At 36.6% G+C, this 120,059-nt stretch overlaps 4 protein-coding genes, 1 long non-coding RNA gene and 1 other non-coding gene across 7 annotated transcripts in view; 2 read left to right on the top strand and 4 right to left on the bottom strand.

The window, feature by feature from the left end:
* Positions 1-1,732, bottom strand: part of LOC126056487 (uncharacterized) — a 3,739-nt gene extending 2,007 nt beyond the window's left edge. Inside the window, exon 1 of the mRNA XM_064041887.1 lies at positions 1,522-1,732. Coding sequence (XP_063897957.1) covers positions 1,522-1,732 — 211 coding nt within the window. The remainder of the gene's footprint in view (positions 1-1,521) is intronic.
* A 1,620-nt stretch (positions 1,733-3,352) lies between these two features.
* LOC135118823 (uncharacterized) lies at positions 3,353-4,970 on the bottom strand. The gene is made up of 2 exons (XR_010277804.1): positions 3,792-4,970; positions 3,353-3,747 (listed from the first exon to the last, which is right to left on the bottom strand). It is a non-coding gene; the product is annotated as an uncharacterized LOC135118823 (long non-coding RNA).
* A 14,951-nt stretch (positions 4,971-19,921) lies between these two features.
* Positions 19,922-39,504, bottom strand: LOC110383354 (trypsin 3A1). Of its 2 annotated transcripts, none has more exons than XM_049849608.2 (6): positions 38,426-39,504; positions 23,884-24,050; positions 23,366-23,493; positions 22,133-22,388; positions 21,537-21,686; positions 19,922-20,149 (listed from the first exon to the last, which is right to left on the bottom strand). In XM_049849608.2, coding segments are annotated over exons 1-6 (855 nt in total). In that variant the 5' UTR covers positions 38,427-39,504; the 3' UTR covers positions 19,922-19,996. The 2 variants fall into 2 exon arrangements, with proteins under 2 accessions (XP_049705565.2, XP_063897923.1); XM_064041853.1 differs by lacking the exon at positions 38,426-39,504 and adding an exon at positions 27,332-27,505.
* Positions 39,505-49,509: 10,005 nt separating this feature from the next.
* Positions 49,510-79,563, bottom strand: LOC110382896 (dual serine/threonine and tyrosine protein kinase). Its single transcript, XM_064041737.1, has 22 exons — positions 79,297-79,563; positions 66,117-66,284; positions 64,909-65,069; positions 64,347-64,469; positions 63,537-63,965; positions 63,132-63,295; positions 62,630-62,751; positions 61,976-62,199; positions 61,589-61,705; positions 61,013-61,127; positions 60,456-60,649; positions 59,525-59,741; positions 58,878-58,965; positions 56,400-56,567; positions 55,615-55,744; positions 55,008-55,126; positions 54,617-54,708; positions 53,890-54,019; positions 53,348-53,523; positions 52,593-52,818; positions 52,074-52,159; positions 49,510-51,876 (listed from the first exon to the last, which is right to left on the bottom strand). Exons 2-22 carry the CDS (start codon positions 66,229-66,231, stop codon positions 51,647-51,649), a joined length of 3,426 nt encoding a protein of 1,141 aa, XP_063897807.1. The 5' UTR covers positions 66,232-66,284; positions 79,297-79,563; the 3' UTR covers positions 49,510-51,646.
* A 723-nt stretch (positions 79,564-80,286) lies between these two features.
* On the top strand, positions 80,287-109,411 carry LOC110382895 (protein boule). Its single transcript, XM_021343604.3, has 4 exons — positions 80,287-81,123; positions 107,218-107,280; positions 107,749-107,905; positions 108,302-109,411. Exons 1-4 carry the CDS (start codon positions 80,752-80,754, stop codon positions 108,448-108,450), a joined length of 741 nt encoding a protein of 246 aa, XP_021199279.1. The 5' UTR covers positions 80,287-80,751; the 3' UTR covers positions 108,451-109,411.
* Positions 109,412-112,134: 2,723 nt separating this feature from the next.
* LOC110378860 (uncharacterized) lies at positions 112,135-116,474 on the top strand. Its single transcript, XR_010277787.1, has 4 exons — positions 112,135-112,775; positions 113,378-113,452; positions 113,538-113,612; positions 113,711-116,474. It is a non-coding gene; the product is annotated as an uncharacterized LOC110378860 (transcript).
* The last annotated feature ends 3,585 nt before the right edge of the window (positions 116,475-120,059 follow it).

Raw genomic sequence — 120,059 nt, 5'->3', positions numbered from 1 at the left:
TTTGAAATTATATAAAAGAGAAGCATCAACCGTGGCTGTCGGCAAACGTTCGGTAATTTTATCTACTACCAAACGACTCTAAACGATAATTTATGTTGCGATTGAAACGAGAATAAAATTTAATATTTACGGAACCCTGAATTATTTTACTCGAACCCCCTATTCCCTGTACGGTAGAACAAGAAGGCCGATTATTTATGTTCAAACCTAAGCGTCGACAACAATCACTAGTTATAAAGTTACTTTGAGAACCACTGTCTAACAATGCACGAACACTATGTTCATTTCCATGCGAATCTATGATAATAATACGAGCAGTAGCAATGAGCACCGTAGTAGGGCCCCGATGTTTACTCTCGGTATGATTTTCGGATAACGAACACAGCGCGATGTCCGTGCGCGGGGGCGCGGGCGCGGGGGTAGTGGTCGCTACACTCGATGGCAGCGGCGCTGCTGTAAACATGGCGGGCGCAGCGGCCGGCTGCTCGGCCGCGGCAACGGCGGTCGGTGGCAGCGCGCGAGCCGCGTTTGAATGGGCCGAGTTACTTGCCGCGTGTTTACTATCAAAGCACAATAAAGTGTGATTTTTGGTAATTACATTTTTTGCAAGTAGATGTCGACCCACATGCGGAAACACGATGACCACTACTTAAACAATTTTTACATAAGTTATTAGATTTTACGAATTTAAAACGTTGATGTGGTTTGTAACTATTAAAAACCCTACATTTATAAATGTAATCATGCTGCTCGCCGCATAGACTACACGCGGGTGACTCAGCCGAACTAGACGTATAGGCATGTGTAGTAGTAGGTTTACGATCTGCAGGTTTTTTATTGTTGGTGACCCGAGCAACCGATGATGACGTACGTTCCAATACCTTTATGTGGTCACGAACAAAACTATCCAATTCGGAAAAAGACGGAAATTCAGAACTATTAGGTTTTAATTTACGAGTGCACTCGAAAGTACGACCCGTGTCTAAATCGAGTTTTTTAAGAGCGACATAAAACAAAATAAAATCAGCGAGGTCATCAATTTGTAGGTTTTTCAACGCAGCTACAGACGAAGCGAATTTATCTAAAAATAATTCTAAATTGTTAGGGGTTCCTGAAGGAATAAGTTTAAAATCAAATAACTGATCTAAGTATGAAGTTGCTTGTTGACGCTTGTCTTCATACCTTTTGCAAAGTGAATCGAAAATAAGAGGGTAATTATCCGCGGAGGGGGTAATACCCGCGCATATTGAACGAGCCTTGCCTGTCAACTTTCCTAATAAATAATATAACTTCTCACAATCAGTCAGAGAAATATTACGATAACTAGCTATGAATAAAGGCCAATTTTTAATACCTATCTCCGTTAAATTCGGGTATTTCGATGGGAGGCAAGCGGGGTGACCTTTTGACCTCAGAATGCGACTGAACTTGATGACGTGATTTCCCTGCTCGCTTTATACGGCCTAAAAGGTCTTCGAAAGAAGAAAGTGCTTGATAATTGACAACATAATCAAGATTTACCTAGTTTATGCTCGAGGGCGGCAATGTCGTCCAACACACTTTCGAAATCTGTACGCAAAGAATCTACTGTTTCAAGGTCACACAGGAAGGATTCCCTAGTGAAATCTTGCGAATCAATGTTTTTAATTTTATCGGCAATAGTTTGCATGCGAGCGAATATTCTATCACGTTTAGCTATTAGCAGCTTCAACGATTTATCTACCAGTGCCATTTTAGCGGCCTACGAATTACGAAAAAACTAAATTAAATACCTACGTATTGAAAGCGACTGGAAAGTGGATATCTATCAACTAAGTAGGTACCTAGGCACCGGAGTACGTGTGTACGTGAACTATATTTGCGGGGTTAGCGAAATTCAACGAAATAAGTACGTGAAATACCTATCTTACTTTTCGACGCGTAAGTTAGGTAAGTACCTACGAAACAATGCGGGTTTGACGAAAACGACCTAATGAATGGCTAACACTGATTCTAAATACTAATCCGGCTATGCACGACCAAATGGTTACGCGGGAAACGCAATATGGTTCAAAAAGATGCGAAAAATTTAAAAAAACTGGTGATTGCAAATGCGACGGGAAAATCGGCATACTGCGGGCGACACAAAACAAGAAAGTATGCCTAAAGGAAAGGAGCACAGTACCTGTTGTCTTCTACGGCGATTTCTTGTACGAGGAGCACTGCCACAAATAAAGTTCAACACAAATCACACCAATTTTCCACTCAATATCGATTTTTTTATCGGAGAGAGACGTGAGCTCTCGCGCGCGTTGTCAGCCATTGATTTGTTTGTTACGTTGCTCTCAAGCGCGCTAGTCTCGCCTCTCGCTCCAACAAATGCGTTGAGGTATGTGCGGGAAAAGGAAGGGAATAGGATTGCAAACACCAGTGAAATTACCAATATAACAAATTATGAGTATGAAAATTACCGCGCAACCATAGAGAATAGAAGAGTGGTATCCACTAAGATTAGAAGTTATTTTGCAACACGTTTCTTTACCGTTTTTATAATACGGACCTACAAATTGAATACTGTTTTCGTTATTTATTATTATTTATTTATTTCTTATTACAGGTACATTATATGTTCTAAAAGGTACAAAGCGTCCAACAAAACTGTATACAACAGTTTGTCTGTTGGATCAGAATTTTTTAACTATTGACTTAGGTACATTGGTATTAACTATAGCTATTAAGTTTACAATTTATTAATGTAGTAGTAGTATTACTATGTAGATAATTTTATTATTATTTCTAAATATAATATATTGGTAGGTATTATATAATGTTTATTTATTTATTTGTATATAAGTAGTATTAGAAGGTTAATATTAAGTACCTACGTAAGTATGAAAGTCGAAGCCAGTAAGTCTGACACCAGTCTAACCAAGGGGTATTGGGTTGCCCGGGTAACTGGGTTGAGGAGGTCAGGCAGGGCAGTCGCTCCTTGTAAAGCACTGGTACTGTGTCCATTTCGACCGCGCGGCCACCTCATAATTTTTGATGAAACTTTGCCAGGAATTAGTAGTAATTTGTTACTTTTCACTCCTCTTTTCCTGAATTTGTTACAAAAAAAACCAAGCCGCTATGACAAAGAACAGTTGGCCGCTAGAACCGCCACTTGCCGTAGTCATCGCCCGTGATTACTCAGAAACTATACAATGCAGATAGACGAATGATACATCAAAAGAAAGGTCTTAATTTGTTAAATTTGTTACAAAAATAAAAAAGGTCAAAACGTAGATATACAAAAAAGTTATGCAATGTTAAGTTTTCAGGTTATGAGTAGGTAAGTATATCACCGTAGGCACCAAATTAATAGAGGCTAATGTGTATAGAAAATTAGTCTTTAATTTGTTACAGCGAAAAAAGACAAAAAAATACTAGAAAGCAGGTTCAATAATATGTTAGAGTCGATTTTAGTTGGCCGCGCGGACGGCAATATGCCTAAAATACAATTTCGTTTTTCTCGTTATTAAAAGTAGGTTTTAGCTTAATTAAAGTACTAGTCGATGGGTAACGTAACCTAGTTTGAATAAATATAGCGAATTTAACTGCAGCATTCGTATTTTAGGAGATATTTACAAAAACACAGTGGTATGAAACTGTATGAGAGTAGGGTGTCCATGCATTTTCACATATTCGAAATTTTCGTTATTCACGTCTTATTTTTTTAGGGAGACTGCATACTTTATAAAAATCAAAGTCACAAATAGATTAAAATTTCTTTATTTACAATCAACACAAAGGCAAACAAATCAATTGTTTGCCTTTGTGTTAACACAATGTGTCAAAAATGTGACACAGAGTTGAAAGGTGAACTTAAGCTAGGCGAGATCATAACATTTGATTTAAACGGAGCTGCAGACTCAGTTTTACTCACTGAATTGCCGATTACTCTTAGCATTAAGGATAATTATTATTTCTTAGTTGGTACTATAGAATTTATACCAGGCACAAAAATAGGCCACTATAAATGTAATTTTTTAAATAACAATAAATATTTTTGTTACGACGACAATTCTTTTAAAATTGAAATAAGTACCTCTAAGAAAATATGTCTACATTCTGTGTCACATATTTTCGTGTCAGTTAATTTATAAATATTATGTTAGTTTATGAAGATTTTATATTTATCTGGTTGTCTTTTATTACTTGATTTGTTTGCCTTTGTGTTGATTGTAAATAAAGAAATTTTAATCTATTTGTGACTTTGATTTTTATAAAGTATGCAGTCTCCCTAAAAAAATAAGACGTGAATAACGAAAATTTCGAATATGTGAAAATGCATGGACACCCTACTCTCATACAGTTTCATACCACTGTGTTTTTGTAAATTTCTCCTAAAATACGAATGCTGCAGTTAAATTCGCTATATTTATTCAAACTAGGTTACGTTACCCATCGACTAGTACTTTAATTAAGCTAAAACCTACTTTTAATAACGAGAAAAACGAAATTGTATTTTAGGCATATTGCCGTCCGCGCGGCCAACTAAAATCGACTCTAACATATTATTGAACCTGCTTTCTAGTATTTTTTTGTCTTTTTTCGCTGTAACAAATTAAAGACTAATTTTCTATACACATTAGCCTCTATTAATTTGGTGCCTACGGTGATATACTTACCTACTCATAACCGGAAAACTTAACATTGCATAACTTTTTTGTATATCTACGTATTGACCTTTTTTATTTTTGTAACAAATTTAACAAATTAAGACCTTTCTTTTGATGTATCATTCGTCTATCTGCATTGTATAGTTTCTGAGTAATCACGGGCGATGACTACGGCAAGTGGCGGTTCTAGCGGCCAACTGTTCTTTGTCATAGCGGCTTGGTTTTTTTTGTAACAAATTCAGGAAAAGAGGAGTGAAAAGTAACAAATTACTACTAATTCCTGGCAAAGTTTCATCAAAAATTATGAGGTGGCCGCGCGGTCGAAATGGACACCTGGTACTCAGCCACATCCGGTTAGACTGGAAGCCGACCCCAACATAGTTTGGGAAAAAGGCTCGGAAGATGATGAAGTATGAAAGTCGAAAGTTATATAGTATAATTAGTATAGATATAGATATAGCTTAAGTAAGAAAAGTAGTCGGTAGGTCGGTATTAGTAGTAGTTAGTAGGACATTTAATACAATAAAAAGTTAAGGCAGTGTACTAAGTACCTAGGTATTTTTTTAGATTAAGCTTAAATTTATTTTTCTTTTTTTCCTCCCTGATGTCGTCTGGTAAGCTATTGAGTACGTATGGGACACGCTTTTCTAGAGTTCGGTCTCCATAAACGTTATTGACTCTGGGTACTACATATTTACCAGACGACATCGTTCGGGTGTTGTATTTGTTAGATACATTTGTTAATAATGATGAATTATGCTCATTCGTTATTTATATGACCGGAAATATCACTGGGGATAAACCACAATATCACTGAAAAATAACTTGTTGAAAGCAGATTAAGTTCTTATTCGGGAAAGGCGATAGAGGAAATATTTTTGGGCGATATGAAATATCGCCATATTACACCGAAATGTTAATCCCTTAAGTCATGGGATAAAAGTGGGTGAGAAAGTCACTTTTGCCATCCTATATTTGTAAGCAATATTTACACCAGAATCCTATTTGGAAGTTTCTAGAAATGAGAATGGTAATTTGTCTTTTTATAAAATACTAGCCGTTTTCTCGTGCCGGGATGAAATAGTCCCAAGCCTATGTTACTCAGTAAAAGTGTAGCTTTCCAACAGTGAAATAATTTTTCAAATCGGTTCAGTAGTTTCGGAGACATAAAAATTTTTCGTCCATAGATTAGTATATAGATTAATTGGGATGTTTTCATTGTCCTGTTCATAAGTGTTCAACCAACTAAGGTACAGCAAATGCCACATCGATTCCTAAACTGCACAAAATTGCATTGTTCACCTGCAAGCAACAGTTCAATTTGACCAGTGATTTCGGGTCAAACCGAAACACAGCAACGCTTTCACACTGGTGCTTGCAGTATAAGGCAATGTGGGGCAATCGGTGTAAGGGGCTTACCTGCCTACATGAACTTCAAAAATGCAGGAGTTATAGGAGGAATAGCCATTTAGCATATATGTACCTAGTTTCTTAAGTCACCACCATTTTGGTGAGCAGAACTACACCGATTTCATTGCACATGTACTCTATAACACAAAGTTTTTCACGTCTGTTCGTAAAACAGAAAAATTACCTGCTGCTGAGGAGTGATCTAGGAGGAACACTTAGGTATAATGAACAGCCTGGGTAGGGCTGTACTGTAAACTAAACGTATTTATTATCAAAAAAGACCGCTATTTGTCCACCACCAAACTACAAAATTCCATCCAAATCCAACTAAACCTTTCAACAAACTATCGGTATTCATATTAAATGGAAAACGCAGAACATATTTCAGCGTGGCACAGCTAGTTTTTTTATTTGTCGACCGCGGGTAGCTGTCGAAAACGCCGGTGGACGCACAATAAATTTGGCGCGCTGACCGACGCCACGGCGCATCAAATCAAACCAGTTCACTCTGATGGACGAACAAACTGTAACGTGAATGCATCATCTATTTAGGTATAAGGGAATTTTTTAACCACACAGGTTTAAAAGTAAAAAAGGTGGTATGTATTCTATGGTTGTTATATGGGAAAACTAGTTCTATGAATGCGGTTTCACCCTCTTCCCGTGGAAACTAAAAAGTATGTTATATCCTTAGCTAAGCTTAAGCTAGTATGTAACGGTGAAAGATTTCCAAATCGATTCAATAGTTTCTGAGATTAGTACGTGCATGCAAAGAAAACACAAGTTTCCCTTTTATATAATCACTTTTTGTCGTTTGTCATACATTGTTATGTGTGTAAAAGGTAAAATAATTAAATACCTAATTTCTACTGAACTGAAAACCCACCCTCTCTTTGAAACCTAGCAACTAGTTAGATATCTGAAAAAAGCTTCAATAGGCCAAGTATTTGAAGTATTTTTTATGAATTCGAGTTCACTGTTCATTTGGCCCAAAAGGCACAAACAATTTACTTTCAAATCCTTTTAAAAAATCGCCTCAAAAACAAACCCTGTCCCCAAAAGTCTGACAATCCATTAAATCTGAAGTCTGCACCTGCGTGTGACTCCGGACAGTTTCGGACACCAGTCCCGGACTCCGGACATCGGACAGAGCCGCTCAAAAAATAATCACTCACGCGGGACGATTAATAACTTGTATGCGTGGCCATGAAACTGTAGGTTGGTGAAAATCATAAGCGATAGCGGGGATTGAGCCACCTTACGTAATTTTGACGGTTAAAATATCTCAACTTATGTGTCTATGTAGTTTGTCTATATGTATGTCTTTCACTTTGGCAGTTGTGAAAAGGTGAAGGCATTTCTATTGACTGTTGTGTATAGTACCCGTGATCAATTTATTTCCTTTACGTCCTTTTCAGCTAAAAGATGCAAGTCTCCCTTAAAACCTTACTCACACTCATTCGGTCTTTGCTCAGTCTTCAGCAACCTGCATCCACTGCCTCTCAGCAACCTTGTCATCGTCCAACCATGTAGTGGGGATTCTTTTACAGTTTTCTTTCCCACTGGTTTAATGGCTGCACGGTCACGCCACAGCAACGCGTGACGGCTGCTCGTGACGTCACTCACGCCACGCTCCACGCGTCGACTCCTAACATCATTTTGATAAAGAATTGTCACGCCTACATTTAGTGAAGTTTACCTCAAACTCGAGTCGCGAACAATTTGTTCTAAATGTTCTGACGTTTGTGCCTTCTGAACGTGACTACATCTGCAAAAGTGGGACACGATTTGTTTGTTGCTAATTTTGTTGAAATTAATATGCGACAGTAAATATCACCCTTTTGTTGCAATGAGCAAATTCGTTTATTTATCTTTAAGTTACTGCTACCAGGTTGTACTATGTACCTTTAAATAAACTCACATACGTGATATATATATAATTTTTAAGAACCATAAGCAGGTTGTCACTCATACATATACAAACACAACATATATATAAAGTGTAAATTATTCAATATCCATCCGTGTATCAATCATGTAAAATATTCAATATCAATCATATAAATTATTAACTTGTACCGTGTATAAAAGGCTGAAGCATATATCATGTAAGAAAAATGTAAGAAGGAATAAAATTTACTTTTACTTGTTAGTTAAGGCGTGGGCGCAAGCGTGCACTCAAGCGCCCCCGGGCAAAGGTCTATAGAAAAATGTTATTAAGAACAAATACTTCAGACTTTACACGAATATAGATAAAATTCAGTGCATCGTGAATGACAGAATCAATGAAACAACGTGATATACAATCCAACATGGATTATCGCAACAATACCACCTCAGTGGCCCAACACATCAGCACCACTAGCGTGCTCTCAACTTTCAATAAGGTTGAGCAGACCACAGCGTCCACTTGACTCGGCAGTAACTCCACCACCAGAGTCCAGTCTTCTTTTAACGCCACACTGACGTCATCATGGCAAGCTACGACAGCAATCTGCCAGCAGCACCGGCTCAGCAGCGCTCGTGCCGCAACCGGCAGCACCGGCTCAGCAGCGCTCATGCCGCAACCAGCAGCACCGGCTCAGCAGCGCTCATGCCACAACCAGCAGCACCGGCTCAGCAGCGCTCATGCCGCAACCAGCAGCACTCGTGCCACGACCAGCAGCACCGGCTTAGCAGCGCTCGTGCCACGACCAGCAGCACTCACACAGCAGCGCTGGTGCTAAGACCAGCCACACCGGTACAACAGCGCTGGCTTGCTGCGACACGGCCGTTACATATTCTAGTGTACAACTCTGTGAACAAGCACTCACGACATACATTTCGCTCGGCCACTTCTGACCATCAAAATCTGGAAAGCTTTTCGCTTTTAATGAAATAAATTCGAGGCATAACCTTGACAAACAAACTCAACTTTGGAACTATGTCTCAGAAATAGCGTCAGTAATAATCATGACTGTGTCAGCAACACTCAAAACACAACCATCATTACGTTTTGATAAATTATGTGTAATTAACTTCACTTCATATTTTGCTACACAATACCAATGGTTGGTACATTATAACACATTTTTTTCTCTTAATAGAGCTAAGAGCATAATAACTTCCAAATTGGGAATCAAAAAGCCATATGAAAAATAGAACAGATCACCTGACCTCAATGCATGATATACCAGGTCTACCATCCACTGGCTATCATTACTGGAGTATGCCAAACGAGGTACTGGCAGTTGGCACTCCATACAGCATGCAAAGCTTGTACAGCAGCACAGCACCCGAGGCACTTGAAGTGTCACAGCACTCGTAGTATGTCAAGTGGCACAGCACCTGCAGCGCTTACACCATCTCCTCGCATGATTCTCACAAAGGTGATCTCATAGTGTTTTCTGGCTTAGGCTTATCCTCAATATCTGTAGTCAAAAGACAAGCAAGCAAGCATCTGGCTAAAGCAAACAAACATTCAATTGAAAGACTCTCATGCATTGTCATGTTACAGATTTGAACTTTAGTTGACATCACCAATTAATGCACCCAAATTACATAATCAGTAAAATAAAATAATAACCAAAGTCGGTAAACAGACTTTCAATTTATAAAATGCAAATTACGCCATTGCCTTCCATTGGAATCTTAGATATTGGTTGTATCCCTTTCTTGAGCTCTACAGGCCTTCGAAGGCCACAACTACAGCGGCATAACACCAACTGTACCAAAGAGTTTACACAAGTCTCTTTTCAGTCACCCCAATGCCATCAGACAGGCCAATGGGCCTTTTCCAAGTCACCCTGATATCCATCATAGATACTGCACAACTCAATAGAATCAAAAGTAGAAACAGATAAATAAATCAAACTAACAAATCTAGAGGCTGATGCACAATTTGAACTATTCCACTTTGGTGTAAGGAAATTGAGTAAGTCAATATCAAAACAGAGTGCAGTTATATCGCAACAGCAGTAAACTTATATTTCTCTGTACTTATTGAAACTCTTATAAGCAGAAAGATAAGAAATAAACATTACTGAGCTCATTTACATAATAAGCCTGTTAGTTATTCAATTTCATGACACAAAAACATTTCAAATGCAAACAAAGGATGCACATTATCATTTCAGTTTGTATAACACTTTGTTCAAGCTTTAAAACATTTATCTAAGTTTTGTATTAAAATATTATTTCATTAGCGGTGGCACCTGAGAATCTAACTCAAGTTCTCATACACTTTCAGTATGTTTTTAACCAATAAGCCACCAAGATGGATTACTAGGCATGTATGACATAAAGGCTAAATAAAACTGGATTGATCTCACCATTTACATACAGATACATTACAGGATACCTCTCATATCATCTTGAGCATAGCGGGAGCAAGGCATGTTGTTCAACACCAGAGCAATACATAAGCAGAAACTCATTCCACTCGAAGCACACAAGAGTCCCAACAGCATCAGTGTACTAAGCTCAAGCAATAGACATTGCTTGCGCTATAAATCGGAAGAATCATAACTTCTCGACTTATTCCATTGTTATATACACATGTAAACAAAAGCAATCGTTAATTCGGGTAACACAAACATTTTGATTACTACTTTATCATGTGACTATGTTCAATCAATTTTGTTTACCAATAACCATAGTTACCACACCTGTTATTTCCATAAAAGTAAATAAAACCAATGTTCCTTTGTGATTTTTCCAATAATGGAATTCATGCAGTCCACAATAATGCTATCCTTCAATGTATTCTTCCAGTTATTTGGGCATTGATGTCATTTAACTCTTCAGAATACGATAGACCTTCCATATTATTTTTGTTCCACAACAAGTAAACCAACCAACATATTTATTGGTATCACTTACGCTGCCTCCATAGCATCTTGAACATACTAATCTATGCAGCGCACTGCAATCCATTACAAAATTAAAATAGAACAGCAAAAACTTTGGTCGGCGGGTTTCCTTACACCGCGTCGTACTTAATAAAAAGTGCCAATGAATCTAAACTGAAATCAAAAACTTTATAGTGGGAGTGAGACTATCCCACTTCTGATTTTAAGAACCAGAAGCAGGTTTATTTAACAAGGAAATAACAAGAAATAGTTTTAACATGAAAATCAAATATGATTGAACAAAAGAATTCCAAAGCGCGGCAAAATCGTATTGCCGTCAAACTATATCATGTCTTGTCACAATTGTGGCATATTTAATATTAGTGAAGTTGAGGGTGTCTCGAAATAAATCAGTCTGTGTCAAGCTATCTTGTTGTTTTACTACATGGTGACAGCGGTGCGTGAAATAAATTAAATAATCGTGTAATTGGTGGTTAAAAGTTGTTAATATTGATTGTATTTGCTGTATAAACATATTAATCATCGAGTACAATGGAACATGCGCGACCACCAGCGGAATTGAGTCTGGAAGGAGGGCCCGCCAACCGGGCCGACGCATGGCGTAAATGGTTACGTCAATTTCAAGTGTTTTTGAAAGCGTCAGGTGTTCATAAGGAGCCGTCGGATGTTCAAGCCAGTTTATTGATAAATTTGATCGGACCGGAGGGATACGACATCTTTACAACGTTTAAATTTGCAGCGGACGAAGACAAAGACAAACTAGAAAAAATTGTTGAACAATTTAATGCCCATTTCGGTACAAAATCTAATACTACCATGGTGAGATTTAAATTCTTCACAAGATGTCAAGAAATTGGTGAGAGCATAGATGAATATGTCACTGCTTTGAAGCTGTTAAGTCAGCGTTGTGAATTTGAACAACTGGAGGATAGCTTATTGCGCGATCGGATTGTGTGTGGGGTCAAGGACACGAGTGTACGCGATAGATTGCTGCGGACAGACGAATTGACTTTAGAGAAGGCGGTAAAAATATGTCAAGCAAATGAAATATCCAACGACGGTGAAAAGCAGATTGAAGGTATTAAAACGGAGGCCTTAAAAAGTGCATCGGTGGACACTATTTGGAAAGGTGGACGGCGAGACGGCCGCCGTAGTGTCAGAGGCGCAAGTTTGAGTGTGGAATCACGGCGTGGGCGCGGAGCTGTCGGCGGCGGCCGGGGCAGCGGCAGCGCGGGCGCCGGCTTGCGTGGCGGCGGCGACGGTGGCGGCGCGTTTGCTGACATGCGCAGCGCTGCAAGCGGGCCAGGCGAGGCGGCCGGGCCCAGCGCGCGCGCCTGTGCGGCCTGCGCTTCGGTACACTGTGATAGCGGTGAACATTGTGCGGCGCGTAAAGTGAAGTGTTTTAATTGTGGTGGCAAGGGCCATTTCAAGGTAATGTGTCCAGTGCGTAAGTCAAGAAAGGTTTATGAACTGTACGAAGATTACGATGAAGATGATAAGAAAGACTTGTACTACATATCATCATTGGAATATGTGGATACGATTGTGCAAGCAGAAGCCTCGAAGTGGTATGAAACTCTTTATTTATCCTATACAGGCATCGAACATCGTTTCAAATTAGACACAGGTTCGGATCTTAATGTTTTATCAAAAAATGATTATATAAAATTAGGTTTATCTATGTCGAATGTTATTAAAGACCATACTCGTGCAAAATCTTTTTGCGGCAATTTCTTGTCAATTATTGGGTCTTGTATAATCAAATGGATGTATAAGAATGTTACTTATAATTTGAAGTTTATTATATCGGAACAAAACTGTCAGAGCATATTAGGTAAAGATGCCCTTGAACAAATAGGCCTTGTAAAAAGAGTGTTTTCATTGAACTTGGACAATTATAAAAATTTATTTCGGGGTCTAGGGAAATTACCCGGTACTTACACTATTCCTATTGAGAGTAATGCGAGCCCTTGCATATGTCCGGTCAGAAAAATCCCATTGGGTGTGAGAGACCAACTTAAAGAGGAATTGACTCGCATGGAAAGGTTAGGGGTGATACGAAAGGTTCATCATCCTACATCCTGGGTTAATGGTATTGTTATGGCAGGAAAAAGATGGTAGCTTTCGAATATGTCTAGATCCGCGGCCACTAAATCGAGTAATACGACGTCAACATTATCCTTTGCCTACATTGACTGAAATAGCGACCAAGTTGAAAGGTGCGCGGTATTTTAGTAAACTAGATGCAAAATCTGGCTTTTGGATGATACAGCTGGATGACAAGAGTGCTGACTTGTGTACATTTGGGACGCCATTCGGCCGGTACCAATATTTACGTTTGCCATACGGCATAAATTCGGCTTCTGAGGTGTTTCATGCTCGAGTTAGGCAGTTGTTAGAAGACCTGGAAGGCGTCGACTCATTCGTTGATGACGTCATCGTCTGGGGTTCTACTAAGGAGGAGCATGATGAGCGCCTTCGAAGCCTTCTGGAGAGCCAATGAGGTAGGTATAAAATTCAATCCAGAAAAGTGTGAGTTCGGTGTGAATGAGGTTACTTATTTGGGCCATAGATTTAGTATTGATGGTATGAAAATAGACCAAACTAAATTAAAGGCGATTACTAATATGCCGAGTCCAACAGATCGTTCATCACTCGAACGCTTCCTCGGTATGGTTAATTATGTTAGTAAATTTATTCCTCATTATTCGGAAAAGGTTGCACCGTTGCGTAATTTGTTGAAAAAAGATAGTGAGTGGTGTTGGGGTGAGTGCGAGGAGGTCGTGGTAAGCGAGTTGAAGCGTGCGTTGTGTGCGGCGCCCGTGCTGGCGCTGTTCGAGCCGCGCGAACCCGCCGTGCTGTCGGTGGACGCGAGCGCGCGCGCTCTCGGCGCGGTGCTGCTGCAGGCCGGCCGACCTGTCGAATTCGCTTCAATGACGCTCACGGACACACAGCAAAGATACGCTCAAATTGAAAAGGAGATGCTGGCAATAGTTTTCGCTTTGGAAAGGTTTCATCAATACATCTTTGGAAAAAATGATGTAATCGTTGAAACCGATCACAAACCTTTGAGGCTTTGTTCAAAAGTCACTTGACTCTGTGCCGGCTAGACTTCAGCGAATGATGCTTCGCGTGCAGCGTTATGACTTTCAGGTAAAGTATACGCCGGGAAAATATATGTTTGTTGCCGACACTTTATCTAGGGCCCCGCTTCCTGATTTATTAAATAATAAGGTATCGGAGGAACTCGAAGAACAGACATGTTTCTTAATACAAAACCTAAGATTTAGTGGTGGTCGGCTTGAAACTGTAAGGGTGCATACTGAACGAGATGAGGAATGTCAAACTTTAATTAATTATGTATTGAACGGCTGGCCCATTAACAAGTACAATGTGAAAGAAATAGCTCGCCCGCATTGGAGCTACAGAGAGTGTTTGGAATATGTTGATGGAACGTTGTTAATGAATAACTTGGTATTTATTCCTAAAACACTCAGGTCGGAGATGATAGAACGCGTGCACGAGGGACATCTCGGTATAGACAGGTGCAAGAGGCGTGCGCGTGACGTCATGTTTTGGCCAGGGATGTCACGCGACGTGGAGCGCGCTGTGCGTGCGTGTCGAGTGTGCTCGCTGCATGCACCCCTGCCGCAGCGCGAGCCGATCATAGCACACCACATACCTGGGTTACCATGGGCAAAGATAGGCTCGGATATTTTTGAAGTCAATAAGAAATATTTCTTGATACTAGTCGATTATTTTTCAAATTTCGTGGAAGTTTCGCCGTTAACAAGTATTTCTTCAAAGCAGGTGATATTAGCCATGAGGGATCAATTTGCCAGGCATGGCATACCCCAGGAATTGATATCTGACAATGGACCTGCCTATTCCTCTAAGGAGTTTAGAAATTTTGTTGAGAACTGGGGATTTAAGCACTCGACATCACGCACCTAATTATCCGCAGTCAAACGGACGTAGTGAGCGTGCAGTGCGAACAATAAAAGGCTTGATATCCAAGTCAGTACATTCGAATGAAGATTTCTATTTAAGCTTGCTTAATTACAGAGCAACGCCACGAGATGGCATAGCGAGCCCTGCCCAATTGCTGATGGGCCGAAGGTTAAATACTCGTCTTCCGTGTCACCATAATAAACTGTTGCCAGAAAGGGACAATACAGCTGATTATAACAACTTGATACGAAATCAAATTAGAAGCAAATCGTGGTACGACTCTCGTGCCCGGCCGCTTCCTGAATTAAAAGTAGGCGACAACGTTGTGGCGCTGGAGGGGCCGCGCCGGGAGTATGCGCGAGTGCTGCGGCGCGCGGCCCAGCCTCGCTCGTACTTCGTGCTCGATGGTGCGGGCAGGGTGCTGCGTAGGAATCGTAGGCACCTAGTGAGGGTTAGTTCTCCTGATCCTGAGCCGTCTCCCGCGACATCGTCGCAACAGACGACTTGTGAGGACGATGTCACCCAGGAAGATACTGGATTAAACCATTCTTCTAGCGAGTCGGAATGTTACGATTCCTGTCCTGAACTATATGATAATGTATCTCCAAAATCATCAGTTGGCCAAATACAAAATAAGCGAACTGAAAGGGCAGCTGCAAGGGTAGCTAAAGAAAAGTTAAAATTTATGAATTAATTACCTAAACCCCATATTTACCTACTTATTATTATAATATTAATTCATTGAATAATGTCTTGATCAGGTTGATGAGTAGGTATTAATATGTTCATTTTGCATGTTTGCTTATAATTGAAACCAATTTACTTTGTGGAAAGAAAAATATATCTATTATTGTTGTATCGTACTTCTATTATTCTATTAATATTTTAGAATGTGTGTAATTAATTATTATGTAGATATTGTTACACTCTTATTTTGTTTTAAGATGGTTGTAAACAATATGAGGGATATGATAATTATATGTAACGTGTATTACTGATTCCCATTTTGAGTGTAAAAGCGATAAGGTAGGTAATTAGGTATATATGTATAAATAACTTGCAGTATTAAGTTTAAATTAAAATTGTATTGCAACTAAATATAGCTCCTATTCCTTGGGTCACATCATTGTTACTGTACTTACTTATGTTTTTATTTTGTTGCAACTTGTATGGTTACTATTTAAGTATGCTAAGCTCAACCTACATTAAAATGTTATTGTTTAAGGAGGGAGATGTGGCATATTTAATATTAGTGAAGTTGAGGGTGTCTCGAAATAAATCAGTCTGTGTCAAGCTATCTTGTTGTTTTACTACAACAATGACGTTCGAAAATGGAATCCTCCAAGCAGAGATACACGACTGAATGGTGGGGTGTCGATGGTCGCTCGTCTCTGCTGCCCTTTATGTAACCACTGGCAGCTAACATTCTATTCTATTCTATAATAATATTTTGCGCTTTTGACAAAAGCTACTGTCACTTTTGGTGGTAATTGCTCAAGTTCACTTGCGGACACCTTGCCATACATCGAACTTTCCATAAAAATACTCCCCACTTAAGTATAAGGCGGCCAACTTTCCGAAAACTGAATGCGGGACTTAACCTTTCGTGAAAGGGGCATTGAAAAATCGGACGGAACTGATAAAATAAAAACCGTAAGCAAAAAGCTATAATTTAACCTATCAATATCGTGTCACAGCGTGCGCTAATGTCTTATTTTCAAAATCATTAGGCCTCACGAGTTCAGTAGAAATAAGAAGAGAGCGAGATTATATTATAGGTAATCTGTGTTCCTGCACTGTTGAGCGTGCGCGCAGGTGGGTGTTGTGTAGAAGTGTGGTAGAAAAATAGGGATGCGGGACATGCGGGACGCATACAACGTTTTGCGGGACTATTTTACTAATAATTTCAAAACGGGATTTCGTCAAGCATTGCGGGACGGTCCCGCAGAATGCGGGACGGTTGGCCGCCTTACTTAAGTAACCAGATACACACAGAATCACAAAACCAATAAGAAGCCATTAATGAAAGGGGTACGCCAGGGGACTGAGGTGATATCCTCATTATTATGGGAAAGTTTTTAATTTAGACAGGGAAGAGCAACCCCAGGGGAAATATACCCGTAACCGGCTTAGCGTGCCGACGATAAGTATTTTGTTTTTCTGCGATTCCTTATTGAATGGAAGTGTGGCCATATTTGAGGGGAATTGAAGAAAAATATTTTTGAGAAAGATTAGTGATACTTAAGAAAAAGTTGTTGCCAAGTTGTTAGTAAGTACAATATCGAAGACAAAACGCAAAGACGGGAAATATCACTTTCGGATAAATGTCGTAGATATATATGATGTTATAAATCGGTAACAAAAAAATAAAGCTACAGTAACAACCACAAAACCGACTCACCAAAAAAAACAATTACCCAAAACGTTACGAATAAAATAAACATTAGAAACAAAACAAAAAAACATTTAGCTAGGGACGTGTTCCACAAAAAGAACATAATCCAGCCATATTTCAAGGCAGTGCGTTGTCAAATCACAACGTAGGACGTACATAAATAAGAGCAGGAGAGAGACGTCACGTGCTCAGCTACCAGTGTAAATAAATCATAGTGGTACCCTACCGAAGCGCCGCGAAAACGCTTGGAAAACACTCGCGAGGACGCAAGCTGAATGCAGATAGGAGGTGGATTGTACGGGATGGTGGTTGGGGAGGTGACGGTGGAAGAATTGAGGGTTAGGGGTCTTTTGGTGTGATTTGGCAGAGGAGTCGCGGGATTTCATGCCACGTTTATAGATTTGATACATCTACATAATATAATTAAGCAGAGGAAAGTCAACTCGATGAACTCGTCAATTCGATGCCTTATCTATTGATTTGAGTCTTCTAGAAAAGTTCCCAGAATAGGTGTGAAAACTTAAAAAAAAAGATTATTTTATTATGTACGATTATATCTACATGCCTACATTATGTACGAGGAACTAAAAGAAATTAATCTGATGGACGATATAATTGTCAGTTGGATTTTTGTATATTATTTTAATACCTTGACTCAATCTGTATTTACTCATCTACAATAACATTATCATCATCATCTTCATCAATAACAGCATGAGTTAAACTACCCAAAAAAACCTTAACATCTTCATCCAAACTAAACTTCCGTATGTTTTCCGAAACTATCCCCCTCCCCCCACCAGGACTACTCCTGAATATGTGAATGTCTGATGTAATACGAAAAATCAACCCGTGATCGTTGTTTGGCCAGCAAGTGTGACTCGACTGTTCCTACATGTTTTTAGCTAGGGTACAGTCTAGAATTACTTGCTAAATAACAATGTAAGGGAAACTGCAATTTAGAAAAAAATATAAATTGGGAGGAAAAAAATTCTTGTAATATTCTATTTAAAAATAAAAATAATGCAACGAAAAGTTGTCATTATATAACTCAAGAATGGGCTCACCTATCCGAACGGCTTTGTTCGGACTATTTAGTAGATGCTTCATGTGAAATTTCCCATAAAATCAGTCGTGCGGTTCGTCATTTATTTACTGGCTTCAACGCGCTAATCTCAGAAATCACTGAGACTATTGGTTTAACTTAAAATTGTTAGATAGCCCATCTATTGAGAAAGGTATATACTACTTTTTATCTAGGTATTTGCGTTGATGCGTGGAGCAGTTCCCACAGGATGCGGTAGAAACCGCTGGCGCATAATAATTCTATTCGTTTTTTGCTTGAATGTAGAAAAGTAGAAAATTTTACACTTTTAAATTACATATTTTGTGCGAAGAGTATTGTGACAGCTTATTTAAAGTTTTCTTTCTCATACTGCTTTATTTTCTGTTCGTTTGTTTATTTTGATAACTGTACATTTTATATATTTGTAAGTACCTATTATATTTTATATATTGTAACATTTCGAATGTCGGTAAGAAGTAAGAAGTACGGTCACAGATATTGTAGAATTTTTGTACAGAAATTGAAGTCTTAGTCGGGTTTGATTTATCAGGACCGACACAACCAATTTTTGTAAGTTTCTAAAGCTTTGTTATACCTCTAATAATCATGTTAAGGGTCATCCCTTCACCACCATGTCTAATACCTAGGACCTAATCACCACACAGAGAAACCTCAGCCAGTTAACTCCCCATTCCTCATAATAAGTCATTCATGGTCACTCCAAAGTGGCATAAATCACGTTTCTCCAACAATAAAGGTTTCAAGTCGACGCATTACGATCCTGACGTTCCATCTCACGCAGTTGACTCTTACGACTCGCAGAAGATTGATGAGCTTAACCATGGAGTAAGGAAAGATGTGCGGAGATTCCATAATGCAGGTAGGTCAGGCGCCTTCTTCTAGGTCGAACTCGTACGATAGGCATGACCGAAATGTGTCAGTTACGAGTGAACTAATGAGGCGTTCGGGTTCTTCGGAATATCTGACAACGATTTCTGGACCAAAAAAGGTGTGTTAGTTAGAAGACAGTTACGTTCCTTGTAAACCGCACACCCGCATTTTGGTGCGCTACTTTCTTTTTTTAGGAGATTTTATCTATTATGGCACCTCCGCTAGTCATTTTGTTCTCCATGAAGCTAACCATGTTTTTTCAGCCGTCCCCGAACGAGGACGGAGCCATCTTGCCGTCAATCTGACGCACAAACAGATATAAATAATTCGAGTGTTTTTTTTTCAGTTGAGGTTGTGTTAGCAGTTTTCATGAGGGGAGTTCCCGGTTTACATTAGGAGCCAATATACAGGTAGGAGAAAATACAAGGCAAAATATTTCCATTGTATTCTTTTTCGATACATGTGATATTGCAACAAGCTTCTACCCATGGTTTCACCCGCTTTCCGAGGGAAATAATTCCAGCACCTGGATAAAATTAGTTTATGTGGTTTTCTGATATTATATAGTAATAGTCACCCAGGTATTTATCGTAATCCATCCAATAAATGGAATAAGTTTTGCGTGAAAGATAAACAGTCGTCCATACATATGTACATGAATTTCGCACACCTCTTCATCTTTCGTCATAACCAGAAAATAAATCTACACATCTTGCAAGTAATAATTTATTTCGACACGTTAAATCAATGTCCACATCACATCATGTTACATCATGATGACCAGTTTATCTCCTCAAAGCGGTAACCCTGTGACCTGTCGGATCCAGCCCCTGACCAGGGGTATGTTGCTGTAGACCCCTGGTTGCTCCTTCATGGCGCAGCCTACTCCGAAGGAAACCAGACCTACTAGCTTGCCGTTGCTGACCGCTGGACCTCCTGAGTCACCCTGGGGGAAATAAGTGTTCTAAATGTAGTGGTGGTACTCATGTTCTCTATTTTTCTCTCTCATATGCTATATTATCCCATCATCAGTCATCATCATAAGATTGGTATGGGCTTCCTCAATATATGTACATCTCCCACTTTTTGATGCTCTATGTGTCCCTTAAATATGTAACTCCTTCAAATTATAATGTAAAACGATATGAAATATCTCCTACAGTACTTTTGTACAAACCTGGTACTCAACTTTTGTAACCGATAGTTTTCACAATGCACCAAACTTTTACAGAAAGAACATTCCTCTATCATCAGAATAAAATGCCAAGTGAATAACTAAAATACCAGCAGAGATACTCGAATAGGTTTTCGAGCTACGTTTCATGCATTTTTTTCATCAAAAACAATACAAGCAATGCCAAAGCATCTGTAGTGTCACGTTCCATATTTTTTACTGAAATCCGTGCCAAAATGGGCAAACCGAAATATAATGCTCGCGTATGTGACAAAATGCCAAGTTACTTTAAAAATACAAACGATAACGTGATATGGTTAAGTCTGCTGCATATTCGTGTTCCAAAATTGCAGGGAAGCAAGAAAGAAAATTATTATAATCATTTAGACAATAATCTGAAAATAGCTAACACATAAAACCAGCTTAACTCAAGGATTTGAACAGTGAACCAGTTAAATATACATATAAAAAAGTAAAATTAATTTATTTAGCTTTTGAACCAGTTGAAGTAGTTCATCGATTACTATATACTTGAAACTATCTCCATAAGCTAACATTCAATTTATAAAATCGCATATTATTCTGTTTTGACACTACGATGCCTCCAAAAACAATGTACCTAAAATAAGGCGGCCAACCGTCCCGCATTCTGCGGGACCGTCCCGCAATGCTTGATGAAATCCCGTTTTGAAATTATTAGTAAAATAGTCCCGCAAAACGTTGTATGCGTCCCGCATGTCCCGCATCCCTATTTTTCTACCACGCTTCTACATAACATCCACCTGCGCGCACGCTCAACAGTGCAGGAACACAGATTACCTATAATATAATCTCGTTCTCTTTATTTCTACTGAACTCGTGAGGCCTAATGATTTCGAAAATAAGACATTAGTGCACGCTGTGACACGATATTGATAGGTTAAATTATAGCTTTTTGCTTACGGTTTTTATTTTATCAGTTCCGTCCGATCATTTTTGAATGCCCCCCCCCCCTCCCCTTTTTCACGAAAGGTCAAGTCCCGCATTCAGTTTTCGGAAAGTTGGCCGCCTTAACCTAAAACTTTAACCACCTCATCATCATACTGTGGTTTATGAACATTTTGGAAATAAAGATTTGATGTGAAGATCAAATCAAAATCAGCCTCAAACTTCAGGTTACCTGACAAGAATCCTTGGTCCCGTTAAGATACCCTGCGCAGAACATCCGCGGCGTGATGGTCTTGTAGTTGGTGAGCGGGAGCGACTTGCACTGCGCAGGCGCCATCACTGGTACCCGCACTCGCCGTACTATGTCTTGCATTACGCGTTGCTGTAAGAATGTTTTGAAGTACACTAATTGAATATTTACTCCAGTGAAAACTTTGATCTTGACTAGACCCTTAAAGGCCAACCAAGCCAAGGATTTGTCTTTCTTATTTTCAAAATCCACATACAGAGGGCATTCAATGTCATATGGTTTATGAACAACTAGCTGTTCCCATGGTCTTTGTGACCCGTGTACCGAGGAAACTACTTCACGCTCCCGGATAAAAAGTAGCCAAATTTTTTTCTCATGCTTTTGGCGTAATACCGGACTGATAGACAGAGAACTTTCGCATTTATAATTTTGGTAAGGACGTCATTAAAGTTAATATAAGAGCCGCTAAAATAATCTAGATTTTCCATCTGCAAATAACAATAACGAGCTTCTGCAATTTGTTTTGTGACAGTACTAATAAATCAATCTTTAACACCCTTCATACCATGAGCCCTTACCTTATACTTCGTATGTCCCCATCCACTGACAGAAACCAGCTGTCCTTCCACAATATCTTCAGTAACCCCTATAGCAATAGGCCTGGAGCTTGGAGTCACAGGAATAGCCGTCTCCAACAACACGAGCTGGTAATCATAGTCGTGGGAGTGAAGACGCGTGGTGTTCCACAAGGGGTGCACGAAGTGGGCGCAGATGCGGTACTTCTTGGCTAAGCTGCGTTGTGCGGACCCTGCTAGTACGAAGGTTTCTTTCGTCCTGTGAAAAGGGTTGTGTTTTCAATTTGAGAGGTCCAAAAGTGGGTGAGCGGATCCCGGACTCCAAACTGTCCTGGCTGCGTGGCATTTTTGAAATATGTTACTCTATAATATTTTGAGGCGCAATATTTGCAATGTTTCTCCAAACAATTTTCTTTCTTACCGATTGCTTTAAATTAACAAAATTCGAAGCAATTCATCTCCAAAAGCATAATAATTGAAAGGTCTTTAAACTGAAGAGCCCTCGGTTGTAATGAAGCCACTCTTTGTTCAATAGGATTAGAGAAAGCCTTACAGAGATTATCAGGATTAATATCATACACCTCGTTTGTTTGAGACACGCTCTCAGCGCAAACATTTTACAAATGATTGGTTTCGTTTAAAGTTTGACTTAAGTCCCTTTTAAACGGCTGCCACTAATGTTTGAAAACCTGATGCTATTGACAATTGAGTAAGGGATTAGTATAATTGGAATAAAGTGTTTCGTGATTTTTGAAATAAATTGAAGAATTCAAAGACCAAAATTTTAAAGGATGGGTCCTACGTGGGCGAATCAACGCTAAAGCGAAATAACGTGACTGCGATGCGAAGGCAATGATGTACTTTGCTGCACCTACGTGCGATTAGTTCCGTAGGACACATCAAAAGAAATTGAGTGTTTGTTTCGGGTTCGCATCTAGAGGTAAATGGCTCATATAGGACGAACTTTATAATAATTTTGTATTTAAATGGGGTATTCGCTTCTTGCTTCGTTGCCACAGGGCCTTACAATCTGGTCCAATTTTAAAAAGGTAAAAGGTTTTTATCTCGTTGTGGCGACATAATGGGCTGACATAGTGTAGTCTCAATATATGACATGTCATCGACTCGAAAGAAGAAGAAGAAAAAGGTAAGTAGGTAAACTACAATCCACGTTATAGTATGTTACAGAATACTCCATAGTTATCTATTAAGAGATAGAAAGTTACGAATACTCACTTACAATGCGCGGCTGTGATGATCCACTCGGGAGCGATGATGGTTCCTCCACAGTACAGGCCGTACAGCACCTGGTACGGAACCTGCTCTATCGTCACCTGGCTCCCTCCTACTATCCTCCAATCTATCTGCAGATATAGAATTAGGATAAGATTCTACTGATATACTGGTTTTTGGGGTTTCTTGCCGGTTCTTCTCCATTAGACCCAGTCTTTGGAATCAGGCAACTTAAAGTTTGAAGTTTTGAAAGAGCTTTCATAGACCTTTTTGAAATAAAAAAAATTGACTTGACTTTGACGAAAAATTGAAGGGGAACATATAAGAGTACAACTTGTAATGTCAGTGATTTCAACTAGGTACTATTGCGTCTTATTTGGAAGTCAAGCCAAGTATTTAAAAATCAGTCAATTTTCTCGTTGATTCTTCTAACATTAAAGCCCAAAGCCTCGTATGGAAGATTCATAATAACGTTTGGACCATAACCGCGAAAACTCTCTACTTCTATCAGCTTAACTTACAGTGACGGGTTTGTCAGCATCCCTCGAGTCTTCATTCCTGGGCTCCAGCTGCTGAGGGGGGGTGGCTTCGTGGAAGTACAGGTAGGTGCGTGGGGGGACCCGGCGGGTGATGAACATGCGGTAGTACTGCGTGACGCACTCGCTTGATAGGACCCCGCTGTATGTCACTGGAAGAAGAAGTCAATGTTAAGATGCGGAGATTGGTTACTGGTAAAATATGGTTTGTAAGAATTATGTCTATGGAATAGTGCTAATTGTGTGCGACTTCTCATCAATAGGTCAGTGTGCTAGTAGTAATCAAGTATTTCACTCGTTTGTTACAAAATCATCTCAGGATCACGATGATAAAATTAAAATAAAAAAATAAACACTGTTTAACACTGGTCTCTCTTCACCAATGCATTGATTGTTCTGCTATTCTTTTAACTAGAAGTAGGCTATTTACTTAATCTTAATCCAATATATGTGTTACGGGTAAAGCTAGAAGGCGGAGTAAACCTAGGTTTACCCGGATTGACTTAGTATTACCCAGGCTTCTTGGGTAAAGTCCGAATAATAAGTAAAATAAATTTTACATTCAGGGTTTACCCATGTTCACCTAGGTCTACCCAACTCTGACTGGGTAATGTTAGGTGTTGCGTTATTTTCGAGCCCGTGGCGTTATTCTAAAAAGGTTTAATTGCAAAACAGAATGTGCCACAAAGAGTGTTCATGCAAAGCTGCAGGAAAATTGTGCAATTCTAAATGTCACAGCAGTTTATCTTGCTCAAATAAATAATTTCAATTTGAACAACAACGACCGTTATTAGTTTTTTTCTATTAAAGCTATTAAGTTTATGCTCTTAAAGCGATTACGATAGCCTGTGTATGTTTTTGTAAATTATAAATGTTAAAAATGACCTTGGATTTTCATTTCAATTATTAATTAGACCAATTTTTAACATTACCCAGTCAGAGTTGGGTAGGCCTAGGTGAGCATGGGTAAACCCCGAATTAAAATTTACTTGACTTATTATTCGGACTTTACCCAAGAAGCTTGGGTAATACTAAGTCAACCCGGGTAAACCCAGGTTTACTCCAGCTTCTAGCTTTACCCGTAACATATGTACTGACAACAACCAGGCCGATGCGTTTGGAAACAAATAGCAACAAAACGAACTAACCAAATCAGTCTAGTCTAGTCAAACACTTTCAAGTTCTAAACATTTTGGCAAAACTTCGACTGGTGCCGTTTATTGATGGTAACAATATTTTAAGTGCAGAAAGTGCTCAGATATCCCCAGAGATTGATCACATATCTGTGAAAACACTTTCATTTTCATTCATTTCCAACATGCACATTATCATTCCTTACGCAAGGCGCGGGAATTGCAAACGATGAGGCTGGGGTACTACAGTAAGCGGCAGAGATTCTTTAACCGCGTTTCAAAGGGAAGTGACTTTTGCATCAGGGTAAAAAGTAAACGTGATGTAAATACACTACGTTTAATTAAAACTAACTCTGAAGTTTTTCAGAGTTGTCTACTATATTTTAATCTCAGTCGATTTAGAAGTTTCACCGTAAAATCGACAAGGAAGCGATAGTCAGACAGTCACGTCCGTCGGGTAAGTGAACCTGTCAATTTAAGTTTTGCGGGAAATTGATTGATAAAGTACCTATGGATAAAAATCACAAGATATTTCCAAATGCTCGAAGATTATTGATTATTTTGAATTTTTTTAATCCATTGATTTGTGCGAACAGGGCAGGAGGAAGAAGAAGAAAATTTACCACCACACCAAGTTTTACAAATCTCCCTTTTAATTATATTTTTGCCGCTCAGCATGTGACGAGACCGAACCTCTACCTCACAACTAAGTGAAAGTTCAACTACTGAACATAGCTTAGCTTACCAACACATACACGTTTTTATATACATACACATATAAATGTATATGTATCACAGTCACGTGTGCTCGTGAAGCACGTAACTATCATTTGAGGTTGTGGTGAGCTATAACTTAGCTATTACTTAGGGGAGAAGCTACTAAGTAGTGCAATGTTATTTTGATAGTAAGCTGTCAAAGTTAAGTGGAGGTTTTAAGTTGTAGATTGTTCGCAAATTGGCTGATTGTCAATTTTGACTAATGTATTTCTTGATGAAAACTAGGGTTTTTTTATTTCGCTTTTATATTAATTCAAAATAAGTCTCTCGATAACTGAACTACTCGAGTTTTGAGAGCTTATAAAATAACTAGCTGTTTCCCCACGGTTCCACCTCTTTTCAAGGGAACCCTTTATCAGGTCCTATACTATCTGAGTGTAAAATATTTAAATCAGTTAAACACTTTCGGTGTGAAAGACAGAAAGAGTTAGAATTAAGTTAAGAATAATATTTGTAAAGATTTATTTCTTCGTAAAAAAGTTATGAACATATTCCAAACTCTATTCTATTTTGGAAGCAATTAAAACATGAAAGTGTTGTCAGCGCGTGAGTGCAGCGTGATATAATTAGACCGAACATACGTATAAAATTACCTCTCAGGGGAATCTAAGACCTTTGTAAGACAGAGTAGGCTGTAGTGTGTTTTCAAAACCTTGGGCGGGTTAGTGGGCGTCAAAGCCTACCTACATACATGTCTTATGAAATTAAATCTATACAAATAATATCAAAGGAAAACAAGCCAACCACATAAGTAATTTTAGTTTTGTTGAAAATATTTTTGTAGTTCTGTAAATAACCACATAATAAATTTATTTATCTTTTTCGTCAGTGTGTTTATCAGTGTTAGATAAACCATTTAGGTTTCGGCGAAATCTATAAGCAACTTTTTATCCGGTTGCGTTATGTAGTTCTCGCGGGATTCGAGAAAAACTGATTTCGGAAGCTAGTTTCTAAATAAAATCTTAAAATCCTCTTAGAACTATGTATTAGAAACAATACTAGTCATAACCCGCGGCTGCACTTTGTAGTTTTCTCCTATTGTGTTTGCAAAGAACTCAATCTACAAACAGCCTAAGGCACTCCCGCACTACTTATATTCTAAGGTCTTTGATAAAAACAAATGAATACAAACAATTAGCTGTATGTGCTTTGTAGATAAGTATATTTTTAATTATATGTTTCTAAGAACGTTTCTTAAAAAAATACATAGCGGCTTTTTGTATCCATAATCCTATCTTCTTAATGAAATGCTCTACCTATTGGTAAAACAGCATATAAACTCGTATAGAAAAATGTCATTGGAATTTTTCCCGTTTAGACAAACCGACACACACAACGAAGAGTTTCGTTTTTTTTTACAACTGTAGGTAGGTATAGAATAATTCGAGTAGGTATGTCTCGAACGGTGTCCAAAGAACTGGACCAAAAATCCTCAAGAAGTGGTAACTCATTAATTGCTTATTCCTAACTTAACACCTGTTAAATGTACCTTTCACAAAACAAATAAACTTTAAACTACCCACCATTAGTGCACCCCAAAAACCGGATCACGAACAGCGCACATACGAAACTCAACACACGACAACAATCACACATTATGACAAACAAACAAATTGATTACTAGAACAGAATATTAATAATATATTACACCAACATGGCTGTCTTTACCAGAGGTAACTAAAACAATGAATGTGCTACAAGTTGTTATACATAGTACTGTGACTGATGATCCGTTCACGGGTTTTAAATATGCCCTGATTGAAAAAGGTGATAAAACATTTGTGACGTCATTAGAAAATGCATGTTTTCAAGCTAATGATGTTGGTTGTTTAATTAATAGTGGACATCGAACTCAATAGTGTTACAAACTTAACAAAGAAAGTAAGGAATCCTGCTTGTGGTCTCTACCCGGTGATGTCGGATGGTCGTCTCATCGCGCTACGAGAGTGAAGGAACAGGGAGTGCACCTGTGTCGTAAAAAATATGTGCAGCTGGCTGATCTCGTAAACGAGAACCCATGTCGACAGTCGACCAGGAGGCTATTACTCTGTCTACTTACTAAGTCTGCAAATATTATTCTATAAGTATTTGTCATAGGCGCCTTTAGACCACAAGACCAAGGAATCAGGCTGATGCTTCAACTAAACTAGAGAGAGCACATTCTATCCCCACCAGTCATTTGTTTTGACGAAAACATATTCTACTTCTCCTACATTGACCTTTACATTAATAGACTTTGGCAGGGAAAGGACGACACTTCCTCGACACATAGGAAAACTTCCTCTCGATTCACCCATAGCCTGAAGGACCATTTGGTAATTTCTCATCTCAACAGAAAGAATGCCCTTGTTCTAACTTTAGGCTTTTGTCCGTTCGGCCTGAGCTTTACTGGTAGTTTTGGTAAATTACACAGACGTGATATTGACCTTCTCCGACTATCCGTGTGAACCGCAAGGCTTATTGAACTAGTGCTAGTGTCAGACTTATCTCAGATCTAGCTAACAGCTGCCGACATGGAGTAGTAACAACAACTGAATTGAGCTAACAATTGACGACGGCTTAGCTTTCAAAGCATTTAGACATAGGTGTGTAGGTGTGATTACACCCAGGGTATTCTACCCAGGGTCAGGACCCTGGGTAGAATATCAAATCAAAATGTAGAATATCAAAAGCTTATTAGGTGCCAGGTGCATTTTGGGAAAGTAGGAGTGATGTAGTTAAGTTCTTCTGTAGTAAGTTTACATGCATATAGACAAAGGTGTGATTGTAATACTGAGTACTCCCTGACCCTGGCTGGCTTCTAGAGTATCAAAAGCGTATTAGGTGCCAGTTGCATTTTGGGAAAGTATGAGTAAAAAATGAATGGTGTAGTTACCTATAAGTAATTCTGAAGAATTAGTTTGTTTGAGCACGTCTATCTCAGGAAATACTAGTACGAGTTGAAAAAATAATGCAGTGTTAGACAAAACATTTATCGAAGAAAGCTATGTGCTACTTTTTATCTATTATAGGTGCGCGGAGAAGTAACGTTTCTCATAGGATGATTTCGCCAGCGATGTCTCATAGGATGATTTCGTAAGATATAATTATATAGACAACACATTCAAACTTGTTTGTAAATTAATAATAAAAGTTATAGTTTACCTACCCGGGAATAGAACCGAAAACCCTGAAAAATCCACATACTGTAATAACTCAATCAACGCCTCTTTGGTCAATTTAATCTGCGAGTACTTAGAAATTAATTAATTTTCTCAGCTCATTAACGTTATCGTTAATTAAAATGTTGATTAACTTTTTTTGCACGTTTTTTTGATATCATTTGATTTTTAATAACTATTGTATCATTATGGGAACGCCACAATAAATGTTAGTTAAGAAGTCATAAGTAAGGCGTTTATTTAAGCAGCTTAAGTCAGTAATAAAAATAATAACTAAACAGAGAGTAAAAACAGCTTTAGAACATGAATAGTTGCAATTTGATCGTATGCAATATGCAAGTTTTACAGCTTTCCTCTAATTGTATTTATGCACCCAGATAATTATTTTATTAAATCATGAATATAATATTTTATACGGTGTTATATGGAATCTTAAATGATGCACAGTTTCTCTTACATTTTTATTTCAGTGAGCGCAGTGCACGACGGGGTCTATGTTATAAGAAGCTGAAAAAGCCAGATTATATAAGTCTGAAATTTTATATACGACTATACAGTGCAGTAACTATATAGTTTTACAAAATGTGTAACAGTATATTAGCTTATTTTTAGCGAATTTACTTCACCTTGCTTTGTTTGGATGAATCTTAACCCAGTGTTAATTAATAACACTAAGTAAACCCTGAAAAATCCATTAATTTTAATGAAAAGCAGGCGCAGTTAGCGTGTCATATAATATGATTGAATCAATCATTTCTTAATATTGAATAGTAATGTCCGTAGCATCATCCGATCAACTTTGCATGCAAGTATTGCTAAAATCTATTGCTGATTTTATTTAACAAGAATAATTTTCGAAAACAGCATCTTTTTTCTAAGATCAAAAATGTAAAAAACGGTGTAAGTACCTACCTAATAAAGCGTATCTATGTGTCTGACTGCCATCAAACCATAATATAGCGCTGAAATATTATGGAACATAAAAATCTGCTTGACCTAAGAAACCTCTAGAAGTAGCCAAGAGAAGAAGCCATTTATTTTTTGTTATTTGTAAAATGTTAACACTTAATACTTATCATTGAGACTAAAAATTAAAAAGTTAAGTTTCCATAGTGCCTGCAAACAATAGCAACTGTAGTATAACACATATAATACATTTCAACAACATTATTTCTTCACACATATCAAGCAAACATGTTATTATTTCATTCTATGTTAGTATTTACTTTCGACACGCCAGTATTTCATCTCGTTAACGCTGTGACTAAAACTTGAACTAATTCAAACATATTTGGACACAATAAGATATAATATACAGAATAAAACAATATGTAAACAAATATTTAATTCCAAGTAGATCTCTTGATTAAAAGAACTATTATTAATTAAATTAAAAACCCTTAAAAAGTCTAACGCATCACAAGACAGCTTAAATTCATTTGTTTCTCAAGCCAACAAAAGATCGAAAATCGAAAAAAAAAAGATCGAAAAAAAGTAATAACTCACGAAATAAAAACAAAAGAATACGACAGACAAACAAAAAAACTAACACAATCTAATCACTTAAAGGTATCGACTCAACATATCGAAACATACTTCAATACCACACACAGTCCATATCTGAAATCTGACCGCAAAATGGCGAAAAACAAAAAACATACTCCCACACACTTCTCCCACGATATAGAAATGATATGAATTCAGCAAATAAGTCACGAATCAATTTCCTCCCTGCATGAAGAGCCAGTAAATCGCACCACCCCTCGGAGGCACGGGGGGGGGAGGCAGGAGGGGGGGAGGGTATCTTGTTACGGCAGATAACCACCGTTTGTTCGACAGCACTATAAAGAGGGTTGGGAGGGACAAAATGTCTAAAAACTATGATAATATGTTAATTTTTTGGTGTTTCCATTGTTTTGGGAGATACGTCATAATAACTTTATATTTAGCAAGTAAGGTTATAGTTGTCAATTACACCAGGTATTCTTAAGATAAGTCAAACGTCATCACTATCTGGCGAGCCTTTCCCAACTATGTCGTAGTCGGCTTTCAGTCTAACTGCCATCAATATTGGACTCTGACAAATAAATGAAACTGCATCAAAATATAATACAACCAGCTAGACTTAACATGCAATAAAGGGAGATTATTTACAAAACGTAAAAACCTCACAAGAAAACCACATTTTTCACGTCCGCATTTTTTCTTCTTAAAAATCTAAGACAATACTGCGAGCACATTTCACCTGATACCGCGACCCCGATATTATCTTCCTTCCCAAAAATAAACCACTAATTAAAAAAACTTCCAAATCCTTATCAGGGTGACCCAACTTTCAGACAGCAAGGAGACACAATCGGGACGGTTAACCGATAAACGGATAAAGAAAAAAACTTGTATTTTTGAAATGGATGGTCCAGATACGTCTGTCGCTTGTCAGATTAGACGCGGTCTAAAATAAAACTGGTTTAACTGATGCACGATATATCGATATGCAGATGGTAGCTTGCAGTTAGTTTATGTAATAGGGCGATTTTGTCTACATGGATACTTAAAGTAGGCACGGATATTGGTATCTTTATATGATCGCCTATGATAAAGGTTGACTAGAAGCTTTATTAGCTTAAACGTGTAAATCTTTTATCTCAGGAACCATATCATAGTCCATGTATTAAAAAAAGCTACTGTTTTATCCACGAAGTTGCCCCTCCGGCACGTGGTTGAAACTTATACTTAGTTGATACTTAGTAATGAATATAGCCCCGACTTTATAAACTTTGCACTTGTAACTTGCTTCCGTAAAAAAATACATAGGTGTAAACTTCCGTAAGTCGTAGAAGTGAAAAAAAATTAAGAAACCTACGAAGGTTTACAATTTGTTAATTCATCATAAGTTAATCACGTACATAAGTTACTGTATTAAGTTATTTTTCAGCAAAATTAAGAACGTCAAAAATACATATTTACCGTATACCAATGGAAACATCCACAGTACACTGAGCCGATAACGTCGGCGACAAAGTTTAATAATTGCAGCAAGTTGTCGAGATAACTGGCCGAGTTATTTCAAGCATTTTATTCGTTTCGATGAGCCCTTGTTTACCTCGGTAACCTTGCTTCCCGCACCTAGGTAAGTAGGCAGTAAGATTGTTGTGTTTATAAGCTTAGTGGGTGTAGGGAGAAGTGTGAATTCTTGTCTGTTTAGATTTTTTACTGTAAGTTTTTAGCTTCTTGAGGTTTGGTGAAAAGGTTATCAATTTGTATTTGTACGTACTTGGGCATAAACTATGGTTTGCTTAACATGTATTTTAAGTAGGTATGACTTTTTTTTCTGCTAATGAAACAGTATTTAAGTGTGAATGTTAGACATAAAGTTTGATATTAAAATCTGATTCAATTTCTTCGCTCCTATTACATCATGAACAAAACGAAAATATTTCACATCCCAATAAAAAACCAATAAAGGCGCCATCTTTAAAAAAAACGGCACATATCAAAGGCGGTAGCAACACAGGCAGTTAATCGCTTTGATGTCGCCGCTCGCGTGTGATTGGCTGGCCGGCGGTGTGGTCGCTTGCACCTGTCAATTAGCCGTGACATACTGCCGACACAGAACGACAATAAAGGTTTAGTGGACAGCCATTAAATCCTCTATAAGTCAATTGGTAACTAATAAATTATATAAGATTCAGAAAATGGCAATATTACAGGGTTATACATAATGTGTTTTGATTTCAGTTGTTCTGTTGAGAAAAGGAAAGAAAACTGAACTGATTTGTTCCCTTGTAATTGCACCAGTTTTATGTAGCATACAGTCTTCCTTGGCGAATAGTCTATCTACTACTGAATATTTGAATATTTTGTCAAATCTGTCTAGAGGTGTCTAAAATTACTGCGTTTAATCAAACAAACGCTTCATGATTTTGATGTTGCATAGATTTCTAACTACTTTTGGGAACTATACTTAACGCATGTTTAGGTTATGTTTTTTGTTGATTTCTTATTTTGGGTATCATTGTAAATGCTTTTTTTTCGCATGTCTGAATGCCACTTGGATTTACCTGACCAAATAGGCGACGCTGTAATAGGGCAGAACTCACTTTGCACCCAACTAATAGACGATTTTAATGGTGAAATCAAACTATCAATCCTTTAAGATAGTAGCAAATGCTATCTATAACTCATACCCGTATGTTCAGCACACGTAACCCGGGTGTTAATAGGGCCGATCAAGTGGAGATCTCCGACACATACTCCACTGGCCACGCTGGGGGGAGCCATCTTTGTGTTAAGACCTAGCTGTGGACCTACACATACATACAGACACCTAATATGTACTAGGTTATATGCTGGATAGGTGCTTGATTAGTTTCAGGAAATCTGAAACAAGAGAAGTCGAAGGTGCATTCTTGGTGGCCTAGTGATTAACGCACCAGTCTCTCAAGCCGGTGTTCGATTCTAGATCGGGCAGGCAGCAATTTAACTTTAGGTTTGTATGGTTTGGCAGTAAAGGTGAAGAAAAATATTCGAAGAAACCTGAACTTTAAATCGACTTATTCCTGCTCTGTATGAGAAGAGGCCTGTGTCCTGCAGTGGGGCTAGGAAAAAGGCTGTTGATATAGGATGCATTTATTTAAATGAGAGAATGCTCATTCCTCAAAGAACAAAGAACGAATGATTTGCGTCTGTTAATTTTATCTTGATAAAGAAAGAATACTCTTGCTAACAATAGGCGATCTTGTTCTAGCACTAGTACTTTGTCAAGGAATCTAGCACACAGTAGATGTAGTGTAGTACTCAGTAGATCTACAAATAAAGTATCTTGTAGGTAAACGCAATTACTTAATGGCTATACTCTGGTCAGTCAGCACTGGTACACATCTGTAGATCTATCTTTTTTGTCAACCGTACCTCTGCAAACATTAAACAGGACACTTTTATATGCCAAACGGATTTGCGAACAAAATTGAAAAAGGTACCGTCAGCAAAAAATAATTAGGGATCTCTAATATACCTTTGCTTTACCTTTCTCGAGCATATTTTATTAATGTCGTTTTTTTTTTTTAATTTTTTCTTTTTGATGTCGGATACTGCTTTATTATAAAGTTAGACCTCTGTTTTTATTTAGTCACCCTGTGTAGAAAAAATATGAAAGGGAAAATTTTAACAAGAGGTCTTAAAGTTTTAATTGTGATGAAACTTTGTCACTATTATCGGTCTTTGTTAAGTTTATCACTTAAGGGCCAAACTACGCTGACCAGGATCATGGTGCTAAAACAATATTATGTTGCTGCTTACAAAATTACAGTAGCATTATGTAAATTGCACTATGTTATTTTCAGATGGAAATTCCGTTTTAGATATCTTTTGAGTTGCAACTAAATGACAACATTATTATATTACAAATCTAATACAGGTATTATCATGCATGATTGAATTATTTTAATTTTAGAAATAAAGACATATTAATTGTGGTTTTCTAAAAAACCTGTTTTCCAAGTTCCGTAATCTATTTTTAGTTACGCTTGTAACACAGATCAAACAAACTTTTGACTCCTAACACCGAGAAGATAGCAATTTCCCATACGTCACCCAAACCGAACCCGAACAAGTTAAACCAACAGTTAACTAGAACCGTATACACTGCACAATTAACGTTTGATCAATTAAGCAAAACGCACATTATACTAATCAAATGTTTGTCTTACAAATTGCCGTATGTTTGAGTGTGTGTGTGCGTGTGTGTGTGTAAGTGTGTGTGTTGCCTGGGCAGGGACGCGGAAGCGATGATAAGGCATCTTGTAGGTAAATCCTTGATTTCTATGTGTAGGTATTAGTAAATAGAGAGTCTTACTTAGTACCTATTTAGATAGAAGCGATTTTTTAGACAGAAAAACTTATTTACGCACTTATAATCTAATTTTAGCTGTAAAGCTGTTTAATTGATGTGAAATATATCTTGTATTATGGGAAACTTGAAAACAATAAATAAGTCCCTACTTAAGTGAATTTGCAGTAAAAAGCTAGTCTTTCAAAACTTATCAGTCTTCTCTAAAAAGAACATTTCCAATATGGATCACTGTTGAAGAATATTAATAAGGTTTGTATTTATATTTTGTAAAGTTCTGTATCTCACTATCTGATTACTATAATAAATTGTAGCTAACCTATGCTATACGCTGCATTACATGCTTTGATCAATCATTGATTAATTACCATGCCTGTTCAGTAACCAAACAATAATTGCGTCTTGGATGACAAGCTTTTGAGGACAATTAGATACTTAATATTATAATTGACTGACTAAAACTTGATTTGAGCGAGTTTAAGTATTAGAAATAAGTAATTATCAAATAAAAACACTTCTTAACACAGCCTTTATAATTCCATCAGACTTTACTATCGTTTTAATCCAGCATCCCAAATTAATCTGTACCGCTTGAAGACCTTTTTTTAAATTTATTCGCCGGTGATTTATACAGCCCCATTCAATTACGTCCGTCGTCCCTTTTCAACTAAAAAACTAGAATTTTCTTTCCATCAGCTAAATCAACAAGTTATGCAGAGCAATGTTCCAAAAGTTAAACAATAGAGAGCCCCCGACTCCGCCCGTCTCGTCAACACCAAATTTCTAAGCGAGAGGGAGGATCTTGAGGGTATTTGCACAAAAATCGCACTGAAAATAATTTCACTTATTGTTTCAATAGAGCTGGTACTTGGGCATAGAGTAGGTGGAGGTATAGGGGCTTGGTGGCGCATTGTTTGTGCCTATTCGAGTGTGGCATCTGTAATATTGTACCTACCGAATAAAATTTTCGTACGTTGTCTAACTAAACCAATATCCTATTCTGTACTCAGGGATTTCTTTAGAAAATTAAACAATTTGAAAATTCACTTGATTGAATTTAGTGCAAAAATTACTCCACTTCTGAATCCCATAACTTTACTTCGCCTGTTTGTAGCTTCACTTTAAATTGAGGCATCTGATTCACTATCATTTGAACACTTCTGGAATATTACAATCTAACAACTCTTGATGCAGAGCATGTCATTATTTTTACAAACCACGTTTTGAAATTGTTTACAAAATTGGGATAAGGGCAGGAGGATTATGATGTTTTGAAATCCGTGCCACATCTGCACAGCATTTGAATCTTACTCTCTGGGGCGGGTTTGTAACGAAGGGTCGGCGCAAGGGTTATTTGAACGAGATTTGCCTGATTCTCCGGCACACTGTTTCGTGTTTACAGTTACACGTTTTTTCCCTCTTTATACTTTTTATAGGGGCTTTAGGACGCTAGAGATTTGTTTTAGATTAATTTGATAGGGGACATTGAGTGCTAATAGGATGAAAGTCGTCAGCGAATTTTTTGGGTTGCATGAGCAAAACGGTTAAGTGGGTTGACAAAATTAAAAACGGAAAGACTAACTCAGCATTATCTATGTTTTGACAGATGAAAATCCTTGTGCCACACCCACGTTCAGCTCAGAGTTGAAGTAATAACTTGGGAGGAAAATATTTTGTTGCCAAGGTATCAACCTAGATTATAAATACATATTGTAGTATGAAAAAACCTAACCAGACTACAGAAAACAGGTACCTATTATATTACACGTGGGCATAAAACTATATAACGTCCCAAACAGACTAGTTAGTTTCTGTCCGTGAAGGGTTTCAATTTCCACCATTTTTTCTTTTTTCAAGCCTTAATTTTAACAAGTGCTGCTTAAGCTTAACCCTAACCTCGCCTATAGTTAACAGGTGTGTCCATAACTATAATACTTACCAGTTTACAAGGCCCACGCCTAAACTATAGTACCATACATTTACAACGTGAGTCGCCCAAAACATTGTATTCTCGTAATTAAGTCGGGCTGCATGTCATTCACGATTATGAGGGCAACATTATGCTAATCGAATTAGAACAAAATGTAGGCTGCTGAACACTTCATTAAGTTTGGGACACATATGCGGGAATATTAAATGGTTGGTGTGTAATAGAAGCTGTATTATTTACTCGCTTATTATTATTTATAGGAGACATAAATGTACTGAGTGGTTATAAGCTAATTCGTAAATAGGTAGGTAATGCTTCTTCGGAATAGATAGGTAGGTTATTATCGCCCGAATCTTTTTATGTTGGGATCAGCTTCCAGTCTATACGAAGCAGCTGAGTAACAGAGTTTTACAAAGTGCGACTGCCTGTCTGACCTCCTCAACCCAGTTACTCGGGCAACCCTTCCCTTCCCTTTGTAAAGACTGGTTGTCAGACTTACAGGCTTAAGACTTCCCGTAAAGACTGCTAATATAGGTACTTAGGTGTCATCTTGAAAAAGTGACTCGTTGTTTTGGCATATATCGATAGTAAAGGCCTAGTAGTTACCACGTTTTCTTGTTTTTATGAGCTTTATTACATAAGCAGATACTTATGCTACTCATTTCCAAACATGACAATTTCATAACACAACAATACCACGTCAAACAAACCCAGAAGTCCATACATATGCGTCCCCCCTTACTTCCGTACCCAAACGGGGACGAGGGACGGTCCCGCTGTCGCCGAAACGTCACGTTTTTGTGTGCGACGCCCCTAGGGTCAATGTTTCAAGATGTTACATAGACGTGTTAATTTTCAACTTTGTGAAACTGTTTTCAGTACATTTTGTGTAGAGGGTGGGGTGGGGTGTGAGTGACAGCGGGTGGAATCGTTTCACTGTTTTAAACTATGATTGGAAAGCACAACAAAGGTAAACTACTTATAATTTGTTGAGGTCTATAATATACCCCCAAAGAAAATAATATTTTTGAAGACTTCAAAAACGTTCTCTACAGTCAAGCCTCCTCCATATTGGAAAGTAAGTCGATTAACATGTCAGGTCTTTTGTAAGGCGGTTAACCGAGCAGATTGTTTTTTTTGAATGTGTGTGTTGTACTATTGTTATCAGTGTTCTATCTTACTCCTGCAAAAAGTCGATCACCGACTGTCGGTAGTGACCGGGAAGCCATATAGGTAAATTAACTGTAACCTGCCACCACTGCAACCCAACCCAAAGGGTTAGTATTTACATAATAATCATTTTGGAGCCAATAGCGAGAACATCTCGAATGGCATTAACTAACGAGCCAGGAATTATGATAATCATCACAATTCTGCCGTCTCGCCGGCTTGCTATGCAAATATGCGATGTGGCTAATGTAGTAGCGAAGGATTAGTACGAGTATTTTAATTGCGGTTTGTAGGATAGTAATAGTTGGGGAGTAGAAAAAATTACCTGCCTTAATGAAAAATAAAACTCGCCCTGGTGGTGCAGTGTTGTTACACCACCATACCCGTATGGTGGGCTGTATCGAAGGACCGTAGCGGGTGCGGGAAAATAGCTTGGTCGGTGATTAGGCGAACCGAGACACAGTATGAGTGAAGCCAAAGGGGTTTGGTGAAAGGAAAAAGGACTTACTTGCGCTGGATGGTGGACGAGCACGTTGTTGCAGGCCTGCGATGCTGTTTCCTCTACGCGTAGGTTAAATACACTGTCACTCACGATTAGTTCTTGTGTGCCGGCTACACTAACACTGATTTTAAGCGGTTTAAGATGAAGCGGTGCGGTTATTTAATTTATTTTTACATAAAATGCGGAGCGGTGTCGCGGTGATTCGAAAAGTTTTCGGAATACAACGGCGGGAGCGTTGCGGCGCTAGTCGCGCCGAGAGTTGGTGCGCGCGGCGCATCTTCCTTCTCTTTCTGGTGTATTGTAGCGGGATAGGAGGGAAAGGGAAGGATAGCCAACTCATACTGTGCGGTTGCGGAAGTATAAAATGTTAGAAAAGATGCGTTCAGATATTGCATTGGAAACAATATAGTTAATGAAATTAAAAATGTAAAACTTGCGCGAGCATTCTCCCCGGCTTTGAGGATATGTAATATTCTCAAAAGGAAATTAAAGAAATTGAAAGTAAGTATACTGAGTAAAGTAAAGCTAATATTAAGTTTGGATTACGCGGTAATATTATTGAGATGGTAAAGGACATAGTTTGACAACAGGTCTCTTAAAAGAGCCACTGCATGTCTTCACCATGGCTACGCGGGTTGTCCCATCCTTGCCGGGAAAAACTTCGGTTATTACACCCATTGGCCAACGTAAAGGAGGAAGATCATCTTGATGTATGAGAACCACTGTACCAATTTTAATATTGTCCACAGCATTCAACCATTTTTGTCTAACTTGAAGATTATGTAAATATTCTATACGCCAGCGTTTCCAGTAGCTACAAATCATTTGGTCAAGTAATTTCTTGCGGCAAGTTAGAGACTTCGTTGTGTCGGGAACATCCACGACAGGCAAGGAAGTTAATGGAGAAGCCATTATAAAATGCGCGGGGGTAAGCGGTTCTGGATACGGATCCTCATTCAGGACACAAAGCGGTCTCGAGTTTAGAACTGCCTCAATCTCGGTGAGAACAGTCGAAAGCTCCTCATAGGTAAGAAGTTGGGAACCAATAACGCGGTATAAATGAGTTTTTATAGATTTTATATTAGATTCCATAACCCTCCAAAGTGGGGAGCGCGGGGTGGAATCATTTTCCAGTCTATGCGGTAGCGGTCAGCAAATAATTCTTGCAATTGAGCCTTGGCTCCTACGAAATTTGTTCCGTTGTCTGAATATAAACAAGAAACTGGTCCTCTGCGGGAAATAAATCTTTTAAAAGCGGAGATAAATGTATCAGATGATAAGTCTGTGACTAATTCAATATGAACTGCCTTGGTAACAAAACAAATGAATAGGCATATGTAAGCCTTTTGACTTTTTTGACCGCGGCGTCTACATAAAGTTATTTTGATGGGACCAGCATAGTCCACACCCGTATGAACAAAAGCTTTAGTCTCTTGTACGCGACAAGCGGGTAAATCAGCCATTTTTGGGCTGGAGTGAGAAGGAGAAAGTTTAAAACAGAAGTTACAAGCATGTAATCTCTTTCTTATAACACCTCTAGAAGAGAGGATCCAATATTTTTGTCGCAAAAGAGAAGTCAAAACATTTGCGCCAGTGTGGCAATGAACGCGGTGATAATAATCTATTAGAATATGTGTAAATTTATCGCCTTTTGGCAAGAGTGCGGGATGCTGAGCCTCATAGGGAAGATCAGCGTTGGAAAGCCTGCCTCCGATTCTAATTATACCCTGCTCGTCTATAAAAAGGTCGAGTTTTTTAAATTGTGTGGAAAGTTTTTTATTGTTAATTTCATCGTAGATATGTTTAAAGTGATGTCGTTGAACGCAACGAATCAAATAAGTCTCAGCGGCAGCTAACTCGCGTACAGTAATAACCTTTTGTAATTTGTCATAAGGAATAAGGCGTAAAAATCTCAGAATGTATACTATTATGTGTAATATTTTATTTAGCGAGGAAATTTTTTGAGAAAGGTTATATATTAAATTGATTTCAGAAGCGGTAGTAACTAACGTTAAAGTTTTACTATTAAATTCAGGTAATTGTTCGTTGCATGAAGACACAAAAGGAGTGATAGGCCACTCAGCGGTTGGGAGCATAAGCCACTCAGGGCCATGCCACCATAAATCATGATTTAAAATCTGTTCAGGTAGAAGACCTCGAGACAGACAATCACTAGGATTTTCTTTACCGTTAATGTGATAAAAATATTTAGGATCAAGATTTTCTTGACATTTAGCGACGCGGTTACTGACAAAAGTGTTCCATTTGTGCGGTGAGGAATGAATCCATGAAAGCGTAATAGTAGAATCGGAAAAGGCAAATATATTATTAATAGCGGTACGGGAGCGGTAAGTGTCATAAACTAGTTTAATTAATTTTGACAAAAGAAGAGCGGCACATAGCTCTAGACGAGCCAGAGATATGACCTTAACAGGTGCGACTTTGGATTTAGCACACACCAAAGATACGTGTGTGTTACCATTTGTATCAGTGACATGTAAGTATATGACGCAGCCATATGCCTTCATGCTGGCGTCAGCAAAACCTACTATATTAATCACGCAACCCATAGAAACGGCTTCGTGACGCGGTATCTTTAGCGTAGAAAGTAAAGGCAATTGCTCACTAAATTGCTGGAAGAGATGCACGATAGAATCGGGCGGAGTCTCATCCCAATCCGTATTTAATTTCCATAATTCTTTAATAAGTAGCTTCGCGAATAAAACTACAGGAGCAACAAAACCTAGAACATCCCACAGACAAGCAACCGTGGAAAGTATGGATCGTTTAGTGCAACGTTTATCTAAGTCAGATGTGGTAAAAGTGAAACAATCTTCAGAAAGAATCCATTTGAGTCCGAGAATTTTTATATTGTCCCCATCAGAGAAGTTAATGGAAGAGCGGTTAGAATGTGGAACGGCATCAAGTAGTTCCGGAGAGTTACTTGCCCACTTCACAAGGTCAAAGCCCCCGGCCTTAAATAAGTCGATGAGTTCAGCGGAAAGAACCTTGGCTTCCTCCAGTGAAGGAATAGAATAAGCCAGGTCATCCATGTAAAGATCATGCGAAGCAACGATGGACGCGCGAGAAACGATGTTTTCATCCTCTGATAGCTGGCGCACAGTGCGCATGGCTAGAAAGGGACTGGACTTCAGACCAAATGCGACGCGATTAAATTGAAACTCGCGAATAGGTTCTGCGGTATTAAAGCGAAATAATATTTTTTGGTATTTTCTATGCTCATCAATAACAGCCACTTGAAGATACATTTGTTTTAAATCAGATGTAACTGCTATAGGAAACAATCGGAAATCTAAAAGTAATAAAAATATATCAGCCTGTAAATTCGGCCCTGTATGCAACAGATCATTCAATGACACGCCATTGTGAGACTTAGCACTTGCGTCAAGGACAATGCGGACTTTTGTGGTTTGTTTATCATCTCTAATAACAGGGTGATGCGGTATATAATAACCTACTGATTTATCAGAGGAACTAGGCGTAATTTCTGTTAAATAATTTTGATCGAGATATTTTTTAATTATTTTGTTATAACTATCGCGCAAAGCAGGGTCGCGAAGTTTAGTATTTTCTAAATGAATAAAACGTCGATAAGCGACAGCATAAGAATTTCCAAGTGAATCTGGATTTTTACAAAACCGGCCAAGTGCGAGTCGGACTCGTGCACGAAGGGTTCCGTAAATTACAGTTAAATCAACCTATCTCAAAAACTATAAGAGATACTTTGATCAAACCAAAAATCGTTGAAAGAGTTAATTAGCATGCATCACCTCTATTTTTTTTAGAATTTTATACCCCGTAGTTATAAAAATAGAGGGGGGGGGACATACTTTTTACGACTTTGAGAGCTGATATCTCAAAAACCGTTCACTTTAAGAAAAATGTTTTTTAGAAAACTTTATATCATTTTAAAAGACCTTTCCATTGATACCCCACACGGGTATGTACATCGAAAAAAAAAATTTCATCCCTCAGTTACATGTATGGGGGGCCCCACCCCCAATTCTTTTTTTTACTATTTAGTGTCATATTTTTGTAGCGGTTCATACAACACATATTCCCATCAAATTTCATCACTGTAGTACTTATAGTTTCCGAGTAAATCGGCTGTGACAGACGGACAGACGGACAGACGGACATGACGAAACTATAAGGGTTCCGTTTTTGCCATTTTGGCTACGGAACCCTAAAAAGGTAACGCGGTACAATACCTACCACTAGCGTCGCGTGACACAGAAGAAGCGTACAACTGCTCACACTCAAGTTCGGCGGGGCTCATGAAAGATTTTGAAGGTACTTCTTCGATGTTCCAAAATTTATGTAAAGATTCTTCTAAAGTAAGAAAACAATGAGTATTATCGATGTTTAATGCGGTAGAAAAATATGAGGCAGTATTTGATTCACTGGATGCGGGACTATAATTTTTGTTAGATAAACTAGCGGGTACCTCACCCATAAGAATGTAACCAAACACGGTTTCAATAGCGGACGGCGCGGTAGGTGAGATAATTTTGTTATTTAATAATAAATACGGGAACAGCTTTGCCCCTAGTAGCAATTCCACCTCACCAGGTATATGCCATAGTGGGTCAGCAAGCGGTAAATCGAACAAATGTTGCACTGTAGAAGTGTCAACAAAGTGAGATGGTAAGTTATCTGTTATGCAATCGACAACAAGCGCGGTAATTTTGAAAGAAACTGTTTTATCTTTCGCGGAAACAGTTATATCAACGTAACCTAAGATAGGACGCGATGAGGTTCCAACGCCCTTTATAAATGAATTTGAAAGCGGGTTAATATCTAATTGCAGTTTTTTACAACAAGCGGACGTAATTATATTATTTTGAGAAGCATTATCTATTAAACATCTGACAGAAATGTATTTATTATGTTTAGTGTCCACGTATACTTGCGCAGTCGAAAGAAGTATTGTAGAACGCGGTGTTTTACCTACGCTAGCGCATGCACATAACGCCACCTGTTGCGAGGTCGCGGAACTAGCGACAGCGGCGGCCGACTCAACCGTGGGCGCGCGAGAAGGCTGCGTTTGCGAGTTATTATTATCAAGATGTAAAAGTGAATGATGCTTCTTATTACAAATATAAAGTTTAAAATGATCATGTTTACTGCAATACAAACAAGACTGGTTATTATTGTCACAAGTAACGAAAGTATGTACCGTGCTAGTATCACGTGACTGAGTACGCGGCGCGGGAGAAATACTTTTATTAGGCTAGCCGCACACACTCAATAATATTGTCAATAAAGTACGTATTGTCAATAATATTGTGTGTGTGCGGCCTGTATTGCGGTATTATTCAATAATATTGTAGATTATCCAGAAATTCAGATTTTTTCACGTCAATATCGGGGGGAGGCAGGGGTATTGTCAATCATATTGACGTGTGCGGGCGCACGGCAGTATTTTAATTGAGGAAAAGATTTCAAGGCAGGCGGACGTTCGTGTTATTTGTTCAAAATGGAAGACGAAAACAGTATCCAAAGCGAAAATATATAAAATCGCCCCCTTGTTCCTCCACACTCGAACAAATCAGCAGTGGTCAGCGACTCGCTGCCTCGAACGATCTCGAACGGTATCTCGAGATCTCGCGAGATCGGGATCCCGCGGGATCGGGATTGCATTCCCTAATTGATACTGTTGATGATAGTCCCTAGATCCTTTACGGAACAACACTATTTGTCAGTGTTTATTAAAACATGGGAAACTCAATAACTGTAGTTCATTTATTAGTTTAAAGTAATTTAACTCAGCTTTTTTTCTCATCCAGTCCTTAATCCATCGTTTCTTTCTTGATTGCCTTTTTTTAGTTAGTAAAATTAATAAATACTCAATGCAACGACTTTTTTCTTTCTTTCCATTATGTTCAACGCGCGCACATGAATCTAGCTGCGGAGCGACTGAGTCAGATTGTACCTTGAAAAATTGACAATAATATTGTGTAGTGTGCGGGGATCATTTTATTGATGAAGATTTTGACAATCTTGCATTGACAATATTATTGAGTGTGTGCGGCTAGCCTTAGGGTGATTACTCACTAGAGCGTATCGAGATGATGTTGTGCGATCTAATATTTTAACTTGCGATTTTATAAATTCAACGAAATCCGTGTAAGTAGGAATCGCGTATTTACAGAGTGTACATAGCCAAAACGCATCCATAGGAAACTGCTCGCTGATACTTTGTAATGCTGTTTTTTAATTTGTGATTTCAAAGTATACACGAATTTTGCGTACTGCTCGCGTATAGTTCGTAGCGTAGACGTGCACATGCATCTTTCCAATTTATACACGGTCAAATTTAACTATACAAAATTTATATTAGGTAAAGCATTAAATAAAAATGGCTTTGAATCTGAGTTTGTTTATTAAAAATGCTAATTAAACAGGCTTCTTTTTAATATCATTATTCGCCCCCAAAAATGTATGTTGCCTAAATTATTAAGTCAGCCACAATTAACGAGCATCTAAATAATACTATCTTAGCCACTAGTTATCTTCTAAGTAAACCACTCTAAATACAACTCAGCATGATGGTTATTTTTTAGCATCTTTTGTAGCAGGCATTCTAACAGTAAACTTCTAAAATACTATTAAATGACATCATAAAATATATTTTATTAGCTTCTAATTTTTTAACTCAGTACGTTTAAAATGAATGCAGCAACATGCTTGCTGGCCGGCTCTGCCGGCCAGCCTCAGCCGCGTCGGCGCGTATTTACAGTGTATACATGGCTAGTACGCAAGCGTGTGAAACTAGTCGCGAATAGATTGGAATTCTCTTTTTATACAAAGTCTTCCGATGTATACAGCAGCAGTACGCAAATGCTCGCATATATTTTGTAGTGGCCAAAGTAACTTGCTTTGTTCCATAATATACAGTACTAGTCCGCATGCAAACTAATCGTGTATACATGGGAATAGGCGCGAAAAACTTTACGATTCCAATCTATTCGCGAGCAGTTGCATGCTCGCCATTTTGGTTAAAACACGACCTAGCATTTAATGTTAATTTAAATATTAATAATGCTCGTTCAATTAAAAATTGAAGTTAGTGACGAAAACGAATCGCTGCAAAACCGACTTCACGTAGTCTTGTCTGCCCTACCCCTAGAGTGCAATTCAAAACCGCGTAGGCGCGGAGGGGTGAGGCGGCCTGCGAGCTGAAGCGCAGGTAGTTTTAACGCCCGCCGACGCGGCTGAGGCCGAAGCCGAAGCTGCGGTGGTGAGCGTGAAAACCATCTGCGACGATAAGCTCGCATGGGACCGCCGGAGCCCCGCAGCGCCGGAGCCGTGACAGAAGCTATGCTTGCTGCATGTTGCTTGCTTACATTTTAAACGTAGGTACTGAGTTAAAAAATTAGAAGCTAATTAAATATATTTTATGATGTCATTTAATAGTATTTTAGAAGTTTACTGTTAGAATGCCTGCTACAAAAGATGCAAAAATTACCATCATGCTGAGTTGTATTTAGAGTGGTTTACTTAGCAGATAACTAGTGGCTAAGATAGTAGGTATTATTTAGATGCTCGTTAATTGTGGCTGACTTTATAATTTAGAAGGCAACATACATTTTTTGGGGCGGATAATGATATTAAAAAGAAGGCTGTTTAATTAGCATTTTTAATAAACAAACTCAGATTCAAAGCCATTTTTATTGAATGCTTTACCTAATATAAATTTTGTATAGGTAAATTTGATCGTGTATAAATTGGAAAGATGCATGTGCACGCCTAAGCTACGAATTATACGCGAGCAGTACGCAAAATTCGTGTATACTTTGAAATCACAAATTAAAAAACAGCATTACAAAGTATCAGCGAGCAGTTTCCTATGGATGCGTTTTGGCTATGTACACTCTGTAAATACGCCGCGTCGGCAAGCGTTAAAACTACCTGCGCCTCAGCTTGCAGGCCGCCTCACCCCTCCGCGCCTACGCGGTTTTGAATTGCACTCTAGGGGTAGGGCAGACAAGACTACGTGGAGTCGGTTTTGCAGCGATTCGTTTTCGTCACTAACTTCAATTTTTAATACAATGTTTTTTTAATTGAACGAGCATTATTAATATTAAATTAACATTATGTGCTAGGTCGTGTTTTAATCCAAATGGCGAGCATGCAACTGCTCGCGAATAGATTGGAATCGTAAAGTTTTTCGCGCCTATTCCAATGTACACACGATTAGTTTGCATGCGGACTAGCACTGTATATTATGGAACAAAGCAAGATACTTTGGCCACTACAAAATATATGCGAGTATTTGCGTACTACTGCTGTATACATCGGAAGACTTTGTATAAAAAGTGAATTCCAATCTATTCGCGACTAGTTTCACACGCTTGCGTACTAGCCATGTATAGACTGTAAATACGCGTAGGAATCTCCTCATCTCTCATATGCATTTCAAATAATTGTACTGTAGCAGGATCTAATTTTTTCAAAGCTAAATTTAATAAAATAAAATCTTTTAGGTCTTTGATCTGTAATTGTTCTAAAGCTGAAACTGACGCGTGAAAACTTTCTATGAAATTATTCAATGAAATAGAATTGTTAATGGCGGGTTTAATATTGAAAATATTAGAAAGATAATGCGAACCAAGTGCCCGTTTATCTTGGTATTTTTTTACTAAACTGTCCCAAATAGCTGAGTAATTTTCTCCGCACGGAATAATTCCGGCGGTAATTTGTAAAGCGTTGCCTTTGAGACTCATCATCCTCCTGCCCTTATCCCAATTTTATTTGGGGTCGGCGCAGCATGTTTTCTTCTTCCATACGCTTCTATCTGCCGTCATCTCACAAGTAACATTCTTTCTTACCATATCTACTTTCACACAATCCATCCATCGTTTCTTTGGTCTTCCTCTTCCACTATAGAAAAACTTATATCCTTCGCCTATCTCTCTAGCCCTTGCACCCTTCCATTTTGTCTCTTGCAGGCACGCTACATTTATTCGTCGCCTTTTCAAAACATCTGCTAGCTCTCTTCCTCTTCCAGTCATCGTTCCTACATTCCAACTCGCATACCTCAATCTCAATTCTCTCACACTTCGAGCTCGCATCTTACGTCGCACCCGCCCGTTCTGGTGCGACAACCCTTGTCCATTTCCCACAGGAGCCGGGTGCTGCTCCTGCGCGTCGCCTGTGGGGTACGCCCTAGCCCTATCGCTCATAACTTTATTTCCTTTCCTCATGCTGCAGAAGTTTTGGCTTAAGTTTTATGGTCGCTCGCCTGCCTGACACCAACCCTCCTTGGGAATGCTATTATGGTGATTTACCCGTCACCGTGCGGGTGGCCCAAAGTACAGATGTTATGCACTGGCCTTTAGGTTCCCTTTAGTCGCCTCTTACGACACCCGCGGGAGAGAGATGGGGACGTCCTATTCTGATCCGGGATCGTCACGGAATCGTTGCCTTTGAGACTACCTTCTAAATATTGAACTCGTTGGGAATCTGTAAGATTAGAGTTATTGTGGATATTTGATTTAAATGATTCATAGAAAACCGGCCAGTTATTTATTTTACCATCAAAGGAAGGAATGTGAATCGGTGGTAGTTTGACTACACCTTTATTTTGCGCGGCGCTCTCGTGCGACGTTGAGCTTGTCGACGATTTTGAACGATAAGTCATGATAAGAGAACGAACTCGTTCTACCCGAGTGTAAACACCGTCGAATGAGATGAGGCTACTATATTCGACTGTATGATCAGGATTTAATTGTAAAAGGTATGCGTTTAGTTTATCAAGGTTGGAACTAAATTCCTGGCGGATTACAGAAAGAATCTCCGTGTCTGCCATGAATGTCTCCGCAGAACGAAGCTCCATATTAGTTATATTTATTTTTTTAGAAGATTCATACAATGAAGTTAAGCGTTCGTAAATAGCATTGTTTTTAGCTTGCAGTATTTTAACTTTTATTTTGATATCCTCCATGTTGGTAGGTAGGAAGGAATAATAAGAAAAGATGGCGTGTAAAATAGGTATTTAGCTGTTGACTAAACAAAAGAATGCGGTTGAAATATAAGTTTGTACTTATGTTAACTGAAGGAATTTACTAATATTAGTGGTATTTACCTATGCTATTACAATGCAGTAGGTATTAAGTTGATACAGTAGTTCTCAGTCAAACAAGTAGGTAAGTAAGTACCTAGCGGGAATGTTCGAGAATGCACGCTTACAATTTGACGATTTTACGAAAATAGGTATTTAGACCTAAAGCCCAGGTAAAAGACCTATAGAATGCGGGAAACTAATGAGAAAAGATCACTGATTCTTGGGATCCGGGTCGATTTGGACCAGAAAAAATGGTGGTGCAGTGTTGTTACACCACCATGTCCGTATGGTGGGCTGTATCGAAGGACCGTAGCGGATGCGGGAAAATAGCTTCGTCGGTGATTAGGCTAACCGAGACATAGTATGAGTGAAGCTAAAGGGGTTTGGTGAAAGGAAAAAGGACTTACTTGCGCTGGATGGTGGACGAGCACGTTGTCGCAGGCCTGCGATGCTGTTTCCTTTACGCGTAAGTTAAATACACTGTCACTCACGATTAGTTCTTGTGTGCCGGCTACACTAACACTGATTTTAAGCGGTTAGAGATGAAGCGGTGCGGTTATTTAATTTATTTTTACATAAAATGCGGAGCGGTGTCGCGGTGATTCGAAAAGTTTTCGGAATACAACGGCGGGAGCGTTGCGGCGCTAGTCGCGCCGAGAGTTGGTACGCGCGGCGCATCTTCCTTCTCTTTCTGGTGTATTGTAGCGGGATAGGAGGGAAAGGGAAGGATAGCCAACTCATACTGTGCGGTTGCGGAAGTATAAAATTTTAGAAAAGATGCGTTCAGAAATCGTATTAGAAACAATATAATTATTGAAATTAAAATGTAAAACTTGCGCGAGCAACCAATCTGTCAAGGATTGGTCTTGATTGATTGGGGAAAGTAACTGGCTAATGGTCGTTTCTGATGTTTTTCAATAAATACATTTCTGATTCGATCTTGGTTGATTTTAGTATGCACCTTGTCATTTTAGAAAGGTAAATCAATAAAAGCACCAAGTGTCCGTTTTATATAAAAGCGTATATTTTCAGAGTACAGTGATGTTCTTACAATAACTTATCGTAGCGGGTGCAGTAATACTATATCATGTATTGTATTCATATATCGAAACTGTCACAAACTGAAACAACAAACAAATAACTATTTACAGACGATTTCAGAGGAGATATTATTATTTGATATTATGAGTATCCACGATGCAGGCACAATAGTTAAACAATAAAATATTACTCACGGGATATGGAAATTATATTTAATCCTGCTTTTAAAAAAAGGATACATTTATTGACTCGTTGGTATATACACAGATAATTTAATATTGATTGGATATTTAAGTTTGGCTGGCTCCATGCTTGCTTAAGGTCAATCCTTGGACTAGTAGCGGGAAATTCAAATGAAATATGTTTTTGATGTTTTATTAAAGTTAATTAGGATTTCCCGATACCAGACGAAGTATTCACCTGATAGTAGATAGATGCCTTCCACGACATTTTAGTAACCTTCTAACTTAAAGAATTTATTGTAAGTGAATTGAACTTGAGAAAAAACCATGACCATGATAACTTACATACCGCGTCTGTGTTACACACTGAAAATAATGTTTTAATTGATAAAATAATGCATTTGTGACAGTTCGATTACTGTTATTTATTATTTACTGATAAACAAAAACTATTGTGATGAGTGATTATTAGTTCAGATGTTAAACAAACCACGGAAAGTATTAATTTCTTTAGATTACTATGTAGTGGTACATAGTAAATAAAAACTATTTAATATCAAGTGGTTTTCTTTTACAATTCAGTGATTTAAACTTAGCGGCTTGAAAACAATATTACGATGGACCAAGAGTTAGAAAACTTTGTAGAAACTTAATTTCATGTTTATTTTAATCGCCATAAGGTACATTTTTGCTTGTCACCCAGCCGCCAAGCTTAAACTGTGCCAGTATATTGTGTAATGTTGTTATTATATAAGTACGTACTAACGCCAAAACAATTAGAGAAAACAGCTTGAATTTCATTCAATAATTTAACAAAAATAACCAATGATTTCTTACTTATATAACAATTTGTTGATCACAGACGAATATAAACCTTATCACTACAACTTAGAGTTCATTATTATTTGTCCTTCGACGTGTTATACAACTATTCTTACGTTAATCCAAGTTTAAAAAAATCGGTTACTTTTTAAAGTGTGAGCCAAAAGTCTGGAGTTAGAAATGATGTAATTTATGTCAAAATATATAAAAGAAACATTATGATAAATTGAACCTTAGCCCGTAAGAAATAAGGTTAACAATCTATTGACAGTTTATAACTTATCTACGTATACTTGGGTATTATTTCCCCTCCCAAACCTTTTTACTCACACTTAAAAACGTACCTAACAAGCTCATATTTAGTCACTTTATATCATACAAATCAGTTTTATAAAATAACTTAATATTAAAGTAGTTAACAAGACTATACTAGTGATGTGACTGATTCGAACCTTTGTCCGGGAATTGAACCCCGTACTTCAGTCTTTACTTGCACATTTTTAAAATGTGAAATTTTCAAAATTTCAAGTACCTTAATAAAATGTTTATTTTTCTTACATTTTACAAACATTTTAACTTCAATGGTTGCGTTTTAATGTCAACAAGCGCAACTCATTTTAATTAACACTTTTTGATTTGAAATAAGTTGAAATGTGTTGAAATTTCAGTTGTAATCAGTTTCAATTTCAAGTTGTATTAAAAATACAGATCTACTTTCCTTATGTTGATATCAAACAATACACTTGGGTTTTTATATGGTGTTTTTAAAAGAGACCTAACACCGACTATAACAACATTATTTGCTTTTTGTTCATCTTTAAAATTGCCTATTTGCGGATTTAAATGTGTATCGCAATATTAAACACAATTTAACGAATCTTCATAATGTATGTAGCTCAATGAACATTTACATTTTGATATGTGTATTTTCGTGTAAATCTATGATCAATCTCATCCAAATTGCACATCCAAAAAATACAAACATTGGAACTGCGAATCTCTTTTTTTGCGAAGTCGGTTAAAAAGAGTTCATTCACCTTTTAACATTAAAATTTCTGCTTTGCAGAGTTTATTCACGTTTTAACACTACTGTTACTGATCTATCCCCGTCATATCCAGACTATCCTCTTCAGAGATATCATCAGCCGGTCCCCCGCCATCGTCGTGCATGTCTGCCTGCGTGAGCGAGTGCTGGTGTATCCGCTCGAGCTTGTCCTGCACGTCGCCGAGGAGGGCTCGCTGCGAGGGCTCGGAGGCCCAGCAGGAGGTCATGACTTCCCAGCACTCGTCGGTGAAGTGGGGCAGGCGCTCGGGGCGAAGGCCTGAGGATAATGTGGGAAATATTAGTAAGATAAAAATGAAAGTGAATTTTAATTTGTTTGTTTTGTTAAGATGATAAAACTTAAAATATTGGAAGTTTTTTTTTAAAGGCTGGAAAATTGATAGGACAGTTACAAACTCTTCAAAATACACATTTCTGCATTGAAAATTATGTAGTATTAGTAAGTAAAATACGTACCTCTTTTGACTTTACTCCACAGTTGTTCCTTGTTTTGGAATGTTTCGAAGGCTGATGGCAGTTTTATGTTACCCGCACACACATACCTAAAACATGAAATTATTTTTGTATTTTCATTGTAGGTATTGCTTTAGTTTTATGGTTATTTTTAGTTATGTACCATTTTTTGTATTGTGTGCCCGATATCAGAGGCCATTTAATTTTATATTTATATTTTAAACTCTATTTTCCACCTAATATTTAAAAATGAAGTCGAAGACTGCTGCAGATATTTAAGGCATGATGTCTTAAATATGTCAACATCGTTCACTTACATGGCGATATCCAAAATTATGTACATTGTAAATGAACAGTTTAAATGGTATTGCTACTGTTATTGTTGCAGCCTTTTTTATCGTCCCACTGCTGGGCACAGGCTTCCTCTCACACAGAGAAGGATATTGGTATTGCTATAATTTAAAAAATATGTACAATTATTATAAAGTTAATTTTACCCTGACGTTACAAAAAAAAACTCACCAAAACAATATCCCAAAGGCATAAACATCAACACTAGCATGATAGTCCCCCGCGAGCAGCTCGGGCGCCATGTGCACCGGCGTGCCCACCAGCGACCCCGACATCAGCGTCTCCGCCGCGCAGAACCCCAGGTCTGACAGCGACGCGCGGTCTGACGCGTCCAGGAGGACGTTCTTCATCTTTATGTCGCGGTGGACGAGGCCGAGCGAGTGGAGGTAGCGGATACCTGGAGAAGGTGGTTAATTAGAGTCGAAAATTATAAAAACATGTAGCACAACGTACTTTACAATGTAATTTATTTTAAAGCTTTCTAAGGACAAGGATAAAATATGTATACCTATGGTCATCGTTTCATGTTAAGGTTTCGATTCGCGAATTAGGACAAAACGCTTTCGAGGTTATACAAACTTTCAAAAAAGTAGCCGAGAATCTGAAACCTGGTGATTGATACACCCGTACTCTCTCCGATCGTGCAGAGTTATCATCCCATCGGGCTAAAAGACTGGAAGAATAGTGAGGGCACCTATGACACACTGTCACTATAATACGTCCTGCGCAACTAGCTGATCTCCTCACCTGAGAACAGTCGTGATCAACTAACATCTATTACGCCTTTTCCACAGGGTCCTCATCCTAGCGGGGAAGCTGAGACCGGCCCTCACAGCAGCATGTAGATCCCTTAGCTTGCTCTCTGACTTGAGCAGTATACAGGGCTCGCTGCCCTATCGACCCGTACAGCCAGACTATGTACATACCTTCCACAATATCCCTAGCTATCCTCATCCTGGCAGGGAAGCTCAGCCCCGCCCGGACAGCAGCATGTAGATCCCTTAGCTTGCGCTCTGACATGAGCAGTACGCAGGGGCCGGCGCCACCACGCTGTACAATGGACCCGTATAGGCGGACGATGCGCGGGTGCGCTGGGATACTCCTGGGAAGAACAGGTTTATGAAATACCAGTCACAAAAATGTTTAACATATACGTCCCGATTCATCATCATGAAACGTGTTTAATCGGATGCATTTGTTTCGGTATTTTTGTATTTTTGTTTCGGTAAGATCATTTTTATGTATCAACAGGTCGTGACGGAAGAACTATGTGACATACGCGTATATGTGACGAATTGAGTTTGCGAACCGCCATTGAATGAATGCGACCACAATGATCGTATCGTATTTAATTTATAAAATTACTTAAACATATCATAAGTAAAAAATATTGAAAGTCTTGAGAAATAAAAATAAAAGAGGAAAAAATCCTCATGTGTTTTTATTTAATTTCTGTAATGAAACATACCTGGTATAGAAGAACTCCATGGCGAGTTCCCGGTAGTGTCGCTCGTCGGCGGGCAGCACGGACTTCACGGCGACGGCCCGCCCCGCCCAGCCGCCGCGAGCCAGGTATACTACGCCGTACTGACCGCGACCTGAGACGATTTTTTTATTTATTTATGTACACCACTATCTACCATTACAGGTTTATCTTAACCTAATGCGATAGACGGGACACAATAGTACAAAATAATAACTGAAAACATATAGATAACGCCAATGCACAACAACATCAAAACATAAAAATTAATCAGGAAAATAGAACATACAATAAAAAATTATAAAGGCTTTAAAATAAAACATAAAAACAGACATAAATTTAAATACCGACAGAAAAAGAAGGGTGCTACATATAGATGTAAAACAAAACCAATTCTACTATTCTATAAAATGTGCAAGTTTGTGAGAATGTATGGATGTATGTTTTGTTCTTTTTTCACGCAAAACCGGCTGGATCGATTTGGTACGTAAATAGGTGATGATACCCTGGATTAACACATAGGCTACTTTGTATCAATACACCAAGCGAGCGGAAGCTAGTCTGTCATATTTTTTTCTTGATTGATTGATGAATTTATTTTAAAAATGATGGAACGTTCCACGTTCCAAACACCAGCATTTTAGAGCACTATTTTCTAAAGGGATTTGGGGTTATAACATCTCCGCTAGTCATCTTGTTCTCTTTGACTTACCTATTTCTCTACCGAGTTCTGGAGTGCCGTACATAAGCAGATCGCACATGGATGTACTTTCAAGACACAACCGCGCGAATGTAGGTGCGTATCTGAAAGTAACAAATGCGTTAGGAAAGGAGGAAATAATTCGCCGTGAGAAACAAAACTTCATAAATAACTATAAAACTAATAATAAATTATAAACACTTCCCTGGATAAAAAGTTACTTAAGTCTTTCCTCAGGATCTCTAGACTATGTCTATCAATTCATTTAAATCAGTTTATATTGTGTTGGCGTAAAGAGATACAAAACAACAACTGTCATAAATGTATGATAGGTAAAATTTTTGATAACAAAATAGATAATGATTATTTTAGATTCTAGCTATAGCGTAGACAATATACAAACTTTTTCCTGATAGCCAGTTTGATATCCTCGGTGTGATGCAGCCTGCCGGCGAGCGCTGTCTCGAGAGAAGTCAGCGCCGACTGGTACCGCTCGTGTGCTGTGCTCAGTCTTTCTAGAATCTGTTGGAAAAAGATTCAAGTGCTCACCATTCAGTGTTCGTAAAATCTAAGGTATCAGGTAAACCTACGAGGCTACGCGACACCTCGCAGCGTGACACGACGCCGACGCTTTGTGTGCTTTAGTTTTAGTTTTTTATATAAAATATGCCTAATTTAAATAAAAATTAATACTTAATTAAAAACCAGGTAGGTCTGGCGATTGCTTCCAGATCAAAGTCATACGGTAATCGTAACAAAAACGCACAGTTATCATTACGAATTAAGGAACGAGGTTCCTTGCCATGTCTGTCGTCGATTTTTGTTTTTACTTAAAATAGTTGAGTTCCAGAGAAGACTAATGAGTCCGTATCTTTCCTCATCCCGTACGGTGGCACCACTTTCTTAGGATATTTTCCGTTATGAGATCACAGCTCGTCATTTTGTTTCTCCATGACCTGGTTATTGTGGTAATTTTCGGGGAACATATATCACATTTCTCCAGTTTTTACCTGTGTGGAGATGAGCTTGGCGAGGCGATGCGGCGACAGCTGGTGCAGCGCGGCGGCGGCCACGCGGCGGCGCCACAGCGGGCTCAGCACGCAGCACGCCTCCTCCGCCTCGCCGCCTACCAGCCGGAGTCTAGGGGGAGGTAGATAATATTATTATCATAGGGGTAGGTAGTAGGGCAGTTAGTACTAAAAAGAAGAAAAAGGAAAAAATATATATTTTCTTGGCGAGGGCATGCTGTATACAACACGAAAGTCAGAAAATGAACAGAATAATGTAACTGTTTTCCGGGTTTTTTAACGGTAAATAGTAGTGAAGTTTGTAGCCATCACGGTTGGCAAATATGATCTTATCGCGCAGCAGGTGTTGAAATATTCATTTGAACGCCTAGAGCGCAAAATTCCGATAAAAAACGAACCATGTCAATATTTAGGTACAATTAGAAATTATGTACTTGGCAACGGTTATAATCACAATATGGGAATGTATGAAACCATTTCTGAAAATCGCACGTCTTCGACAACAAACGATTGTATTCGACGTGTACCTTTAGATCTCACATAACTGATTGTATGCCGCTAATTAGTGAACGATAGAAAATCAATTGTGTCTCGTGTAGATCTGCGCACCAGCATATAGCTACTAGTTTATCCAAGAGGATAAACTAGTACTTTGATTAGTAGTTTATCCTCTTGGATAAACTAGTAGCTATCTCATTTATTTGAGTGATTGTACCTAAAGCATACTTCAAATAAATAACTTCTACTTTACATCTTCATTTACTTACTTATGCAACAACCGCCTCAGCGACTCCAGCAAACTCCTGAGGACCGGGAAGGTGGCGCAGGGAGACAGGTCCACCTGCCGAGCGACTGATAGTAACTGTCGCATCGCCTCGCTGGCGGGACGGCCTCCGAGCTCCTGTCTGCACGACCATTCCAGGGATTCTAGACATCTGGAGAGTTTTAAAAATAATTTAGGAATTTGTTGACTTGTAGCGCCATCTATAGACACATTAGAGGAACTTGACCATTCTTGTCCATCGTTTGAAGTGCCTATATTTTACGATTCGTTAAATAAGTAATGCTTTTGTGACATTAAAAATGTATGAACGAAATACAGGTCTGATTTTATTTAAAACAATATTTTAGACTTTATTTAAGACGCGTATGCGTTCTAAAAAACACTCATCGGCAATATGCAAAATGTAAATATTATAATTGACAGTGGCGGCCCTAGGGGTGTGCGAACTGTGCCATCGCACAGGGCCTCGCGCTACAACCCACACTAATATAAAAAAAATTATAATTAAAAAATATATATCTGATCCAAGAAAAAAAAATGTGCATTTTTTGACTTTCAAAACTCAAAAATTTTCGCGCTCGCTACGCTCGCGACTTCACCTTGCGCTGTTGTTTATTATACAAGTTTAGGCGCTTTAGTGACCCAAAGCTCAAAAATTTTTGCGCTCGCTACGCTCGCGGGTGCTTTACTTTCCACTTCTTTTGTTTTTTTTATCATTTTTTAGCCGGACCTAGAAGGTAGCGCCGCTTTTAAGTCCTTTTATTAACGAAAAAATAACTCCTAGTTTCCGTATGAACTTCCTTATCTACGACGTTCGAACTACTCAAGTCACAATCTTTCAATACATAGGGGCTCTTGGGTCATGATTGCACCCGGGCGCTACATGAGCTAAAGACGGCCCTGATTATCTCGGTGCTGAAATATATATTAGAAAATAATTTAACTGAAATCTATCCCCTACCGAAATAGTCTTGAGAATTCGAATAATAAAATAATAATATAGAAAAAGCAGTTTTTGAGGCTTAAAATTATTAAAACATGTTTAAGGAATTCGATGACACAAGATCGACTTTCAACCAAGCTATTCTTTTGATAAAAAATGACGTTGCTCATTCATTCGATTATTCTGCTTTAATTGAAGATTTTAGTCTTAAGAAAAGTCGCAAGCATCAGATCATTTTAATATTTGTTAATTTTGTGATTTTTTAAATATAAACTGTAGTAAAAATAAAATTTTATTAATTTGTTTAACTTGAGCATTTCTCCTCAAACAATGATTAGCTAAATCAAAACACCAGCTTACTCTCGCAACACATACTTTTCACGTAGGACTAGGGCTGCCGTCCGTCCGGGTTTTCCCGGATCTTTCCTCATTTGGAGGCCGTCCGGGGGCCGTCCGGGCGGGGTTTCAAGAAGTGTCCGGGGAAAACCCGGTCATTTTTCACAGGGCCGTCTTAACCTATGGTGCAGGGTATGCGAATAACCCAGCCATACATTCCTAGGGCCAGCAGATTTCGGAGGATGATCACTCGATTTAAGAGGATAAGAAGTCAAACAGGTTTTTCAATAACAATCGTTAAATCCACCAACCAAGCCAATTCATAGCCTGCCTCGCCTTCATCAACTACGAGTTGAAAACATAGTACACAAGAGATTGCTTGCCTTGTATGGAAGTTTAGCCTTGTAAAATTACAAATAGACAAGCATTTGCTGCAGAAGTCGAAGTGTCCCAAAATTCAAAAATTTTCGCGCTCGCTTCACTCGCGGCTTTTTTTCTTGCCACTATTTTTTTTTACATTTAGCTACTTTAATATCCCAATATTCAAAAAAATTTGCGCTCGCTTTGCTTGCGGCTTCTTCACTTTGCGGATTTTTTTTATTATACAGGTTTAGGTGCTCTAGTGACCTAAAACTCAACAATTTTCGCGCTCGCTACGCTCGCGGCAACTTCACTTTACAGTTGTTTGTATTTTTTTGTCTAACCTATCAAAAAGGTAGCGCCGTTTTAAAGCCCTATTACTAACAAGAAGGTAACTCCTATTTTCCATATGTGCATTCTTATTTATGACCTTCGAAATACATTAAGTCACAATCTTTCAATACTAGGTACTACAAGAGCTAGAGACGGCACTGACTTTTCATGTAAGGAAGCACCTCATTGAATTTAAGTATATGGTAATATGAAAAATTAGTCCTTGTTTTGTTTAAAAAAAAATCGGACTCGTCCGGGGAAAAAAATCGATTTACGCCATATGTCCGGGTTTTTTAAATGTTTTTCCGGGTTTGGCGAAATTCGAAATGGCAGCCCCACGTAGGACAAAGGGCCTCGCATAAGACCTGCCGCACGTAGCCTCGCAATGGCTAGGGCCGCCGCTGATAATTGAAATATTGTAATGATACAAGTAAGGCATAACTATATTTACTCTAACCAAATGAAACTAACAAAATTGATATACTTTACCTTTGCAATGTTCCGAAGTATGTATCCTTGAGACAATCCACAAACTTCGCTAACTTTAAGCTGATCTTCTGACTTAGTTTAGAGAGAACTGAAACAATTACATACTTACATTTTATTTTGGAAAATTCATGTAATATGAAACCATCTTGCATAACGAGTTAAATCGAGTTTCGGAAGACATGTTATTTTAATGATAATTTCGACATCTCTGGCAGTCATAAGTCGGAAAGTCTGACAACCAGTATTACTAAGGAGTATCGGATTGCCCAGGCAATTGATTTGAGAAGGTCAGATAGGCAATCGTGCCATGTTAAGCGATAATCAGCTGCTTCCGATTAGACTGGAAGACCGTTTTCCCAACTAACATAGTTAGGATGGTGTATCTTCAATCTTTGCTGGGGAGTTTGTTCCATATTTTGTGATGAAGGTATAAGTGGTGAAGGGTGGGCGTTTTGGAGGCTGTCTTTTGTCACTGATTTTCAACCTACTTTGAATAAATGACTAAGTGACCGTAATGTTTTTACCTAGATTCAATAAAAAGTAAGACCTAATTAAGATATTATGTACAAACGTTAATAAAAACAAATAAATATAATTGAATAGGAATATAATGACTTCTTCTATCTAAAGAATATATTATTTCTTACCCGTCTGCTGAACATCAAGCGACGCCTGCTTAACAGAAATATTAACACTATTAGTGCAAGTAGCGCGAGTGTCGCTAGTGTCGACAGTGTCGGTGCGAGTGTCACGAGTGTCGGCGGTATCGCTGTGCCAGCTGGCTCGGGCTGTCGACATGGAGAAGGCTTCTGACTCGTTTTCTACTCGAATGTTGTTGAAGGGGGGTGAATCTTCATCTGGGGGCTGGAAGAATTAATTTATATTGAATTTTTGAAATACGGGTGCAGTCATTTTAGGACTATATATTGATTAGATAACTCAGTCCTTTTCGCAATAGGCAGTTCTCTAAACTTCAAACATTTGGTAAACAAAAGTTATTATAATTATTTACATTCTGTTTTAATGTATTTACAGTCCTAAATTCTTATATTTACTGATGCATGTTTTATAAGCGATATGTAAATGAGTTTAGCAATATTTAATTTTAACAAACACATAGTCTGATTTGCCAATAAACGTTATTTTAAAGTAATATCACCATGCTCCTGCTCATAGCTCAATTTGATTGGTGTCAGCGCAGACTTTTTTCTTCTTCCATACTCTTCCATATACCTTTTATTGTTGTCCTAAACACCAACCGTCGTACCACAAAAACATTTAAACGTCTGTTGAACACTTGTCAGATTATGACGTTGAAATAAGGTCCGTTTTGCAGCAATACTACTTTTAGAGAAGTGTTCAACAGTTATAAATATTATAATAAGCACTTTTTACGCCTAAGACACAGGTTTTTACCTAGTTCAGGCAAATCATGCATCAGTACTTATTTAGAAAAAATATTGTGCAGGCAAAAGATTTAAAAAAAAATTGTACAAAGTGAAGTTCCTAATAAATTATTTATTTATTTTTATTTAGTTGTTTAAGTTTTTCTAGCGGTCGAAAGGTCGAAAATCTCACCTTAACCTTCCCAAAGTCCCCCGACAGACTCTCATCATTGGCGCGTATGATCTCGTAGTCGTCGAAGTTGTAGCTGTCGTACGACACGGCCTCCTCGCCGTCCGACGCGTCGCGCCGCGCGGGGCTGCTGCGAGATGACGAGTAGAAGATCGAGTTGGACACTATGAAGCGAGGGTCTTGGTGCCACGGGAGATCTAGGGGAGAAAAAAAAGAATTTCTTTTGTAGATCTGAGATTGAAAAAAAAAAAAAACTTTTTGAAAAAGCGTAATGAAAAAAATTTTAACGTTTTTGGGACAATCTCACTCGAAATGTCAATATATTATTGTCTTGAGGTTAGATTGATTTATTTGCTGAACGATTTTTAGAGCAAAGTACATATTATTATTGTCCCACGAGTGCTTGAGATCTATTTTTAACCGAAGCCCAAAAAGAAGGTGGTTGTATTTTAAAGTTCTATTATATTTAAGCTATTTTTGTCAAAATACGTTTTAAGTAAATAAATATTATTATGTAACTGTCTTTTGTCTCCAAATAATGCATTATTAAAATAAATTACCATCCACACTCCAGTCCATATAGTTGACTTCTGCTCTCATCTCCTCTAACACTTCCTGCATCATTTTCAGTAATTCTCTCTTCTTGTCCCCTTCGGAGAACTTTTCGTTTATAGTCTGTACAAAAGACACAAATATGACTTTAGCTTAACACAATTTACATGGTAAACTATGACTATATTTTCCTTAAGTAGTTATTCCAATATTTCTGACTTGTTCTACCACTACCCATCAGATGCGCGTAGATACGAAGACCCTGTACTTATACTAGCTTTACCGGCTTCCGGCGCAGGGTTTTGGCCCGCGTCTCGTATGGACCGATTTTGAGCAAGCAAATAAAAAACAGTCTGTCGATATGTTATTCTGACATTATCAGTACACTATGACTGCCAAGTTTCATCAAAATCCATCCAGTAGTATTAGCGTGAAAGAGCAACAAACATGGACAAATGGACCAATATGTCAGAACAAAGCCACTAGACTTCATTTTAATAAGGTCCGAAGCTAAAATACTTTCAGATGTTCAATTTAAACAAAACATTAGAAACATTTGCATAACATTAGAAATGTACCCTCACCTCATATAGCTGTTGTTCCTGTCGGGCGACGTACTGTATCTTCTTGGGTACCACCTGCAGCTCCCGCGCCATGTCGAACGACGCCAGGATGAATTGTTGTAGCAGTTTCACGTGGACCTATAATATTATATTGACAGTTAGAATATACGAGAATTTTCAAGTGAAATAACGAGGTATGTTGCGCAATGTGATTGTGATTCAATGCTATTGGATAACGTTTTTACGTTTGCGAGTACATAGGTATTTCACTCAAAAAAATTGTTTATCAGAACAAAAATCGAGCTTGCAAGCAATTTGCTTGCATTAGCATTTTTTTATACATAGAGGTATTATATTATAACTCCCCGACTACACAAGTAAAGCAGAACTATAAAATCTACCCCTTACCTCACTCAACCTCGTACAATACTCCAGCAGATAACTTTGACAGCTATCCGCAGCAAACTTCACGACCGTAGTTAACAGTCCAGTCCTACTCTTGACAGTGCGCTCCGACTTCCCAGTATCCTGGGGACTCTGTACCGGGGACACGCGGATTTCTGGACGAATGATGTCAGAATCGTCCAGGATTATGCATTGACTTTTTACGTGGTGTTTTGGTGGTGGGGTTGCTGAAAAAATGGGATTTAGATGGGTCATCTTCGATAATGTTATAACTAGGGCAAGAAAGGTTGTTACGTCTGTTTTATTTTTACAGTAAAATTGGTATGGAAATAAAATCAAACTTGTAGAGGACCAAAATTTGTTTTCATTCTACTCCATAGCTTTTTTTTTGTATTACTTCACGAAACCATAAGCAGTAGTGACGACACATAAATGCATTATGGCAACATAACAATAGCCCGAAAGTCAAAAGCGGTCATATCAAAATTTGTTGCAATATCAATTTTAAATGCAGAGAGAGAGCTGAATCTATACTTAGCATTTTTCATCTGGAGGACTCAAAATATACTTAAGACTACGCTAAACCCTTAAAAATCTGAGAAATGGAACAAATATTATTACACAAAGTGTACTGGATATGCTACTGAGTATACTTACACATCATCTCCCACTGGTCCATGAGTTCATTCATGAAGGCGTTCTGCTCTTCAAACAGTCTTTTATCCTCTCCTTTATTTTTTTGCTCTGCTGACTTCTGTGCTTCTTGACTTTGTCTGGAACTGAATAAATACTTATTTATTCAAAACAAGTCTTAAGTATGTGCTTTTAAAAGACTTTAAACCTGAGTACAAATAGTTTATTTGTCCCGCTTAAATAACTTTGTTTTTTATTGTCAGCCCTTAAGATCTGCCTACGATCTACCCTACCAAAGAAAAATACTCCAAAAAGGGATTTCCCCTTTCAGTAGTTTATGAGTTTATTGTGCGACTGACAGACGCGGCTGAGAACTTTCTCCGAATAAACGAAACTACTGAACCAACTTAAAATACCTTTTCACTGTTGGGAAGCCACAACATAACTTGGCGATAAAGGTATATTATTACTGCAAGAAACATGTATTTTTTTATAAAAAAATCCAAAGTATGGTAAGGTATGTTACCTAAATATCCACTTCAAAGCGTCCACATTGATTCTCTTCTCGTGCTTCTTGTTATCTTCTGCGTGGTCTTCTGTTCTGTTCATGTCTTCGCTGTTGGAGAACAGAACGAACAGGACCTGAGAGTTCGGATTGATCTCCTTTATCTGATGCAGATCTAGGCAATTCTGTTGAGAGAAAAAATTAGGGGTTCAGATAGAATATATCATAAAACTATAAATATAAAGAATGATTACTAGTGTTTTATAAATAAATTATCTTTATGTCTATGGATAAATCAATGTTTATGAATGTAGCACACTTTATTTTGGGTAAAGTCCCTCGAAGATAAAGGTGGTGAAATCTTCATAGCTATTGAAAAATCATTTACACTAATACCAAACTCAAAAATATTACAAAATTGCTCACCTCCCCCGAAAACACAGCAGGTTCCCTACTCCCACTCCACTCTCTCTTCACTTCATTTTTATCACCATCCCCACTCTCACCAACATCACCACTATTTGGCACTCTCGCCATAGAGTACAAATTGAAAGTATTCCAAAAGTCCTCCTCACTTCTAGAAGTAGTTATAGTCCCACTAATATTCTCACTAAATATATTCTTTCCTATCTTATCAATAGCATACAAATATACGGGATTAAAATTCTTTAAAATGCTGTCCCGTTTTGAGTACAATTCTGCGTGGATTTTCTTCAATGTCTGATGACTGGAGGCCCCTGGGTCTACCTCCAGGTCTGGAGGCAGAATGATCCGGAGACCATCCTTCAGGAATTGGTTATTTATTTCAATTTCTAAAATAGTTGTGAGATCAGTCTTATCTTGTCTTATTAGGTCCTGAAAATATATAAAAATAAATAAATAATATGTGGTGATTTGACAATAATTTTTCCGAATGCCTAGACACTAGTGCTAACTCCCACTTTTTTAGCTAAATATCAATATTCTTGATTTTATACGCAGTGATTAACTAATCTTAACAACATGTCGTAAGCCATACTGTACCCCCATGCTATCCTTTGATAAGACCTTTCATGCCCGTTGACCGCTACGTCCGTTGTTATAGAAAATACGGAAAGTTCATCTATTGACCCACACAAACTACCCAAAAGCCTAAAAATTATCCAACATTATTGTTCCACGAGTCATGTAGTAGTTGCTTCTTGAAAATAACCCCTATCACAACCCCACAAGGTATACAACATGACATATCCTGACCTCAACGGGCAGGGTATCCCAGGGCCTCTTGTTGCACTCCAGCTCCTCAACCAGCTCGAACTCCGAGTTGCCGAGGGTTAAGTGCACCTGCCGCTGGTTGCTGCTACCATATTGGATGCGCACCTGATGGTGAAGAAATCAAAATCAAAAATCGTTTCTTCAAACTTGGCTGGAGAACAACACTTTTTGAACGTCAGGAATTTACAAAAGACAGCCCCCAAAACGCCCACCCTTCGCCACTTTCTATGTGTTTTTGCTGGGAAGAAGAAGTGGCGCAACAAACTCACTAGCAACACATAGCAGAGGAATATAATGTTGTACTGTTGAAAATGAAAATGAAACGATGAAGTTACTGCTTTCGCCCTTATACACCTTCCTTGGAGAGGACCTTTTTTAATACCAAAAATTGCTGAGAGATGTCCCAAAGAACCAGAACGCCTCGTTATTTCACTCGTAACTGATCGTTTGGTCATGCCCAGCTCACGAATTTGTCCTAGAAGACGCCTGACTTATCTGCATTATGGCATCTTCTTACTTACTCCTTGATTCGCATTTTCCTTACCCATCGACACGGCCGCGGCGGCGGCTCCGGCAGCAGCTTGTGTCCCAGCAGTGCGTGCAGCAGCCTCGCGCGGGCTGATGGCGACGTGCCCAGCAGCACTAATGCTGTGCAGCGCTGGGACTGGTTGCCCACTTCTTGGACTGTGGTGAATACTTGCGGGTCTGTAGAGGAGTAAATTGAAGGATAAGTTCAAAGTAACATTGATGCATTGTGTAAACGTCGTAGTTATGACAAGTCACCCATCCACGGCCCGACCGTGCAAAGCGATGCTTTAGTTTTATGATCGACGGATCCGGCGGCTAATGCATTAGTCATTGCATGGGTGATTGCAGTCAGTAATTAGTTTCGAGTAGTGAGCATTTGACTTTTAACTTTGTAATTAAAGCGATTTTTTTTCACATGTGTGCCTTTTTACTATTCTATCTGTCATCATCTCAAACATCCATATCGACTTGCACATTCATAATCCATTCATATTGTTTCTTTGATCACCTTTCCATACTAGTGTATAAGGAGTAATCTATTACGCAATATGCTAAGCAACTAGTAGAATGCTTCTTTAATCTAATAATAAACTAATGGCGGATGGGTGACCTCACTGTGACGTCATAATAGTCATAAGCACAGCGAGTTTAATGTTCGCAGCGTTACGAACAGGAAAAGGGGATTTTTTGTACCTAAGTGGTCATTAAATGTACTCATAATTTTGTGAACAATAGTTTGTAGAACACTGGGGACATCTTAATCGGACGTCTTAACCGCAGTTTTCAAATTCCAAAAATCATGAATAAAATCGGTAAAAGTATAAAAAACATATAGGGAGTACAAACTGTTTGCACTATACTGTTTGCTCGAATAAAATTACCTAAGTATTATATAGACCAAGTACATAAAGAATAAATGGCCTCGCGCATTAGGCGACCATTAGGCCAGGCCGTGCGACCAGCCCGCGCGATTTGACCACATGTGTATCGCGAAGTTTTTCGTTGGCCGCGCGACCAGAGCGTGGCAAGCTATATGCGCGCCCTTACATGTATCATGGAGTGACTTAGTTGGTCGTGGCCGCACGAACTGGCGGCATAAGGCCGCTCGGAGGCACGAATATAAATAGCATTACATAGATAGAGTATGTATGCTGCCGCTCGCCATCACTGACGCCCAGCTCTAGTGTAGCAGACTAGCGGGTTACAGAACACTGCTCTACCTACCTGTGTGCAGTATATCAGCGACATCGTGCAGTGCGCGCTGCGTGTCGCGCACCAGGCCGCGCAGAGTGCGCGTGCGCGCCGCCACTCGCCGCGACCACACGCTGCCGCCCGCCATCACTGGCGCCAAGCCCTACCGTGGGGGACTGGGGGGATTTCATGCGGCGATACCTGAGGACAAAGATTTTTTTTTGATAATTAATAGATATAAAAGTAGGATGCATTTCGGTATATCATTTTTTAAGCTGTCGTATCAAAAGGGTTAAACGGGATCCATCCGCCCGTCTAACATCAAGACATTTTATCCGACTCAGATTTCTTGAAAATAAACTGGAGTATCCTCAAGTATTACCCAGTCAATGGTCTAAATAATTTATTATATGTACATACCAACGCATTAATTGCATGCATGGAGGAAATTGCGCAACAAACTCTCAAGGAACATAACTCATTTTTATTAACGCCATTTTATTTATTACGAGAACACTAATCTGGTCAAGTCACTGCGCATTAACTACGTTACGGATTGTTAGCATTATTTTCCTTAAAACAACGACAAAAAAAATATACAGGTGTCCTAAAGTTTCAGATTACTTTAACTGGAACACATCTCGGGCGAGGACGATAGACGGTTGTACCGAACGCACCGAAACATATGACTCACGCCCTATCGGAGCGTTGCGCAAGAGTGTCTGCGTTCCCCGTCAACTTATGTGATAAACAACAATGCTATATTTCAAGTATTACCTAGTAAAAAATACTCAGGTTGTCCTCAATAACTTTAATAATAATAAAGAACTTTGACACTCTAAATGCCATTTACCTTTATTTTCAGGTTATTAAATATTTCTTTGATGACGATAGAGTCAGGGAAATAGTGTTTTGTGCTTATATTTTGACTATTGCGCAGTTACAAGAAGCTAACTTCAGAATGACACAGTTATTTGACAAGAGCTGCTCCTCTATGAACTTCTCCGTGAAACTGAATAAAACCTCTCTTCATAATCCTTGCAAAATTAACGAATCATTCTTACTTCTATCATAAATTCGCAGTTCTGTCTGTCTGGCTTTCAGGCCAAAACTATCGAATCGACATGAACTTTTGGTACACAGATAGTGAGCCTGAAAAATAGCATAGGCTACTTTTTATCCTAATGTAGGAAGTTTCCCTGCTGTCATTGAACATCCTTGGCACCAGTCTAACCAAGGGGTATTGGGTTGCCCGGGTAACTGGGTTGAGGGGGTCAGGCAGGGCAGTCGCTCCTTGTAAAGCACCGGTACTCAGCTACATCCGGTTAGACTGGAAGCCGACCCCAACATAGTTAGGAAAAAGGAAGTTTCCCTCGGGACGCAGGTATATAACCGTAGGGAGCTAGACATCATAATTAGATACTTGATCAAGGAAGACATACAAAACAGTATTTCATCTACGTACACGAGACAGATGCGAGTGAAACCGCGACAAGTAATAGTCTAGCAGGTACATGACAACAGGTGACTAAAACGCGTTCAAGTACATTTAATTTAGTACGTTTAGAATGCTCCGCGTGAGTTGCTCGCAACACTTTCGTTATAGTTGAGCATAAACGCAGAAGTGCCAGATGATACGTTTGTGTGAACTTGTGTGATAAGAGCCAGACATAACAATTTGTTGTTAAACGTAAAATTATTAATAAATTATAAATTATTAATAGCCTCAGGAACATTCATAAGGCACTTTTCTGACACAAACTTTAACTGTCGGTTTTGTAGACCTCGGATAGCATTATTTTGGAGAAATTATAAGTAGCCTTATCTGGCTTTTAGCATTAACTATCGAATAAGCATTACTTCTGATTTCAAAGTTCGTAAATGTCACTTCATTGTAACAATTCCATGACATAAAGTATGCGCATTGTTCCAGATTATCTACCGCTATTTTCACAGCTTCTATTCAACAACTAGGCCTTCGGTAATATAACTATGATGTGTATTTATCGTCACGCCAATGATTGATATAATGAATCACTATTTCAGCCCAGATTTTGTAATCACACGTGTTAAACTAACTGCGCCGTTACATCCGAATGAAAACACCAAATGTGCTGTATTTCCTCGTTTATGTGTCTTTTTACTGTATCATCATCATCATCTACCTAGCCTTTTCTCAACTTTGTTGGGGTCGACTTCCAGTCTAGCCGGACGCAGCCGAGTACCAGTGTTGTACAAGGAGCGACTGCCTATCTGATCTCCTCAACCCAGTTACTCGGGAAACCCAATACCCCTTGGTAAGACTGGTTGTCAGACTTTGGTAAGACAGTCTTTTTAATGCATCTACAAAACAAAATAGTCTCGAGCACTTTGAAATTGTAAAGTGTACTCACCTATGTTCAATCAATTACATATAAGAATTTGACAATCAAACCACACACACAGCCTGTCTTTTTGAAGTTAAACACGGATTCTTCAAATTACAATTACGTATATGCAGGTCTTACGTTACTGTCTATAATATCTTTATCCTTAGATTATAAAGAAAGCGTAAACGATAAGAAGAAATAAGGCAATAACGATATTATGGGGAAAAGATAATGACTTATCAATTCTTAGTGCTTACTTAGGCACGTGTGAGATATGATATAACAATGAACAAAAAAATACAAAAAAAAACTACAAGTCATATTCAGGAATCCCGCCTATCATAAGAACAGCTTTGGCAGACGTTGCGAAAAGTCAGAAGCCAGAAAGTCTAACTACCAGTCTTACTAAGGAGTATCGGGTCGCCCGGGCAACTGGGTTGAGGTCCGATAGACAGGCGCTCCATGTAAAACACTGGTTATCATCTGTGCCAACCCCAACATAGTTGGGAAAAGGCTAGACAGATGATATTATTTGTACCTTCTGCCTTTTATCTTTAGCTACGAATACTTTCTCTTCTCACCTTTGAGAACGTGACTTACGTGGCGTTATCTATGTGCAATACATTAACCTCTTGAAACTATGTTGATTGGCAATAATTACATTAATTACACTATTATCTTTATAAAAAGTTGCAAATTCTTGTTACTGAGTACTCATCGATCAATATACTACTGACCCCAAACACACCTATTTAATTGTACTAGGACATTGGGACCTACATTTAATTGTACTAGGACACCTCGGCTTAACTGCTAGTATAAAACTAGCGATTAGATATTGCATTAAATTTTTTTACATTGACTTTTTACTTATTACATGTCATATGATACTCTCTTCCCAAAATTATTGTCTTCTTGCATCTTTGCACCTCTCTATTTCACCTACTCTTGGTATATGCGAAAATTCTAAAACCTGCACTGTTCCTACTAAACCATATCAAAACAACAAACATTTAACTACACCAACACTTGTCATAAACTGGTCCTTATATCCCTAAGTAACTGGTCCTTCGAGACCTCAATAAAGTACAGCGGACATTAACTACGTGGTCACAAGGTCAGCTCAGACTCGATAACCCACAGGACAAGTACCTTGAGAGGAGAACAAACAAACGTCACTCGGACTAAGTAAACAATATACATAGTAACGTTACTTGTCATCTTTGTTTGTTGAGCAGTGATAGCTTTTTAATTGTTGAGATAGGGTGAGAAAAAATGTGATGTCATGTTTTATGCGTATTGGTGAAAGGGCATTTGAATTTCTTCGAAATAATCTATACTACCTAATATTATAAAGCTGAAGAGTTTGTTTGTTTATTTGCTTGCTTGAACGCGCTAATCTCAAGAACTACCTACTGGTCCGATTTCAATTTTTTTTCTGTGTTAGATAGCCTATTTATGGAAGGTGGTGAGTAGAGAAGTTCCCACGGAAAGCGGGTGAAACCGTAGCAAAAGCCAGTATTTTATAAATAACGTGGTGTATGGCAATTTCGAAAAAAATATTACATACATCCGTTCAGCTGCTTCAAATATTAAATGTTGATATGAATAAAAGTGTCAAGTGTCTGTGTCAAAACTGAGGCAAAACCTTTATCAAAAACCGGTCCAAAATGTAGATTACTAATATTTTATTTTGAGCTAAAATAACAAACTAAAATAAATTCTTGATCACTTCAGTCTGAGTTTGTTTTTAGTTTTGGAATGGAAAAGGCCACATATAAATAGACCGACTTTATAATTATATTTTCGATAATACATAGGTAATATAGGTGTAGTCCGATGATGTGCCAAGCGTTTTCCAAACTATGTTGGGGTCATTCCAGTCTAACCGGATGCAGCTGAGTACCAGTGCTTTACAAGGAGCGACTGCCTATCTGACCTCCGCAACCCTATTACCCAGGCAATCCAATACCTCATGGTGTAAGACTGGTTGTCAGATTTTCTGGCTTCTAACTACCTGTAACGACTGATACGATGTTCAAATGACAGCCTGTATTTTCTAACTATTATTATTGCAAGTCGAAGTTTATTCAGAACTTAACGCGAAATAGCTACGCATAAGGACCACTTGAAGGATACAAGTGGGTGCTAAGAAATCTAAACATTCCTGCCTTGATCAGAAGATATTGTATTTATTAATACACCATGTAGGCGAAATAAAACACTTAGGTATGTTGGCTTGATGCTGGGTTCCAGGATTATAATTCGCAATGTAGTGGAACTCAAAGACCAATCATTAGTGGCTTCTAATACCAGGAAGACTTTTGTTAATCGCAGCTGGAATAAAAGCGCAAAACCTCAGACACCTAAAACGAATTTTTATTGGGTAGTATTTAAACGCAAATCAAAAAATATCCTTTTTCTATGCAATAAGATTCCGAATTCCCATCAAAATTACTGATTGCACAGCAAAATATTCAACTCAAAATATCACTAAACACACTACAATTTATTTTCGCAGCGTACAGCGATTTTTCCTAAAGCAAAAGCTTTTTCATCAATGCACAGCTAACAATCTTAATGCACATTATACATGTTAACTCTTTTTCTTTTAAATATAGCTTCTATTTTTATATTATTTACAGCAGTTTTTCTGAATAAAACAGCTTTTTATTAGTCACAGTCATCTTATTATTTATTAATTTGCGGCATAATGAGATCAGCAAAAAAATATAAAATTAAATACAAAATTGTAATTTATTGAATTATTTATAAGCGTTCACGCTTCCTTTTTTGCCCAATAGGCAACATTTTTAGCTTCTGCAGGTGGCGCCACGTACTTGAGTCGGATCGCAAGTCCGATGATATGCTTGCACATACATACTATAGTTCTTAAAAAAATGGGGTTGGTGCATTGTCAGTCATTGTCAGTATTTCCTTTTAGCATACATTTCATATAAGTAGTCATTAAAAGGCTACTACTATAATATCATATTTCAGAATGTTTATAGTCAGAATCATCTTTTGGAATAGTTTTGGAATTTTTATTTTCCTGTAAGAAGCATGCAAACAAGCCTGAAGCATGCAAGCAGGCATGCAGCATGTAAGCAGGCATGCAACATGGAAGTAAGCATGCAACATGCAGCAAGCATGGCTTCTGTCACGGCTCCGGCGCTTCGTGGCTCCGGCGGTCCCATGCGAGCTTATCGTCGCAGATGGTTTTCACGCTCACCACCGCAGCTTCGGCTTACTGGCCGGCAGAGCCGGCCAGCCTCAACCGCGTCGGCGAGCGTTAAAACTACCTGCTCCTCAGCTCGCAGGCCGCCTCGCCCCTCCGCGCCTACGCGGTTTTGAATTGCACTCTAGGGGTAGGGCAAACAAGACTACGTGGAGTCGGTTTTGCAGCGATTCGTTTTCGTTACTAGCTTCAATTTTTAATACAATGTTTTTTAATTGAACTCTATCTTACTCGCTCGCGCCACTCTGCACTCCAGTGACGAAAAAACGCGCGAAGCGAACCTTTTCAGTTAATTTGTTCTGTTTTTAGAAATAATGCAATGTGACAGGATTTTTTTGTTATAATAATCATTAAATTTGCCGAGCATGGCTTCTTGAAAATTAAGACAAATATGATGAACAGGTTTTGTTGTACTTACTGGTTAATATGCGACTGGGATAGTTATTTTGCTATGAAATATGGAAAATTTGCTGTGCAGTCAGTATTAATGCTATGTATGTACTATTTTTGTACAAGAATCAATTTAACTGTATTGCATTATAATAAAAAAAGCAATGTCATATTGATGTATAATTTCGAATTATCTGCAGTTTGAGTTTTGTTAAACATTTAGTTTATTTGTAGTGAATTAAGTTATTTGATGTAAAAAAGAATATAAATGATGAGTATTTATTGATAGGCGATTATTTATTTGATATGCAATTTATAATATCCCATTTTTATTCAATTGACCAAATTCTGGGAAAAAAGGTCATCCTCTGGACCTTGAGTCAGGTTATTAGCCACTACGCAAAACTGTGTACAGTATGAGTAAAACTTTGACCAAACTCAGTTTGAAGCTCTATATTTCATTGTCAAGGTAAAACAAATACCTCGTCAGCCGTCACGCCGTCATTGTTAAACTGACCGGCTTCGCGAGGACTACACCTGAAAACCTTGAGTCTGATGAATGCATTCAGCACTAAACTCCAGAAATAACTCAATGACTCAATACCTGCGTGTAGTACTAGGTAGGTAATAAAATTTTAATGTATTGATCTATTGTTGAAAAGGTTTTAAATAAACTAAAAAATTTTGGTCCTTTTGTCTGCATTTGTTGGTAAGTCATAAACCTTGACATCATGTAAAATTATTTTTGGTAGGTATTATTATTTAATAGCTTTCGCCAGCGGTTTCGGTGTGGACTGTGTGGAACTACTCCAAGCATCTGGATAAATAACCTACAGCCTGCCATGATAAATGGGTTGTACACAGAAATAATTTTACAAATCCTTCCATTTTTTCATGGTACCTATTAGCGCTTTTAAACAAACTCTTCTGCTTTATATTTATATGCTTAGTATAAATCAGGCTTTACCAATCCTAACATCTGTTTACCGCGTTTTACCCACACCCCAAGGGAAATCATTACAGACCTGAATAGAAAAGTATGTACAGTATAGCTTATCCCACCCAAAACAATAATGTGAAAGACTGCCAAGTTCGATAATATGGGAATGGTTCGCCTATAAAAGAAGTGAGATCTGAATAAGTACCAAGTTCCATAGTTACATATACCTCAGTTCAAAATAGTTACTTTTTAATGATGCTACTTGGCAAGTTTTCACACACCTTGTTATAAACCTACTAAACGCTTTGAATCAAGTATTTAATTTTCTATTAAAACTTGCCAAGTAACATCATTAAAAAGTAACTATTTTGAACTGAGGTACATGTAACTATGGAACTTGGTACTTATTCAGATCTCACTTCTTTTATAGGCGAACCATTCCCATATTATCGAACTTGGCAGTCTTTCACATTATTGTTTTGGGTGGGATTTCATTTATTTTTGTAAGGTTGATTATTTAATTTTTTTCTTATGATTAAGTTAGTTAAGAAAATGTCTCATTTATACTATCTTTCAGATTTATGCTTCTTACAAAGAAATGAACTAGATTAACTAAATGGACTAGATTTACCAACTGACTGACATGACATGTTATCATATATTATGTTCGTGGATCAAAGTTACACATTCGTTATTTTCGAAACTGACGCACACTTGGTCGTTTTCAGATCAGATTTTTACTTTACTTTGACTTAATACAAACCTTTGTAACGAATTTCAGATCGGTACGACCATTCGAAGATATATTATATAAATATAGATAAATTTATTTCGTTTTAGTTCCTTAGGGGTATAAATTTACACCGGGTATAAAACACCTTCATTATTTTGAAACCGACTCACACTTGGCCATTTTCAGACTTTTCCCTTTACCTTGACATAAAGACCTACCTCCATGCCAAATTTCAAGTCAATACGACCATTGGAAGTGGTCTAGGTTTTTGATGAGTGAATCAGTCAGTCAGTCAGTCAGTCAGTCAGTCAGTCAGTCAGTGAGTGTATAGTAAAAAAGGTATATTAATGAAATTTTGTATTTTAGATAAGTGAGGGTCTCAACAGATACTAGAAATTTGATATGCGTAAATAAAATAGATTTTGAGTTACAGGGGGGTCGAATTTGGCCCGAAATGGTTCGTGTAATATAACCCACGGCCGGTGTGTCGCCTTTTTTGCTCGAACTTGGCGGACACACTGCCGTGTGTCTAGATAACCAACAACAAGTTTCTATTTGTCTTCATATCAAAAACCTTTATTGGCTCAGACATTCTATGTATATTGCAAGAGTAACCCATATAAAAAATACATATGAAGTCACTTATAAGTATATATCGAATAATTTTCGTAACTCAGTAGACTACTAACTTTCTTTTAATAAAAAGATTAACAGAAAAAAATAATATTACAATTAACCGTCAAATCCGTAGCGGACCCCGATTGGGGTCTGAACATCAATGTCACCGTAAGCTCGGTTTAGACCCCAATCGGGGTCCGCGAATGAGTCATACACTTTCCTAATTATTTACGCTCATATTTATTTTCTTTTCAATCAAACCGTATTTGTGAGTATTAAATAAAATAACTAAATAAATTTAAATTATTTTGACGCATTCAAACCTTTCATATTTAGCATCCCTTTAGTAATATACCTTTTGAAAATCCAATCGTAATTACCGGGAATTCTGATCGAACTCGCCATGTTTGTTTACATTTGTTGTTTTTTTTTAATTTGAGGACGCATAGACAAGATGGCGACGGTGATAGAAGTTTTGCATCGAATGATCCGATTCGTTAAAATAAAGAATCGATTTAATAATTTTATATTATTTGATATTATAATATTACTAAATTGCACTTTTGTATACTATAATCTGAAAATAAATTAGGAAAAGTAAAATGACTTAATTTATTTTGAAACAATGCTAGAAAATCAATGGTAGAAAATACGTTGTAGCCGGAATATTTTTTTTTTTTCGGTTTTTAGGATTTCTGAAGACCACAAATTTTGAAGACTTATTTATTTCTTCGGGTGTTTTATGTGCAGAATTCCTGTAGTCCTGCCAAACTTAATGGCGGCTCGTTGCTTCCGACTTTTTAACTGAGCGGCAAAGCTATTTGACGAGAGCTGTAGTTAGGTGTAGTTATCGCAAAATTTTATGACGATTTTATCGTTTGAAAGGGCAAATAGGTAGTCGGAACTGCTACTCGCTGTTCATCGAAAGCTGGTCCAAGATGGAAGAAAGATGGCCGCCGCCGACTTATTTTTCTTTTCACAAATCTGTCAATATGGGTATCAAATAAATTGCATTGACTAGTAGAACATCATCCTCCGAGCCTTTTCCCAATCATTTTGGGGTCGGCTTCCAGTCTAACCGGATTCAGCTAAGTAGGTACCAGTGCTTTACAAGAAGCGACTGCCTATCTGACCTCCTCAACCCAGTTACCCGGGCAACCCGATACCCCTTGGTTAGACTGGTGTCAGGCTTACTGGCTTCTGACTACCCGTAACGACTGCCAAGGATGTTCAATGACAGCCGGGACCTACAGTTTAACGTGCCATCCGAAACACAATCAATGGTGTCTAAGATATACTTAGAAAGTACATACAAACTTAGAAAAGTTGCATTGGTACTTGCCTGACCTGGGATCGAACCCGCGCCCTCCTACTTGAGAGGTTGGTCCTTTACCCACTAGGCCACCATGAATTTTTTGACTAGTAGAACAAGAAGGATTATTTTTGACCGACAATCTATAAAGAAGCGCGGGGTCGCTACTCCCCGTCATCCGCCTCAGATCCTCAGAAGTCCTGCGGGATCATTAGGATCAAAAATATTAAGTCGATGCCTAGAGGAATGAAGCAATTTTTTTTCGCCACCAAAGGACAATGAGCGTTTTGATCTACCTCTCCTCTAGCATTAAGTAATACATCAATAGAAAGCTTGTGTTATATAGAGTATTTTCTTGTACGGCGGCGATTGTCATTTGTTAGTATTTAGGGAGTTAGACCATGTTTAGTGAAATAATAACTATGTCTAAAATCTACTGTAGCTTCTTAAGTACCGACAATTTGTTAGAGGTATTTAAGTACGAAATATTCTATTTAAAAGGGCCTTTCAAATGATGTATGACTCATTACTAGAGGGGGAGTAGACCAACATTCAAACATCTCGCCCAATGTCCTTTACGCCGCGCAATGGTGGCCGAATCATTGTTGTGACTCACGCACACAAAAACCACGGTCTGCTCCGATAAAACTTTCCATGGTGAATGAATTCCGAAAGACCGTTGATGCTATCCCCGCACCCCGCGCGCCATCTGAATTTTATTCGAAATTTAAAATTCGAAGGACTTATGGGACACCCAGTATAAAAATTTCATGCTAAAAACTTTCATAAAACTTTTATATTTATTCTTCACAACAAAAACAAATGAACCTATAATTTAAAATTAAGAAATAAAATTGAAAAAAATTGAAATAAGTTACTATTAAAAATATATATATAAAATTGGTATTCGATTATTTATAATAAACATCCGATTTAGGTATCGAATGCACACCACTGATTGAAAAAAAAAAATGCCCTCTATTCCAAACTCTACTTTGTCTGTGACTTTGATCTTGTAAATTGTTCATTTTTATTGTGTATTTTATGTGCTGATTTTTTAGTTATGAATCATAAATAAGTGCACGAAATGTGTTGCAACGGATTGAAAATGTTATAAATATGACGTTTGTGTTGTGTTTGAGAAAGTGATGCGATTATTTATTGGTAAGTTTTCACGAAATTTGAAATGCCTAACTTTTCGATAGACTTAGAAACACCGTAATTATTATCTATTTCTGAATTAACCATTTGTCCTTGGTCCCATTTGACCTTTGCACGGTGTTGTCAAATAAGTGAGCTCTAAAGTTATACCTAGTTAAAATACTTCTGATCAGGCATTACGGACTTAAAATTCATGTGTTGAAAGTTAGTACAAATTCTTGACTTCCATGTCGCGATTCAAAATATCCCGCCGAATCAACGGTAAAGTCATATGTCAAAACTTTGTCGAGCAAAGGGGTTAAAATAAAGTCTTCAAATTACTAAAAAAATATAGTTTAACTTTAACACTAAGCACTCAGCAACTAATGCGTTTCTAAAAAAAAGATATCAGCACTTAGTTATTGGCGATAGTTCCTATCAATATCCTGTATGTACTTAGTTTGTATTCCCAGTGTACTTGTATAGGACTGGGAATACCCAGCGAACTAGCACTAGATTGCACAACATCTATTCAGTTGAGTCATTCCAAAGTAGCCGGTATGAATTGACTTGAACTGTCCAACAGTCAATGTTCTCAAAATCAAGTTCAACAAGTTCATTAAATCTGTTTTCTCAGTATTGATTAGTGTGTTATCTATACCTTGATTAGCTTAGTCTAATATTTTTTAATTTATTTAGTGGAAAATCATCAATCCGAATCCCGCTTTGCAGCATGCGGGAGTGTTAGACTCTTACTGACTGCAACCTACCATGTTCCTTCTGGAGCCCTTTGTCTACCAGGGCCATGATAGCACCTTTGAACAATCTAGCAGAAAAAGCAGGTAGTTTAATATCTAAATTAAACTTTTATCCTGATATCACTACGATATAATAACCATGACCTCCACAATAGCAATATTTACTAAATAATGGCTTTCTGCTTACCTAGATAATAGTAAAAAGTCCATTATGAACACAATAAAATGACAATAACAACCAATTAAATGACAGCTGAACATAAATTAAGAAGGAAGGTCTCATTAAAATGCAAAATATTAAAAGTATATTTACACAAGTGGTTTCTGTGACAATATGGGAACTATCATAAATGTTATTTAAATATTTAAAAAATATAATTGAAAATTAAGTATCATGTCATGGAATCAAGTGTTACTTTAAGGAAATCCATGACAAAAGATGTTAGGAAAAATATATAGAATGAATTTAAGAATCATATTTATAAAACTTCATATGAATTTTAGACACTAAACTGCTGTTAACTCGTTGCATGCAGAAAACGCGGATCCACACAAATACAATTGATTTTCTATTGTTCTATAATAATGAGCGACATACAAGAGGTTAAACAGTTTTCTTTAAGTTACTAATTGAAAAAAACTATCCTGTACAAAACATGATTAGTAAGGAATCATCTAATGTTTGGCTTTCTGAGAAGACATTTGTTTACATTTTCTTTTATTGCATTAAGTTACAAGCAAGTGTTTTTAAAAATAAAATCAAAACATTTGCCACAAGGTTTATAACAAGCCACGTTTTTAGAATAAATAGATGGGGCCTATGTTCAGCCATCGGCATCGAACGGCCATGATGACAGTCTAAGTGCAAGTCAGTCTCACGCATCAAGGGTTTGGTATAGAACTTTTTTTATCTATAAAACAAACACACAAATTGCAATTGTTGAATAAAAACACCCTAATATACTTACATTATTCTAGATTTATAAAACAGCAACAGAAACACATGTGTGAAAATTTCAAGTATCTAATCAGTGACGGTTCATGATATACAACCTGGCAACAGAAAAGTCTAAATCATAGAGAATACTTTGGGTTCAGAACCCTAAAAAAATTGTATTACACTATACATTGTTATAGAGATATACATAGCGTGCAGAATATCTTATAATAATAGCAAAAAGGTTAATAACACTATGAAACTATTTTGTTTACAACAAAAAGGCACCTTGAGAACTGCTCTTAAAAAAATAACAAACATACTTCTTTATGATTACTTAATGTGTATGTATTGCATTAGAAATTAATATTATAACATTGAAATATCAAACAATGTAATGTTAAAATGTCATTGTATGGAAAAACTTTTACTTTTTACTAAAATAGTGCCAAAATAACATGCAAATGTCAGTCTTATGTCAAACGCGACTGAGTATATTATTGTTTACACATTGCAAGGCAGTCTTGTGCCCCCGAAATCCGGTTTACCCGCTTTATTTATACACAAAACTGACAACAAGTACATTCGTCAACCGGCTTGGAAAACAGGCCTTAGATTATTTGCGAAAAAATGGAGGTAGCAACGAAATATATGCAGAATTCGCGCCACTGCAGTTCCCAACGAATTTTAAAGAATTACAATGCGAACAAGTAAATTTTACGCTTGTTATTATAATTGAGGATGTTACGGACAGCAGTTACAACATAAATACACTTACCACTGCAGTGAGTGCACTCTTGAAACTTTATTATCCAATTACAAGTAATTCTTAGCACATAACTTGATTATCTCGTGTACACAACGCCACAAATTAGTAGCTGCTTCAACTAACATCAGTTATTTCACCAGAGTTTTAATTTTATAGCACTCATCAACTTTGAAAACGAAATTAGCACAAGGAAAGGAAAACCAAACAACAAAAAAAAATTGCAAACAGCTTCCCCGACTCGATGTACTGACATTGACGTTTTTCTAGCTATGTTGCCATACTAAGAATTTGAATTACCCCTAAATTGTCGATCGGTAATATAGCACCTTTTACTGGCATACATTGTTTGTTACAACTTTGAACTGTTTGGATTTTTATCCTACTAATATTATAAACGCGAAAGTTTGTATGTATGTATGTATGGATGTATGGATGTTTGTTACTCTTTCACGCAAAAACTACTGAATGGATTTTAATGAAACTTTACAATAATATAGCTTATACATCAGAATAACACATAGGCTACAATTTGTAAACATATTGTTCGAAATACTAAACCTGCGCAGACGAAGTCGCGGGCACCAGCTAGTATCATATAAAATATTGACATAGTTATTTAGTTAAGCGTCGAGATGTTGTCAATTATCTCAGTTATTTGCAATTTTTATTCTGATATCCAGTGATTTCAATGTACAACATCTTTGTTTATCTACACAATTCCCGCATTGAGTGGAGATTTTCTTATGTGTCACACTTTTATCAGCTGTCATATTGCGTTTAATTATTGCATTTTAGTGTCATAGTGCAACTAGACGATTAAATAAAATCAGTGCCTTCATATTCATATTCTTTTGGGATCCACAGGGTTTTCTCATGAATCTTAAAAATATAAAAAGAATACGGGTAAAGTTACCGTTTCATTTTAAGGAAAACATTAATTTGCGTGTGCGAAGCGTTATTATCCAAACCTAGCCTATTAAAATCCCAATGATTTGTTTCTTGATAAATAGTAGAGCAGCTGATATCTTGATAACGTCCGCGCCACCTATACTTAACACAGCAAAACTAAACTTAACTTAGTTAAGAACCATTAAGAATATTCATCCGCTAGGTGTCAACTGTTGACCTAGTTCCCTCGCCTAGTAAAAATAGCGGTCGACAATAGCTCAAACACTATTTATAGTGCGTATCTAAAAAAATCTCAAATCACACACTGTTATCTCGGTTGTTTTTTTTCGAAACATCACTCGAATACCGTCCGTGTGTCAGTCACGTCGTGGTCCGTACGGCGCAAGTCTGGAGCCCACCTATACAACACAAGTGCTACCGTAATCGATAAAACCTCGCGTGAAAGACAGTCAGTTGTTTTTTCGTGAATACCAGTGCCCTTTTAGTTGCCGCTAGAGATTTTAGTTTAGTAAACAAGGGAACATGTTATATTAGTGTTTTAAAGTGTTAGAAACAATGGAAAGTGTTAAGAGGTACATAAGGAGTGAGTCTGCGAGTTGCGCTCATATGGTTGAAGAAAGCACGGCGAATAACAGGAAGACGGCAGACCCCCACGAGAAGCTGAAGGCTTTGTTGAACTCCCCTGATGACGATACGGACGACACCTTGCCTCCATCAGATGCTCCTAAATTCGGGACAGTTATACACAATAGAATTTTCGTGGGAGGCTTCTCTTTGACCACGACTGATGAGGACCTGTGGAAGTTCTTCTCAGGGTTCGCGACGGTCACAGCAGCCAGGGTGATCTACGACAGAGCTGGCGTCTCCAAGTGTTACGGCTTCGTCACATTCGCCAGCCCCAGGGTCGCGAGGCTGATCGTTAAACAGGTTAGTCCTTACTCTTTATTGAAAAACTTTTCAGCAACAATTTTGAGTGCAGAAAAATGTTTAATTAAAAAGTGGCCAGTTTTAATTCATGATGTTTATGAAATTTTACACTTTTCGGGATGAAAACTGGGGCGAAAATTGTTTGGACCCATTGTTTCGAGTCGGTGGGCTGGGGACAATGAAGTCCCGAATTTGTGGGGCATCTCGATATTTTATTATCTGTTCATCGTATCTCAACCACTCCACGATATTATTTGAAGTTTAATTTGCAAAATCGAAAATATTTATTGCTGGGCGATGTCCTTTGTTTGGGTAGGTGTTTCAATACTGAAATTGGTAATTTACCAAATAATTTTCTTTTTAATCTATGGATACAAAAATAACTGTCTTCCGTCTTTCAAGGACCTTTCAGAGCATCAACTATTTAATTATCTCTATATTCAAAATTTTCGCTGCGTTAAAAATTTACCTCACCTACTTAAAAAAAATCTGCCAATGCATCTCACATCGGCATTGAACTTCACTTCATTAACGATAACAACATGCGATACATTATCTTCGTCTTATCTATGGTGCCACAAGACGTGCAAACAGCCGAGAATTGGAGCACAATGGCTCAAGGAGGCACGCCGTATCAGATACCGTGAAATTACAATGATAGATAATAATATATTTGTACGCTTGGAAACATGTTCAGTGCACGCATTTTAGCGATAACGTGTTATCGTTGCTTTACAATGTATGTAGCTACCATGTGGCTTGTAAGTCTGTAGGTATTTTTGAAAGAGGCCTAATTAGTGTTTGTTTGCTGGGGGTTATCAAAGTAATTATTACCTACTGAAGATATTATGAAAAATTTTGATTACTACCTCTAAATACATTTCGTGCCTTGTCAGGAGCGCGGGCGTACATTAGGTACCTAAACCAAAATATGTAACTTGCAGCTTCTGCCAGCGGTCGTAAAATGGGACCTTTTCGTCACTAGGCATTATAAGCACATGCCTATTGCTCTACCCATAGGCAGTAAGTAGGGTTCCTGTTTTTCAAGTGCCCTTTAAGTCAGAACTACCAGTAACATTTTTTTTAAACTGTTTCATCTTGTATGAGTAACCCAGCTCTGATGTTCGAAAAAAAAAATGAAAAAAAGAATCAACGTTTCGGAAAAAACTTTAGTTTTTCGCTTCTTCCATTTCAGTGAACACAGTCCTAGATTCACATTTCAGATTTGATGGCTACGTCTCGCCATGTGGATGTGGGTAGCTGAAAACATTTTGTTACAAGGAAATTGGGTCACGGGATTCGGTCGGTAGGCGGCTTTTGTTTCGCGATTAATACGATACTTGTTGAAACAACGGTAGCAGGTACCTGTATTAAAAAGTAGGTATACCTATACATAAGTAGGTACTTATAAAAGTACTTACCTATTATAAAATGGGGTTGTTGAATCGCAACATAAAAATACACTATTTTACGGCAATATAAAAAAAATGTGAGTAGGTAAAGATGCGTGTTTTTGAAAAAAATACCTATCTTAAAAGTAATTAATTATTTACTTTATGGAATACATAAACATTTAGTTATAAATAAAACAAAGTAATTAATAATTTAAAATAATAAAATGCCGATGCTTTAAGTACCAACGTAAGTTGTTACTTACTACAACACTTTTTTATTAGTGCCTGAATAAGTCCATATATTTCTGATATATTTCTAGGTTAGTCACAGCCAATATTTGCATAAAACGTAGGACTGAATAACTGCCGTATCTTGATTTAGATCAATCATAACAGTTTTGGATCTGACGTGAAGATAAGACCAAAGCGTATTGTGTGCGCTCAACAAAAACAGATGTTTTCGATAGCAGTGTTTTTTTAAATAACCGCATTAAATATAAAAGGTGCTTTTTAATATTTTATCGGCCTTTTAATGGCATTTTTAATGTTATTTACCTAGCTTTTCCCAAGTATGTTGGTGATGGCTTACAGTCTATATGGATGCAACTGGGTGCAGCGTTTTACGACTGCCTATCTAAGCTACTCTACCTTTTGTGGGCAACCTGATAGCTCTTGTTAAGAATGTCTAACAAGAGACTTTTTAAAAGCTGGGGCTCACGATTTAACGTGGCCTCCGAAACAGAGAAAATCTTGTACCTACCTAAACAAAACTAATTTCTTGTGAAACTCTATCAGGACGAAAATCCTTTACCTCACTGTATGACATCTTCAAACTTCAGCAAAAAAACGACTGTCTAACAAGGAATTATTCAACAGTGTTGTCAAAAGCTCTTCTCTAACCCAAACCCTTAACAGTATGCGTTGAGGAAAATTCCCGAGTTCCTGTCTAAATTGATGATTATAGTCAAGTATGTCATCCTGAAAAAGAAAATGTTGTATTTTCGGCTCACCTGAAGTAGCCGTATAATTTATTCTAACCACTTGATCTAAATATATAAAAATATACATAAACTAAATATCTAACAGCTCGGGAACTTCTTTCCGTAACCGGACTAAATAAAGCCTATGTTACTCGGGGATAGTCTGACTTTCCAACAGTGAAAGATTTTTTCTGATCGGTTCAGTAGTTTTGGAGCCAAAGGCTCCTGTGCAAACAAAAAATATTCTAAGCATTGGTCACCAGTCACCAGACTTGCTCAAGTCGATCACACTGCCGGGTAACTTTCTCCGAAAATACAGAAGTTCATAATTGTATTTCTGAGATAATAATAAAAATTCAATGCAGAAGAAATACATAGGTACAAAATCAATACACAAATTAAACAACACTCCAGAATTTCTCCCTGTACACTGTGGCAGTTTAATCATACTCCAGTAATGACATGTTGGCGCACACTCGTTATCGGAATGAGAATCGTCGACGAATGCACGCCGTGATTGACGAAGTGTAGCCAGGCGATCAGGGATAGGTCTGTAACTGTTTGTAGGGAGCTGGTATATTAAGAGTAGGGTAGCTTGGTATGAGGTTCGATTCTCTTTGGAATATCAAAGCAGTCAATGAAGGAGCATGGTGTGATTTTAATTGATCTTTATTGATAAAAATAATATTTTGTTTGCAGTCCTTTAAGGTTTAATTAAGTTAAATTGTTAAATCATAGAGAATTCAATTCAATATATAACTACCTAAGTAATTGTTGACGACAAGTGTTGTGGCACTACTTAGTATTCTACGAAATTAATTTCATAATATTGTTAGTTATTTAGGACATTATATTTTCGTTCTGAAGGCTTTAAAACAAAACCAATCGCATGAAAAGAAAAATACGGAATTGATTTATCAGCACTACAGTAGGTAGGTCAATTTCTAAAGCCTATCGATGCAAAATCACTAGCAAAATCTCGTCTTATATCAGTCAATTGATATCTTTTCGCAGACACAGCACTCTTTTATATCCTGCCTACTCAATGTCCACTCCCATGAACAAAGCCTGACCTATTCTCTCCCGGAACATAATAAAACCTACTCCTCTATAACCTTTATGCTGAACCTTGGCAGTATTCCGAAAAGCTCAAGGGTGAAGAGACATAATAACAATACTGTAGTAGAAAATGACACAAACAAAGTATCTTATTTTTCGTTGAAACTGGCGTCGGGTTGCGGAGAGCTTGTCAAAAAAGATGCTCGATTTTTATGATAGTTGATGTGAAAAACTGATTTTTACTGTTTTTTTTTTTATTTTATTCTGAACTTAAGTATGAATACGTATGAATGAATTGTTGAAGGTGAAATAATTAAAAATTAGGCATCTAACGGGTAGGTAATTCCGATTAGTGTTGATGGTCTGTTTAAGTATTCTTTTATACATATTTTTAATATTAACTTTTTTATTACTTGTACAGTGTTGATAAAGTAAATTAATAAATAAAAACTACATAAAACAACTAAATAAAAAATAATGTAAAAGCCAAATCATTTTTAATCACTGAATCTTATTATGATCTATTTTAAGTTCTATTTTATGACGATCGGACGGCTATTTAGCTATTTATACGATAGCAAAAGAAACTTGAAAGCTGAATAGAAAATGGCGCAACATTTTCATGTAATTATTTCGAAAGAGTCCATTTTTCAAGCACTCTTCACGTTCCTGCACTTTGCCGGGAAACAACTGGACAGGGACTTTTTTTCCTTTTTTAGTGGTCCAAGTGGCCCTTGCCTTGTGGTAAAATGACCTAGGTCAAAAATAGAAATAAGAGTACCGTATAACTATTCTTCAGTACCTAGATTTTCAGAAAAGTAGTTGACGTAATTCTGTCACCGCTGCGTATTTTACAACAAATACTAATAACTTAATTATATACATATTTAAGAGGAGCCCTCATACTGCAAACGTGATTTTAATTACCTTTTTCTATACATTAATTAACTAAATAATTAATTAAGTATTTGAATAGGACAGAACCTCTTTGAGCATGAGTTCGACACGCATTTGGTGAAAATATTTTTCTTTGTAAAACATTTTGCTATGGGTTGGCAGTAGTGGTCTGCAAAAAGAATATAAGTAGTTTGTTTTAGTTAATAAATCTTATTTAAGTTATACAGAGTCAGATAGTGGCGGTATTGCCAGCCTTCTGAGCACGTTTCCTGTTGCCAATAAAGATGGTCCTAGAACATTTATTTTCATGAAAATAGGCTTCATTATGTGTTTCTAGGTAGGTATTTTGTTTTACTAATGTCTAGATATTTTCTAATCATTGTTAAGTACCTACTTATATGCCTAAATAGGTGTATTTTTTACCAATTTAGTTTCGCAAGTACACTTTAAAAATCTATCTACAAAATACGATGGTGGTTCCAGAAACAGTTATTTTCAAACAACCTTTCAGCTTCATACAGTTAGTATCACTGATATACTAATTCGTGCTTATTACAGTAAACTAAAGCTTAATATTCTGTCTAGCAGTATAGTTAACAGTTCAATTTATCAGCTAATAACATTAAACTGCGCCCAGCTGACCAAAATGGAGATTGCTAGTATTATCTTTCGGCTAGTAGTTATCCATACTATGAAAACCAGGCATATAAATGAATGGATTTAACCAGTTACAGTGACCGATATTTAAATTCTTCGTGTTTTATGGTTATGTTACAGCCAAGCCTGGATTTTACAGTCAAGTCTGAATTAAAATCTGAATTAACGTCTAAATAACGTTTAAATTTTATGTAATTGATTTTCGCAAAGTAGTAACCTAACCCTTGACTCCATGATTTATAATGTTATTTGAAAACACTGTTTACTCTGAAGCGCTTTTTGTATGTGTATGTTTAAACGGTAGACCTGATGATTAACTTATTATTTTTGGTCAAATTCAAATGGAATACGTTTTTTCTTTTTTTTAAGCCCGTGTGAAAAAAAATTGCTTTTGATGGTTAGTAGGTATCCTGTAGGTATTTTAACCAAAACCTTATTTAATTTTCTAAAACAGTGGGCTCATCCCGAGGGATGGACAATGATGGACTTTTTACAGAAAAACAAGTTGATCTTATAGAAAATGATGATTCATTACCGAGATACAGTTGAGTTTTGGCACGGAGCTAATGTATCTATTATTGAGGCACCTCAATTAACTAATAGCTAACCTAGACATATTGTTTCTTCATAGTTTGACGTCACAAATACAACAGACAGACGTTAGAAGGTTTTCTGACACGTTCAGACAAGTTTGGAAGAGTTTACTAAGTCGATCTGATGTTTGAAGCTAAGTTTTATAAGTTGTGAAGTTTTCAAAAGTTGGTGAACTATTTTAGGTGAAATTAATTATGACAGACTTGCAGCTAAATTAAGAGATTCTCAAATTAGATGTTCTTATGTTCTTTTTTTGAAGATAAAACTGAAAATGAATAATTTGTATACAATTGTAGGGCCAGAAGTCAGTAAGTCTAGCAACCAGTCATACCTAGAGGTATTGGGTTGCCCGGGTAACTGAGTTAAGGAGGTCAGATAGGCAGGCGCTCCTTGGTACACTGGTACTCAGACCCAAAATAGTTGAAAAAAGGCTAGGCAGATGATGATGACAAATATTTGAGGGAATAAATGATTATTACCGCTGACAAAGCGGAATGGAAGCGGAAAACATATTGCGCCGACCCCAAATAAATTGGGAACAGGGAGAAGAAGATGAAAATAATGCAATTTGGGAAAATCGCTGAGAGCAATTTGATGTCTTTGAAAAGTTGTAGCCAAGAGACAAGGGGGTTTCTGGCTATGGCAAAAAAAAGTATGACTCTAAAAAAGTTTCACAATTTTTATATTACAAAAAAATCTGTTTTTTTTTTCGATACCAAAAATTATTTTGAAAACGCCTTTTTCAGAAAACACCCACACACAAAGTAAAATTGTTCAATTTTCATCAATTTTATACTTACATGAAAACGCCTACATAATCCGAATAATATACAAACCATATTAACTTTTCTGATAATTGGGGATGAGTTTTACCCCTACGTAAAGCGAGAAGATTCAATTATAATGGCATTACCGTGGGTGCTTAACAAACATACATACATATATGTAAACCTACATGAAAGTGTATGCTTTATAAAATTGATCACGTTGTAGTTACAAATTTTTATTGAGACTTTTTTATGATTTATTTATTTTTCAACATATAAATTAAATAAAAAACACCTAAAAGTATAAACAATAGATGGCCACCGATATCGGGCACAGGGTCCAAGGTACCGGTGGTTAGGGTCCCAGAGACAGAAACCTCCTCACAATACGCGCCGTATCAAGGAGTACTGCCTTCTGAATCAGTCCCTAGATCCAGCCGTCTAACGAGAGCCTCATAGGGTGTTGGTCGATTCTCTCGCCTAAAATTTTATTGAGATAGACGCTTGACCTTCAATTAGTTTCCTGGATACCTAGTTATACTCGTAGCTTTGTTTTACTTTCTTGGGTTTTCTACTTCGGTACTTACTTTGCCCCGTTAAACTATCTTCTCCATCTTAGTAGCAGTTGTGTTAGTAATTAGTGTTTCATCAATTTCTTCATCATAGGGCATTTAGGCATTATTGGACATGGTGTGAATGAATTGCAAATGTAGGGAAACACACAATCGCTTACCTATCCTTCTACAATCTGCGTGAAACAGTTACCGTAAAAAGCGAGCAACGGCTTTTAAAATTAAAGTACTCAATATCCAGCAATTGTTATTAAAACTACGTAGTAAATACCGCTTGTTTTTACCCGGTGTGGCCATTAGTCGCAGCTCCCGACACTCATGGGCAGGAGTGGCCATTTCTTGTTGCGCTCCATTACACGGAACGTTCTATTCGTGTTTCGTTATGTCCGAGTTCAGCATTAACTCTTTACTGGTTTACAACTGGATTTGATAATTCTATAGCTGATAATAAATGCACATGAAATGCTGTTTGTTGCTAATTTGGGAATGGAGAAAATATTTCAACAATGCTGATGATTTTTTTAAATGAAAACTTAGTCCAATTATACCTACACATTCGTTATCTGCCGAGCCTTTTTTCAACTACGTTGGGGTCAGCTTCAAGTATAACGGGATGCAGCGGAGTACCAGTGTTTTACAAGGAACCACTGAATATCTGACCAAATTGTGCAAGTTATAGAATTAAAAAGAAACATCCAAATTGAAAACATCCTCCTTTTGGGAAGTAAAAAAATATGGAATAGAGAAAATTAAAATATTGCTCACTTTATGGAAATTTTGCATGACCTCATGGTCATAAGTCACGATTTGGACAGGATAGCGGTCGAAATAATAAATAATGCATAACACCATCCCTAGTTTTTCCGGAGGGATTGGCAAAGGTACACTTTTGCCACGTCTTTTGTTTGGCTCCGGTTAAAGGCTCCGAAACTACTGAAACTATGTAGCATAGTAGCATAGTCTTTCCAATCTATAGTACTTACAAGGTTTTTTGCATATAACGTACAAGTTTAAGCTTTTCCGTGTTATATTATTTCAATACGTTGGAGGAAAGCCTACTGCTATACATTATAACAAGTACATATAGGTACCCCGCCATGATTCCAAAGATATTTTTACCCCGAAAAAGGGGAGAGATTAGAATGTCAGACAGGTGGCAAGTCGCAACCCACGTCATTGTCAGCCGTGACGTCATATTAAAAAAGTACAGAACTTTTTACGAAACGAGGTTGCTCATGATTTTTTTGGGCCCGAGCAAAAGTTTACGAAGGGTCGTGGTGAATAGATTTTTATACTTATATCTATGGATAGGTATTTTGTAATTAGGATTCGGCGACATTTTCCATTGTTATATTTAAAAGAGACCTTTGTTGCGATTTTTTATTTACATGATAGCTGCTGTCTGCGGTTTTGTCTGTAGGTAAAACGTTGCCTATTTATAGCATTTTTCGATAAATAAACTACTGGACCGAATTGAAAAGTTCTTTCAGTGCTACATAGGATTATTTTTATTCAATTGTGAAATAGTGTCTTCAAAGTAGTGTAGTCTATATAAAGTACTTGTTTGTTTGTACCCTAAAGGCTCCAAAACTTCTGAACCGATTTAAAACATTTTTTCACTGTTAGAAAGCTACACTTTTCCCAAACACTATCGGTTATATTTTATCTCAGTACGGGCAGTTATTTCTACGGCAAACGATAGAAACCGCTAGCTTAGATGCTAGTAGTTAAAATAACTAGAATCCCGTTTAGCAGTAATTCTAGTAGCACAAGCTTAAAGCCCGAATAATTTGTCGTCTGTAACACAAGACTGTTGGCCGAGCCTGCCAAGACATCGGTCGAGCTCAGCCAAGAAGCTTCGGAGAACGCCCATGCATTGGTAGCGGTCCAACGTTATGTGTTTACATTACTTAATCGGTTAAATTGCTGGTTTGCTATGTAAAAAACTGTTTAATAGTCGTAAAAATACAGTTTTGGTAAAATTCTCCGACGAGTTAGGGCAGGTCTAGGGACCAGATGAAGTTTATGAACATTGTGATTACTTGTATCATAATAATCGTAAATCGAGATCAATAAGTAGAATATAATTTTTCATAACGTATTTAATCTGTAAAACAAATCATTACTAGGATATGAGAGTGTCGGGCATTCAGACAACTTGTGTTGTAAATAGGCATTCCAACATCGTGCAGTAAAGTTGTACATAGGTATCTATAATAATACTATATAGCGATAGAGTTTGTTTATTTGCATGCATGGGCTATATCTACCAAATAATTTTAGTCCGTTAGTATAGTTCACTTATCATGAGAGTGCATGTAACAGAAATGAGAATGCTGAGATGGATGTGTGGTGTTACAAGAATGGATAAAGTGAGGAATGATTACATTAGATAGATAGATAGATAGATCATTTATTTGTCATAACATGAGTTAGAGTTAGAGGAAGTCTGAAAGTAGCGCCAGTTACAGAAAAGATGAGAAGTAGAAGATTGTCGTGGTACGGACATGTAATGAGGAGGGATGATACGCATGCAACAAAGTGTGTGCTAAGTATGAATGTAGATGGATGGAGAGGAAGAGGAAGACCTAAGAAAAGATGGATGGATTGCCTGAAAGATGATATGAATAGGAAGGGAGTGAGTGTCAGTATGACGAGTGACAGGGGAAAATGGAAGAAAATGACATATTGCGCCGACCCCAAGTAATATTTGGGAACAGGGCAGGAGAAAGAAGTATAGTTCACTTATCGAGGAATTCTGTAGGCTAGTTTTTATACAGCCGCGCGGAGTATCTATTTTTCACGGGACACAAGAAAACCTTTGGCGCAAGGTAGTCATACAATTTCACAAAACCACCAGAACATTTAAATACTAAAATATTCAACTCAAATAAACAACATCTGAACATCTGATACTCTCTAAATTACCCATCCTCAATAGCAAAGCCTTTCAAACGGAGATCAAACACCTCCCTCAAACAGGAGGAGGGGGGGATGAAGAAATGCCTTCACAAGCCGTGAGTGACTCTCAACGACCCTCAGCTCTTGAGGGTCTGATCCTCAATGTGAAGTGGTATGTCTACAGCTCAGACAAAGCCGTTCTATAGTCATGTATTTATTAGACGATAGGTTGTGTGAGGGGTTTCAGGAAAATGTATTTTCGGGTGATGGTTTTATTGATTTTCATTTGTTTTTTTAGCCGACTTCCCAAAAAAGAGGAGGATGTTTATATTTTTTATGTTTGTTTCTAGCTAAGTATGTTAGTATTTCTAGAAATTATTGATTTGAAAGGTACCTATATTGTCAAAGGTGTTGTAAATATCTAAGTTTTTCTGCTGTAGAAGTGTATAAGACAATATCGTATTGGATACCTGAAACTATAAAATTAATGTTCTGAAAACGCCTTAAAAATTATGTTTAACAACTCAAAACACCTTTCCAAATAAATAAAAAATAAATTCAACAAAATACTTAAATCTTTAGAAAAATGAAACCAAAACAAAATGTTAATATGAGCTTATTTTTAAATCGCAGACCGCTTAGGTAGCTTAAGCAATAAAATACTGCCACCTCCAAGCAATTCACATAAATCATGATAACAAAACCATAACAGACCCCACCCCGGTACAGTCGGATTCAAAAGTAGCTGAACAAATCAACATTTTCCAAAAGAACCACACAATGTCATAATTTTATAACAACAATAACGCCAAAAATTCGAACGCCTAAATATATATTTTTTAAGTAAATTAAAAGTCTAAATATCTTTCTGCTGTCACTAAACATCCTTGGCAGCCGTCACGGCTAGTCAGAAACCAGTAAGTCTGACAATCAGTCTTACCAGGGTATTGGGTTAACCGGGTACCTGGGTTAAACTCAGCTGCCGGTTAGACTGGAAGCCGACCCCAACATAGTTGGGAAAAAGGTTAGGCAGATCAGTGTTAAGCAGTTTCTAAAATTAAGATTTATTCATCCACTTTTGACGCTGACTGTACTTATTTTATTAATAAAAAAAAAACAAATCCCAAATAATTTCGTGGTCGAACACTTATAAACGTAGATTCGGGTCCCGATATCGTCCGAAATGAAATCCATTTGTTATCGTCGCGTGCGACGAGTAAATAATATAGGTGTGCTGGGGAGAGGTGCTACTGGGAGCGAGTAGCGATTTCATGTTAAGCGATTGATGTAGTAGATACTTTCTAAATACTTAAATTAACTTATTGTTTACACAACATGTCTCTCTAAGCTTTCAAGGTCATACTACTGACTGTTGAACCAAGTAAAATGTTTTATTTTTTACTCTAATAGCTTAAAATATACGAGAAAAACACAGAGGAAGCATTAGGATTCTTTTAGAATATGGAAGGTAAGGGAAATAAATTATCCTTATGGGAAAGTAAATCTGTCTGTTTCTCCGGCTCTCACGCCAAAACTATTACCGATTTAAATGGTATTTAGTTCACTGATAGCAAAAGGGCTGTGGCTACTTTTTACTCGGATGCGAGAAGTAGTTTTTTCAGGAAGCAGGTAAAACCACGGGGAACAGCTAGTAGCATAAAAACCTGATAAAAACCATACATCACAAAATCCTCTATAACTAGCCCACAACATAGGCAACTTAAATATTTATCGACTAACCAATCACAGCGCAACGACAGAACTTTTACAGCTAAACTTGTCACAAAGACTAATGTTTACACGAGTGAAGCCGCGGGGATACACTAGTGTGCTCGTAAAACAGTTTTTAATTGGATTTGTTATCGTGTGAGTTGATTGTGTTGACTAGCCAGTATGGGGGTGATGCGTTCGTTAATGTTTTAGGATTAGGTTTTGCTGTTAGAATGGAGTTTTTTTTTTTGTTTTTTGATAACTCCTCTGTTGGACGTTTGTGCAATTACAAATTATTACTATTTATTATATTTTACTATATCACCCATGTCCCAGGAGAACCTTTTCCGGCAACCGGGTAAAAAGTTTGTTTTTTTCTAAGGTTCTGCATTGTGTATACAACAACCATAGGTCAGTAGTTTGTTTTCTGCAGCCCTGATACATAATTAAAGGGCTCGAAAAAAGGTCACTAGTTTAGTAGACTTGAAAGCGCGACAGACAGATAGTGTTACTTTCAGATTCATAATATTAGCAAGGACACAACCAAACTTTGATTTTAGCTGTTTTTACGATTATACATACTTGTGTCCCGTTACTATTTCCGTCATTTGCACTTTTTCCTTTGTCTGTTATGAGAAAACATTAAATGCTATAGCATAATTTGCATATCAAATGTTAGAAGCAGTTTAGCTGACAGTAAAAAATATCACTCGCTAACAGTGGCACCTCGCCCTAATACCCGGATAGAAAGGTCGGTAAAACCAGCTTAGTTAAATGAAATCTCAGATTTGCTATATTGCCATGTACGAGCAGAACATGTTCCGGGGATACGTTTGAGCATGTCATGTATTTCATCAGGTTTTTTGATAACTAAGGATATTATGTGTGTGTATAAAATTGAGGAATTATTAGGAAAATTTTTGTTACTGAAAAATTGAGGAGGTTTGAGTAGAAAGCCTTATCAAGACGTGAAATTGTGTATGCCTTTTGTGTGATGATTTTTGGATCTAATGTATTCACTATTGAATGTTATTTCAACACAAATTATAAGCACTGTTATGGTTTTGTAACTGATGGTTTTGCTACTGACAAGAAATTACAAAGATGATGGCGTAGTATTAAGATGATGATGTCATTTTGTTATCCCTCATCAGGTACATAATTATGATTTTTTTATGGGAAATCATCCAATAATCATCCAACTGCCTTAAACCCATCATGTTCCTTCTTAAGCCCTTTATGTACCAGGGTCGCGGTAACTCTTTCAAAAAATCCCACAGCCCCGGCAGGCCCTGGTGAACTCCACTGAGGACATACATATGACTACCAGAAGGCTTTTCCACTACCTATATGTATGTATATGAATACACAATATAAGTTCGATGTCCTTCGTAGCAGTACTACAAAAGAGCTACGAATATTCTCATGCTACGAAAAAACAGGCTTCAATAAAGCGAAATAATGGTATTATTGCTACGCCGTAGTCGTAGTGGATGATGTCACTGCTACGCACTATCGTAGATTATGTACTTACTATTGCTACGCGGACAGAGATTATGGTATTCCTTGAACTTGTAGAAATGTGTTTATTAGCAAAAATATAGTCTGAAATACAAATAAAATAAGATTTCTTGAGAAAAAGAGTTCGCAGGTCTTATCAAAAATTTACTTATTTTTTGTAAAGAAAATTACGTACCTAAAGTGCAATCATAATCATACTAATATGACATCAATATTTTGTAAATTTTCCTGGTATCTATCATCAGAACAGGAATATGCTTGCACTAACTTTATGTAGGTAATAATATCTATACGAAACAATAGTATATTATTTAACACAAAGCCTTTATAAACTGCATCACATAAAACCATATTATTTTCAATTTCTGACCCACTTACACAGCACCCAGCAGTTCCTACCTACTTTTTAATAGGTCACATTTCGTACCCCAACGCTCCCCCCCAAAACCCAAAACCGACCAAAACGCACCCTTTTCCAATATCTGACGGGCTATATTGTTGCATGTCGCAAACATAAGGTTCCGTATGGCGTCCTAATTATTTTTCCAATACCATGGTGACTGGCAAAAGGCATTGTAACCAGGATTGGCAATTCTACCAATAATAACCACGGAGTAAGGATTAATGCAGAAATATCATAGTGTAAGTAGGTCAGACGCCTTCTTGTAGGCCAAATACGTAACGTGGGCATTTCCAAAAGGATCAGTTGCAAGTGAACTAACTAGGCGGTCCTTTGAGACGATTTTTGGTATAACAAAAAATGATCCAAAGAAGGCGTATAAGGGCGGAGATAGTAACGTTAACAGCTGCTTTTTGTCGCGCTACTTTCTTAGAAGATTTTCCGTTATGGCACCTCCGCTAGTCATTTTGTTCTCCATGATAATAACCTTTACTTCTGATGAATCATGCGCTTGCGTGGGTGTTTATTAGTTGTTCCCATTTTTTTGACAGATTTATGCCCCTAGGATTTTGGGCAGATATTTTTGTTTTGAGGTTTTCAGATGGTCAATGACCTCTCCTCGTATAGAGAAGAAATTGATCGGAAGGCCAGGCTCAAATATTTACTTTGAAATTACTTGGCGATCTCAAAAATAAACAGTAAGAATGTCTATTTCTTACGACATAACCAGTTCCAAACTTCCTTTATGTGAAAATTTAAAGCTGAATGAGACATTTCCCATATTAACGCCTTTTTAGAAGAAAAAACAAAACTCAACGACACGCAGTCTCTTTAGAAAAAGTTTTTAAGCTACCTTACACTCCCTTATACATTACTTTTTACTCAATTTATGAGTAGACATAACACTACTATAAGACAATATATCCTACTTATCACTATTTAGCTTATTTATTTCCCAATTTACGAGCAGATAAATACTACAATAAATATCTCCACACTAACTCTAAACAACAAGCAAATGACCACATAACACAAAACTGCCATGTTGGATACATCCGCCATCTTGGATCGTCAAACAACTGACAAGTCTGTCTGTCCTTGAGACTGAGAGGGCACAGACCTTCTCAGATAATAACATAAATCTAGCCAGAGGCGCCAGTGTTACTGCCTAACTTTACTCCACTTACTTATAACTTGATATGGGGCTAAGTGTTGCTAGGTCGATTTTTTTCTTAGTCTTTGGTTTTTACTGTCTTTTTCTTAGCGAGTTTATTGTTGTACTATAACGATAACAAAACCATAATTTGCCGTGAATTAAAAAAAAAAAAAAAAAAAATTGCCGCTTTAACACCAAATCAATGATTTGACATCTGAAAATAAAAGCTGAAAATCAGCTGCCTAAATTGTTTTCAAGGTTTCAGTTAGTATCCATGTCAATTTCATCAAAATTAGATCAGCTGTTTTTCCGTGAAATTCGTACTAAGTATAAAAGATCCTAGTGAAAATTATAATACGCAGTGGAGCGATTAATTTAAAAGTCACAATCACAACATTTTGTACCTAACACCATTAAAATCACAAGCTACACCCTTAAAAAATAATTACACATTGCACCGTAACATTTTTCCTACAACACATTAAAATATAAGGGTGCGTGCTCATGTACTAATGCACGCGACACCATCATTAAACGAACATACATATGTATATTATGTATATCGCGATAATAATGTTGTACGAACGTTTGTAGAAAATGTGGTGCACGTCTGAAAGGTTCTATCATTATAAAAGCATCAGAAATGTGTTGTTGCGTATTTATGAATATGTTAGATATAGTGTATTGTACTGCTTAGATAAACAGTACAAGCATCGGGTGAATCATGGGTACTACTTACTACTCCACATACCCGTATAAAAAGTAGCCTACTCATAGCCTTCTTCGATAAATAGGCTACCTGATATTGAAAGAGTTTTAAAATCAGTTCTGTAGTTTCTAACATGAGCGCGTTTAAGCAAACACACTGTCTTGTCAAGAAGAAGAAGGGGCTTTGTAATATAGTATCGATTACATACTGAATATCTATTACTAACCTAACCTAACCATTTTTTTTAATATGCATAGATTTGTTGTTTGGTTAAAGTCCGAAATACCTCTCTTCATTTGACTTTCGCGTTAAAATTAAACTTAGTGTTATGAAGCCATTATCCAGATCAACAAAAAATGGCTATTCCCCAACATAATAATGAAGGGTAATGACGACAAAAACACGCGGTAAGGAACACTGGAAGGAGTTTAAGCTGTTTTTGTTTAACTCGTTTTAATTGCAGTTTATAAATCGGTCATAAAAAACTTTATTACTATACTGTACCCCACAGTTACAACCGCTGGCCCGGAAAAACGACTTCCCACACTCAGATAAAAAGTAACCTATGAACATGCTTTCTCAAGCTTTAGACCTATGTACTTTGGTTCAAAACTAAAATTCTAATCGGTTCAGTAGCTTTAGTAACTATTTAGTAATCTGTGGCTTTAGTGTATCATCACGACAGATAGTCTGAGTTATTTTTTCATTTATGTCTCTATGTATGCACCTAAAAAACTTCAGCTTTTATTCAACAGAAGAAGTGCCCTAACGAGTAGCTATTATGGCAGTATTTAGCAAAGCCAATGGTATTTAAATTCACCTTCTAAATGCCAAACGGCCTTTAAAGGTTAGCCTTTAGAGCACACTGCAAACTTTTAGTCGGCCGATATTTAGTTTGGGCTCATAAATCAGTATGAAGATGAATGGTAGAACGCACATTACAAAGATAAGGTATAATATACCTGGTATCAGACCGACTAAAAACTTTGTTCGAATTCACAATTATTTTCATTATATGACTAGCCTTTTCTCAAATATGTTGGGGTCGGCTTCCAGTCTAACTAAATGCAGATAAGTACCAGTGCTTTACAAGGAGCGACTACCTATCTGACCTCCTCAACCCAGTTACCCGGGCGACCCAATATCCTTTGATAAGACTGGTTGTCAAACGTACTGGCTTCTGACTACACTTAGCGACTGCCAAAGATGTTCAATGACGAATTGTGGAATGTCGAATTCACGATTTTATACAAAAATATTTTTTGCATATCGGGTCAACTGTCAGCTGACTAAAAGTTTGCAGTATGAGGGTAAAAGGTTGGGCTTTAAGTGGAAGGTGAAACAGTCTTTATTTTTATATCTGTGCTATTTCAAACGTTGGCCTAATGATGGCCATTTTCAGTCTACATTTTGGGATTATTACTGTTTTAAGCCTGATGCAGGCGTCATCAAAGGCAGAGGTTCAGTTGTTTTATTTTGAGATTTCATATTTTCTTTTAGGGATTTTCAGGTTTTATTTCAGGCTAGTGTTTTGTGTGCTGTTCGCTCAAAGGAGGTTTTTTTTGTTTTTGGAACATGTTGAACTCTGTGCTGGAGGTGCACTTTGAAATTAGGTATCATACTCATATTTTAGGCTAAAGTCGGTGCAAAAGTTTTTTTTGTGTGTGACTGTGTGTGTATACCTATGTTTCTTGCTTCTTAATCCGCAAAGGGCTAAACAGATTGTGATGAAACGGGAAAAAACTTTAAATGTCTTCCAAAAGTAAATGGTATACAAGACTTTTTGGATGCATTACTGTATTGAAAAGTCAGTTATCACAGCGATCCATTTTTCACAAAAAATATTTACAGCATAAAAAACCCCGTATGTTTAGCAAGTCGATCACTTGGGTAAAGTAATCAGAAAGTTAAACTAATACTTCTTACCCCTTACCCTTTACATACAGACTTCGATAAATCTCCGAGTATTAGAACCCTTGGTTTATTTCTGCGGGATTTTCACCAACTTCCCCCAAAGCTAAATATTTGCTAAACCTTTTGTGGGTAACTAATTTTCCGAGTATTAACAAAAGAACAAATACCGCTTTTTATTTTAGCGGAATTAACCTTTTTGGTGCGGCTAATTTGCTTAAATATTTCATTATATAAAATGTTGCAATTTATTGCATACTACGGTAGAATTGCTTCTAGTTTACCCTCCTGCAAAGACAAGGTTAGGTTATTCGCCGATATCTTGTTCACATAATATGTATGTATGTAATGCTTTTATCATTGATTACTATCTGTACTATTATTTCTAGAGGTACTATACTATAGGAATAGATACTGATCGTGGCTTCACAAATTTATACTTAAGCTAAACTACAAACATAAGAATTAGAAAATGCCTCTATTTTAATCTGTAGCCGCAACACACTGTGACATATAGATAACAGACCCCTAGTACTCGTAAAAATACAATAAAAGTAAAAACTACATAGTACGGGAGCCATTTAACGCGAACGCAACGCTTTTGAATCAAAGTAAATACGCTAGGGCTGGCTGAAGTAAATAAAAAATGGTTGATCGATTGAGAGATATAGGTAGAATATTGAACTAGGAGGAGGATTAGCATTTTGATTTGGTCATATTAGACTATTTTGAGTAACATTTTGTCGCATAACAGTTGTTGGTAGAATTGACGTTTGTATCTAGTTGGTAACCCGTTCCGTAACGCGCGGAAATAAGTACACACTATGTCCTCCCTAGCCATTAGCTAGCTACTTAGTTAGTTTTTTGTAATTATATAGTTATAATATTTTATAATACAAAATAAAAATATACTTTTAATGCTAAGAAATGCTATAGTACTTAGATTTGTCTGTAAATATGAAACTCACCACGGTAAAAAGGCTTTGAACTGATTGTTAATATTCGTAGATGTATAGATAAATACTCTCTTTATCCAATCTTAGTATCAAGAATATTTTATATTACTTTAAGTATTTTATTAACATTCATAAATAAACAATAAGTAAGTAAAATTTAAAACCTCTCTGTACCCTAGGGTAAAAACCCCAATTTCATACATACATAGTTTCTCCCTTAATATTATTCTTCAATTTTCGGATATGACTTGACAAATATTATTGTTCGTCGTATAAAGAGTTTGTTTATCCAAAAAAGTCGAGTTATTCGTGTCAGAATATTTATGCGGGATCACATAACCGATATATTTATGTATGGAAAATTAGGAGTATAGGCTACCTCGGGCTGTATGGGATAACTTAGTTTATGTTTTGTAGATTCTAGATTTTTGCTTAAACTTTATTATGATTTTGGTTTTATACATGTTCTAAATAAAATCCTTTAATTTAATTGGTGTTCACAGTAAAGAATATATCTTTCTTATCTATGTATATCCTCATTCCATATGCAAGAAATGGTTTAGTTCGGTTTATTTTTTTATCAAACCTTCAAATAGCTGTATTTCTGAGTGTGTTGTATTTTACACCTACTAAACTAAATTAATAATCTACTTACCAATTCTAAGGCATGTCTGTCTTGATATAAATATAAATAAATGTAACATAAAAATAAAATCTTTTAATCATACCTTGGTACATAAAACATGGCCATTAGCATAATTTTCAAAAAATGCATTGTCAAGTTGCACTAACTACCAGCCCTGTTTGAAGTCCGTTATTAAAATAAAAACGACAATACCTGCAGCTTTCATTTAAGTATTGCCTTAGTTTTTCTCTTTCAGCAGCGAGAGTATTTTCAAAAATAAATTTCGCATTGTTTTTCACTGACGACCAAAACTTCAAGAGAATTTCTCATTTAAAACTATTCGTATTTTACACGAAAATATACCGACTTAAAAGTACATAGTGTTGATCTAAATTATCTATACAATACTAATATTACAAAGAGGAATATTTTTTTTGTTTTTTTTTGTTTGTACTCTAAGGTTCCGAAATTACTTTTCGTACGTACTCCGAAACTGATTTAAAAAAACTCTTTCTCTGTTGAATAGCTACACTTTTACCAAGTAACACAGGCTATTTTTTATTTCCGTAACGGGTAGTAGTTCTACAGAACACGAGCAAAACCACGGGAAAACAATTAGTATTTCATAAAATATACATATTATACTAATAATAGACTTCAAACCAATTTTGAAGATAATGATTTACAATAATGTGGTAATGTGGTAAAGGTACATGAACCGGTATGAAAACCCTAATTCACTGTCTCTTTTACACTCATATAAACTTGCTATACTCTATCACTGTTTCTCTTACTCCTCATAATAAGCTTACGCGCATACTGCAGACTAAATAGTCGGCCGACTGTTGTTCCGGAGGCAGGAACAATTTTTTTTAATATCGTGAGTTCAATCAAAGTTTTTAGTCGCTCTGATAACGGACAAATATCACTGATTGTTGTTACGGTTGGGCTGGCTTGTTCTTCGGACAAAGAATTATATACAGCCAGTTATCTGGGCACGTTTCCATGCTGGAGGACAGTGATGAGGAGGAATACTTCGATGCCTAAAACTCAGCTAGTTATTTTATATACATACGTTTTATTACTTTTTATTTTAGTCTCTAAATTGTTAGTAAATGAAGCTAATTTAGAGTTTGTAAATATAGTTTTTCGTTGTCTCGTGTGTACTTCCATTCCTTCATCTTCGTATTGATTTGTGAGTCCAAACCGACTATGGGCCGACTAAAAGTTTGTAGTTTGCGCTTACTCTAATAGTAGTGAATAGAAATGTTGTTTTGCTGATCCCCGGTGGCATCGGATAATACCGCAAAACCGCACTCTCGCGTCGTACATAATTTACTATGATATTATATTATTACAATCTCCTTTACAAGGCCGTTGGTTAAATATACCACAATTTAAACCAATAGGTACAATAATTTTAGGAAATAACGACTGTAAAATGTATTGGTTAAAGTTTTTTTTTTATAATAATAGATTTAATATAGAATCTCTTTCCTCCTTCAACTGTAGGTTTAAAAACAATAAAATAAATTAAAAATAAAAATAAATAATAATAAATAGGTAAAGGTACAAGTATAATATGAAATGTTCTGTTTACCTTATAAAAATCTCCCTTTTGAGCCTACTTTATGAACTAAAGATAATCTTAGCAGAAATAAGATTAAAGTGTTTCATCAAATACATAATTCCGTACCTACAAAATGGCCTTTGTCCTTTAAAAGTAAAATCTTAATAAAAATATTCCTTATTTTAACGATACACCAATCTCAAAGTACCACAGACCTTATAAGTATGGAAATCCTTTTCGTAAAATTATGAGAAAAACATTTTCAAAAGCTTTCTCCAAATATTCTTGTAACAATAAGAAACGATGACCTTTTCCAAGGGACGCTTTTAGGGTTCCGCTCTCGGGATTAAAAATAGATCTCAAGTACTTTATGAAACTTTGTACCAATTTTTAAAATAAAAATACCTGTTATGTATAAAATCAATAATACGTGTCTGTCTGAACAATTATGGCAGTTGCTACGGAAGTTGTCAGAAGTCTGACAACTAATCTTGCCTAAAGGTATTGGGTTGTCCGGGTAACTGGGTGGAAGAGTTAAGATAGGCAGTCGCTACCTGTAAAACACTGGTGCTCAGCTGCATCTCGTTAGACTGAAAGCCGACCCCAACATAGTTCGAAAAAAGTTATAAGTACAGATGATGAATATAATAAACTTCCGAGTACATAAAACTCTTTTGAAGATTACGTCAATCGGGAAACCGTTTTCAAAGAAAGCTAACCAGTCTGAAATGACCTAAATTGCCTTGATTAAGTGATGATGATCAAACCACCTTCCCACGTACGAGATGAGATCTTAACTCTCACAATAGAAAGATAAATAGAGCGTTAATGACGGTAGATTAAAAACCGATAGTCGAAGCAAATCGCTGGGGAGATACCTGACATACATACCTAATAATACCTGCTAGCCTGACCTTTTGTTAGAGCAAATGAGTAAATGGGTTACTGAGAAAGCAGAAGGAAAAGACCATGGAGAACAAAATGACTATGGACATTTCATAACGCAAAATCTCTTAAGAAAGTAGCTTGCCAAAATTCGGGTGTTTGGGGGACGAGGAACGTTACTAGCTTCGTCCTTATACGTCTTCTGTGAAACCCGCCCATTATTGTCTTTAATAAATCACCGATCAATCTTTGACCGATTGTTTTTGGTTTGACAAGGAGCCCTAACGTCTCGTTAGTTTTAGTGACCACGCCTACCGTGCGTTGCTTGACCTACAAGAAGGCGCCTGACCTACCTTCCTTTTGGCATATCCGCTGTTTTCTTTCTTTCGTGGTAAAGATACATAGCCCTGAATCCCAATTCAATTGTAATATATTCAGTGGAAAGATTGTGCCAACATTTCTCACGTATTGAAGTTAATCCATTAGGTACTCCTTCTTGTAGCTAATGGATAAACGAGTGTATTGCTGAACTCTGAATGTTGACTTACGACATTTTGTTGTAGTATGAATTGAATTGAAGTGAAGAAGTATTGGAGAATTGAAATATTAACTGGGTATATGCTTATTTGTATTATACAAGATTTGTGTAATTATTACACGCTTTTTATTAGCTTCACCTGTATGTTTGTTTGTAACCGACTTCTTTGGGCGCGATTTTGACCCACTTTAAACGGCCAGATTTCGTTCAAACTTTGTAGATTTATTGAGGACCGATGACAATACACTAATTTGATAAAATTATTCCATTTTTAACCGACTTCCCAAAAAGGAGGAGGTTACACATACACATCGATTACTCCGAGGTTTATAGACCGATTTATGTGATTCTTTTTTTGTTCGACTTGGAATAGCTGCCAGTTGGTCCCATAGTCGTCAGTCAGGATCTGATGATGGAAACCCTGAGAAATCGAGGGCAACCTTCAAAAGTTGTAGGCATACATAGGGTAAAAACTTGACACTCAGGTGTACGCCTAAAAGCACTATTCAACTGTGAAGATTTGGAGCTGACCTGATGATGGAGACCAGTGAGGGTCGAGGGAACTCGACAACTGAATATGTAAACTACCTCGTGTTTGGGCTTAAATTATTTGTATTGATAAGACCTTTGCAACAGTGAAGGTTTGGAGCTGACCTGATGATGGAGACCAGAGAGAGTCGAGGGAACTCGGCAACTGAATATGTAAAATACCTCGTTTGGACTTATATTCTTTGTATTGATGAGAACTTCCCACTTGTATGGATATTGACAACTATTCGTATCACTGAAAAGCTTTAAATAAATAACCTTTGTACAAAAAAAATTAAACCGACTTCCCAAAACACTAAAAAGCAAAAAAAACTAATTTTAGGTGCATCGGCCTAGAAGTCGGTGGCAAAATTAACTTAGTAACATCCATTAGACACCGACTTCTAGGCTTCTCAATTTGCAAAATATGATTTTTGTTAATTTATATAATTTTCATCTATAGTCGATAAGGTAAGAAAATTAATTAAAACTAGAACTTTTCTCTACAGTCGATAAGGCAGGACTCGATGTTAATTTTTATTTCCAATAATTATCTTTAGCCGTTTTCTCTAATATTGACAAATTTTTGTATACTAAAGAGAATTTTAATTCTACAAAACAAATAGTAGTTTTAAAACAAACTAAAAAGTAGAAAATAAATAATAGTTTAAAAAAACTAAAAAACACGCTTTTTATAGAAAAACGAACTAAAAATTAGAAAATAATAGTGTGAATACAAAAAAAAATATTTAAAAAAAGCGTGGGGTGCTTTTTAAGATATTATCGAAATGAAAATCACCGTACTCATATCTGTCAATAAAATATTTATAACTATTGACACCATGCACCCCACGCTTTTTTTTAAATATATTTTTTTTGTATTCACACTATTATTTTCTAATTTTTAGTTCGTTTTTCTATAAAAAGCGTGTTTTTTAGTTTTTTTAAACTATTATTTTTTTATGTTATAAAAGCGATAATCCTTTAGAAAAAAGCATTCGACAGTTATGGGGAAATTAGGAGCAATGTATAGTTTATGTCCAAATACCTTGAAAAATACCTTTGTCACAAAACGTTTATCTTGAAGCCATTTAAAACTAACTACACAATTTTAATATTAAAGAACAATGAGATATTTACATGCATACTCTAATTAAATACCAACATAAAACCTACTGAACCCAATACGAGACAAAATTTTACTTGACCGATTTTTTAATAACAAAATCACTGAATCAGCGACGTACAAAGTCCGAAAGAATATTGCTCAGAAGACATTGTTGGCAAAGTTTTTTGTGACCGTTTCAGGGTATATTAGACGCCACACAATGCTGGGTTTGAAGGACTCTTGACATCCGACGCCTTACTTGTTACGTACCTACGTATCAATGTGATATTGACAAAAGTTTTTCAAACATCGAAGATGAATGGTTTCTGAATAAATCATGGGGTTCCTTTGTGGTCCTAAAAGTCAAGACGGCTTAATGGGGCAGAAAATGATTGTGGATTTAAATTCATTTTATAAGATCAAGACGATCCATAACTTCTTGTTATGGACAAAATAAAGACTGAGAAAGAAAGTTATTTTATTTTGTATGAACTTTAAAGACAGTAAGATGTTGAAACAAAAGTGTAAGACTAAGAAGAAAAAACAAATATAAATGAAAGAGAAGAAAACGTTAATATTGCAGTACTTAATAAATCTGTAGGTTTGTTACAATCTTTTGCGGAACAAATCATTGAAATGAGGTCAGATATCGAGAAGTATCGTAATGAAAATCGATACGATTCTCTCGGCATTATTTGCGTCCTTGTTGTGACTCTCAACAAGTTACTCAAGTGCGCTGAGAGTTCAAAATTATGTAGTAATCTTTCTAGAATAATCATTACTAGAGTTTTCTGGCAATGTACTTTCATTTTCATACTTGAATTATGTACTCGTAATATCTCTCTTATGACAATAAAAATAGTTGAGATGTTATCGATGGCCAAATATTTCACTCGATCAATGACTTAATTAATGAGAAACCATTCAATCAAATATTTTGTGTCTTTGTGACGTCATCTTCACTTTTAGACAGTGATGTATAAATTCTATAAAAAAAAGCATGATTTGGCAGACAGACTAATTTATTACAGTTATTTATTAGTGTCAAGAACTTAGTAATAAAGAAATTGTAGGATCACATCGAAAATCTTCATTTAGTCTATCATAAATTCTGACACGGAAAACTTCTTAAAACTTTTTTCGTTCTACCAAAAACTGCCAATAAATATCATTCCTCCCCATCCACGTAAATACCAGTCAATAATAACAATTCTCCGCCAAATATCGTCCCATCACAGTCGTAACATCACTCTTCCAAATTTCGCGGACCCCAAACGGCAACCTTTCCCCACTTTGCCCCAAAAATGGAACAAAAAAATATCGACACAGCCCTCCAATGCCATTTATTGTCTCGCTTTCATATTTTACCTGTGTGACCTTCGTTTGTATGACAAAGGGGTGAAACTGTTCAAAGTGCTTTCCACTGTCCATAATTTGCCATTTCGCGATATGAATGCCGTTGACCGGAATCGTGTGAAGGACTAAATAGTGCCATTTAATGGTAATAATATAGAACTTAATGTTTTATTTGAAGGCTATAAAAAGACAAAAATATTTTCCGTATGGTATCAATTTTGATTTGAATTTTTGTATTCTTTTTTCGCTGAAATGTCGACAGAAATATGTTGTAAAGAATGTTGTATCGAAAATTGTGCCATCGAGTTATGCTGAACGGAATCCGACACTGTATTTATTTCAGTCGCTGTTTTATTTTTACGTTTTTATAAGCGCTGGTTTTTGGCTGCAGTAAATTATTGACTTACAAAATGGTGAACACGAATGAACTTACGACCTTTTGGCTACTGAGTCACCTTTGAGCCATTACTTTTATAGATCAAGATAGTTCACATTTCTCGGTATTCAGCACCTACGTTTTCCATGTTAAAGTCGATTACGGGTCATAAGCTTCGAAGGTGTTGCGGATCATGTTCAAACAACAAATTATACTTGCAAATCGGTTAGTCCTAAAATTTCAAACATTTGGGATTTTGGGTTCGTTGGTCTTATTTTAGCCGAACCCTATTTATTTATGGATGGCGTTTAGCAGGAAATGCACGGTCGTCTATCCTGAAAGGGTAGCGTTGTGTCATTGGCTGAGGGTAGTATGTCACGAACTTCCATCTAATCAACGTTTCGCAGACCTTGTTATTTCGAAAATGGGTGTGGACCGTGTTTCTGCGCCATTTTGCACTGATGGATGAAAGTAATGTGTTTGGCTAGCAGTTTTGTACTGTCTGGTGGATTCTGATTTGCTTAGTGTGTTTTTAGTTGACATATCTACTCATTATCAAATGGAATGGTAAACGGGTAGACTTACTTTCCTATTCAAATAAATAGTAAGAAGGATTTTGAAATTATGTGGATAAATCGATTGTTACGCATAAATATTATTTCATCCGTATCAACATAACAATAGAGATAAACAATCGTGAGTTTATTAGTCAATTAATAAAAGCGAATGTAACAGCAGATACAAATATAATAACAGATAACATTCCAACAAATTATGACATAAAACCTAAAAAACCAACTGAAACACACAAAGCATAACACATACTACACGACACACTTCACGTCATATCACATGGAGATATAGATAAAGCCATTAATAACGTTCTCAGAAGATTATGTTTATAATGAATGTTCGTCATTACAGAGCGGGGGAGTGATGTTCTCGCCGCTGGGGCGACTGCGGGTGGCACAGGCTGTCAGGAAACAGGTGATTATTAATTAGTTACGATTGTTCTTGGATTTAATGAGGAAGATTTGTGACAAGCTACGAAGGAATAGATTGAAGGTGTATGCAAATTTTGAGAGAAACAGCGGAGGGAAATGCTGAGGGATTTAATGCAAAATCTTAAGGTAACGGTGACGGTGAAATTAATGTCTCAGATTTTTGCAAATAAATTTATAATGGAAAATCTAGCATCAGTGACTTAAAAAGAAAAAAATTGCCTTAGCAACTCTTTATCATCACCAAGAACACAACTGAAGCTTCTCTTTACAGTATACCATAGCGACTGCTTGAGGAATTTTATCCTTTATGTATCCAATTTTTTTTAAGATAATGATAATTTCTATTCAAATGACACAGATAATTTTAACAATACTGGAAACAACACTGACTACGATATTTTCTGCATTTATCGAAAGGTATAGCCATAAACCCCTCACAATCTGCTTCCAGATGAGTCAACTCCCAGTGCTAGGGTCCGAGGCAGCCCCCCTGCAGGCTCCACTATGCTACCAGCTGCTGTGTGCTCCACCCCTCGCGCCTCTGCAGCCGTGCGCGCCATGCGAGCTGCCTCCACCACCGTATGCTGTGTACCCGCTGCCGTTTGATAGTAAGTTAGAATAACATTAGTATGAGCATAAGTAGTACCTAGTTATTGAATTGGATTTTTTTGTGTGTCTTACAAGGTGTTCAATATTTCTTATTACTGCCTGAGGAAGTTATTTAAACATCCGATTAAATAATATCCAAACATGCGGTTCAACAATAGCCTTCGTGATATTTAGGGTCTTATGAGTATCAATGTTTTACCATGGCAACACAAGACCATAAAGGGATACCAAATAATTTGTGAAAATAAAGAATGTTGTGCTGGCTACATCTTTCCCTTGACGTTATGTTAGCCTAAAAGTTAGAGGTTTTCTTGTGTTAGTTTCCCTGTTCAGCTTTCATGTAGGGTTAAAATTATACTTGTACGATTTTAATTCGTCATTTGTTTTATCCTCAGCTACCCCAGCGATCTACGGACCCCCAGCTCAGTACGCGCTGGTGCCAGCTCCATACAGCACTCCATGCTGTGAGCCCTCATGCTGTGCACCCCTCGACAAGCAGCCCCGGGTGCCGCCGCCACCGTTACACCCCGCGTTCATTTACTAGACTCACCCCCCAAGAAATATATTAAAGGCATTCTCGTTTAGATTTGGAAGTACTTAAAAAAAATACAACTGATGGTGGAGTTAAGGTATGTTTGAGAGATAAAGAACATGAACCAGCTATCGATAGTAAAATAGAGGAACATAATAACACCTGTATGGTATAAAGCCTATTGTGAGCGAATCGTGAGTACAGATGCTGTGAATAGTCTATTTGAATGTACAGCTGTAACAAAGTATACAAAAACCGAGCAAAAGATACCGCAAGATACGAAACCTTAACAAGATAAGGCCACAACAGCAATGCATCTTGTAAAGATAACGTAGTATTTGTCAAAATATTAACATTCTCTATTTGAAATAAGATTTTTTCCGCTGTCACGATAATATCTCCTAAAAATACTATCAATAATTCTTATAGCCAATGTCTTTGATATATTTCTTCTCATAACATCATTCGCGAAGAAGGTTAAGTTAATATTGTTCAGCTTCTTCGATGTATTCCATCTTGATTGCTCAAGTCTTCCAATCCAGTTCATGCTCATCTTCAGACATAACTCCTCTATGAATAAACTGTCTGTGAGTTTGTTTGTGACTAATCTACGGACATCCAGCTGCGATGGTATAAGTGTTCAAGTTGTCACGTTTGTTTACATTTCTCTGATTGTCTGGTCGCTTTTATTTATAGACGTAAGTACCTATATTTAGCTTCAACCTGGTATATTTAAGAAACCGTGGATTCACGTGCTATCATTATTACTATAGTGAATTTTATTGGTGTATCAAATTGCTGTTTGAATCAAATAACCTTGATCATTCCGTGTCGTGACTTTCAAGTTTAGATAAAAATAATTATGTCATCCAAATACCTACAACGATCTAAATGTGACATGCTTGTAATATCTGTGTTAAATTTTCAAAATATTTATGGAATTTATTCTGAATTTAAAGTAATAGTTACCAAAATATAACATTAACTTAAATAAAAATCAAACATTTTAATATTCATATTCTATGGCTACCTGGTGGAAACCCCGGGCGAGGTCAATTTGATACATCTTTAGCCATTCTCATGATTAGTGTTAAAATACAAATCTTTAACTTAGGTGCGGATATTTTTTCCTTTTTAACTAGTCAGTGATATAAGAAAGAACGTAAGCCAATATCAAGTATAATATCAGTATTCACTTCAAAATCTTTATCACCTACCGAAACGAATATAATATATACGTTCTAGTTTCTCATATCCGCACTCGAGTCAAGTATTTCAACACTTTGTTTTATAATAATAAATGTGCGTTATAAGCGAAACGAATTAAGCACAAAATCGATTAGTTGCTAGTATTAGATGACGTTACCTCTGATAAAAGACAGATTTGTTATTGCTTGTTATCCTTGAAAAGGATTTTTGTTTATCCTTAGTGTAAGATTGTTTTTTGAAACCCCAATGTCGGTGTCTAGGCGTCTTGGAATTGAAAATTGGAAAAAAGATTTTGATAGATAACAATTTGTAGAATAATCAGTACTTGTATTTAAATAAGTGGATATTGGTATAAGAGAGATGTATCGTATATTTGAATCGCTTGTATGAGCTACGGTGGAAGTAGTTAGTAACGTATTTAGAGATCTTTGGCGATTGGCTGCTTGCCTACTTAACGAGGGACCTAGCTTGAAGATAATAATAGTAATTTTAGAGTCAGATTTTAGTTTCAGTCCTAAGACGCCTATATCCTACGTGAACTAGAACAGAGAAAACAAAAAAATATTTTTTAATATTATTTAGTTTTTACATGTTGCTGTTGAAATAAACTGGGGTCCAAGATGTGATAAGGAAATGTGAAATTCAAAGTTGGTTTAAAAATTTTGAAAATCACATTTCTATACCCGTTATTGTTGTGTTGGAAATAAGAGTAAACTCAGTTTTTATGCACACATTAAACTTGCTACCTTATGACATGTTTAAGTAAGAAAAACTGACTGAAGATGAGAGAGAAAACAGGTATCACGATATAAACAAAAATATTACTGGATCTAATGAAAATGTTACGGCAGTTTTCTTACTTAAACAAGTTAATAAAGCAATCACTAAAGAAAATTGTTTTTTAAATGTTAACAATGATTGAACAGCACTCTGTTCTCCAAGTGATTAACAATAGACTTATCTAACGAATCCTTAGAGCAATGAAATCATCAACTATGTGATATGGGATTATTTGAGTAATGATAGCAATAGTTTTATTTAGTGTCATTAGAAGTAGATTCTTTTAAACCTTCATAGTTTTGTGAACCGTTGCATCGTCGTAATGTATTAACATAAATATTGAAGAATTTAAATGTTTTAAAGATAAGGTCTCTTGCACATGTGATAATGTAAAAATCACAGTTATCAGTCCTGTCGTATCTTCTTCCAATCAATTCAATGGCTTAAAAGATGTTACAATTCTTCCTGATGCAGCTAGGTTCTCAAATGTTACCAGATTATTAATAGGACCAAAATATGATTCCCTTCAATCCGAAATGTGCAATAATCTTCGCGTCTGTCTAGATTAGTATATCACAAATCTCTATACGTAAAATTGTTGTATTAATATAAATCATTTTGATATTGTATTCTATCACTTCTATGGCTGCTAGTTGTGTGATGCTGCGGTGAATGAATTTGTGTCTATTTTTAACTAGCTTATCAATATTTATCTTTATCAAGATTATCTCTTCTCATTTGTTCTTTATCGTGTATTATTGTACTTTTAATTTTGGTGCTCTTTCTTCTTCACATATATTTCCCAGCTTTTTTTGATTACCAAAGCAAACTGCCATTGTCTAGTCTCTATCTAAAATATCTGCTATAAATGTTGTATCAACAAATTCATTCACCCAAGCACAGTCGATGTGGTCTTCTGCCTTTAGATGTAAGGCTTTCGTCTCAATTACTATTGTACATCATAATTATACGATTAGTGTTACTGGAAATGCTGTCAATTTATCGTCTTGGATTTTTACAATATATGTATGTATTTATTGTTAATGTTAAGTGTAGTACTTAATGTGATGCTTCGATCGAGTATCATTTGTATCTTCGTGTGCTTGTAACTTCAGTTCCTTGTATTTGTGTTACCTCAGAACTAATATCTTATATACTATCGTTATATCATAGTCTTTCTATTTAATTGATTCACGCTTCAAATTATTGCTTGCTGTCCTCGAAGAAGGGAGGTGTATTTCCGATATTCTGAATACTACAGGATCGTCAGGCATTTGAGAAGATAAAACACTAATACCCCTGAATCCACGTCAAGTTGGGAAAAGAAAGTACTTAAAGATACCAATATATCTGGTTCATCAAAAATACCTGACTCTTCAAGGACAGTTCAAAGCAAATAATGGCGTGAGTCAAAATAGCACTCATCGTATACATTTCGATGTTGCACTATCGATGTTTTGAGTACAAGGAATATTATATCCAAGCTAAACTTAAGGTCTATCTTTATCACTTTCATTGCTTCTGCAGTTTTTGGTGTAAATGCATTTAAAGCGGATTCCAAATCAAAAATCTACAGGTTTCTGTCATTTATTGCCAATTTTGCTTTGTTATCTTCAGAAATGTTATAAATATTTTTTACCACTTTAACTTGATTCAAATCTTGGTCATAAGGATTATAATAGTATTATGAAATGTTTCAACAAAATTTGAGTACCAGTTTCATATGCATTTACTCCAGAATTTGCAACAACAATCATAATACGTGGCCTAGATACATACTGCCTAACATATCGGATAACGAATCAGTACGCTAAAGTTAGTTATTTTTTTTACAACTGTATATAATCTCTCGCTAGTGAACGTAGTTGTGTGGACGAATGTAATTTAGACAATATTAATGTAATTATAGGTTAGGAAGATAATGTATTTATTAAGATTGTCACTTATCTTAGGTCACGGTCGGCTTCGTTTTGTGAAACGCTTTTGGTGGAACTGGCTTTAGTTAAAAAATATCTGCGCATACAAATCCAACAATAAGAAGTAGGTACTACATATCGCTTGCTTAGTATTAAAGTGACCGAATTCAAAATCAATCAATCATGAGTTAGATACACTGTCATCTTTAAAACAACGCCATCTGTGACAAACTCCAAGAAACTCTTAAAAAGTTAGAGTTATACTGCTCTTACAATGTTTCGGTCTCTTTCACACTTATGAATTTGAAGACGCCATTTTGACATTACACTGACACATTCAGTAATCGTTTAACCGGCTCAAAACGAACATCTGGTCGTTTGTCATAAAAGTGACCTATTAATATTTAGGATTGTGTAACAGTGAAATCGAAGGTAAGTTTTACTGATTATTTTTGTTGTATTTTGACCCAATACGTAATGAGTCTATTTTATATTAAATTTGTTAATTTATTGTACGATATATTACGTTTTAGGACTGTTTAAAACTAAAACTTCTAGATGATTCTACAGCACATTAATGATTAGGTCTCTTTTTGAATAAAAAACTTAGTAAATTTATTCGTACACTCTGTAGAATTCATTGTTAAGTCTGTTTATTACAAATAATGATAATGTATTTTTAGTAACATTCAGTATTTGGTCTGTACTATACTAAAAAAAAAACGGAATTTTGCTATGAATGTGCTAGGTGATTTAAGTTCAGGATTGAGTCACTTTAAAACGAAATATGGAACAAAAAAAGAAGTTTCACTTGTTGACCTATAATTATAATTAAGTATTTTTTTATTAGGATGACGTCGTCTACTTCGCGATCAAGAAAAATTCTAGATTTAATTCAAATTGAAGATAACATTATTCCAACTCAAAATGTTGATGTTCAGGTGTGTAAAAATCGTTGAATTGTCTTTATGGTGTCTTTCTTTATTTACGTCTACCTGCAATTTACTGACTAATACTTCTTTTATTGTTAACAGACGATTTGTTGTGATGCAACTAAAGAGCCCGAAAATGTTACGAATATTATTCCAACTCAAAGTGCTGATGTCCAGGTTTGTAAAAATAATTGTATTGTCAAGGTATTTTATTTATGGCTAGCTGCAATTTACTGACTTACTCACCTTTAATTGTTAACAGACGATGATATGTGACGCATCTAAAGAGCCCGAAAATGATACTGATATTGTTTCAACTCAAAGTGGTGATGTCCAGGTATGTAAAATTACTACTTAGCACTTACTTATTTATTGATACTTTATGTAGGTATGTTTAGTTAAATTTGTTTATTCACCTTTTATGTTTACTTGCAGATGTTATGTGATGTTTATAATAAACCCGAAAATCAACGACATTTGAATGCCTCTGAGTATTTCAAACATACTGAAGGCCGTAACAAGGCAGTTATAGATTATCGTGTGTCACCTGTTAATTCTGGAGAAAGCGACGCAGATTTAAGTGATGGCGATCCTACTTTCGAAACCGTACAAAGGGCCAACAGGGTAGTCATTTGCTATTTCCCCGTACCCGTAGTTCAAGTTCGAGTAGTAGTTCTTCTTCAACTTCAGACTCAAGTTCATCATCTGATAGCTCTAACGAAGAGACTTTGGAAGAACAGTTAAATGCCAATAACACAGAAAATAGAACACCTGAGCCAACAAGAGAGTTAGACGGAGGAACAATGGAGAATCAAGATAATTTAACAGAAGACACAACTTCCGGAACACCTACAGTTTCTACTAAGCCAAAAGGTAAAAAACGCACTAGACAACCGGAAAACTGGAAGCAAACTAGAGCAAAAAAATTGAGAAATTGTGGTAAGTCATATATTAATAGTAAAAATATTATAACTAAAGCTCGTGAACTTAAACCACCATGTAATGACCAGTGCAGGCTGCAATGTTCTAGCAAGATTGATTCTGTTCAAAGGCAAAGTATTTTCGACGCATACTGGGAACTTGGAGATATTCATAATCAGCGATCTTTCATTTTGTCGTGTTTATCTGATATCACACCCAGATATAAATATACCAATGCATTGACCCCACGGCATTGTAACAAAGCTTTCCATTTTGTTGTTGCTGGTAATTCGATCAGAGTTTGTAAAACCTTTTTTACTAATACTTTGAACATATCCGATCGTATGATTCGTACTGTTAAACATAAGACTGATAAACATGGAATTTTGAAGACGGATTGTAGAGGAATAACCGGTAATCATAAATCAGATGAAGTATTAATTTCTGACATCAAAGAATTTATCAATTCTATTCCAAGAACTGATTCTCATTACACACGACAATCATCGACCCGTGAATACATAGACGGTGGAAAAACGATAGTAGATCTCTTTAAAGACTTTGAAGAAGTCCAAAAACAAAAAAATAAGCCAGCAGGAAAGTATTGCACATTTTATAAGGTTTTTAATACACAATTCAATATATCATTTTTTCGCCCAAGAAAGGATCAATGCGACACATGTTTGCAATACCAGAATTCATCGCCTGAACAAAAACTTATTATTCAAGAAAAATATGATTCCCATTTAGAAGAAAAAACCCTCAGCCGACAGGAAAAATATAATGACCGACTTAAAATTGATGACAGTAATAAAGTAATTTTGTTCGACCTCCAAGCTGTTCTTCAATCACCTAAAGGGGACACTTCAGCTTTCTATTACAAAAGTAAGCTCAATAGCTATAATTTCACTGTTGCCTCCTTAAACAAAAAAGTAGAAGGCAAAGTACAGGAATCGTACAGTAACGTGCATTGTTATTTTTGGAATGAAACTGATGCAAAAAGAGGTGCCAATGAAATAGGCTCTTGTCTACTCCATTATTTCGAACAACTTTGTATCGAATCCAGGGCTACTAATGAGGAAGGCATCAATCTTATACTGTATTCGGACAATTGCGGAGGACAAAATAAAAATAAATATATCGTTACACTTTATCTTTACGCAGTTACACATCTTAATATTAATTCCATCACACATAAATACTTAATCAAAGGGCATACGCAGAATGAAGCCGATAACATACATAGCCTTATAGAAAAAGAGGTAAAAAAGAATTTAAGATCTGGACCTATATATTCACCACACCAATATGTATCAATAATTAAAAATGCACGAAAATCAGGAAACAAATTTATAGTAAATGAGCGTACATTTCATGACTTTTATGACTTGAAAAAGTTACAAGAAGCTTGGGGATACAATTTTAATAAAACAAAGAATGGAGATAATATTGTATGGAATGACGTAAAAATGATTAAGGTGACAAAGAAAAACCCCTTTTCATTTTTTATAAAAAAATCTTATAAACAGGATTTTTTGGAAGTATGTGTAAGAAACAGGCGAACCAAAATGTTGCCTTTAAACGAGTTAACGCTAGTCAAAGCGTACACTGGAAAACAAGAGCTAAGTGAAAATAAAAAAAAAGATTTACGCGAATTATTGTCTAAGAATTTGATCCCTAACTTTTATTCTGACTTTTATAATTCCATTCTTTAATCAGTAAAGGTAAAGATGACTCCTCCGTTTTCATCTTATATTTTTAAATAATTTATGTTTTGTTAACTGATTTATACCTAGACTGCGGACCTACTAAGAATACCATAACGCTGATTAGATTCGCTAAGATCTCTTTTAATTTTGCTACGATGTTATAATTATAGTTTATAATAGTTATCATAGTTTTTTACAATACTATATACTACTTTGTATAAAAAAACTATATTTGCTTTTTGTTAATTTTGAAGGTATATGAAAATGTATACTATTTTTTTTATTATATTTCTCGTAATCATTTAAATAAAGACTTGTAATTTAAAAAGCGATAGTTAGGATAGAAGAGTGATTTTTGTGAACTGATGTAAACCTACTTAGAATACCATGAGACTGATTGATTTATTGCTTAGAAGTTAAGATCTCTTTTAATTATATTAATAAGTTCGGTATAAAAACATCTAACATCTTCTATTAATAAGTGTTAAAATGAAAATAACAGTTTTTTTATAATTTTAGTTCCTTAATGTTGATCTCTTTTTTTTAATTAAAAACCGTAACTACAAAAATGTATTTTCATTTTTATGTATTTTCGTTTAGTATTATTATGACTTAAACCTTACATATACAACCAAGTAGTATTTGAATTTAATAATAAATCAACTCAAAATTAATTAGGTCTTTATCTTTTTGGCAGACTAACTGTTACTTAGTATTATATAGACCTAAAACTACAAAAGTAATTTTGACAGCCTACAATAAACAAAATAAATAGTATTCAATTGAAATTTAAGTTTCAACCAACTATGTGGTTCATATTCTATCATTAAAAAATAAAAATAACTATGCGAGTAACATCTTGTAACATTTATGTCTAAATAAACAGCCAAAGTCCTAATTGCAAAACGTTTTTTGCGATTTGCCAAAAAACTAGTTTTTTCAATTCGGTCACTTTAATAATAAGCGTGCGATATATCGTTTCCAATAATTTTAAAGCAAGAATCCCAAAAACTAAATTCGTTTGAAGTGACTCGAGTCATCATCATCTCCCGAGCCTTTTCCCAACCATGTTGAGGTCGGCTTCGGCTTGCAGTGATTCCAGTAGTTGAAATTAAATATCTAATTGAGATTATTCTTAATCTCTCACCCAGTTGTGTTCACCTTGACTATTTTCGTGAATAACTTCAGATTTGAATAGTATTTTTCCTGCTTATAGATACCCTAAAGTCAGTTTTAACAAAACCTCGTCTTTGTCGCCATTTGTGAACCGTAGTTATAATTAACTTTTAGTCGGAAAGCTGTCAATAGTAGTAGTGGGACTCACTGTATCACTGTCGGTATTAATTTCATCATTGTTTTTATTAACTGGTTTAATTTTGTTCTTGCCAAGTTTTCCTTTGATGCTTTTTGGAATCATTATCAGTTTTTGAAAAGAATATCAAAAATTTAAAATTCACATATATAAAGAGTTACAACTTTAATTCCTTCAAAATTATCAGTGTTGAAATGAGATTTTTGCTGCGTATAGTTGAACATAGGACATCTCCGACTTAAAATTAATTCCTATTTACTTCCTTATGTACTATTATGTATTTTCTCATGCATGAGAGATGTTAGAGGCTCTAGAACCTTCTCCTGTCCACATCATAGTATCATGACATACAGGGACAAAGACAATACCGTTGTTTTGGTTGTAGTTATTTTGTAGGAGTTTGTCATCATGTGATGGATCGGTACGTCCATTTATCATTTGCTTTAGCGGGTAGACAGGATTAGTGGTTATGCTAAAATAAGTCTTGTGTTTTGCTTGATTGAGTACATTTTGGGAAATTTCATTATCATTCTCGGGTAGGTTCTTTGCCGGGTCGGTATTAACATCTTAAGGGATGAGCTTGAAGATAAAATGGACGGAGTTTTTAAGAGTCTAAATATGCATTATTATTCTCAATATTTATTTGCTTTTATTATTCATCTCTTTCATACCTTTTTCTGATCCTAAAATGTACACAATCAAGAAAACGAAACTCTACTTCTAATAGAAAACTCTCGATGTTAACAAAAACTGAAATATCCAAAAAAAAGTATAAAATAATAATTATTAACTAAAATAAAAATAAATATTCATAATTCTTCTCCACTCCAGTGTCCGCAACAAAATGCTTGATAACTTAAGTATTAACTTAATAAGTTAAATAGTAATTGTTTAAGGATTGTCCAAAAACAAGGCATCTGTCAACGTTTTGTTGTTTTTGTCCAATTTTCGAATTGTATATGCTGTTTGTTTTGTATAGTGGCGTTATGATAGGCGAAGATTTTACTAAATATAATTTTAAAAATATTAATCGTTAAAATATTAACTGAATATTGGAAGGAGCTTAACAATTGTGTGAAGGAATATAAGTAAAAAGTTATTTACTAAATAAAAAAGTCTCAGATTGAAATGGAATAATGTTAAAGAATAAGAAAGGGGAAAAAAAGTAAAAATAAATTTATCAATGAAAAGATTCCCAACATTGTAATTATTAAAGTAAATTATCATTTGAATTTAATAATAATAAATAATGGGACTGAAAATAATAAGAAATCGTGGCGTCACTGTCCAAACGAACACATTTTTGATAAAAACCTTTACAAATTTGTAGTCCAACTTTTTTGTTACGATAGTTTTACCCTTTTTAGAGATACGTATAACGCGAAATAAATGAATATTATTTGTTGAATATAGAAAATATTTCATAGCAATATTTTTATTGTTAACTACTTTTAAGGTACCCTCTTAAAAGCTATGCGAAATAGTAAACGGCTTTTTATATATCGACCAGTGTTTAGTACGTATGGCACATAATAATTATTAAATAGTGAATTTAGAGAACTATTAAAGTCACCTATCAAGCTGTCTTTGTACTGTATATGTAGCAGAAGTATATATATCTATATCTATCCTATTCTATACTATACATGTTAGATTGTGACTCTGTATATTTCCTAATAACTATTAAGCGTGGACAAATTTTAATGTCGTTATTAATTTCTATGTTTAATAATAATAATAGAGTATCTTCAATAATAATTATTAAATAAGATACGCGCGCTATCGTGATCATTATTCAATCATTACGCACATAAGTAAAAATAATAATATACGAATTAATTATAAGTTAATAATAATAATCACACCATTGTATCATCGAATGTAATTGTTGATTGTTATATTATAATTATAATACAATTATTGTCTAGTTATTATGTATGTGATATTGTTATTGGAATAATAGATATTTTAAATGCTAATAAAGTAATTAATTCTATTACCTTTCTTGTTGACTTGTGTGTGTAATAGTTATTCAAATAAGACACTAGTTGTAAGTGAAGAATTTTAATGTAATTTCAGAACCTGGTCAAGTATATTCGTGGTAATATATTAAATAATATCAAACCTAATAACTGCTTGATGTGTTCTTGTAGGGATAAAACTATACTTTTTAAACATACAGCCTTCTGTCATTGGAAATCAGATTTTACTTCATACTTCACTAAATATGTAGTGTTGTTTTAAAATGTGAATTTATTAAAATTGAATCTTCACTTCGAACATGAAGAGGCATGTTAAAATAATTCATTGTTACGTTATTTATCGAATTCATTATTCAGCTATCTTATTTAATAATACCAAATTTTTGATGTAATTCATATTTTAAAACAACATTTTCACCATCCCTATAGAGTAACCAAAATACGAAAAAATATCTTTGACAATAATAATTCTTATTATTAATAATAGACTATTATTATTGTCACAAATATTATTAACAAACTATGCTTGTATGTAAACTTAGTATGATCTCACACGAAATAATAAATTATAGACGATCTATTTTACAAAAATATATCTTTCCTGAAAACTGTAATAGATTTTTTCTTTTTAAAATTAATCGAGAAGCTCTCATATCACTTGCAATCTGCGAATCACTGTGGGAGGGGAACTCTTGCGCACTCATTTATACACACAATAGTCTGAAAGAAAATCCCATGAAAACATTATTATTTTTCAGTAAATTAACCATATGTTTTTTATTCAGAAAATATTTTAATGACCATAACAAAGTATATAATAGTACATTAATTGCAAAAATATATTAATATTTATTGATTAA

The sequence above is a fragment of the Helicoverpa armigera genome, chromosome 26, assembly GCF_030705265.1.
Source record: "Helicoverpa armigera isolate CAAS_96S chromosome 26, ASM3070526v1, whole genome shotgun sequence".
Classification (NCBI taxonomy): domain Eukaryota; kingdom Metazoa; phylum Arthropoda; class Insecta; order Lepidoptera; family Noctuidae; genus Helicoverpa; species Helicoverpa armigera.
The sequence above is the reverse complement of the archived record's forward strand: the minus strand, read 5'-3'. Positions and strand labels throughout refer to the sequence as shown.

Bases quoted from the DNA above. Each gene is read 5' to 3' on its own strand.
- LOC110383354 (XM_064041853.1), bottom strand. From the start codon at position 27,404: ATGTGTGATTGTTGTCGTGTGTTGAGTTTCGTATGTGCGCTGTTCGTG. The intron at 24,051-27,331 runs GTGGGTAGTTTA...TTCTTCTTCCAG, and splicing joins GTTTTTGGGGTGCACTAATG to TGACATACAGCGGGGTCCTA. The intron at 21,687-22,132 runs GTAAGGGCTCAT...ACATTCTTACAG, and splicing joins GGGGACATACGAAGTATAAG to CAACGCGTAATGCAAGACAT.
- LOC110382896 (XM_064041737.1), bottom strand. From the start codon at position 66,231: ATGGCGGGCGGCAGCGTGTGGTCGCGGCGAGTGGCGGCGCGCACGCGC. The intron at 62,200-62,629 runs GTAAGTATACTC...CCATTTTTTCAG, and splicing joins GGACCAGTGGGAGATGATGT to CAACCCCACCACCAAAACAC. The intron at 54,709-55,007 runs GTTTGTATATTG...TGTTACTTTCAG, and splicing joins AAACTGGCTATCAGGAAAAA to ATACGCACCTACATTCGCGC.
- LOC110382895 (XM_021343604.3), top strand. From the start codon at position 80,752: ATGGAAAGTGTTAAGAGGTACATAAGGAGTGAGTCTGCGAGTTGCGCT. The intron at 81,124-107,217 runs GTTAGTCCTTAC...TCGTCATTACAG, and splicing joins CGAGGCTGATCGTTAAACAG to AGCGGGGGAGTGATGTTCTC. The intron at 107,906-108,301 runs GTAAGTTAGAAT...TTTTATCCTCAG, and splicing joins GTACCCGCTGCCGTTTGATA to CTACCCCAGCGATCTACGGA.